At 41.3% G+C, this 144,179-nt stretch overlaps 4 protein-coding genes across 9 annotated transcripts; 2 read left to right on the forward strand and 2 right to left on the reverse strand.

The window, feature by feature from the left end:
* Nucleotides 1-1,462: 1,462 nt before the first annotated feature.
* Nucleotides 1,463-12,441, reverse strand: kbtbd13a (kelch repeat and BTB domain containing 13a). The gene is made up of 2 exons (XM_048562573.2): nucleotides 11,102-12,441; nucleotides 1,463-1,589 (listed from the first exon to the last, which is right to left on the reverse strand). The coding sequence occupies exons 1-2, from the start codon at nucleotides 12,439-12,441 to the stop codon at nucleotides 1,463-1,465; spliced, it is 1,467 nt and encodes a 488-aa protein (XP_048418530.2).
* On the forward strand, nucleotides 10,333-118,978 carry LOC125467249 (dipeptidyl peptidase 8-like). 2 transcript variants are annotated; one of them, XM_048562833.2, is made up of 22 exons: nucleotides 10,333-10,379; nucleotides 24,751-24,807; nucleotides 26,600-26,673; nucleotides 90,511-90,780; nucleotides 95,065-95,177; nucleotides 95,267-95,440; nucleotides 97,714-97,882; nucleotides 99,151-99,261; nucleotides 100,803-100,931; nucleotides 103,951-104,012; nucleotides 104,096-104,196; nucleotides 104,699-104,876; nucleotides 105,363-105,522; nucleotides 106,135-106,214; nucleotides 107,381-107,533; nucleotides 107,902-108,037; nucleotides 108,770-108,915; nucleotides 111,400-111,546; nucleotides 112,970-113,122; nucleotides 114,878-115,020; nucleotides 115,787-115,898; nucleotides 116,562-118,978. In XM_048562833.2, exons 4-22 carry the CDS (start codon nucleotides 90,522-90,524, stop codon nucleotides 116,676-116,678), a joined length of 2,643 nt encoding a protein of 880 aa, XP_048418790.1. In that variant the 5' UTR covers nucleotides 10,333-10,379; nucleotides 24,751-24,807; nucleotides 26,600-26,673; nucleotides 90,511-90,521; the 3' UTR covers nucleotides 116,679-118,978. The 2 variants fall into 2 exon arrangements, with proteins under 2 accessions (XP_048418790.1, XP_048418789.1); XM_048562832.1 differs by lacking the exons at nucleotides 10,333-10,379; nucleotides 24,751-24,807; nucleotides 26,600-26,673 and adding an exon at nucleotides 89,004-89,104.
* On the forward strand, nucleotides 23,624-32,475 carry rasl12 (RAS-like, family 12). 3 transcript variants are annotated; one of them, XM_059639297.1, is made up of 5 exons: nucleotides 23,624-23,984; nucleotides 24,751-24,807; nucleotides 26,600-26,673; nucleotides 28,763-28,953; nucleotides 30,770-32,475. In XM_059639297.1, the coding sequence occupies exons 1-5, from the start codon at nucleotides 23,888-23,890 to the stop codon at nucleotides 31,158-31,160; spliced, it is 810 nt and encodes a 269-aa protein (XP_059495280.1). In that variant the 5' UTR covers nucleotides 23,624-23,887; the 3' UTR covers nucleotides 31,161-32,475. The 3 variants fall into 3 exon arrangements, with proteins under 3 accessions (XP_059495280.1, XP_048418792.1, XP_048418793.1); XM_048562835.2 differs by lacking the exon at nucleotides 23,624-23,984 and adding an exon at nucleotides 23,991-24,364 and having other exon boundaries at nucleotides 30,770-32,474; XM_048562836.2 differs by lacking the exon at nucleotides 23,624-23,984 and adding an exon at nucleotides 24,403-24,631 and having other exon boundaries at nucleotides 30,770-32,474.
* On the reverse strand, nucleotides 30,609-70,720 carry si:cabz01068815.1 (solute carrier family 51 subunit beta). 3 transcript variants are annotated; one of them, XR_009442895.1, is made up of 6 exons: nucleotides 70,458-70,718; nucleotides 62,992-63,089; nucleotides 50,715-50,864; nucleotides 44,578-44,668; nucleotides 36,669-41,443; nucleotides 30,609-33,441 (listed from the first exon to the last, which is right to left on the reverse strand). XR_009442895.1 is itself a non-coding variant. In XM_048562838.2 (6 exons), exons 3-6 carry the CDS (start codon nucleotides 63,050-63,052, stop codon nucleotides 41,170-41,172), a joined length of 576 nt encoding a protein of 191 aa, XP_048418795.1. In that variant the 5' UTR covers nucleotides 63,053-63,089; nucleotides 66,241-66,556; nucleotides 70,458-70,720; the 3' UTR covers nucleotides 30,609-41,169. The 3 variants fall into 3 exon arrangements, 2 of the variants coding, with proteins under 2 accessions (XP_048418795.1, XP_048418794.1); XM_048562838.2 differs by adding an exon at nucleotides 66,241-66,556 and having other exon boundaries at nucleotides 30,609-41,443; nucleotides 70,458-70,720; XM_048562837.2 differs by having other exon boundaries at nucleotides 30,609-41,443.
* Nucleotides 118,979-144,179: the final 25,201 nt, after the last annotated feature.

The raw sequence follows: 144,179 nt of genomic DNA on the forward strand, positions 1-144,179 counted from the left end.
TGCACTAGTAGTCTGAAACCATTACCCATTACCCAATACCCATGAATAACAGTGTAGATGTAAATATCATAAAAGACAAACACAGGGCATGCTGGAGAAACTCAGCAGGTGAAGCTGCAGCTGTGGAGAGAGAAATTGAGTCTGGTATGACTTCTTCAGAACTAAAAGCTTATCAAAAATGTTTTTTTTAATCAAATGGTAGAGCAAGCTCAAGGGACTGGATTATCCCGCTCCTAGACCTTGAGATTCGATATACTACTGACAGAGGCAGAGGACCGGCAATGAAATGTGGAGGCCCGGTGAGAAACACAAAGGGATTGTTGATGGTGGTGAAAGAGCAAACGAGATGTAGATGGGTATATGTGAAGGTGTTGTTAGGCTGAAAGTACCTAACAGGTTCTCAAACTAATAAATTTGTTTCATAATAAAGTGCATGCCTTTCTTGTATTAATTTTGATTAGATCTTAAAGAACTCGTTAGGTACTTTGTCAAACAACACAGGCATGAAAGGAAGAGAAAGGTCCTTTCTACGAGGAGAAAACAAGACTGTTGATGTGGGAGTGAATGAAGGGAAATGGAGTACAATTATCATGCAGTCAGTTGCTGAAGTTATGGAATGTATATTGAGACCTAGAAGCTGTAAAGGGTCTAAGAGGAAATTGAGGTGTTGTTCCTTGAGCTTGCATTACATTTTGTTGAAACATTGCAGCCAACCCTGCACAGAAATGTTACATGAGATCATGGTGGTTTATTGAAATGCCAAGCAACTGGAAGACCCAATATTCTACATGTTTGCTTTGAATTTCTAGAATCCACAGTATTTGGCTTTCAGTTAAATACCACAAGCGGTACGCACATAACATCCTGAAGACCTTGTGGGAAAAGGAGAGGGTAGATCCTGTCGGGTTGTTCCCTGAGCAGGCTGTCGAAGTCATTTGGCAGAATGCCTCGTCTCCAGAACTTTTCAACCAGCACCACAACATTGTTTAGCAGATGGTGAGAAACTCCATGTATGCCTGGACACTCTGCACCACCACAGTCTGTCCTCAAAGCAGCTACAGGTGGGAGGCTAGGGTAAAGATGGTCATGCATCTCCTTCTGGAATGTGCCTTCGCAAAGGACGTCTGGAAAGAAATGCAGTGGTTTTTGTTGAGGTTCATCCCGAGCAGCTCTGTGACACAGGACTCTGTTCTCTACAGTCTGTTTCCCAGGATGCCCACCAAGACAAACATTGACTGCACCTGGAGGACCATCGTCTTGGTGTAAGACATTCATTGGTCTGCCCAAAACTTGGTCCTCCCAAGCAAGGAGTTGACCTCAACTGCGTGGTGCAGACTGGCACGTTCTAAGGCCCAGAACTACATACTGAGGGACGTGTTAAAGCTAGGGGCAGCTCCTACGAAGGTACAGTGGGGAAAGACCTCCGTTAAAGATCCTTCTGCCGAAGTACAAAGGGGGTCCATTAGTTATCAGACCCTCCCAATGCCTCAAGTGTGTGTAAATATAGTCTTGTATAAGTAAGCAATGCCTTGAGACGATTGTTCTCCATTTGTAAAGACTGTACAGAATCGAACTGCTGTTGAGATTGTGTCTGTGTAATTTTTTTATGACCAAAGCACTTATTTGAAATTTAAAAATTGTTTTTAGTTAAATACAAAAGCATTATTCTCCAAATGTCGTGCAAGCAAACCAAATTGTGTTTTGAGGTCTGGGCACCATTTATGTGCATGCAGTACATTCCCTATGTAACACCAAGAAATTGCATTGTGCTTGAACTGGGACATGCACTTAATCAGGCAACTGAACATTCAGAGAGTATTTGCAGGGTAGAACATCTGGCTTCCCAGTACACATCTGGGAACTGTTACCTCAGTGATCTTTACCTCTGGTATCTCTCTTTGAAGAATGAAAATCAAAAGGCCTGATATCACACCAGCCTGAGGAATTGGTGGTGGTTATCAGCTTAAAGACCATTTTACCTATATACAAGCTGTCAGTAGTAATAATGGAAGTTAAAAGTACATTGTAAAAGATGCCTGATCTGACAGCATGATTCAACCGGCTGTCAGTGCTAATCTGGGGAACAGGAATGTTATGTTCCAGAAGTTCTATCTCCAGGGCTGTTCACAACTGTTACCAGTCTCATCAACGAAAGGGTGCAATCTGTGTTACTCACAGCCTCCAAAAAAAAGAAAAAAAAAACAGAAAAAAGCACTTGAACAACCGAATTTTAAGAAGCCATAGAAAGGAACATGTAAAAAGTTACACCAGCTTTTATTTCTAACTCCACAATTCAAAATATCAGGCTAAAGAAAAACCAAAGTATGTTGGATAGCAATTAGTGCCATTATTGGCAATTATGGTAATGGATATGCTGCATTCTTGAATTGGTCCTGAAGATATTTAACAAAGTGTTCTTTTACATAACTGCTTCCATCTTAATTTGCACAGCTATGTTTTCAATTAGAAATAACTGCAACCATGGAAACTAGAATTTCACCCCAGTACATGCACACGCACACACAAACACACACACACACACACACACACACACAGACACACACACACATCGTCGGTATGGTTTAATTTATGGTTTGCCGTAACTCAACTTCTGCAGAATTGGTGCCAGTAAAGGTTACAGATTATATCAGGCTGGCTGTGCCTCAGAGGAATTTCATTATTGGCTCCAACAACAAATATTCAGTGAACACTCTCTATTAGCACAGGCAGGAGTCATGTCCATTAACGTCACTGTAATCTGAAATTGTCCATTTGGGTTATGGAAACATGTTGTGCAGGAGATGGAGATAAAAAGGAATGCTTTTTTGCTGCAAAGCGCAAAGTAGTAAATATTGTTCTTTGTTAAGTCCTGTTCAAACCATTAGAGCAAAGTTCAATGTTTGAAATAAAGTCAGATTGAACATTTTTATCATTCAACACGTTTCCAATGAACAATTGTCATGAAACAACTTAATATTGGAATCTTTTCCAACTGTGCATGGAATTGCTGTCTCATTATATGAATCATCAGTTGTCCTTCCATAGGCCTGTAGGCACAAGGGCATCCTACATCATAAAAACGGAGACCACCCCGAAGAATCTGGCAACTCTTCACCACCTTTGTTTTTTTTATTTTCATTCTTTCATGGGATAAGGACAATACTAACTAGGCAGCATTTATTACTCATCTCTAATTGCCCAGAGGGCAGCTAGGAGTCAAACACATTGCTTTGGGTCTGGAGTCACATGTAGGCCAGATCAGGTAAGGATGGCAGTTTCCCTCCCAGTTAGAGGACATTAGTCAGCCAGATGGGTTCTCTGACAGTAGCCAATGGATTCGTGGTTATCAATAGACTCTTAATTCCTGATTTTTGTCCCTGGAACATGTCTACTTCCCTGCTCCATGGTTCAAAATGCAGTTGATCTTCCCTCAAATAATCCTCGCACACTTTTATTCATTCCCCTTCAGTTAACACTGCCAATGTCTCAGAGATAGCAAGGAGTGCAGATGCCGGAGTTGGAGTCAATACAGTGTGGAACTGGAGGAACACAGCAGGTCAGGCAGTCCTGATGGAAGGTTCTGACCCAAAACGTCAACATTCCTGTAACTCTGATGCTGCCTGATCTGCTGTGTTCCTCCAGCTCCACACTATGTCGAATGCTACTAGTCTCCTTCCTCTGCTACTCTAAGCAATCACACCTAGTTTTTACCCTCTTCAACCTCACCTCCATCTGTTCCCTTTTCCCCTTGTTTCATTGCCATTTATGTGCTATTTTTGTCTCCCATATGAATTTTTGGTGAGATCTCCAAGCCACTGCCCATGAGAGGCAGTACTAAGGGCAGAGAACAAGTCCGCAGTTCGCGGTGGTTATACATCCTCAGTATATGCAGGACAGCAAATTGATGTGCAATGGTCACGGGCGGCTTAACCCAATTCAGAATTAAGACTGACATCGGGTAGGCAGGCATCACATTTAGATGCGTGCACGGTGGCTATTCCACACTTTGAGGAAAGTATTTTTACTTTGGATTGAATCATTTTAATGGACAGCCTGGAATCAAATGCTGCACAGCCAATATTTGTCTGGCATCAACTTACCATTCTTTCATAATAGTATGTGAAGTGGTCTGTAAGAGGAGATTTATATGGCCCTGTAGGACAGGAAGTCCAGGCCATTTATATTTCTGCACCTATCTTGCTCTGACTGTCTCATTGCCACTTAATCTACATATGAATGTAATGGGAGAGATAGGATCTTACTGTAACAGAAGGGATGGTGCCTTAATGGCAGCAGTGAGAGTTGCAGTGGTCTTCACAATCTCAGGTATACTCTGTATTAATGGCAATAGGTTTATGGACAGGGGTCTATTTCTGAGGGCACATTAACACTGGCCATACTGTTTATGGCTAAATTTTTCCAAAATCCTTAGATACAGGATCAAGGCCCAAGGCGCATCACTCACGGTCTCTGTATTTTCCAACAGTGATCTAATTGAACAAGGCAGAATTCAGCACTTTCAGATATACATATATATAAGTGAACCCTACATTTAATGGGTTATGATCAGATTCTGGATGGGCTCCCTAATGTGTTATCTGGCTCCCTTCTTTATTCATCTATCATTTCCCCTCATTGATCAAAACAAGGTGAACTTAAAAAAATTTTCTTCTGATGGATACCTTTCTCCTGGACACAAATGAATTTAAGTTTAAAAAGGAGCCAATTTAAATAGGTTTTCTTGAATTAACAAAAGGAATGAGTTTATTCATTACTAAACACGTGAAGAAATAATAACGGCTTGTGTGTGCGCACCAATTAGAAATAAATGGTAAGTTCAAAAAGATAGAAGTTTAGAAAAGAATCAGTGCCTGAATTGTTCCAGAAGAGTAATAAGACAATGCTGTGACTGTTATTAGTTGACATTGGCAGTAGAGTGATTTTTCCAGTTGGCAGAAAGTCTCTTATTCTGATTCCTTTCAACAGTGATGGAATTCTAGCATTCAGAGTGAAAAAGTTTTACCCACAATGTGAGGGTGTTTAATACGGCTGTTCTCAAATCTGTGCCCTGATAGCACTCTCATCTACAGATGGTGAGGTTCAGTCAATAACACATACATACCAATATTGCAGACAATTTTTAACCGCTTTTATTTGTATGTTCCTAGTAGGTAAAAGCTAGGTGGATTGGCCATGCTAAATTGCCCGTAGTGTTCAGGGATGTGTAGGTTAGGTGGGTTATAGGGAGATAGTCTGAGGGTCAGCCCGTTGGGCCGAAGGGCTTGTTTCCACGCTGTAGGGATTCTGTGATTCTGTGACATAATAAAAAGGATGTCCCTGAGCATATGTGAGACAAAGTCAGAAGTCACACAACACCAGATTATTTTTACTATTTATTTACAAGGTGAGGGTGTAGCTGGCTGGGCCAGCATTATTGCTTACCCCTAATTGCCCAGAGGGCAGTTCAGAATCAAACAGATTGTTGTGGGTTTGGAGTCACATGTAGGCCAGATTAGATGAGGATAGCAGTTTCCTTCCCTAAAGGGCATTATTAAACCAGATGGGCTTTTCCAACAATGGATTCCTGGTCATCATTAGATTCTTAATTCCAGATATTTTATTGAATTCAAACTTCACTATCTGCCATGGTGGGATTTGAACCTGAGTTCCAGAACGTTATCTGGGTCTGTAGATTAACAGTCCAGCGATAATACCACTAGGTCACCACCTCCCCATTCATCAGGTGAAGTGAGCTCACCTGACAAAGCAGCAGTGCTCCAAAAGCTTGTGACTATAACCTGGTGTTGTGTTGTGTGTTGTGTGACTTCTGATTTTGTCCACCTTAGGCCAACACTGGCACCTCCACATCATATTCAAAACAGAAAACTATCTGTTAAAATGTACAGGGGTTTCTGCTCTGGATTGGCTGCTACTGATTTTCTGGTGACTAAGCAGTGCAGGGACAGCAGGAAACATAGACTTGTAGGTGCAAACTATCCCAATGATGATAAGTTAATGGACCCTGCCAATCAATTTAAAAATGAGAACCATGTCCTGCAGAACAAATCATCAAATTAGGGAATATATTAACAATTCTTGCTGAAATGAGGCCTATAAATTAAAGACAAATGGTGTCTTGGCCTTTATAACAATGAAACTATTCAAAACAAATACAACTAAAATTAATACAGGCATGAATTGATGAGGAGTACTGACATCTCATTTTCCAAGAGGCTTGAAACTTACTGCCCACTGAACAAAGACTGAATCATCATGGAAAATTTCAATGGTCTCATCACTTAAAAAGTTAACAACCAGTACAATTGGAACAGATTGTCTATAATTAGAATGTTACCAAATGAGAGATGGCAGTGAGAGGGACAACATCACCAGCACCTTCAACCTCAATCTGCTTAGTTTTGCTAGTCAGATTCTTAAATGATCTTAAATGTCATGCTGAAAAATTCAGGGCTTAGATCCAGCTCATTTGGCAAGGCTGACAGAAATCTATATATGGAGATATCTCCCCAGAGCTGGTGGAGAAGTGGAAGGATGAAGGATTTGAACAGGATCAAACAAGAACACTCATAATTTCAACTGCAGCACTGCCTGATCAGTTCTCCTCTGTATGAATGGATGGCATAACTTTTAGAGTCAATGAAGAAGCTGGTTCTTCTTGCTTTTTCTTCATTCGCAGAAAGTGTTGCAAGTTCTGACCACAAATTTAATACGCATGAATAATCCAGTAAATTCTAAACTGAAGGACAGCTAAACACTGACAAATGTAGTTCACAGAGGGCGTGCCCTTAAGATAAACCTGACTACTGGAATACGGGGATGTAATTTTACTTTAAACTATACAGGCAGGAAGAATGTGCAGAATTTTCAGCCACTAAATGACGTGGATAATGGCAAATCATTTGAGAAAAAGTAGCAAAATTGTAAAAATTTGATTCTTGACATTTGAGAAAAGAAAGTCCAATTTTCACTCAAAGTTTGAATGGCAAGATGGAATCCTCACTAGTGAGTGGTGAGAGTCTCACTTACACATATTTGCACTTTATTATTATCTGACCTTGCTTCGTTGATATTAACTTTATCCCACAGATAACCTAGACATCGAGTCAGCGCAGGTACCTGGTAGCTCCAGCTTAGTCCTGTGGTCTCTTGCCATCTCCAACATCTGAGGACACACTCCTTGGGCAACAATCACCTGTAGACATCTTCTTCCCACAAAACCCAACGGAATGTTTTTTCCCTATGAGGAAGGGAAATCTGCTTCTCTATGTGAAAAATGTGAAATGGTTCAGAAAAGATTTAAAGGATGTCCCCGCAGTTGGAGGGTTTGAGCTACAGGTATTGGCTGAATAGGCTGGATCCATTTTCCTGGAGCATCAGAGGCTGAGGAGTGACCTTAAGGAGGTTTACAACATCATGGAGGGCATGGATACAAGTCAATAGCCATCTGGATGGGCACATGAATAGGAAGGGTTTATAGGGATATAGGCTAAATGCTGGCAAATGGGGCTGGATTAATTTAAGATAACTGGTCAGCACAGATGAGTTGGACTGAAGGGTCTGTTTCTGTGCTGTATAACTGTATGATTCTATGACTCTATAAAAGACAATACCATTAAACAGATGCTGTCACAGTCCAAGAGAAAATGTTTGTTATCATACAAAGCCCTATGTGATCATCATGCATTGACCTACTGTGTTGACTAAAAATCCTGACCAGAGGCAATCTTGACCACATCATCCAAATTTTGATTCAATCATACTAACGGCTATGAGCCACAAGTCATGTCATATGGATTGTAAAGATTCACCTCCGTTTCAGAAATTACACTCAGCTTCCGCGGTTCCATTGGTAGCACAAGGTGCAGGAGCTGCTCATTTCACGCCTTGCACCATAAAACATCCACCTCATTACCCAGTATGCAATGCTGCCTTTCCTGGGAATGGGGGATGGTTTGGCAGTGGGGTGTGAGGATCTCATTATTATTCTCACACATATCATCTTGTACTGTATCTTGTACCAAATGGCTTTAACAACACCCACCTGATAAAGGCCAACAATGTGCGAGGTCCATGCAGAGGCATCCCATTAGCCTCCTTGCCTGGGGTCTCCATGTCCATGTATGGGGGATGCTGTCTGAATGTTATTTGTGTGACTGAGACTGCTAAATGATCCCATTACTGAACAGCTGTTTTGTTTTGGATATTGTGCACATAGGCTCATTGGAACTGTCCCCATTGGATCCAGGCAGTGATGCTCTGGCCATCGCTGTGTCTGCCTCACTAGGAGTATTCACACAAATAGATGAGGAGCATAACAGTCTGTAAGCCAGGACCAGCATCACCCTCCAGGGAATGTGGAGCAATGTTTCCAGTCATAGGGGCATTCATAATGTGGTGAAGATGCAAGAGAGCTACAGTCGCTGACCTTCCATGGACGTAGGTGTAAATAACAGAGGGGCCGTGGCACTCTACACGATTTAGAAGTTGTAGTCAGATACCACACCACAATGTCCAGCATATCAGCAATGCAACACCTGTGACAACTGAGACAACGAGAGCCATAAGCTGTCTCTTCCACATCAGGTTTCCATGCAAATCAAATTGAGGTGGGGCAGGGGTGATTGTATCAGTCCTGTGCAGACAAAGGACACCACAGGATCCTTTGTATCTCTGCTCTGGAGAATTGGCTTTGCGTCTCTGCGATGGACGATGAGATCCACGGCGCTGCAGTATTGTCCTGAGTAGGAATATGAGAATAGAACAGTACTTTCAATGTCCGACAGCACAGCAGCATCTGCCAAAGCAACACAAGCAGCACTTAATTATCCACCTTGCTCAAAGGAACCCAGTTGTGTGAATTCATCTTTCATTGGCTGTAAAGGTATTGATGCTACAGAGGCCAGACTCCTCTGTAAAATCCTAAATACAAATACAGCTTAACTCTTCGATTTTTCTGTGTAGTTCAAGCTGTTCAATAACAGTTGAGGTTACAAACAGATGAAAGCCTTCACCACATCCAATGCTCTCTCTTTCAATCACTGAAAGCTTCATGCTAGTGTGCGTGCTATTGAAAGGATAGCTAAAATTCACACAGATTTAGAACAATGCGGGATGGAAAGGCACTTTACCTCTTTCTTATAGTTGCTGATAAAATGACATTTTCTCCAAGTGATGATGAAAAGTGAAAATATATTTACAAATGGGATAAATGTATCTACAACGAAGTGCTACCCCTGCCACCTATGTGCTCTCTGTCTTTCTCCTTGCTCTCTCACTACATCCAGGTGCAGTCCAGGGTCTATAGCTGGGCTGGAAAGACCCTGCCCTACACTGGAATCTGTTGGCCTTGGTGTTTTGAGCTAGTGACCTTGGCAGGGGGCACTTTGTAACTGGAGGGTCCAGATATGCTGAGGGTGTGGTGCCCAGAGGCAGGCTCAGACTTTAGGGCTTTAACTCCCGCAGGCAACTTAGAGGTGGAGAGGGAGGGCACCTCTGCAGTGACAAGAGGAAACATATTGGTTCTTCTGGCATTGGGCACCTACTGGCACTGCCTTGTCTTCTTGAGGAAAAAGGGGCACCTGGAGTAAGGTCAAGGTGCCTCATCTTCCTTTCACTTTGCCAACTGATATAGAGCACCAACGAATGCAGCAATGGAGTTTGTGTGCGTCTGCACTAAAGAACATGTCGATACAGTGACACTGAAGGCTTTTGGCACTGTTACCAACACATTAACAGAAAAGGCAAAGCGAGGATGCTGCAGGCATGGAGGTAGCCGCTCAGTGAGTATGCACCGAGAGAAAGCAAGCAGCTCTGAGTTGCGGGCTCAGCATGAAGTACAGACAGGTTCGGGATTTGGACAAGTTTCGTTCTGGAGTCCATTCACAGTCGATTTGTGCGCAAGACGGAACACAATGCTGGAAATGGAAAGCAGCAATTTGTAAGTATAAGAAATATTTCAGGTCTTTATCCGACAATTGTGTGTGGGATTGAGTTCGTGGGTACAAGCGTTCATAAATCAGACTTTTGTATATCGGGACTTCCTGTAACCCTACAGTGCCTTGCTATGTTGGTTGCTGGTGTGCCTGGAATGTAGGTCTGTGCTTCCTGAGCATCGCACAAGTAAGTGTGAGGTGTTGTGAAGGCTGTCAGGGATTGGCTAGCGTGCAATCCAATGTTTTTGAACGAGAGGTGCGTGTAGCTGATGCCCACGCATCACGCCCTGAGATACTGTTTGATACAGGGCAACATTCACGCTCCTTAGAGCCAGTAGCGAGCTGAAGTCACCAGGAACCTGCTCTGACTTCCACGTTGAGCATGTCTGTTATTTTGGGAAGATCCGGAAGCTGACTATTAATGACGTAAGTTGCAGCATTAATAAGGCATTTGCTATGATCTCGTTCAACTGGCAACTCGCTACCTCGTAAGTAACATGCTTTATGCAAAAGCGTAAATGATGTAGCAAGAAGCTCCCATTACTAAGGTAGACCTCACCATTGTTTACATCCAACTCTGCCACAAATTTCACCATGTTGCTCAGATCCCTTTAAGATTCCACCTTTGTTTTAGTACTCTGGTGTAACATTTGAAATGTGCTGGCTAGTCATGGAAGGCAGACATGACTATATAACGAACTGATTGGCTTTAATTTCAATCAAATCTGTATTTGTGATCTTAGTTTTCTCGATAATAACCTTCAATAATCATCTAGCATTCACATTCCCTTGGTGTAGAAAATCAGCAGACAGGATTTTAATCTGAGCAAATTGAGAACTTTCTATCTCAAAGACTTGTGGACTGAATTGCCTTCTGTCTCCACGAACGATGACTTAATTGAAACATTCAGCAAAAGGAAATGGACTGATTCCTCATTGAGATAATTGCACAACCACTTTCATTCCTGGACGAGTTAATGATGAATATCATTTGAGTGGGTTCTATAAATGATTCTCAACAATTAATTGACTTTTATTTGCAGGATGCTCTTTCCCCACTCCTACATTATCAGTTTCTAGAATGAAGAGTACTCCAGGGAGCATTCCAAATCACTTCCCGAATTTAGTTTTGCTTTAAAGCAGTCAATCTGTTCTTTGGCAGCCTCAGTAAGAAAGTGTGCATAGAACCACTTCGAGGAAATCCGGCCCCTTCCTTTTCTGGCTTCCATTTATCTTCCTGGATGTTATAAATCAAAGTTAACGTTCGGTTTACTGTAAAAACGGTGTCCCCTCTGACGGCTGCTGTAAAAAGTGCACCTCTGCTGTTCACGTACTGACCAATCAATGCAGTCCATTGTTGCCTCGTCAGATTGAAGCAATCGATCATGCACCTCAAGAAATCATCTGCTGGTCCATTTCTCATAACGTACAGATTGTCATTGTGTGCAACCATGCAATGGCCATAGCTTTGCTGGCGTTTTAGAGTGGTTACAAGCAGCCAGTCGTCTCTATGGGTCCTGTACTCGTAGATATCCGTGGTGTCCAATGGTAGCCAAAGACACACAAAGATCCTGCCCATTGTGCGGGCGCAGGCTATACCTGCTCCAGGGCGAGGCAGATGTGCAGCTAAGGACCATGTGTTAGATGCCACATGATACTTTTCGACAGTGGCAAGAACTACATTCCTGCACATCCCTCCCATGGCAAACAAGCAACCGTCTTGTCCTATCAATGTCAGATTGTAACGAGGATGCTGAAGACTTGCAAATTCACTCCAGCTGTTTCTTTCAGTATCATAGCAAAAAGTAGGCTTTACAATCTGGTTGCTCAGTCCATCCACCCCTCCGACGATGTAGATATTGTTGTTGAGCACAGCAATGCCAGCGAGAGACGTGCTGGCTTTATCTGGTAACATAGTCAAGGGTGTCCAATGATTGCCCGTTTCGTCCAAATAACAAATGGTTCTAGAAATGTCATCCAGGTAGTGCTCCGAAGGGAAGTGAGTGGCCACGGCCACAAATGTACTAGGAGATAGGGATTCAATATAATCCAACTGATCTTCGGCTAAGAAGCTCAGATCTTGCCTTATATTTGTGTAAACATCCCTAATAAACAAGGCTGAAGCATGAACCAAGTCAATTAACCCAAATGTGGCTGCAGCCTGGAGCATCAGGATGCAGTTACTTGAATTGATTGTGTGAATGAGATGCCGCGTCAGAGGCTTCACTAGCAGGAAGGCTGCACATTCAATGGCATCAAGAATTCCGTCACTGTCCAGAGTAGGTTGGTCCTCTTTTAGAACTTCCAACATGACATTAAAGCCACGAGCTGTTAGCTCATGCAGCTGGATCTCCTCCTGGGTGCACTCCCGCATGCCTGACGCAAAGAGAGCCCTGAAGTAGTCACTGCTTTCAATCAGCATGTGCTTCTTGACAGTGAAAAGCTCATTCTCCACTTTCACACGCACATAACCTATCTGTGGATGCATCGCCCAGTCAGTTCTGTGTTATTCACAATTATCACCTACTCACCAGATTCTTTGAGTTGAATTAGAACTTGTTCAAAATTCAGCAACCAGTAACTATAAAGGCAACTGAAGCCTTTGAACTCTTCTGTTTTGAGCTGCTTGTTTACAGTCTTTCGAACCACTAACTGTGACCACAGCCTCTGCTGATGTGTTATTAATATCCCACGCTATAGATAGCTGACCTTGGCCTGCCTCATGTGTCAGATAATGGGTATTCTCAGGAGAAACCAGAATATCAAGGACTGAGCTGCAAACCATCCCAACAACCTTTTATTGGCTTCTGTTAATGGAATGGAATTGTTTAAGTTTTGTTTTCCTTCACACTTCGATTTTGCTGTTTATATCATTGTCAATGTTTGGAAAACATTTGACAGCTTAATGTTGCATCCAGATAGGTCATTATCAGTACACATATTATAGTGCTCATCAAATTTATGTTGAAGATAGTGTGAGACTTCTTTATAAAAATGTCTGAAATTCAGTGAAAGCATCCCAAGGAATATTTTAGATGGACCATCTGAGGTAAAAATAGGCTTAGATTCATCTTTCGACCCTCATTTTTGTTATGAAGCTTCCCAAAGCCAGACCATCAGTTCCCTCTTTGAACCTGAGAAGATAGAGCAACAGATCAAGCTGTCCGTCATCCCACAATCCCTCCATTGCATGAGGGGCCATGGACCAATTGCCTCTTGAATGCAAAGGCCTACCATGCTTCCAGCTTTAATTCAAGAGGATGAAGGGATATAGGATCACAGCATTATGCAACACAGAATTAAGCCATCCAGCCCATTGTGTCCATTCTGACTCTCTGAAAGAGTCACCCAATCTGTTCCACAGTCCAAATCAGTCTACGTAGCCATGCAAATCTTTACTTTTCAAATGAATATCCAATTAGTTTCTGAAAATTACCTCTGAATCTGCTAATAATCAAATTCACCCATCCTGGCATTTTCAGATAAAAGTAAACATTCATCTCTTAAAATGGAGCTTGCATGACAGAGTGGGCTATGTGAAATAAGTGGCTTTCTTCATGCCAAAATATCCAAGTTCTTGAGTGGTTTTGGAATGTTGCAGCCAAATTCACTCACACAGCTACAAAAGTTAAAATGTCAAGCATATTTGCACCTGGAGATACTGTGCCACCAAGCAACATCCTCATCCCTGTCCTTCTTACACACACGCACATGCACATGCCAACATGCACATGCATATGCAAATACACACACACGCATGCACACACCCACATACACATGTGTGTGCACACACATACACACATGTGCGCGTACATGCACACATATACCTACACACACATACATACACATATGTGCGCACATGCACACACCCCACCCCCGCCCCCACCCACCCCCCACACACACACACACATACACGAGTTGATTTTACTGAAACAGCCTGCATTACAGTGGAATTTGTCATACCACATGGCAGCAGAATGGCTTGAAATATAGATTAAACAAAACAAACCAGATCACAAACATCTTTAGTTTATCATTATACATGTAATACATGAGGAATTAAGTATGGGGGAAGGGCTTTTAGTTTAATCTACAGCACCAAGTGGCTATTTCTAAAGTCAATTCAGTAATTAACATGATGAAATGTGCTCACAGAATGGTAAATAATCTGAAAGAATATATTATGGGACTCAATAATTTGGGAACTGCAAGTAATATTGCATTTCATCACGAGGGTTTACTTGACCGATTTTAAAGAGCTGAAATCCAAGTTTTGAATTGGAAAGCTTAATATTCTTTTATTTAGTATCATTGTGAATTAAGTATCAACAAACCAAAGCCAACTTTGATAATTATTTGCAGCGGGCCAAGAATCACAGTAAAACTCAAAGCAGGTGGTGAGCTCACTTCTACAAGTCGTATTAATTTCAAAAATAAAACAGAGAACTGCTGATACTGGAAATCAGAAACAAAAACAGAAATTGCTGGGAAAATTCAGCAGGTCTGGCAGCATCTGTGGAAAGAAAACAGAGTTAACGCTTTGGGTCCAGTTTTATGGAAGGGTCACTGGACCTGAAATGTTAACTCTGCTTTCTCTCCACAGCTGCTACCAGACCTGCTTAGTTATAGAGTCAGAGAGCTGTACAGCATGGAAACAGACCCTTTGGTCCAACACATCCATGTTGACCAGGTATCCTTGATAAAACTAATGTCATTTGCCAGCATTTGGCCCATATCCCTCTAAACCCTTCCTATTCAAATATCCATACAGATGCCTTTTAAATGTTGTAATCTTACCAGTCTCCACCACTTCCTCTGGCAGCTCCTTCTATACACACACCACCCTCTGTGTGATAAAGCTGCCCCTGAGGTCCGTTCTAACTCTTTCCCCTTCACCTTAAACCTATGCCCTCTAGTTTTACTCTCCTCTACCCCAAGGAAAAGACCTTGGCTGTTCACCCATCCATGATCCTCATAATTTCATAAACCTGTGAAAGGTTACCCCCAGCCTCCTATGCTGTAGGAAAATAGCCTCAGTCTATTCAGCCTCTCCCAATAGCTCAAACCCTCGAATCCTAGCAACAGTCCTGAAAATCTTTTCTGAATCCTCGCAAGTTTCACAACATCCTTTCTAAAGCAGGGTGACCAGAAGTTTCCCAGCAATTGCTGTTTTAGTATCAATTTATGCACCTAGTTTGAAGACAGATTGTAAATAGATTGTAAAAGACCAAATCTCTTTGAGTTATAGTCCACAAACAGGATTTAGGTATCATTTGCTTTCTGTTACGTAAGATAATAGTACTGAATGAATTAACAATGTAATTGCATTTGCTGCATTCAACCTTTGTGTGTGGAAAGAGCTAGTTTTGCAGAAGGTTTTGATGGAGATAGACATGACTTATCCGGCTCTTGACAACTATAACTGGGCCTTACTGGCTAATGTTAATTATACCTATAGCTGTCATGCAAATTTTCTTTTATGTCCAGAAGTGCTTTCATGCACCACTGAACAGTTTTTTTCTAGCACCAAATCACCTATGTTACTCTTCACCTTTATTCACCACCATTAAATCACCTGTGTTTCCAAATAATTATCAATTTGCATGCAAAGCCTATCAGGGACAATGCAGTAACACCAAAAGTGAGGGAAAGATAGGGATGGAGGGAGGAATCATGTAATAGGTAGTTGAATGAATGTATCCAGACTAGTTATGACACGGCCCTGGAGCAGGTAGGACTTGAACACAGGCCACCTGGCCCAGAGGTAGGAACAATATCATTACCATTGTACCACAAGAGTCCAACCAGGGTTATTCTCAAATCAACCTACTCAGAGATGTTATAAGATGGGACTTGAACCCTGGCCTCCTGGTTCAAAGGTAGGATAACTACCATTGCACCACAAGAGCCCGGCGAGGGTTATGCAATTCTTTTGTTCCTAATCAATCTGTTCAGAAATGTTATTACACACATCTGGAGCAGGAAGGACTTGATCCCATGCCTCTGGGCCCAGAGCACTCCTAGATATGTCATCGAGTATCTGAGCAGTTTAGAATTGGTAACAGCAAACTACCCGAATCATCAGCTGCTACAGATTGATACCAGTACAACTATCTGGCAGTGGTGGCAATCAGGTGATATAAGCCTTACAGCTGTTTAAAGGTTTGCATTCACATAGCAACTTTCATAACCTTTTCATTTCCAGAAGTACTTTAAGCCAATAAGAACTTTTTTGTGAAGTCAATATTGTAGTAAATTTTCCGCAGCAAGGCTTCACAAATATGAAGGAGATACAGGTTCAGAATTTACCACAAGCATTGAATGACTGGCACGATTTTTAGATTTAAGCATCTTCATTTATATTGTGTGATCTTTTGAAAGTACTGTAAGCTACTCTCTCTTGGTTTAACTATTCAGATGAAATCCTACATCTAAGGGGTATGTGAACAGGGCAAGAAGCTCTGTCATTGTTTAACCAGTCAGAATAACAATTGTTAATGAGACTTCAAACCTGGAAGTGGCTGGTGGAATGCTAACTTCCTTATCAATTGAAGGATGAAAAGTGAATTAAAAAGAAGAAAAAATAAATTCCACCTAAAGCTGACAGCAAAAAAAGACGGAATTTTTTTTTCAAAACAATAGTTTTAATCAAAACATTTTCAAGAAAACAAAGCATTAATACTCCACAAGAGATAACAAGGTGTAGAGCTGGATGAACACAGCAGGCCAAGCAGCATCAGAGGAGCAGGAAAACTGACATTTCTGGCCTAGACCCTTCTTCAGAAAACTCCACAATTCCCTGTTGTTTGAAACAACACAATGAGATTTTAATGTCCTATCTAGTATGGCAGAACCTCACCTTCACTAGCTCATTTGAAATACAACAACTTCACCAGTACTGGACCCTCCCAGAATGACACAACAGTGTCCATCTGAATTTTGTGCATAAGCCTCTAGAGAAGGATCCTACAATTTTCTGAACAGGAAGAAGAGAAGCTGCCATTCCTATCACACCTGGCACCTGTCTTTCGTGATAGCTTTCTTGTCTTCTCTGTGACAATGTCGAAGTCATATCTAGACCAGCTTTAAGCAGCTTGATCAATAGGTATCATTTGTCTAATACGAGATTATAACAAGGAATTCATCAGTTGGCACTTACAACCATAAGCTTTTAATATGTCATTGCAATGGTAATAGGACTCGATCATTTCTCGTGAGAAACCAATGCCTGCTGAGATAAGATATCAATTTACAACTAAGGATCTACATGTTTTTAAATGTGAATCTCACCCAGTTACTACCCAGGTCAATATCTGCAGTGCACATTGTGGTTAGATCCCTCCTGTTCATGTTGTCTGGTGACTGCCAGGCAAGAATACTAACAGTCCTGTTAGAATGGAGCTCTGCTAGTGTCCAGATAGACTTTTCCTTTAAATCAACCTAGCCAGGTATGTTCACGCATACCTCTAGAGCGGGTGGGACTTGAACCCTAGTCTTCTGGCTCATAGGTGGAGACATTACTATTATCAAAAGAGCCAAGGCAAATGTCAGATATGTGAATGAGGGTGATTGTGTGTTAACAGTTCATCCAGGAGTGCAAGTCACTTGTACATGCAGGTTGCAGCCTGGACCTATAGATCATGATAATACTGGGCTCAGCTGTCTCTCCTTCACATGGCTGAACAAGAATGTCTCTCACTGTTGCCTCTGGTGTGTTGCATGGATTTGCAAGCTGATACTCAACCTGTTTGGCCTCATTATGAATGTACAAGGGCTTGGCCATCAAATCTTGGGGTGAGCTTCTGTCTCAGAGACAGGGATGTTACCTATTTCACCCCAAGACCTCCCACATACAAAAATAAAAGCTCAAAAATTAAAACCATTGATTTTCAGCCCTAAACAGTGGAGAATTCCTCCAGCATAACTGAATTCTTGTTTACCTATGTTTAGCTCTGGATGTTCGTTCCAGGTTAACATTAGCAAATTAACATTGTGTGAAGCTAGAATCACATGCACCAATATTAAACTTGCATCATAAATGTATCCTCAGAGTATCACAGCCTTCCTGAAATAAATGGCGATGAGTTTGGTGAATTAGTTGAGCTTCTAGTTTTTACTCTATTACTTTGATGACTTTAAAATTTTTCTGATTCCAGTTAAGGTCAATATTTTAACGTTCTTGGTGCACAGAGACATCACCCTGTTAGTTCACCACTGGTTTAAAATATCCTTGGCAACTAAGAAGACTCAAAACCTTTAAGCAAGTGCTGAAAAATACAACATTAATCATTGTACTCATCGGTTCCATTGTTTAATTATTACGGTAGTATTCTCCTCATTATGGCAAGAATTTAAAAACTAATGAGAGTATGAGAGAATATGGGGTGAAACCTCCAGATTATGAATGTCCAACTACCTGGGTTGAATGGGAACTGAACAACCTTAACAATAAATGGATTCTGTACATGAACACCCAGTACAGCATTGCAACTAAGGACATGTGGTAATGCAGATCATGAATTCTTGTACATCATCCTGTTCAGGAAAATGCTTGGCATTTTTTTGAATATGTTCACCAACTGATAATTGTGGAGAATGGATTCAAGAATGCTAAACACGTGATTGCATTTGTTTTTTTTACTGTTTGTGGAATGCTCCTGTCCAAATACTGCAAAGTAGGGAGAGCTTGAGGAAAGTTCTCATTAAAAAAAATCTTTCACCAGACAGTGCAAGGCTTAACAAAACATACCTTCCAATCACACTTAAAAATCCTGCAGGAAGAAAGGGAAAGGAGTCACCAGAACCAACATAGGATTACATCAAAGCAAATTGAAAAGGTGACCTGAGGGGTAAAGAGAATCTGAGGATAAAACATCGCTACAAAGACAAAACATAACACTGAAACATTATTTCACTAATGCAATAACACAAGAATTGAAAACATTAACAGATGCAAATTGCCTTGAAACTAAGGATCAGCATGGGAGTGCAAATGGGTACTTCCTCAAAATGTTCACAAAGGAAGATACCCCCTCAAAATAAATCCAAGAAGACAAAATTCAGGACACTTGTGTCAATGAAGGCTGCTTGTTCATTACATAAATATTCTGGATAATGTGAAGCTTATGCCAGAGTCAAGTAGCCAACACTACTTTAAACAGGGAAGCTCTTATCTTACCAAATGGCTTGAGTTTTTTTGAGGAAGTCAGAATCCAATTCAATTACAAGCAACCCTGTAACATAATGTACTTGTTTACCCAAAAACCATTTGATAACGTTCTACTAAAAGAAATTACAGACTACATTCCAAGCTGTGGGGATTTGGTTCAAATCTTCAGTTTGGTATAAATTTGATTAAAGATTAAAAAGCCATGGCAACTGCTTAAAAGAATAACATCAAGTTAAATGGAGAATTTTGTGAAGTTCCTCAGGGCTGAGCATTTAGTGGACTCAATATTAAATATTTCCAAACCATGCACAGAAGGAACGAACAGAAAAATAGTCTGTTGAGTCACCTGTCCAAAACTATAGAATATAAATCATTGTTTATTCTGAATACAAATTTTGATCAAATTGTACTGTACTCTGGTCGTACCACATCCTGGTTAATGTGTTCATGTTCTGGTCACTGAGCTATGAGGGAGATAGCCAAATGCCGTTGGCTATGAAGAGAACTGATCCCTTGTGTCAAATTCTGAGTTATGGGGGGAAAACTGTACAAGCCTGAGCTTTTCTGCTGGAACAGAGCCATGTGAGTCATGATCCTATATCAGTATACAATTCATGTCATGGCTATTCTGGAATACAGCTTTAAATTGATCTGTAGGAGCAAGATAGTGGTCACTAGTTGAAGCTAGTAAAGGGTAACAAGAAAACTAACATGAGAAAGTCTTTCTTCATGCAATTATGGATTTGCAGACATCATGTTGGAGGAAAACACTCTAAGTGTTTAATGAGCTGAGCCTAAGAGGGAGGGAGATGTAATGTTTTTCTAGATCAATTAATTAACAGGGACTGAACAGCTTTCTGGAAATACAGGCATTGTGTGGTTTTTCTATATACCACAATTCCTCATTACAACCCATATGTAACAAACACTTATATTTTAATGTATTCTAATAGGTCATTGTAACCCAATGACACATTATGCTTTCAATTGTGATAGTTGAATTTGGTACAATGTGTCAGTGTTAGAAATACAGATCCTTTTAAGGGCAAAACAGAATAGCTCTCCAATTGATTGGGAGCAGGTGAAACTCACTGGACTTTAAGAGATGGGTTCTCAGGGCTCTTGTGACGCAGTGATAGCATCCCTACCTCTAAGCTCCACTCCCACCTGCTCCAGAGGTGTGTCATAACATCTCTGAAAAGGTTGACTATGAAAATATCAAAATTGGCATTTTGGCTGATGCAGAGTCCATGGTTCATGTATATATTGGCTGTGGGCAATTGCACACCATTCTTCCTTATTAGAGAAATCTTTTGTTGTGCTTCTGGTTGCACTTCAGGCCCATGCTCCTGGTATTTGTGTATCTGGTGCAGAGGATGTGGGCAGATCAGACAACCTCCTCGGGGGTCTGCTCTTGGGCCTGGCCAGGCTGGCTATAAACATGTCCAGGCATCTGGCTGTGGAGGGGGTCATAGCTAGTGACTATCTGTCCCTCGTCCACGGTTACGTTCGTACTCTGTTTTAATTGGAGAGAAAGTACACATCAATGCTCTTGATGCCTTTAGAGAGAGGTGTACCACAGGGGTTACAGTACCTTATTTCCCCATCCAACTCCATTTGACTTGGCCCCCTCCCCCTCTCGTTCACCTTCTGATGGTTGTTTTGTTCCTAACAAACTTTGCACTTAAATTAGTCAATTGGAAATCTCGGGTGATTTACTGATGGTGGTTAATAGGTGAAAATAATACCACAGGGGATACAGTGATGGAAAACATGCATTCAGTTTTGTGTCCGATAGAACTTCTGGATATAAATAAAGAAGAAAAATTTAAAACTAATGCCAAAGTAATAGAAACAAAAAAGATAATAATAAGATGGTTCAAAATGTACAACAGTTTTTGAATCATTAGGCTGAATCTTATTTTTTTTTCACTTAGGTGCAGCAAGCTTTTTGATGTAAAAACATAAATCGCTGGAAAAATTCAGCAAGCCTGGAAGCATCTGTGGAGAGAAAGCAGAGTTAAAATTTTGAGTCCAGTGACCCCCTTCTTTAGAACTGTGCTGAAGTCTATTCTGAAAAAGATGCAGCCATGGAATTGGGCATCAGCTTTGACCCCCTCCACAGCCTGTTGCATGGACTTGTTTATATTCAACCTGGCCAGGCCCAGGAGCAGACCCATGGGTTGAGGTACTCAAATCGACTGACCTGGGTTGACTGCAGGTATTGGGGAACATTACAGTTGAAGAACAACACACTAGTAACCCCCATGTTGCAGGAAAAGGACTCTCTTTTGGTCTGAGTGATTGAAGCCAGCTAGCCAGTCAACAGGAAACAGGATGAAAATATTGCAATGAACCTGCTAAGCCAATAATCTCGAAATTGACTTCTTGCCTATCAAATTTCCAGTGTTTAGCTTTTTTAAATTATTCACTTCTCATTTCAATGTTGTGTATGTGAGCTTTGCATTATTGATCCTTCTCATGTTGAGCAACTAAAAGCCTATTTTTTTAACTTGAGAAAAAGCTAGTTAAATTAACTCTTCTTAAAACATAAATTCATTTTGTCTGGGAGAAAGGTATCGTCAAGGAGTTCATTATAGGGACGGAATCCTTTTCAAATTAACCTTGTTGCAACCAAACAGATGGGTTGGTAACAGACTCCCTCCTCATCCAGGAGCTTGATAAATTGGGTTTTCCCATCTAGAACCTTGATAACTTTGGGAACCTTGCCCATGGACTGGTCATAACACATCTGGAGTGCTTCCAGAAGCTGGTAGTAATATCTGGGATCTAGGTAGGGGATAGGTCTGGGATCTAAAGTCTGCATCAGGCTCAACTCTGAAAAAAAATGCAAGGGACTATTTTTAAATGGGTAAACTGTAGCAGAGTTCTCACTGGCCTGACTATCAGCGACCGGAGGGCACTGATTTAGGGTCAATGTTAAAAGAACCAAAGCGTTCTGTTTCCCTTTCTTTTGAGCTGTAATTTGTTACAATCTAGAATGCATTGCTTGGAGGAATGGTGAAAGCATGTTCAATTGTGACTTTCAGAAGGGAATTGGAATTATATTTGAAAAGGAAAGGTTCTTGAGAAACTGCAAGGAAATGGAAATAATTGGATCGCTCACTCAGAGAGTTAGTACAGACCTGGTGGGCCGAATGAGTTTCTGATTCTAATTTGTGCACAACATGGAAGCATGTAATTGAAATGCTTTGGAAAATATTGACATTTGTTTCCCATGATAGTTGTCCTGTAAGGGGTTGAATTTAGAAAATGTCAGCCTACAAATGTCCAATTCAAAGCAAAACATTGTGGCACTGGAAATAAAAACAGAAAGTGCTGGAGAAATGTAACAGGTCTGGCAGTATCTGTGGTGGGAGAAACAGAGTTAACATCTCAACTCTGGTATGACTGCATGGAACTGAAGAAATGAGTTCATACTGGCCTCAAAACATTACCTCTGCTTCTTGCTCCAAAGATGATGCCAGATCTACTGAGTTTCTCCTGCACTTTGTGTTTGTATTATCGCCAATACATGTGTTAATGATGCAGAGTTCACTTGGACATCAGAAAGATTTAATGGTGATCTCTCCTCTGCACAAATGAAGTAAGCAATCATCTGCAATAATTCCTGAGTTCCTTCGGACCAGAGCAAGGCTGGCAACAAGGAAGACAGTGGGTAAAGTGATGATGTCACTGGACCAGCAATCCAGAGCCTCAGGCTAATGCACTGCATGACATGGGTTTAAGTGCCACTGTAGCAGATGGTGAAATTTGAAATCAATGATTAAAACAAAAGAATTAAGAAGAAAGGCTAATTTATTGACAACTGTGGCCATCTGTGTAGAGTTTGCACATTCTCCCTGCGTCTGCATGAGTTTCCTCCAGGTGCTCCGGTTTCCTCTCACAGTCCAAAAATATGCAGATTAGGTGGATTGGCCATGCTAAATTGTCTCGTAGTGTCCAGTGATGTGCAGGTTAGGTGGATTGAACTTGCTTGCTAAATTGCCCCAAAGCACCCAGGGATGTGCAGGTTAGGTGAATGTGCCATAATAAATTGCCTGGTAGTGGCCAGCGATGTGCAGGTTAGGTGGATTGGCCACACTGTATCGCCCAGTAGTGTGCAGGCTATAGCACAGCAATGGGAAATACAGGGTTACGGGGAAAGGGTAAGGGGGTGGGTCTGGGCAGGATGCTTTTCGGAGGGTCTGAGACGATTAGATAGGTCGAATGGCATCTTTCTGCGTTGTAGGGATTCTATGATTTAACCGTTGTTAACTCGTGTAAAAACCCCATCTGATTCACTAAGACCCTTTAGGGAAGGGAACTGCTGTCCTGACCCAGTTTGGTCGACTTGTAACTCCGAACTCAGAGCCGTATGCTTGATACCTGCCTGCCCTTGGGCGATTAGGGAGCGCCAATAAATGCCATATATAAACGTTTGCTTTTTTTTTACATTGCAAAGAGAACTGATTAGAGCCAGACTGAGTGCTCGAGAGTAAAACCCCCTAACATTTTACTTCGATTTAGTTAAAGCCACTGCAGCTCTTTTCAAAAAGAGTGGAACTGAGCTCTGGGAAGGAGTCAGCCCTGTGTTACCCAGTTAGTGATGCAAGAAGAGGCATCACATTCCGACAGGAGAATGTATAACGTTAGAATAACTTCACTAGGATACTTCAGGGAGAATTGAGAGGGAGAAGCAGTCCCTGTATCAGTGTTATCGGTGTCGGATCTGGCTGCTGAATGGATTGAAAGGCTCGCTTTGATGTTGAAGGTGGTCCCACTGCTGAAAGCTCATAGCCATTGCACTGCTGTGATTCGCTTTGCAGGAACCAGAGCGAAAGTGGTGACTTCCTTACAAGGCGTGTGGCTGCGAGCCGAAACCTCGGGACTCCCCTTCAAAGCTGCAACCCTCCCACCAGCGTCTCGGGCTCCGGCGAGGAAGACTTCTCCTTCGCGCAGTTCGACTGTGGGGGGCGTCACCGCCCTATTCCAGCAGCGACCCTGTCGGGGGCGGGGGGCGCCCTGTGGTCTCGGGGAGGGGCGGGGATTTCACATCCAGTCGCCAGGTAGAGGCTGCGATGTTTTAGGGCAGGGACGTGGAGAGTATCCTCGATGTTTGGGAAAGTGAGAGGCGCCGGGGCCAGTGCGCTGCTCTCGGACCGGGACAGGGCCCCTCTCCAGGCGGCAGCCCCAGAATGTAACGTCGGGGTCCTGGGCTGCCCAGGCTCCGGCAAGTCTGGTAAGAATCATCTCTCTCCGTCTTTCTCTCTCCTTCCCCACTCCAGTACTGCACAAGGGTCACTGGATTCAAAACCTTCACTCTGCTCTCCCTCTCTCTCCGCAGACGCTGAGTTTCTCCAGCAATTTCTGTTTTTACCCTCCACACTTTTGTGCCCAGCTTCGGGTGCTGGGTTAGCAGGGGCCCATCTCCCACTGCTAACAGGAGGAGCTGGGCTGAGACAGTTTGGGGTAGTAAACAGAGCATTTAGACCCTGGGATATGCCAGGTGAGAGGTGCAGCCTTTGGGGTGCCAGTGGGATTTAAAGAAAAGCCTTTTGCCATTGTTTGGTCTCCCTCACAACATTCACCGTTAAACACTAAACGCTGGTGTTTTTGTTTCTTTAGCTCTGACTGTGAAATTCCTCACGAAAAGATTCATAAGCGAATACGACCCTAACTTGGGTAAGTAGACTCCTCCTCCCCCCCCCCCCCCCCATACCCCATGAATGTTCTATCTGTTCGTGTTTAACTTCAGGACAGATTCAGTAGGCTGTCTTTGCATGGAATGGGTTTGATGATGTTAATTGACTCATCACTATTCAGCTATTGTTGCCCTGGTTTTGCAGCTGGAGGATGTCAGTCCGGGGGGAAGATGATCCCATTCGAGCAGCGAGGCAGCTATGTTCTTTTACGTATTTTCTAGCCAACTTATTCACCCATAAGTTATGACATACCTCTGGGGAAGGTGGGTGTATGTGAAACCTGTGTCTCCTGGTTTATGGGTGGAGATGCTACCATCGCACCACCAGAACCCTCAACAGTCCCTTGGACTCCCAGTCAGTCACAACACTAAGTGATGCCAAGATCTCCAAGTTTAGCTTCTCACCTTGAGTTGACTGATTTATTTATTTATTTTTAATATACAGTCTTGTCTGACCAAGCCTCGTTTGGGGTAGATTTGCCTTAGGGCATTTTGGAAAGGGTTATGGAGGGGAGGTGGTGTGGAAGGGATGCCATGGGAATAGCACAGGGAGAAGGTGAAGGATGGAGATGGCACAGGGTGGGCATTTAAAGAAGTGCAGTCATAGGAAAAGATGCCAATTTCACATCCAACATTTTGTGGGGCTCCGCACAATCATTTATCAGATTAGTGCAGTGGTTGAAGCAAAAAGCATTGAAATAATTTAAGCTTCGGTTCGATTCGTGTATCTGGTGAAAGAGGGGTGCTGTAGGATGGGGGGAGGCAGAAGTGTGGTGATAAACAGAAGCTGACAATATTTGTGCTGTAGGTTCTATCTAAGTGAGCTGAGATGTGAGAGGGCACTATCACAAAGCAGGATTCTGGAGGTCACACAATTCAGAGCAGAATCTCTGGTGCAAGTGTTTACAAGGTGAGACTTGGGCCCCCAAATGGGATTGGATGCTGAAGGTTGGATGTCACAAGCTCTGAGACAACAATGCTTGCTGTGTGTTAAAGTCAGAAGTCACACAACACCAGGGTATAGTCCAACAGGTTTGTTTGAAATCACAAGCTTTTGGAGCGCTGTTCCTTCATCAAGTGGAGTCTGTATGTAATAACAGCTGTACCCTCATTCTAACAGGCACCCCTCCTCTCATAGTTCTCACTGAAAAGTCACAACAATTCCCAAGCCTCAAATTGTGGTCACAGTGGGACAAAGTTTGGGGAGTGATGCCACAATGTATAAAAAATGCTGGTTATAGCTGATAATTTTATCTGTGGTTTTATTCATTTAGTAGAAGGAAATGTTTTAGATATTCTGCAGTAGTTTACAGTCTGACATACCTCTGCCAATATGAAAAGAACACATATCTGTACTCTGTATAAAGAACAGTTGATGTTGGAACACTTTTCTTGGGCTTTTATACATGTGTTATTAACTTATTTAGTTAGACCACACTCGTGCATCGATACAAAATTTATAAGAGTAATTCAACCTGTGCATCAATTTTAAATTAGCTCCTTTATGTGTCATATAATTGAGGAGTGAAAAAAGACTACTCGAGGAAATTATTGTTGTGTTTTTGAGAAGCACTTCCAAGCCTTGCTAGTTATAAAGATAGGCTGTTAATCTGTCAACACTTCTCGACAAAACAATTTCAATCCAGATTAAAATGAAGACAAAATGGATTTATGATGTGCCACTCAATATATTTACTCTTCTGTTCTCAATGCATTTTGGTTGATGTGGTGATCCAAGGATTGTTCTATACTGAGTGTACTGTTTTATTCTAGAGGACACCTACACTACTGAAGAAATTGTGGATCATCAGCCAGTCATTTTAAAAATAATGGACACAGCTGATCAGGTAATAAAGGTTTTAGCAGTTGAAGAAAGAAGCGTGTAGGCTATTGTATCTGCAATACCCAAATACTCTGACATTTAGCCATTGTTTTACACAGATTCAAGTTATGTAAATCTTCCATTTCCAGAGAAAGTGCTTAGGTATGCAGTTAATGAATGAACCATTGAACTTGTCAAATACCTAGTTTTTACTGGGCTGTTTAATATAAAACTTGTTAACTTGGCTACGAGGCTGTTCCTGTACCCTTTCAGTTGAAGTCCAAATAAATTATATGAGACATGTTTTAAGAGAGTGTAATGTACTAATAGACTATTAAAGTAACAACTTTCTAAGAGCAGTCCATACAGTGCTAGAAATAGAAAATACATTTTATCTCCTCTACTTCATATGAAAGATGAAGAGATGTATTTTGTGTAAGTTCTTCATTGGCAACACATCCCTTCTAATTAGCCTTTCTCATAAAAGACAAACTGTCAATTAAAGTGGGGCAGCATGGTGACTTGGTTATTAACACTGTTGCCCCATAACGCCAGGGACCTGGGTTTGATTCCACCCTTGGGCGACTGTCTGTGTGGAATTTCCTCCCACAATCCAAAGATGTGCAGGTTAGGTGTATTGGCCATGTTAAATTGCCTATAGTGTCCAGCAATGTGCAGGCTAAGTGGATTAGCCGTGGGAAATGCAGGGTTACATGGATAGGGTAGGGGTTGGGTCTGGGTGGGATGCTCTTCAGAGAGTTGGTGTGGACTCGATGGGCTGAATAGCCTGCTTCTGCACTGTAGTGATTCTATGAATCCAGGTGCCTAATGTGACAGATATTTGCTTAGTACAATCGGCGGGCTTTGTTATAACCTAAAGCCACAGCAAATCTTATAGATATTACACCAATTCCTTTTATATTATAAATGTTTTGAAACTGATAACTTACTGTGGTAATATTCATGACTCTGGTGTGACTTTAAGAAGTACATTAATTTAAACTTTCCTTTGGTTGCTTATTGAATCTGTATTAGATTGCACAGTTCAGAATTCCCTACTTTCTTGAGTGACTTCTTTTGCTGTCGTGCCTTTACCTGATTAGAATTGTCCTCGTCTATTCAAACTGAACTCATGTGTTGCATTGGAGAAAAATGCAAAATACACTTACATTTTTCTCCCTTTTAATTCACTGTCAACAGTGACTGCTCAGAATGCAGGTGCAATTAACTCAGTAATGTTTCAAATTGAAGAATTTTAAAGAACATTGTGAGTGTAACATTTTCTGATCCTTCTGTTTTTGTAAAATGACATTCCTTTAGAACCGTCTTATTTTTGGAAAATACCAGAAATGCCCACAAATGCCATTACCCAAAGCAATCCATGAAATTCGTAAACCTGAGTTGTTGCTGAGCAAGACAATGTTTGTATTTTTAAACATGATAGAATTGTTTGTGCAGAAATAACATTATAGTTACAGTTTTCACTAACAATGGATTGCTTAATTGAACCCAAGAAGAAAAGTGAAAAATACAAATAAAAGCGATGTAAGCTGAGGTAAGAATACAAAGACTGAGATAAGAAACAAAGCAAATGTTTTTAATAAGGAAGACTGTAGTCCAGTTCACTGACCTGTCGTCAGATATCTTGCCAGCGAGTATCTACTTTTTAGTATATTGTGTACAGATACTTCTAGGTTTCTATGTTAATGTGATATGTATCAACAGCTGAATAATTATAGGTTCAGAATAGATGCAGTGGAAAATCTGAATGTTGCAACAATATGAATTTTTTAAAAATCCTTTAACCAAACCAGAGCCTAAAACTTGGAATCCCTGATCACTGCTTATTTTAGAACGAAATAATTGCATGTGTGGTATATTTCCTCCTGTAGGGCAGAATAATGTGACAGAATGTTTTGAATAATTGGTTGCTATATTGTATTGTGCTGTGTGAGTGAATATGTGATAAGTGTTACAGCTGGACATAAATTTGTTTTGTTGAGTGTGTGTATGTCTGTGTTTGTTCTTAAGTATTTTTCAAACAACTCTTTTTAATTTAGTAATGCACCTGCTACAACTTTATAACACTGGACAATAATTTATGTTGAAAATAGGATAGACCGTTGAACTCTGAACGTTACCTGAACTGGGCACATGCATTCATTGTCGTCTACAGTATTGATAATAGGAAGAGCTTTGAAGGGTGCGTGCATTATCTAAATGTAATTTCTAGTCATGCCAAAGGACTCCCACATGATTATCCAATTATTCTGCTAGGAAATAAACTGGACATGGAGAGATACCGGTAAGAAGTTTATTCAAAACCCTATTGTAGAAATTTAAAGAGTTTATCCATTCAATTACCATTTTCAGTCTATAGAAAAGGTTTGACATTTGTAGACTTTTCATAATAGATTTATACATATCAAAATAGGTGGTACAAAAGCAGAAATTACTGGAAAAACTCAGCAGGTCTTTCGCCATCTGTGACAAGAAATCTGTTAATGTTTTGTATCTGTTGGCCCTTCCGCAGAACAAAATAGGTGGTGCAGTAGACAGTGATGAAGATTACCTAGAATACAATGGGACCTTGATCAGATGAGTCACTGGCCAAGAGGTGGCAGATGGAATTTAATTTAGATAAATGTGAGGTGTCGCATTTTGGTAAGGTAAACAGGGCAGGACTTTTTCAGCTAATGGTAAAGATTCCTATTGGCGCATGTGCATAGTTTCTTGACAGTCAATTTGCAGGTGGAGAGGGTGGTGAAAAAGACATTTGGCATGCATGCCTTCATTAGTCAGAAATTTGAGATTAGGAGTTAGGATGTTATGTTGTGGCTCTACAAGACATTAGTGAGGCCACTTTTAGAATACTGCATCCAATTCTAGTTGCCCTTGTATAAAAAGGACAATGTTAAACCTGAGAGGGTGCAGAAAAGATTTCTAAGGATGTTGCCTGGATGGGACGGTTTGAGCTATAGGGAGAGTCTGAATAGGCTGGGGCTGTTTTCCCTGGAGTGTTGGAGGCTGAGGAGTGACCCTATGAAGGCTTATAAAATCATGAGGGGCATGGATATGTGAATAGCAAAGGTCTTTTTCCAAGGATGGGGAAATCCAAAACTAGAGGGCACAGATTTAGGGTGAGAGGGGAAGATCTGAAAAGGACCTGAGGGGTAGTTTCTTCGTGCAGAGGATGATGCATGTATGGAATGAGCTGCTGTTGGAAAAGGTGGAGGCAGGTATAATCACAACATTTAAAAGGCACCTGGATGGGTATATAAAGAAGGGTTTATGGGCTAAATGCTGGCAAATGGGACTGCATCTGTTTGGGATGTCTGGTTGCTGAGGCTGAATTAGACCAAAGGGCCAGTTTCCATGCTGTATAACTCTTAAATATAGGAACAGGAGTAGCCTACAAAGCTCTCAAGTTTGTACCATGGTTCAATTAGATCATGGCTAATCTTTGTCCAAATTCAATAAATGCACCTTGCATTCCTATTTCTGATGCGCGTGTGCTACCTACATCACAGAAAGCTCCTCCATCGAAATGTGCAGTTTTGCTTTTCTGTTGGTTCATAACTATGCCACAATGTGGTTAATGTGTAATGCTGAAGGTATAACCCTATATCACCCCACTTTATAGAGCTGTGTATTGGACCACTGTGTTACACTAATTACTGTGGTTCCCAAGTATGTATTTTGAAACAGCTCTGATAACTGATTCATTCTTTTCATGAGATTTGAATTTGAGTCTTAAGACATATTCTTTATTTACGTTACAAGTTTGGAAAGAGCTGCTGTTTTCATTCAGCAGAAAATAAAAAAATTGAATTTGAAGTACTCTGTTATGAGGCATGCCTTGTGTGATGTATTTTGCAGATGGCAAAAAATTATCAGCTTATGTTTTGACCTTAAATATCTGTAGCATATTTTATTAAAAGCTATCAAAATATAGCAGAGTTCTTGAAAGTAAAACACAGTATAAATTTATTTCAAGTCATCTATGTTCCAAGATCCATAATTCAGGCAATGTTAACAACTCAAAATATTTCAGGTATTTGCCATATATTAACCGTGAGTATTAGCATAATTTGAAACAAAAATCTATTTTCTGTTTTAAGGCAGGTAAGCAAGTCTGATGGACTGTCACTGGCATCCAAATATAACTGTTTATTTTATGAAGTATCTGCCTGTTTGGACTTTGAGTCAGTGCAGCACGTGTTCCACGAATTGATTCGTGAAGTGAGGCGAGAGACTGAGCGTCACCTTCCGGTCAGACCTCTCTTTATTTCCGAGGAAAAGCCCGTGTTGGGTACAGCCCACCCACCTGCCTTTGCCCATGCTGTTAAGCACCACGCACCTATATTTGGAACACAGCGTCTGTCCACTGCCACCTATAAGGAAATTCCCACCATCACTTCAGCTAAGCTGGTCACTGTAAAGTCAGCAAGGGCACAAAGCAAGCGAAGAACTCCCACGCTGACCTTACTTAAAGGATTTAAAATATTTTAGTGCACTACTCTCCACTCTGAATACCAAAGTTCAATGTATCTCTTTAATTTAGTTAGATCCACAATTAATTTCTCTGGTTAGTGACTGTGGAATTTAAAACTGTAACAAAACGATTATAACTCAAACCAACTGAACACTGAGGACCTCATCTGTGATCAGTGTGACCTTTGCTAATCCTATGTGGATATAAGACCAAGTACATAGACCATCAGCTGTTGCAGATGACAACCAATGTCTATCTACCAATGTCGACTGTCAACTGTAACCTCTTCTTTTGGGGATTAAATGACAGGTGGAAATCTACTTGTTGCAGTGTTCATAGCCAAGGAAGGGAGAAAATAAAAGTATCTGCTCAGTAACCTGAACTATCACCATATGATAATATCACCCCCATTACATCGAAGATGACAATTAAACATTCTTTTACAGCTCATTTCTCAGTTTAAAAATAATGTAAAACAAGTGTTTCAGGAGCTAAAGAAGAAGAATTTTCATTTAAAATGCTGTTTGTGCTTCAGTTGTTTCATTTTAAAAGTGTTCACTAGATTTTATATATTTGATAATGAAGAGGAATGCACAGAGACTCAAATGTACACATGTAATGCTTTCTGTAATCTTTTATCTGTCTGAGTATATGATGCTTGTTTCAGATGATAAAATGCAGCATTTAAGAAAGGGGTTTGTGCAGTTAAATGGTGGCATACCATGTTCAAGATCCAGTTCAACTCCATTTCCTTCTTTTGAGCCTTGCTACCACCCATACCTTGTTGCCAAGCAAACTGAATCTAGGCAATCACAAAACTTCCGCTGGGCATGTATTTGTAAACTGATTTCTAACTATGGACTGCATTACTTTGTGACAAAGTTAACCATCACAAGGTTGGCCAGTGTGTAAAAACAGAAACATTCGGAGTGATGCGTGGAATGTACTGAGTTTGGAGTTAGATGACTTTACTTAGAATCTGACCATGCTCTCCTTCGACTGTTGTTGCTAACTGTGAGGATTTTAAAAAAAGGAAAGCTGTCCTAATATTCATGACCAGACAACTTCAGAAAATTAACCAATCAGTGTACATTAGAATCCAAACACCATTGGCCAGTTTGTGCTATGGTTGTACAACTTTCTGCATAACCCCAGATATATTTTATCCGTGTCTCATCAGTGAAAATGCATCATAATTTCTTCATATTTGAATACAGTATATTTACTACCTATTTGCAGGAGAAAACATTCATTGGATTATAAGATTCCAAAGCATTTTGATTTGTTGATAATGTCCAGTTAATAAATATCCAAAGCAGTAGTATCTCTTTTGTTTGCTTTTTTCCACATGCATTTATCACTCTGTCTTGTAAATACCCCCTGAACTGTGGACACTTCCTCAGCCAATCTAGCAGCTCATGTCAGGAATTGCCAATAGCCTGTGTTTAATGGTTAAAACGGTCAAAGTCATGTCAGCATAGAAGGAGGCTCTTCAGTCCATCCAGTCAATCCTGTTTTTCCATTCTATCCCTCTAGCACAGAAGGGTTATTTCCCTCAAGTGACAATCCATTTTTTTATTTTCAAATCATTCATCATTCTTTGTTTCTACCAACCTTGTAAGTGGAGAGGTCCAGGCCATTGCTTCTCATTAACCCTATCACAAAAAAAATGTTATTCTCACAAAACCTTTCCCCTCCCTTTTCCTTTCTGAAATGTTAAATTTGTGTTCCCTAGTTCTTGTATGGTCAGCCAAGGGTGAGCCCTTTTCTTTGTCTACCTTACCTAAATCTATTGTGAATCTGTATTCACTAGCTCTTCCCAAGTTCTCCAACCCAGCTAAAATCTATCAATCCTGAAACCATTTTGGAAAATCTTCTCCACATCCTTGAAAAGACCTTTGCGTCCTTCCAAAAGTGTGATGACTAAGACTGAATGCAACAATCTAGCTAATAATCTAGCCTAACCAAAGCTTCTCTGGGCTAACTGCTGGCAAATGGGACTCTAATAATTTGGGATATCTTTTCGGCATGGCCAGGTTGGACCGAAGGGTCTGTTTCTGTTCTGAACAACTCTATGACTGTACTGAGTACCTCCAATTGCATATTCCCATCGAACTGAATCTGGGCAATCACAAACTTTAGTTACAAAGTTCTGGATGTGTCACTTACAATTCTCTCAATGGTGTGATCCACCTGAAAGGATCCAGGCACATGAATTTCCAGGTCCTTCTGTCACTACATGCTCTTTAAGATGAATTTTCTCTATACGGCATGAAACGGGAGTATGAATTGGATTTCCTGAGAGTAGAAAGAGTCAGATTCTTAGATTTGTCTAGAATGGCTCATAATTATTTTAAAAAATCAGTCACTGGGTGTGGGTGTCACTGGGTAGGCCAGCATTTATTATATCTCTAATCACCCACCACATTGCAGTGGGCCTGGAGTCACATGTAGGCCAGACCAGGTAAGGATGGCAGATTCCATCCCTAAAGGATATTAGTGAACTAGATGGGGTTAATTTCCTCCATGGTTTCATGGTCATCAGTGGACTCTTAATTCCAGACTTTTAGCAGGATTTGAACCCAGGTCCCCAGAACATTGCCTGGATTAATAGTCTACTGATTAGATCATCACCTCCCCATTGCCATGGAGACTGCTTTACTGTCTAATCAAGCATGGCAGGCGGGGGAATAGGGAGAGAGCTTCTTCGCAAGGCAGCCTGTTGCTATATCTGCAACCGTTTGGAATGGAAGCCATTCAGTCCATCAAGTCTGCACTGACCCTCCGGACAGTATCCCGCTCTGACCCAGCCTCCGCTCCACCCTGTAGCCCTGCCTTTCCCACGGCTAATCCAACTAGCCTGCACACTACAGAGAAATTTCCCATAGCCAATCCACTTAACCCGCACATCTTTGGACTGTGGGAAGAAGCCAAAGTACCCAGCAATAACCACACAGACATGAGGAGAACATGCAAATGCCACAGAGATAGTCACCCAAGGCTGGAATCGTACCTAGGACCCTCGCACTGTAAGGCAGCACCTCTAACCACTGAGCCACCATTGACAAAAATAAGGATTTAGACAAGGATGACTTCTGGGCCGGCCTGGAGAGCCCAACACCTGGCCTGTCACTGGGTGCCCACCTCCACACAATTAAAGTAGCACCCAACCCCCTGAAACTGGACATCAACTGCTGCACTCCAGTTGACTTTACCAAGGCTCTTACTGAGACTAATTGGCTGCCTGCCTCTTCAGGTGTAGGTAGTGCCTACTGTAGAACCTGAGCCACCACAGCAGAAATGGCTGGTGTCAGGGAACTGGGATGCCCAGTCACAAAGAACTTGACCAGGGACCAAACTCCTCTGTCCCCAATCTCAATCCTGCTTGGAAGTGTGTTGATGGTTTTGTGCTCGATTCCTGGTGGAGGGCCTCAAACCCAGAACCTTCTGACTGGAAGGCAAGAGTACTGCCAACTGAATCACTGCTGACACATAGTCTCAAGAGGGCTCAGCCCAGGCAGTAATGGGAAAACTAGTGCTAGCTTCAGTGTCATGCGTGAAGGAAGTTGGTGGAGAGGATGAGGGGAACTTGAGTTCTTACACATGATTGCCCAGCCTGTCACCCCCTACTGTAAATATGTCAATGTTGGACGAAGAGGTTTTGGAAGATAAAAGTAAGTGTGGGGAAATCTCTCAGTGTTTTCAGTAAAAGTGACGTTATTGATTTTTATGATGGTTAGCACCATTACCATGGAACATTCCCAAAGAGCAAATGTTCTCGTTCAACAAATGCTAGGAGTCTGCTGTAGCTCACTAGGTGGCAGCCTATTCCACTATGAAGAATACTGATGCTGCATTCTCACCACATTGATTGCAACATTGTAAGATTTGCAACATTGGTTCCAAATAGCCAGTAGACCATTCATATCACACAGGCGTGAGCTCCTTGCATGTAATGGATACATGATTAAATAGTACTCTATCTCCTATTGGCTAAACTTAAGGCATCAAAATTCCTGAATCAGGGAAGGGTGGGAAAGGAGAACAGCTGTGTAAATTTGGGTTGGAATTCAGCTAGAATCCCCCTCAAATTCTAGTGGGAGAAGAAGACATGCCTGCATTTGTTAGGTACACTGCTCCAGAACACACCTCAAATTCTACCTTCACCTCCTTACAAATTAGCTACAAATTTTCAATCATTGAAAACTAATCTGAGGTGCTGCTGAAGCCTTTGTAAAGGCATTAGCAGATTCTTGGAAAAAAAGGTTATCTTGGAGTCAATCACTTTAAAGTATTAAGAAATTGCTCCCACAGGGATCTGTGCAGTGTAAAAAGAAGCCATTCAGCCTGTCAGGTCTGTGGAGGGATATCCCTCCCAGGCCCACACGCCTGTGAGCCTCCACATCCCTGAACACTACAGGCAATTTAGCACAGCCAGTTCACCTAACCTGTACATCTTTGGACCGTGGGAGGAAACTGAAAAACCCAGAGGAAACCAGTGCAGAAACAGGGAGAACATGCAACTTTCAGACAGACAGTCACCCGAGGCCAGAATCAAACTCGGGTCCCCTGTGCTATGAGGCAATAGTGCTAACCACTGTGCCACGGTGCTGCCCATGCATTACATTAATATCAATGAGTGACCTGATAAGAGACCCTCTGAATTAACCTCACATAAACAAATGCTCTGCTTTATCTAAATGGATGCAATCCTGAGATTTGGAATGGTTAGATTTTGAAATGTAACAACTAGGGATGGACAATAAATACTGAATGAGCCAGCAAATCCCACACCCCCTCAATGAATTTTAAAAATCCAATCAAAGCAATCATTTTTCCTTTATTCTTGTATGGTACGTAGGTGCCACAGGCAAAGCCAGCATTTGCTTCCCATCCCCAATTCCCCCTCAACTAATGTTAAATGGCTCTTTAGCCCATTTCAGAAGACAGTTAAGAGTCAACCACATTGCTATGGGGCTGGAATCATTTGTAAAGATGTCACATTTCCTTCTCAAAAAGAATCTTAATGAGCGATTTGGATTTTACAATAAGGGTTACATGGTCATTAATTCCAGATTTTATTGACTTCAAATTCCACCATCTAACACAGTAGGATTCAATCCCACGTCCCCAGAATATTGACACCCAGGGTTCCAAAGAGTATTCAGACTTGAAATATAACTCAATCTCTCTCTACAAATGTTGCCAGCCATGCTTAGTTTCTGTGGAATGTTCTGTTTATTCCCTAGAACATTAAGATGGGTCTCCGGATTATTTGTCGTGTAATAATACCATTAACCCATCACCATTATAGGAATGAAACAGTCTTTTCCTGAATCTGGTGAACAGCTCAAGCAGAAGTGCACCTAGCTCTTTGTTGTATTATACAATTAAACTTTTTGATAAATGTTTATTTAAATCAAAATGGTACTTTTTTTTCTATTGTAAACAGAACATTATGCAGAAAGTTTGCTAAGTAACTAGCAAATGTAAAGAAGAAAATGATGTGGCAGATGTAAACATACTTGTTTTTTTAAATAAAATGTCGTAGATGCTGAAGACCTGAAATAACAGCAAACAATATTGAAGAAATTCAGCAGGTCTTGCAGTATCTGTTGAGAGCGAAAAAGCATTAACACTTTGAGTTCTATACATTCCAATAAGAGTCACATTGGACTTGAAATGTTAACTGTTAACTTTCCACAGTTGCTGCCAGATCTGCTGAGTTTATCTAGAACTTCCTGCTTTTTAAAGTTGTCTGATGATAATACTGTTCAGGTAGTTATTTCTGCTCCTATAAAGGGCCAGCTATTTTAGGTACATTTCAGAATGAGACTCTGTGAATTCTGTTACAATTTCTGATCAGTTAGAAACTATTAGCAGAAACTGACTATGTGGCATTACCTAGTTTATAATAAAATATCTGCCACAGCTGCTTGTAGAGCAGCATGTGAGGTGGTATAAAGTGTCACAGGACAGACTGGAGTTTCTTTGCCCAATAATCAGAAGCTGCTTCATTGACAAAGGCTGAAAGTAGCAAGATTTTATTGAGTTATAGAGCACAGAACAGGCCTTATAATCCAATCAGTCCACACTGACCATAATCCCAAGCTAAACTGGTACCACCTGCCTGCGTGTAGCCCATATCCCACCAAATATTTCTTGTCATGTATTTATGTCTTTTAAACGTTGTAATTGTACCCACGTCCACCACTTCCTCTGGAAGTTCATTCCACACATGAACCACCCTCTGAAAATAAAGTGAGTCTTTTTTAGAGCTCTCTCTCTCCTCTCACCTGAAACATATGCCCCCTAGTCTTGAAATTCTCCACCTTAGGGAACAGACACCTGGCCAGTCACGCCTCATGATTTTATAAACCTTTATAAGGTCACCTCTCAATCTCCTACACTCCAGTGAGAAAAATCCCAGCCTATCCAGCCTCTTATTATAACTCATAGCTTGCTTTCCTGGCGACATGCTAGTAAATCTTATCTGAACGTTTGCAGCATGGAAACTATGTGCCTACGCTGATTTAGCTTTCACATATAGGAAAGACATATTTTCTTCTGTTTCCAGAAACATTTTGGAAAATAACAAAAACTTACAAAAACTAAATTCTTCAATTTTCTGCACAGATAAAACTCACATCTTTAATATCTTTTAAACCAGCAAGATGAGAAACACTTTGCAGTTGTCCTTTCAATGTTTTCCATTAGCTAAAATTATTTATATTGTTGGATAATGTTCTTTCATTCACATAATAAATCATTTCTTTATATATGTTATGCTAGCCAGAGTTCAGGTAGCCATGGAATGATACAATAAGTCAGAATTTGCTGGAATGGATAGGTCATTTGATGGATTATTTTTCCAATTCAAATACTTTTTTCACCACAACTTGCTGGAAGCCTGAGCTGATAACAGCATGGAGAGGTCAAGGGGTGCTGATGGAACCTTGACATATACAGGGAAGAGTAAACTTGCCTCCTTAATGAGATTTGGAAAGGCACTGACAAAGAGTAAAGTAATGTAGATCATTTCTCTTCTTCGATTCTCTGCCCAAAGGCAGGTGATTGACGATGTTCTAACTGTGGCGAAGTGCTGTGACTGTACCATAGGAAGGCAGGAGGCAGGCCCTGTGTTTTCCTCAGTCAGAAATGGGAGTATTTAGCCCAATCACACATTAACTGTTTAGCTGACTGAGCATACTGGCTTCTTAACATGAAGTAAATTCAGGTAAAGAATGAGCAATAGTTTGAAGTAAATAGGCGTTATATTAAGCAGTTGCAAAGGGACATGGAGGAAAATAAGAGAATTAAATATGGAAAATTTTAAAAGCTCTAACATATACGAATCAAGTCCGTCAGATATAGGAGCAGGACTAGGCCATTCGGCCCATCAGAACTGCTTCACCATTTGATCACTTCTGATGATTCTCAATCCCATTCTCTTGCGTTCTGCCTGTAACCTTTGATACCCTTACTAAGCAAGATCCTATCTATCTCTGTCTTAAATATACTCAGTGACTTGGACTCCACACCCTCCTGTGGAACTAAAGGGTCATGCCTTCACTCTGAGGCTATGCCCTCGGATGCTAGTCTTTCCTATGAGTGCAAACATCTTCTCCATGTCCACTCTATCCAGGCCTCTCAGTATTCTGTAAGTTTCAAACAGATCCCCCCTCATCCTTCTAAACGCCATCAAATGCAGATCCAGAGTCATTAACCCCTCCTCATATGACAAGCCCTACACACCCACGAGTATTCTCGCGAACAAAAACAGAAGTTGCTGGAAAAGCTCAGCAGATCTGCCAGAATCTGTGAAGAAAAAAGTCAGAGTTAACGTTTCAGGTCCAGTGACCCTTCTGTTTTTGTTCCTGATTTACCGATTCCGCAGTTCTTTCGGTTTTTGTCATTCTTGTGAACCTCCTCTGGACCTCCTCCAGGATCAATATACTGTTCCTTAGGTATGGGGCTCAAAACTGCTTAAAATATTCCAAATGTGTTCTGATCAGAGCATTATACAGCCTCAGCAGTATATCTCTGCTGTTTATTTTAGCCCTCTAGAAATGAATGCTAACATTGCATTTTGCTGTCCCAAGTGCCAACTGAGCCTGTATGTTAGCTTTCAGAGAATCCTGAACCAGGATTCCTCAGTCCCTTTGCGCTTCAGCTTTCTGAGGCTTTACCCCTTTTAGAAAATAGTCGGTGCCTCTATTCTTCCTACCAAAGTGCATAACCTCACATTTTCCCACACATATTCCATCTGCCACTTCTTTGACCACCCCCCTAGCCTATTCGAGTCCTTCTGCAGCCTCCCCCACTTCCTCAACACTATCCGTCCCTCCACCTATGTTGACGTCATATTATGGGAATTGCAGGAATGAGATTGCAAATTTTCATTTGTTCCTATTTCTGTTTCCCAGAAAAAAAGTAGACTTACATTGTACTAACAGTTATCACATTATTTAAAAAGTATTCATAATCTCAAGACCAGAATTAGGCTGCTGGAGTGTAGTGAATGGGAAATTGAAGTAAAATCCAGCCAGCTCCTTAAAATCAATTGGAAGGTTAAGGGGCAGATGATCCGTGTGCAAAGCAGAAACAAAGTAATGTAAATCAACCAACACAATCCTGGAGATTCCCAACTGTCAGCGTATCTCTTAATCCCTGGAATTTGCTGGTCGATTTGCACATTTGTTTGCACAAGCATTGTTTTCCATAAAATTTCAGTCTACTTTAAATTGCGGCCACCCAGAGTTAGACAGGTCAGTGGAGACAGGCTGCCTGGAGTAAGCATACTCTCTGATACAGGCCAGACACAGATCATCTGGGAAGAATCTGTTAATGGAGCCTGTTACAATTGAAGCCTCTGCCCAGTCTCACTCATCCAAACTGGAATAATGTTCTTGAGGCAGGCTAGTTATAAATCAGGAAACAGATTTTTAAATGTTATGAACTGTTTAAATGGATATAATGTCGGTGATGAATTATACATTATAAAAATAAACCTCTTAAGGTAAAAGGGATAATCTCTCTTCACTACGTGCAGCAAGTCAGCAGCAGACATGGGTTAAATGTCTCAGTAGGAAACATCTAGATTAATTAGTGGTTACAGCACAGATATAGGCTATTTGTATGCTGGCATTTAGTTTCACACTGGCAATGTCTTCATCTAACATGTCAGTTATATCCATGTATTCTGTTCTTCCTAATGTGCTAATCTATCTGCTCCCAGAAGTGTATTCAACTATTTCTTTTGGTACTGAACTCCACCTAGTTACCACTCTTTGGATGAGGAGGTTTTCACTAATTCGTTGTTGGATTTATCAGAGACCGCTTTACATTTGTGGCCTCAGGTCTGGTCTTCCTAGTGAGTGGGTGCATTTTCTCTGTCTACCCAATCAAAACTTTTAACAATCTTAGTGTGAAACCCTCAGGTTAGGTATGAGTTTAACATAACTTCTACCTTTACTAGTCCTATACTTCTAAAACTGAACTACAAAATTTTAAGACCTTATTAATCTGCATCACGACTTTTAATGGTTTATATATCTGTTTGTCTAATTTTCTTTACCTCTCCGTCTCATTTAACCTCTTCTTTACCAAGCAGTAAGTGGCTTCTTTATCTGTCCAGCAAATCTTAATACCTCATACTTAAATACATTGAAATTCATTTGCTAATATTATATATACGTTTGTGGCTGATCACAGTCCTCCTAAAACATTAAGCTGTGTCCCCTAATTTGTAGTTGTCATAAATTTTGAAATTGTACTTCTGAAAACCAAGTCAATAATGTTTACATAAATTTGAAGCATTGTGGTCCCAGCAAAGTTCTTTCTGGAGTACCAGTTCCCACTTTTGACACGTCTAAGTCACTATCCTTGACCTCTCACTCATTTGTTTTCTAATTTTATGCCCGGTTTCCTCTACAATTGGAATTTTTTATATGCCAAAAATATTTTACAAAAATTAATCTTAAAAATACATTCTCTATCGAAGGATCAGTCCTATAACTTGAGGTTCTATACATCATCTTCTTTTGCATCCATGAAAAGTGAACTTATGTTTCCATCCTTCCACTCGATCATGATCTCTCCTGGTTTGGGTGAGATTTTTGGGGATGAATTCTGTGACGTCTGCTCAAAGGAAATATAGGCTTGCTTGGTGTGTAACATCTGGTCAGTCTCTGTAGAGTTGTCATTCTCATCTGCATATTGTGCTACTGTCTTTTGCACTGGCTCGCTTTCTGTTGCATGCCTGTTCTTTAATTCATTCACTTGCTTCATCTTTTTCTTCCTATATTATGAAAGGGAACAGGGAGACTGATAAATCTGATACAAGCATAGAAAAATAAGAAAAACCCTTCAAGCTTAATTTCTTCATTAATAATAACATTATTTTCACAGTACTGAAAACTCCCAAAGCATTTGGCCATCACATTATAAAACATTATGCTGAGCCAGAAATTGGGATAAAATATCAGATAACTAAAAGGTTTTAGGATACATCTTAGAGGAGGAAAGGGAGGAGATAGAGAAACGTAAAGCTGTAGGGAGGGAGGTATATGCCAGATCTTAGGGTCTGGGTAACTAGAGGCACTGCAGGTAACAGTGGAGCAATGACAACAGGGGGTATGTACGAGGCCAGAGTTATAGGAGGATATCTCATAGCATTGTGGGTCCGGTGGAGATTACAGAAATTGGGAGAGCCAAGCCTATAGGCTATTCAAATAGGCTATAAACCTATTTGAAAACAATGATGACAGTTTTAAATTAAGATGTTGCTTCACCAGGAGCCAATGTTGGTCAGTGAGAACAGGGGTTAGAGGGGTAAGGTGCTCACTGTGTTAATGTCCAGGCATCTGAGCTATGGATGGCTTTGGAGTTTACAGAGGGTAGAATGTGAAAGACCAGCCAGGTGTGTGTCGAAATAATTAAGTCTAGATGTGATGGAAGCATGAGTGATGGTTTTCAGCAGCAGGTGAACTGAGACAAGACTAAAGTCGGGCAATATAATGTCGGTGGAAATAGGCAGTCTTAGTGATAGCACAAAGAGGGGTTGGAAGTTTGTCTCAGGATTAAATGTGAAATTAACTGTGCAACAGCCTGGCTTAACCTTAGACTGCCGAGGTCTTTTCCCCAGGGCAGCAGAGTCCAAAACGAAAGGGCATAGGTGTAAGGTGAGGGGGGAGAGATTTAAAAGGAACTAAGCGGCAACTTTTTCACACAGATGGCTGTGCGTGTATGGAATAGCTGCCAGAGGAAGTAGTGGGGGGCTGGTACAATTACAACATTTAAAAGGCATCTGAATAGGGAGGGATATGGGCCAAATACTGACAAATGGGACTAGATTTATTCAGGATATCTGGTCAGCATGGACAAGTTGGACTGAAGGGTCTGTTTCTGTGCTGTACATCTCTATGACTCAATGCTGTTGGGTAGACAGATGAAATCAGTAGTAAGTCCAATAGAAACAGGATGTGGAGACGCTGGTGATAGCCTGTGGTGGACAAGTTCAGAAATCACATGTCACAGATTTAATCTCTATATTGTCAATTTGGAATCAAACACCTCTCTACTTTCCCTTCACACACTGTCCATCCCTAACATCCACCTTTGGGATACTACAAGAAAATGTCAGAAGATGTTGTTCTTTAGCTTTTACAAGAACTGACTGAGAATATACCAGAGAGACGCACTAAGGATGGTAAATTAAAAAGGCAAGATTAATCTCGAGCACAACCTCAAGGCTCGCCAAAATACCAGATCAAACGGGATAAACTGGTGAAAGGAAAGTTTAGTACAAATGTAAGGGAGAATTTCTTCACACAAAAGAGTGAATGGCATTTCGACTGCTCTTCCCATGAGGGGAATGACAAAAAGAATAATTCAAGGGCTCTTTACACAATATGACGGGAGCATCACAGTTTCTAACATTCTGACTGGGTGAACCAAAATAGCCTAAATATTTTTGCCCACTCACCTGCTTCAAATGAGTCTACATCCACATTACCAGAAAAATAAGTTATCTATCTTCAATCCTGTTAGGCTTTTAAATGTCATTGCCTGGTTGACATTTCCCTTTTGCACATAAAGTACTTAATCTACCTGATGGAGTCCCCTGAAACTAAGGCCTTGTTCATAACTTATACTTAAAACCTCTAGGCATTTGTTGTGAATTCATTTTTAATCCTGTGCTCCTTCCATCCTGTTCTCTAGAGAATCTCTGGTGTTAATTGCTCCACCATTGGCTGCTCCACTGTCATTGCTTTGGCCTTAAATTCTAGAAACCCCTGCCTAAATTCTTCCCTTTCCACCTTTAATAACACTCCTTACAGGTTCCCTGTTTGACCAAGCTTCTAGTTTTCTGCCTGGATGTCTCCTGATGTGGTTTGGTGTCATATTTCGTTTCAAAATGCTCCCGTGATGCACCTTGGGACTTTTCATTATGTTAAAGGTGCTACTGCGGTACAGGATGTTGCTGTTGCTGAGGACACACTGCTAACTCCTTCAGCAGCCATCTTCCTCGTATTGCAGTATTGATGACTTGTGTTTTATGTAATGCTTGACATGTACAAAATATCACGCAATGTAATTCAGACTAAGAGCTAAGGAAGACAAATTTTATCTGTGATCCAATCTGGATATGTGACAGTATCTCACAGAATCCCTTACAGTGTGGGAGGAGGCCATTTCCCCCATCAAATCCACACGGACCTTCTGAAGATCATCCTACCTAGGGCCACCCCACCCCTGTAACACTGCATTTCTCATTGGCTAACTCACCTAGCCTGACAATTCCTGGACACTACAGGGCAGCTTAGCGTGGCCAATCCACCTAACATCTCTGGACTGTGGGAGGAAACCGGAGCACCTGGCCGAAACCTATGGAGAATGTGCAAACTCCACACAGTCACCTGAGGGTGGAATTGAACCCTGGTCCCTGGCACTGTGAGGCAGCATTCCTGCTCTCACCTGTGACACTGTGCCACAGCATAACTTGCGTATTAAAGATATATTTTACACACTGTGATCATACCAACTAAACCTTTTAGCCTAACCACCCTTTTTCCCCTCCCCAGCAATTCATTCTTTTTGTTTTTATTCATTTCTTAACATCATTCCTCCTCCACATCCTTAGAAGTCTATTAAAATAGTTAAAAATTAATCGAAATCTATTAATACACGAAAGAGAAGAGAAATCAATAGGCATTTTACTGGTGAGCCTGTGTAATAGAAGCTGGTGACACTGAACATGCATATTCCAGAATAAGATTATTTACAATGCACAATCTGCAGAATGAACATGATCTTTCAGTTATCAATATATTTTATAAAATATATAATTTTATAAAATATAAAGATATGTTGGGTAAGTTCTATAAAACATCAAACAATACATTAGGAAGGAAACAGCAAGGTCTGACTTACTTGTTTGCCCTGGAGCATAGGACCAGGATGAGAAATCCCAGGAACAGTGCAATGAATGCAAGCACCAACATAGCATAGTTCCAGCTAGTGGCTGTAAGAGATAGGGGAATTTCAATCAAAATATTCAAGCATGGCTGGTAATCCACTCAGTGGAATCAACACATATTGGCTTGTGGTATCAGCAGACAAAACAACTTTGAAAGGCTCATTCTGACATTTCTAGCCATAAGCATTTAGTGTAGTGCCTTGGCTAGACAGTCTGGAATGTGAGGTCATAGTTTTAGAATAAGGGGTTGACCGTTTTGGACTGCGATGAGGGGGAGAAAAGAATAGGCAAAACTCAAAGGACTATGAATCTTTGGAATTCCGTATCCTGCATTGCTTGGCACTTGGCCTTACTGCAATTGATGGGTTCTTGGATACTTTGGGAATCAATGGATATATAGAGTCAGTTTGGAAAGTGAAGCAGAGGTTGAAGATTAGTCATTGTCTTATTGAATGGCAGAGTAGGCTTGAGGGGCCATTTGGTCCACTACAGTGCTAGTTCTCTTGTTCTTATAATAACCACACAACCAAGCACTGCCCATTCTAGTCAGTAAATTGAACAAAGAACATTAGAGTACATGAAGAGGCCTTTCAGCCCACCAAGCCTGTGCCAATTCATCATCCTTATTTAGACTTTCTATTTATTGCCCATATGCTGTTTTCTATCCCTCTGTTAACCTCCCATTCATATGACTACCAAGACACACCTTAAACATTGCTAACATACCAGCTACCACCATCTCCACTGGCACTGCTGTCCAAGCACCCACCACCCACCACCCACTGTGCGAAAATGTTTCCCCGCACTTCTCCCCTAAACATTCCCCCTCTTACCTGTGCCCTCTTGTAATTGACCTTTCCACCCTGGGAAAAGGTCTCTGACTATCCACCCTATCTATGCCTCTCATAATTTTGTAGACCTCTATCAGATCATCCCTCAGCCTCTGTCTACCCAGTGAAAACAATCCAAGTTTATCCAACCTCTCCTGATAACTAAAACCATCCAGACCAGGCAACATCCTGGGAATCCTTCTCTGCATCCTGTCCAAAGCATCCACATCCTTCTGGTAATGCAGTGACCAGAACAGCTTGCAATATTCCAAATGTGGCCCAACTAAAGCTTTATACAGCTGTAACATAGCTTGCAAACTTTTATATTTGATGTTCTGGCTAATGAAGGCTATCAAGCTGTATGCTTTCCTAACTACCTACAGGGATATGTGGACCTGTAAACCCAGATCCCTCAGCATGTCAATGTTCATTAGCATTCTGCCTTTTATTGTATAATTCACACCTGAACTTGATCTTCCAAAATGCATCACCTTGCATCTGTCCAGATCAAACTCCATCAGCCATTTCTCTGCCCAAATCTGCAATCTATCTGTACCCCACTGTATCCTTTGACAATCATCCTCACTATCTGCATCTCTGCCAATTTTGGTGTCATCTGAAAACTTACTAATCAGATCACCTACATTTCCTCCATATCATTGAAATATATATATTACAAACAACAAAGGTCCCTGCACTGATCCCTGCAGAAAACCACTAGTTACTGATCTCCATTCTGAAAAGCACCTTTACGCTCTGTCTTCTATAACCATGCCAGTTTTGCATCCATCTAGCCAATACACGATGGATCCCATGAGATTCTATCAACATGCCATGAGATAAATTATCAAACACCTTACAAAAGTTCACACAGACAATATCCACTGTCCTTCCCTCAATCAATCTTGTCACCTCCTCAAAAAACTCTATCATGTTGGTGAGACATGGCTTTCCCAACGCAAACCCATGCTGCCTGTCACTAACAATTTCATTCACTTTCAAAATGTGAATAAATCCTGTCTCTCAGTATCTTCTCCAACAGCTGCCCCACCACACATCAGGCTCACTGGTCTATAATTACCTGGATTATCTCTGTTTCACTTCTTAAACAAAGGAACAACACTGAACATTCTCCAGTCCCCTTAAACCTCACCTTAGGCCAAAGAGGATGCAAAGATTAAGGCCCCAGTTATTTCCTCCCTTGCCTCCTACAGTATCTTGGGACAGATCTCATCTGGACCTGGGAACTTGTCTACTTTAATGCATTTCAAGACACCCAACACTTCCTCCTCCATTATGTTGACCGGCTCCAGAGTATTCACACACCTTTCTCTAATCTCAACATCCCTCATGTTCCTCTCTTTGGTGAATACTGATGTGAAGTAGTCATTAAAAATCTCACCCATTTCCTCTGGCTCCACATATAGCCTCCCTCCTTTATCCTTGAGGGGGCCTACTCTTTCTCTAGCTATTCTCTTGCTCTTAATATATGTACAAGGTGCCTTGGGATTCTCCTTAATCCTGCTGGCCAAGGGGATTTCATGGCATCTTTTAATCCTCCTAACTCCCATATGAGCTCCTTCCCACTTTCCATATATTCTTCAAGTACTTTGTCTGTTTTCAGTTGCCTAGAGCTTAGCTATGCTTTCTTTTTGACTAAGCTGATGATTTCCCCTGCTTTGCCCAATACCGCAAGAAATTACACAGAGTTGTGAACACAGCCCAGTCCATCACACAAACCAGCCTTCCATCCAATGACTCAAGCTACACTTCCTGCTGCCTTGGGAAAGCAGCTAACATAATCAAAGGCTCTTCCCACCTTAACTTTACATGCTTCCACCCTCTTCCATTGCGCAGAAGATACAAAAAATTGAAAACACATACCAACAGATTCAAGAACAGCTTCTTCCCTGCTGTAGTTAGACTTGCAAATGGGGCTCTCATATATTCTCTGTACCTTCTCTGTAGCTGTAACAGTATATTCTGCTCTGTTATCCTGATGTATTTATATGAAGTATGAGTTTTATCTGGTTACCATGCAAAATGATACTTTTCACTGTATCTTACTACATGTGACAGTAATAAATCAGGTCAAAGTCAAAACAAATCTCTAACTTTGGTTGATAACAAAGTGTGGAGCTGGATGAACACAGCAGGCCAAGCAGCATCTCAGGAGCACAAAAGCAGACGTTTCAGGCCTAGAACCTTCATCAGAGAGGGGGATGGGGAGAGGGAACTGGAATAAATAGGGAGAGAGGGGGAGGTGGACCGAAGATGGAGAGAAAACAAGATAGGTGGAGAAAGTATAGGTGGGGAGGTAGGGAGGGGATAGGTCAGTCCAGGGAAGACGGACAGGTCAAGGAGGTGGGATGAGGTTAGTAGGTAGGAAATTGAGGTGTGGCTTGAGGTGGGAGGAAGGGATGGGTGAGAGGAAGAACAGGTTAGGGAAGCAGAGACAGGCTGGGCTGGTTTTGGGATGCAGTGGGGGGAGGGGACGAGCTGGGCTGGTTTTGTGATGCAGTGGAGGGAGGGGAAGAACTGGGCTGGTTTTGGGATGAAGTGGGGGAAGGGGAGATTTTGAAGCATGTGAAATCCACATTGCTACCATTGGGCTGCAGGGTTCCCAAGTGGAATATGAGTTTCTGTTCCTGCAACCTTCGGGTGGCATCATTGTGGCACTGCAGGATGCCCATGATGGACATGTCGTCTGAGGAATGGGAGGGGGAGTTGAAATGGTTCGCGACTGGGAGGTGCAGTTGTTTATTGCGAACCAAGCGGAGGTGTTCTGCAAAGTGGACCCCAAGCCTCTGCTTGGTTTCCCCAATGTAGAGGAAGCCACACCGGGTACAATGGATACAATATACCACATTGGCAGATGTGCAGGTGAACATCTGCTTGATATGGAAGGTCATCTTGGGGCCTGGGATGAGGGGGTGAGGGAGGAGGTGTGGGGGCAAGTGTAGCATTTCCTGCGGTTGCAGGGGAAGGTGCTGGGTATGGTAGGGTTGGAGGGGAGTGTGGAGCGGACAAGAGAGTCGCAGAGAGAGTGGTCTCTTGGGAAAGCAGACAGGGGTGGGGATGGAAAAATGTCTTGGGTGGTGGGGTCGGATTGTAGATGGTGGAAGTGTCGCAGGATGATACGTTGTATCTGGAGGTTGGTGGGGTGGTGTGTGAGAACGAGGGGGATCCTCTGGCGGCGGTTACGGCAGGGGCGGGGTGTGAGGGATGTGTTGCGGGAAATGTGAGTCTCTTCTTCCTGTTACAGCAGCATATGGCTATATCGCTGGACTGGTAATTCAAAGGAAAATAGATTCCAATTCCAGCACAGCAGTGTGAGAATTAAGCATAAAACTAAAGAGCTGGCATCAGCGCATTTGATGTTGAAGCTGCCAGATTGTTGTCAAAGCTTAACTGGTTCACTTATGGAAGGAAACCTGCTGTCATTACGTTCACCGGCCAATAGGTGATGCCAGCCTGTCATGGATGTGCTTTAACTCCTCAGAGGTGGTTGAGCAAGCTGGACTATCGCCACCTTCTCAGCATGACTTGAAATGGACAAAAAATAATGCCTCTGCAAATGACAACCTACTCTCCTCAATGAATAATGGAAATAAATCCTTCATTTCTGCAAGAGATGCTTACCTTATTTGTGCTGTTTGTTTTAATGACATCCCTAGAAATGTCATTATAAATGACAATTATTTTTCCAAACTTTTTATGAATTTTAGGGGCGGCACGGTAGCTCAGTGGTTAGCACTGCTGCCTCACAGTGCCAAGGACCCAGGTTTGATTCCACCCTCAGGTGACTGTGGAGTTTGCGCATTTTCCCTGTGTCTGTGCTGGTTTTCTCCGGGTGCCTTGGTTTCCTCCCACAGTCCAAAGATGTGCAGCTTAGGTGAACTGGCCATGCTGAATTGCCCATAGTGTCTAGGGTGGGAATGCAGGGACAGATGGTGGGTCAGGGTGGGATGCTCTTCTGAGGGGTGCTGTAGACTCAAAGGGTTGAATGGCCTGCTTCCACACTGTGGGGATTCTATGATTCTATGAATTGTCACCTACACAGCCTCATTTCTCTTGCCTCATAGATTTGGCTGAAAAAAAAAGAAAATTCTGCCCATTAAATAATATTGTGTCAAATAGTTCACCTTCTAGTGAACTGACATTTGACACAAAGCTGCATCTCTTTTGTTGATGTGAGTTATGAATACATCATCAGAAGGTAACAGGCAGCCTAGAGCATTCTGCAATAAATGGTCCTGCTGTAGAGGTAAGAATTACTTTGCTGAACAGCATCGATTATCTCTGAAGGAAGCCTCACTGCACTGCCTTACAGAACTGCATAACAACTTATGATCAGTGCCTACAACATCATGGATTTTGTCCTGGGATATGAAAGTGAAAAAGAATGAAAGAGAACGGACATGTTATGAATTCTGTCAAGGCTTAGCCACCTGAAAAGTTAACCCTACCTTCCCCTTGCAAATATCGGCTTGTCTGCTAGAGCTCAGTGTATTTTCATTTTTACAATCCCCCAGCCTGATGGATAGACTGACAAATGACGTGTGCACAAGATCAAACAATCATAGTCAATGGCAAGAGGAAATGCTCAATTGAGACCAAGAGCCCATTAATTGTAAAACCTTGTTATTTTTAAATCATTAATTGATTTTTAGATGTTTCACCTGGAGATGGGTGATCCAACAATGGGGGAGGGACATGTAGGTGGGTATGGGGACTCCTATTCCAGGAATCATTGAGGAAGACAGGGAGGAGAAAACCCATGAGAATAGGAAGGGAAAATGAGCCTGCTGTCAGGGAAAGTTCACAGGATCTGTTGACACTAATGTTAAATCAATGCCCAGGTGCCTGCGTGGAATTTTGTCCATGCATGCAAACAACTCTATGTGCAGAGGCCTGTTTGCACTGGGCAATGATGTGGCGCAAAGCCAATCATACAATTTCGAGAAGTCGTCCCTGAGCCAAACTCAGCTGGTGCCATTCTCAGAACTATTACTTATTGTGTGGCAATAGCTCTTACTGTCATACAAGTTTTAGAAACTGTAGATCGAATCAGGTTAATTTGCTGAAAAAGAATTACCTCCATGAACATTCCTTCTTAAGCCTTTGAAGTTATCTTAAATGGCCAGGATCAGCAAATTTGAACAGTATTAATCATACATCATTCACCAGCTCTTCAGTGCAAGCTCTTTCCACACAAAGTAACATATATTAAAACAAGAAAAATAAGGTACACCACGTACAGTCTTCTATAGGATAAGGCTGTTGTTTCTCTGTGGTAGTTTCTTCCACTTTGGTGTTATTCTGTCTCACATCGCTGATAACCCCATCAAGGGTTTCTTCAAATTGCACTGATAAGATTTGAGTCTTTGCTGATGTTGTCTCTGACTTTCCTGTTCAGCGAGATTAAAAAATATTCATTAGGGCTTTATGCTTACCAGAAGTCTAAATCTACAACCCCACCCTTTGCAAATCAATTGCCACTATGCATCAACAGTGATTCAATGGGTAAAAACTTGCATGCCTGAATCAGAAGTGAGTAGGATGAAGTCCTGTTTCAGAAACTCCAGCATGGTTATGAAGAAGGCTAATGGAATGCTATTTTTTACTATGAAAGTAATTGAACATAAAAGGATGTTACACTTTAGTAATACAGAGCATTAGTAAAACCATATTTTGAATACTGTGTGCAGTTTCACTCTCCCTATTTAAGGAGGGACGTAATGAATTGCAGGTGGCTCAGAGGGGGTTTACTATGAACAGGCTATCCTACGACAATAGGTTGGACTGGTTCAGCATGTTCCGAGTGGAGTTTAGAAGAGTGAGGAGTGAATTGTCCGAAGTGAACTGGGTGCTCCGGTTTCCTCCCACAGTCCAAAGATGTGCAGGCTAGGTGGATCGTCCATACAAAATTGCCCATAGTGTTTAGGGGTGTGTGGGTTATAGAGGGATGGGTCTGGGTGGGATGCTTCAAGGGTCGGTGTGGACTTGTTGGACCGAAGAGCCTGTTTCCACACTGTAGGAAATCTAATCTAATCTAATCTAATCTAAGTATAATCCCTTGATTGGTTTTGATAAGGGAGAAGTGGAAACATGTTTCCTCTATGGGGCAATCCAGAACTAGGGGGCACAGTTTTGAAAGTAAAAGTTGCCTTTTGGACAGATATGACAAGAACTATTTTTCTCAAAAAGTGTTGTGCAACTTTTGAACTTTCTACATCGGAAAGCAGTGAAGGTAGGGTCTTTAAATATTTCTAAGGCCAAGGCAGACAGATTCTTGTTCTGCAGGGGAGTCATAGGTAACCAAGGGTAGTTGGAAATGTGGAATTTGTAATTTGATTGAATGTCATGTTCGTATGTAAACTGGAGGACAAAATGTAGGCTCACTGACCTTTGCTGTACAGAGGAAATGCTATATAGTCAGGTGCACTTTCAACCGATGACAAGTTAAAATAAGGACCTAACTGCCCTATCAGATGAAAGGCAAAATATTTCTCGGCATGTTTTCAAAGAGGGGGCAGGGAGTTCACCTTATTATTGTGGTGTAATGCTTAGCCCACACGTCACTAGAAATCAGATGATCATTTAATCACTTTGTGGTTTGTGTGCTACTTGCAAATAGGTTGCTGTGTTTCTTAAATTAGATTGGAGATCTCACTTCAAAAAGTACTTCATTAGGTGTAAAGTACTCGAGGATATTCCTGAGGCTGTGACAATGGCAAAAAGGGGCAATACAAATGCAGCTCACTTTTTGTTAGAGGCTGCAATTATGAGCAGCGCCACCTTGAGGTCATGTGTCACGGTCTGTCAGTGTGGAAGGAAATAAAGTTACACCAGACTGAATGTTGCAAAAAGAACCAAATCTGTACCACTGAAATTTGTTCCAAACAGGAAAGAAACAACCACACCACAACAATTTTCTATGTTAGATTCTAAACTGGTCGTAAGATCTCAGAAAACACGTCATCCAACGCATCATCCTTCAACACTTCTGCCATCTGCAATCCGACCCCACCACCAAAGACATTTCTCCCTCCCCACCCTTGTCTGCTTTCCAGAGAGACCACTCTCTCCGTGACTCCCTTGTTCGCTCCACACTGCCCTCCAACCCCACCACACCCGGCACCTTCCCCTGCAACCGCAGGAAATGCTACACCTGCCCCTACTCCTCCACCCTCACCCCCATCCCAGGCCCCAAGATGACTTTCCACATCAAGCAGACGTTCACCTGCACATCTGCCAATGTGGTATACTGTATCCACTGTACCCGGTGTGGCCTCCTCCAGGTGTTTGTGGAACACCTACGCTCGGCTCGCACTAAACAATTGCACCTCCCAGTCACGAACCATTTCAACTCCCCATCTCGTTCCTCAGACGACATGTCCATCCTGGGCCTCCTGCACTGCCACAACCCGAAGGTTGCAGGAACAGCACCTCATATTCCGCTTGGGAACCCTGTAGCCCAATGGTATCAATGTGGACTTCACAAGCTACAAAATCTCCCCTCCCCCTGCCGCATCCCAAAACCAGCCCAGCTTGTCCCCGCCTCCCTAACCTGTCCTTCCTCCTACCTATCCCCCCTCCCACCTCAAGCCCCACCCCCATCTCCTACCTACCAGCCTCGTCCTGCCCTGTTGACCAGTCTGTCCTGCCTGGACTGACCTATCCCCTCCCTGACTCCCCACTTACACTTACCTCTACTGGTTTCATCCCCGCCCCTTTGACCTCTCTGTCTCCTCTCCACCTATCTTCTCCTCTATCCATCTTCTATCCACCAACCCCCCACTTCCCTATTTATTTCAGAACCCCCTTCCCCTCCCCCATTTCTGAAGCAGCGTCCAGGCCCGAAACATCAGCCTTCAAGCTCCTCTGATGCTGCTTGGCCTGGTGTGTTCATCCAGCTCTACACCTTGTTATTTCAACTAAATGTAAAATTCTTTGCGACTTGGGACTTCTCATGATTATTAAATAGCCTGGTGTTCATGTACAGGTTCAGTGCAATGTTGTTTGGCCATTAATTAGCTCCCTATTCAATGAAACGAGAGACTGTCCCAGCAAGAAAAAAAAATTGCACAGACTGATTCTGAAACAAAGAACTGTGAATGCTGGAGATTGCAAATCAATCAGTGGAGAGAGGAACAGAGTTAGTGTTTTGAGTCCATGTGACCATTCTCCAGACAGGTTCTTTAGTTCTGAAGAAGGATCACTGGACTCAGAACATGAACCATTTCTTCTCCATAGATGCTGCAGAGTTTCTTCAGCAATTTCTGTGTTTTGTTTGTTACAGACTGATTATTATCATTGCTGAGTTTTCATGAAACTTACTACACTACTGGTTTCAATGTTGTGTTACATTGCCATGACATCATGGGGGCAACTGTGCACGTGCAGGTGGATTATGGGAGCCGTTTCTGTGTTTTGTGATCAGGCAACTGACATAGCACTTTGGGCACTATAAGACACTACTTTGTTTTTACAACTGCCTGGAACCTGAATGGTTTACTTGATGACGGCACCATGTGTATGAAACTCAGTAGAACCCCAAGCCTGTGTTAAATGATATTACTGGGTGAGGCACCCCTAGGTGACCAAATAAATAGGAAAGAGAAATGACTGGCTTCAATTATAGGCTTCAGTTTTACTTTCTGAAGCAATGGTCCTTCTGCAGTTATTTAGTTCTTGTTGGACTCTTAAGACTGTTGAGATGAAAGAACTCCATGAACATTTGAAGCACGTGTGACTTACCACCAAAGGGGTACAGCTCCATTCAATTACACTGCAAGCACACACCGTGTCTGTCAGTTTGTAGACAGCTTTAATGAATTGTATATGATCACTCAGTGGCCTTCTAATCAAATCATGGTTGCTATTTTAAAACTAAATTTTGTAAATATATTTGATTTCTGAGTTCTGCCCTGTCACTTCTCTGCTTTTCAATCACAACATCGCTATCAGATTACTGAAACTATTGAATAAAAAAATGGCACAACGGAACCTCAAACAGTAACAGATAATGAAGCTGATAATGAATGGAAACTGTCTCTCATCAATTTCATTAGTGCTAAACAACCAGTTCATTTCACACCACTCATGATCCTTTAATTCCAATTGGGTTTCATTACAACAAACAAAAATGTGGGATTCATCATAAACTGTTTGTCCAAAGAGCCAGTACAGGCATAATGGGTGGAGTGGTCTCTTTCTGTGCAATGGGTTTCTACAGCTTAATGTTTTCTAGGAAGTTGATTGATCAGTTGCTATGCTGGTAGCATCAGAAATGAAAGTAACATATAAAATCTGAATTTCTATGCTGTGTAGTTCAAGATCTGTTCAGTCTTACTCTGCAAAAGCATCTCACAAATGCCTCTCTGATGAAGGGTCTAGGCCTGAAACATCAGCTTTTGCGCTCCTGAGATGCTGCTTGGCCTGCTGTGTTCATCCAGCTTCACACTTGTTATCTTGGATTCTCCAGCATCTGCAGTTCCCATTATCACAAATGCCTGTGTCGTTTGTTGAGCTCCACCTGGAATTTTTTTCTTTCTTCGGAAATGGACAGCACGTTTCCGTCAGCAATCAGAAACGTGGACGTGGCCATGTGGATAAGTCAATGTTTGCGGCACCACCACTTTAGGCTGGCAACATTCACACAAGCTGCAGTCTGAACAGGGAGAGTCTCGTCTGCAGAAATACACCTCTGTGTGCCCTGATTGATAAACCACTTTAGTTTCCATGCCCAGTCTTGGAGCTGCGAGTCTGGATTACGATTGTCCATCATTACCCAATCACTCTCCAAACACGCTTCCAAGCATGGATTGTCAGAACTCTTTATTATAAAACTTTCCATTCCTGTAAGGGTTTTAGCACAAGCATAAAAAAGTGTTGTGATCTTTATGCTGTAAACTGCACAACAGTTTGAAAAAGAACTGAGCATGATTATTTTATCCAATAGGACAGCATTCATTCAAATGATTAATTCGGCCCACAACATTCCCAGTCTGGATTTCCATTTTTTCTTGGGACAGTACTTCAGCATTGGAGCACCATGAGATGGGGAAGTATTCAGATGCCAGGAAGCACATTTCCTGGATCAGGCAACTGACATAGCACTTTGGGCACTATAAGACACTACAGTACAAGATGCACTGCAGAAATTCACCAAAGATCCTTTGACAGACAGCACCTTCTAAACCCAGGACCACTTCCACCTAGGAGGACAAGGGCAGCAGATATTCCACCTGGAACACCACCACCTGCAAATTCCCCTCCAAGCTACTCACTACCCTGACATGAAAATATATTGCCATTCCTTCACTGTCTTAGGGTCAAAATCCTGGAATTCCCTCTCTAAGGGTGTTGTGGGTCTACCTAGAGCAGGTGGCCTGCAGCAGTTCAAAAGGCAGCTCACCACCTTCTTCTCAAGGGGAGACCAAGAATGGGCAATAAATGCTGGTCAGCCAGTGAGTCCCACATCCCATGAGTGAATTTAAAAAAACGTTTTTCCATGCATTCCCTCAACATCGATTTGGAAGAACATCTGCAGACACCCCCAGCAATTCATCGAACGATGTTGCTGTTAAACCCAGCTGTCCCAGTTCCTACAGGATGTAGATGCTAGTCCCGTTCTGGGACACAAGTGGACAGTTCATAGAAAATGTCCGGCGGCAATCACTCATTTGTGATTTAATACCATTCTAAACATGGCCCAGCCTTGTTGGAGTGCCTTTTGTAGGGAAGCAAATGCTCCACTGGTTTCAGCCATTGTACCTTGTTACGGTTCAGGGAGCCACTCTGAAATCTGAGAATGAAAGCTGGCTGGAGATCCCTGTGGTGCCAATCCTGGCATGCTTGCCTGCCAGATTAAAATATTAACCCTGCTTTCAGGAAGATCTGCTCCGCTGTCTTTCCTGTAGCAACAGCACTGCCAGAATTTCCATCATCAATATCTATTAATGGAAATGTGATGTGACAGATAAAGCCGTTGGTTAATTCATAATCCAGTGACTTTTACCCTTAAACTTTAGGACACTGTAGGACAGAGGTGATTTTACTTCTACCTCTGTTTTACTCTTTTTCTAACAATCTTATCTTTTTCCAAAGGAGTGAGTCATCACTGTAATCATAGGTTGAATGTAACAAAAATCCAATTAATTACTGAAAGTTCAGCCAAAGGAAAGGATAGCTGGTGAAGCTTGACTGGGGATCCCTAAAATTTGACACTTTCAAACCAGCTCAAACCAAATGTTGTAGGATTTTGTTTTATCTAGAATTTCATGAAAATGCAATCTAATAAATATTCAAAGGATATTATTTTTAAACAAAACTCATGATTGTTGCCCAGAAAGAAATGGGCCTTTCAAATGGTTTCACATGAGTTTAACCTTTCAGGTCCCATGATTAGCTGCTGACAACAAGAGCTGCCAGTTAATATTTCAGCGATTTTAAGCTGATGTTTTACATCCAGGCATGTGGCATTAGGCATAAGGCAACTAAAACAGATTCATCGAAATCTTAGCTTCTTTATGGGCACCCATCTTGTTCACTCTATTGTCTGCAATTTGCTAATCACCAGGCACTTCATATCTTGCACACTACTTTTCAGTTTCTGCAAAGTTATTTGATTAAAATACTGAGATCTGTGGGATTGCATAACCACCTTTGCTTGACACACCTTTATTTAGTTTAAACATGTAGAATCAGAACATGAGCTGTCACTTGGTAGTAAAGAACTGGAATGTTGTTGAAAAGGGAAACATGTTGCAAGTGTTTTCACCGTGACTCCTCAGCACATTTGGCATTTTTGCAACTATCCTGATGAGTGCAAGACATAAAGGAAGCTTCTCTCTTTTCAACGATATATTTTCAACTATCACTGTACATTCCTTCCTTCCAATATTAACCAATTATTCCTTCTACCTGGCTGAAAATGTAAAATGGTTGCTGAAAAATTAGCTTCCCAACCTCAGGATAAATATCATTACCTTATTAGTTTTCTGAAGAAAGATCTCGATCCGAAACATCAACTTTCCTACTCCTCTAATGCTGCCTGGCCTGCTGTGTTTCTCCAGCTCCGCACTTTATTATCTCTGACTCCAGCATCGGCAGTTCTTGCTTTCTCCTTATTAGTTGTGTTGTTTTAACAGGGGAATACCAGATTTTTCAGGTTTAAATATTCATGAATATTTTAAACTGTGCTATTCTTTCAGAACTGTTCCATTTTATCTGACCTCTACCCAATTATGAGTAACATATTGAAGATCAAAGTTTTATTTGCCTGTGGTTGTAAAGTTCAGATTCCATGCAAATAGCTTTACAACAGTGATTGGAATTCACTCCTAGAACTACATAGAACATAGAACATTACAGCACAGTAGAGGCCCTTCAGCCCTCGATGTTGTGCCGACCTGTCATACCGATCTCAAGTCCATCTAACCTACACTATTCCATGTGCGTCCAATGCTTGTCCAATGACGACTTAAATGTACCTAAAGTTGGCGAATCTACTACCGTTGCAGGCAAAGCGTTCCATTCCCTTACTACTCTGAGTAAAGAAACTACCTCTGACATCTGTCCTATATCTTTCACCCCTCAATTTGAAGCTACATACGTGATTGAGTAGATGGTTTAGAAGTAAAAACTTCTTTCAGTCTCTAGTTTTGTAAACCAACACCATTAGATTACATATTTCTCACACCACTCTCTGTTTAAGTATAATTTTTGCAATAACATGTCATCAAAGCTTTGTTCATTTATTAATGCACAATCATGTTTGGAATGAATGTGGGTGTAACTCTGCTACAATCTGCTCTCATTTCTCAAAAGAGTGAGACACTATGGTCTTTAATTGCGAATTACATAGGTTGCCTCTGTGAATGGATTTACATGAGACAATGCAATTCAGAGGGATAACTGACAAAATTAAACCAGCTAATGATTTTCACCACGGATATTTTAAAACAATACAAATCAAAGTTCATATTGTCATCCATCTCCATTCTGGAGTGAGTTAAAGTGAGTTGTGCCTCTTACAACCAGATGTGTGGCAAAACATTTCATGACAGATACAGAGATAACAAAGTGTGGAGCTGATTGAACACAACAGGCCAAGCAGCATCTTAGGAGCACAAAAGCTGACATTTCAGGCCTAGACCCTTCATCAGAGGCTTTTCTGATGAAGGGTCTAGACCTGAAACGTCAGCTTTTGTGCTCCTGAGATGCTGCTTGGCCTGCTGTGTTCAATCAGCTCCACACTTTGTTCTCTCGGATTCTCCAGCATCTGCAGTTCCCATTATGTCATGACCGATACAATTGTTTTTATTTTAGCAAATTAATCAAAGTTGTCCACTGTGTTGAAAGAAAGCAGTGGAAAAACAAGAGTGGTTGGTTTATTTATTTCCTTTATTAACTCCACAGCAACAGCCACCTCTGCTATTCATCCCTTCAGTGACGGCCTTGTAGGGTGACGCGCTCCAAAGCAGACACTCCATCTCCTAACATATCTGTTCTGAAAAAAGTGTGAAAGCCAGTGTAACCTGTGGGCAATCAACGCTGTTCAGTTGAGGCATTCAACAGGGTAATAGATGATATTTGTGAATAGAATCAACGTACAAGGGTATGGGGAGAAAGCAGGAGATTGTGATAAGGTAATGACATTTTTTGGAAGAGCCGGTGCATACACAATGGGCCAAAGGGCCTCTTTCTGCACCATAACACTTCTGTGATTCTGTAATCAGCCCCGAGTACAGGCCCCTACATATATGTGTGCAACACTGGAAATATATAGTTCCACTTCCTAATAGTGATGAACATGTTGGTGTCTGGCACTACTGGGGTACAACTTATATTTCTGTAGCACTTTTAATGTAATGAAGGCGTTTCACAGGTCTATTACAAAACAGGGTTTAAAACCAAATCACACAGAAGATATTGTCAGTCAGCCAAAAGTGTGGTCAAAGATCTGGCCTTAAAGGTGGGAAGTGAAGTACAGGGAGCTGCTTAGGGAGAACATTCCAAAGTTTGGGGTCTAGGCAAAAAGGGGCACTGCCACCAATGATGGAACAATTATAATTTGCAATGAACAAGTACTTGAATGAGAGGAGTAATGATTTCTTGGAGGACTGATGGGTTGGAGAAGAATTCAGGAAGGGGGGGGTAAGGCCATGAAAGGAGCTGAAAATTTTAAAATCAAGACGTTCCTCAACCAATGCAGTTCAGCGAGCTGTGCTGGTAGGGAAACTGGACATGCTACAAGTTCAGATGTGGGCAGCAGAGTTTAGATGAGATAATGGGAACTGCAGATGCTGGAGAATTCCAAGATAATAAAATGTGAGGCTGGATGAACACAGCAGGCCAAGCAGCATCTCAGGAGCACAAAAGCTGACGTTTCGGGCCTAGACCCTTCATCAGAGAGTTTAGATGACCTCAAATTTACAGCAGGTAGATCATGGGAGGCCAGTCGCAGTGTGTTGAAACTTGTGACAAACAAATGGAAGAGAATTTCAGCAGCAGATGAGCTGAAAAGTCAAGCAATTTATGGACGTGGAAGTATTTAGTCCTAGGAGTAGCACAAACATCAGGATGGAAACTCAACTAAGGATTAAATCACATCAGGAATGCTGACAGACTGACTTAACCTCAGATCACAAAATACAGGCAAAATGCATCTGTTATCTTAGTTGTAGTTACATTATAATTTTTTTATACAAAGTTTTTTGCAACAATTGGCATAAAAAGTAAGTCTTTATTCCATGACTCAGGTCATTACTTGACATCAGAACATAATGAATTGACACAACTCAAAACTTCCATTCCCTATCGCACATTCCAACTTTACACCAGCTCACATACATCTCGCTGATACATCTCGTTGTAACATTTGGAAGGCCAACAGGATTATCAGAGAAGTGTGAAACACTAATTTGCTTGTCTTCAATTCTGAATAAAGTAACGTTTGTGTCCATTTTACTTCATATTAAAAACTGGCCTCGGAGGAACAGTGCTGTGTATCCTGGAGATTGAGGTTAGTTTGCAGAATTATAGAAGTTTGCTTATGTGTGATGTGCCCAATCTCAGAACAGGAACAGAATTATAACTACAGGTTGGATTTCTATGACTTTGATGGACACAGGTTTTAGATATTGGATTACAAAACTGATGTTGATTGGACGAGCATGTCGATGATTTATCACAGTATGATGTGTTTGTTACATTTGGCTCATATTTCATCGAACATAGAACATTACAGCACAGTTCAGGCCCTTCGGTCCTCAATGTTGTGCCAACCTGTCATACCGATCTGATGCCCATCTAACCTACACTATTCCACGTACGTCCATATGCTCATCCAATGACGACTTACATGTACCTAAAGTTGGCGAATCTACTACCGTTGCAGGCAAAGTGTTCCATTCCCTTACTACTCTCTGAGTAAAGAAACTACCTCTGACATCTGTCCTATATCTTTCACCCCTCAATTTAAAGCTATGCCCCCTCGTGCTCGCCGTCACCATCCTAGGAGAAAGGCACTCCCTATCCACCCTATCTAACCCTCTGATTATTTTATGTTTCAATTAAGTCACCTCTCAACCTTCTTCTCTCTAATGAAAACAGCCTCAAGTCCCTCAGCCTTTCCTCGTAAGACCTTCCCTCCATACCAGGCAACATCCTAGTAAATCTCCTCTGCACCCTTTCCAAAGCTTCCACATCCTTCTTATAATGTGGTGACCAGAACTGTACGCAATACTCCAAGTGCGGCCGCACCAGAGTTTTGTACAGCTTCACCATAACCTCTTGGTTCCGGAACTCGATCCCTCTATTAATAAAAGCTAAAACACTGCATGCCTTCTTAACAGCCCTGTCAACCTGGGTGGCAACTTTCAATGATCTGTGTACATGGACACCGAGATCTCTCTGCTCATCTACACTACTAAGAATCTTATCATTAGCCCAGTACTTTGACTTCCGGTTACTCCTACCAAAGTGCATCACCTCACACTTGTCTGCATTAAACTCCATTTGCCACCTCTCAGCCCAGCTCTGCAGCTTATCTATGTCTCTCTGCAACCTACAGCATCCTTCGTCACTATCCACAACTTCACCGACCTTAGTGTCGTCTGCAAATTTTCAGTTTGTGACAACATTAAAACATGTCAAATAGCTTCCTTTGCAGCAAATAGGCTCTGCACTTGCCTCTCTATGGAATGATCACTTCCTGTCTCTACCTCACTTACTCTCTTGCAAAAGCCTCCTAAAAAAGAAACTGAGAGATCACTCAAGAGAGAAAAATTGCAGGTCCACAGGGAAAATGTTGGGCTGGGGGCAATGGGGCTAATTAGACGGTTTTATCAAAGAAATGAATCAAGCAGAATGAGCTGAGGCATCTCCATTGTGCTGTAAAATTCTATTAGAAAACATATTCATCTGTCCCAGCTCTTTTCTTCCTATTATTGAGTATTGCTGAAGCATTTTGTTTTGCACTCAATAAAACAATTTGCAAGAATACCAAAGCAACAGGGATTAACATTGATTAACAGGATTTACAAGAATGCTAACTGGTTGGCAAATGGAATCTGATTGGTTGAGGCATTGACAGGGAGAATGCAACTATTAGGCAACGGCTGACAGTTAACTGCCAAGCTCAACAAGCTGCAGACAGAAAGAACATGTTCACACATTGCGTCAATTTCAATTTTAACAAAGTAGGTGACAGCAATTATCTCGTACTTTCCTCAGGGAATGCCTCAATTAATCAGAGTCAAATTGCCTACTTTAAATTAAAATCAAAGTTTGGCAGTTGACACCCAGTCATTATCTGAATAAAAACTGAAAGAACTGCGGGTGCCATAGATCAGCAACAAAAACAAAGTTGCTGGAAAAGCTCAGGAGGTCTGGCAGCATCTGTGAAGGAAAAACAGAGTTAATGTTTTGGATCTGGTGACTCTTGAGTCATTTCTTTGATGAAACAGTCCAATTAATCCCGTTGCCCCCAGCCCAACCCTTTCCTTGTGGACCTGCAAATTTTCTCTTTTGAACGATCTCTCAGTTTCTTTTTTAGGACGCATACACAGCACCGTTCCTCTGAGGCCAGTTTTTAATATGAAGTAAAATGGACACAAATGTCACTTTATTCAGGAACAGAAGACAATCATAGGTCCAGTGAGCTTTTCCAGCAACTTTGTTTTTGTTCCCAGTCATTATCAATGGAGCATTCTCCATGGCAACATCTGTCCTATTCAGAGTCCACTTGGCAAACAATCAGTACTCTCTTCTCAAACAGTATAAAATAATGTTGCCCTTTAATTTTCTTGCAAATGAGCTGTTGAGCGCAATAAAAAAAGTCTGAAAAAATGTGTTTCTTTTCAGGAATACTCAAGTTCTGTACTACCAAACAATACTTTGTTTTTTTTTTGTTTTTATTTATTGCCCTCTACAGCTCTAAGCTACATTGAGATTTAAGGTAGACAATATAGATGTGAATTGATGATCAATATTTCACTTTCCCTCTCAAGCATTCAGCAGTTTTACCTTGCAGGACCACACACAGAATAAGCCAACAAAATGGGTTTCTCTTCAGCTCGTCCATCATTTTTCAATTTACAATATGCGCCAAGTCCAATATATTCCTACAGGAAAAAAAAATCTTGATTACAGAATTTACATATATCCTGAAATCCTTCTTCCCACAAGTGATTTATTAAATCAGAGTATTGTGGAAATGGCTATGTGCCAAAACTGAAGTCTGTTGATAAATTTATTCATCAAAGCTATAATTTATTAAACTAATTGACCATTTTCATTGGCAGATGGTAAATGTGAACCAGATTTAATTTGGCCAATTGGATGTCTGGTCATCTGTTTCATTTGATAGAGTTTACAGATGACCACTTAATGAATACTTGGCTGAGCCCCAACACTTATTAACAGATAAGCTCAGACATTTCATTCTTGAAGTAGATATTTGCTTTGATTGACTGGCATCTTTTTGAAATTATAATAAGTTATTCTATTCCTAATGATTTTCAATGCCTATTCATTTTCAGCCTGACGAACCTTAAGATGAAGCCTGGTGTGGATTGGAGGCTGGGTGCTATTGTGGTCTGGTTTCGAAGACCATTGGTCTGAACTTTCATTTCGACAATGCTGGACTTACTATTTCTCTATTTTTTAAGATCTTGTAGCTGTACCTAGACATCCTTGTATGTGAGATGATGCTGTTGTCATTTGAGTACATGCGACAGCAAAGCTAATTCAATTCATTTTATTTACTTGGATAAGATGAAGAGGTGTGAGGTGAAGTGTAGATTCTGCTATTGATGTTATAATTATTCTGTTTGAATAACACTTTTGGATAGACTTGCAAGAACAGCAGCTTTTTCAAAGTAAATTTCTGAATGGGTTTTTTAAAAGCCTATTCCAAGACACCCGCTTGTCATTATGTAGCTAACTGTTCTATAGCACATTCTGGGCAAGTAGGAGAATGTAGAGAGGTCATGGAGGTGCATGGAACTGGCATGGGAATTGTTGGGAGTGTGAGGGGATGTCAGGGATGTGGACTAGAGCCTGAACTCACAGCTCACAGAACTACAATAAAGTCCCAGTGAACCAAGGCAGACATTCTAACCAGCGTGCATCAACATTCATTGGCCTTCGCAGTTCTATTACAGCAGCTTCCAAACAGAAATCAGTACATGCAGGGGACATTTATAGGCAGATGGATTGCCAAAGTTGGGAAATATTTCGAGTCAAGCTGAACATCACAATGGCATTTAGCCCTAAACATCAGCTATCATTGTAATCACCCCATAATGACATTGCATTTTTATGCTTGTGAAATAACAAAGTAAAAATTTGTGCAATTCTCAAAATGTCACAATAGGTTTTCCTTTCCTGTGCTCAAAGATCCCTTGAATGTTTTCTATAAAAATATACTACTTATTAATTTCCATTACAGCAATTTAAACAGTAGTAATTATTTGCAAAAGATCTAAAATACTGCATTTTACTTTCGAGGCAGAAATCCATCCTTATACTGTGTCATTGAAAAATACACAAGGGAAATATAGGGAAAATATCTTTGGTGACTTTCATTTTCTCTTATTGTAAAGTTAAGGTGAATTTGATAAACTGTTTAGTCTATTATGATTACTTCATGAAAACATGCTTTCCTTATGTTTACTTAGAGGAAAATATATTCCTAGCTGAGGAATAAGTTGAAAAGGATCTAATGTTTCAAGTAAATGTGTCAAGTCTATATGTTCCACCAATGGTCTTTCTAGATAGATGAAACAGGTTAGGTCCAATATCCTTCCTTTAACGTGTGGATGAGGTTTACAATAAAGCTCTTGAACATTAAAGTGAGATATTGTATTTGAACATTGAATGAACAGATAGTTTTTGCAACCATATCTAAAGATAGTCTCGTGTGGTTTGGGGTTTCAAATGTGCATCCGTTTTGAGTCCAATATCTTGGATTTTACAGATCCAAACACTCACGACAAACTACTAATTCATTTATGAGTCAATGTCATTCTACATTAGGTTGAAAATACAACTCCATATAATGAGAAATTTATTGACTTGTCCCTGATCGATACTTTTATTTCTCTTGTTTAATGGAAATTCTTTTCCCATTAAGCTAACAGATATCATTCCCTTACTTTGTTATCCTATTGATAGTTTCACTCATGTTTCAGATCATTGCTATTCTGGCAAGTTAAACCAGGATCTTTTTTCCCAGGGTAGGGAAGTCCAAAACTAGATGGCATAGATTTAAGATGAGAGGAAAATGATTTAAATTGAATCACAGGGACCACATTTTCATTCAGACAGTGGTGCGTGTATGAAATGAGCTGCCAGAGGAAGTGGTGGAGTCTGGTACAATTATAACATTTAAAAGGCACCTGGATGGGTACATGAATAAGAAGGGTTTAGAGGGATATGGGCCAAATGCTGGCAAATGAGACTAGATTAATAGAGGATAGCTGGTTGGCATGGATTAGTTGGATGAAGGGATTGTTTCCATGCTGTTCAACTATACGACTCTATAAATCTTTCATGTGACCTGTTATTATTTGTTTTGGAATTATTTGTACCAACTAAAGATGGGTTTGGATTAATTTATTATTGTCAGATGTACTTCTGTACAATGAAAAGTTTTGCTTTGAGTGCAGTACAGGCGGGTCATACCATAGAAAAATCATAGGATGCTAGAACAGAGTGAGGAATACAAAGTTACAGATGCACAAAATAAGACATCAACATTAGATTTGAAATTTGAGAGGTCCATTCAGAAGTTTAATAACAGTGGGAAAGAAGTTTACGAATGGCTTAGGCCCAGACAACTTCTTTTGCCAAACTACAGCAAATTACATTCTGGCATCAGTTATGATATAGTTAGCTTTGTTAATTGTTTCTCTTATTGCTTAATCTTGAATCTGATTGTTTCTGTGCTGTCAGCAACAGAGAATGGATGAGTAGTAACTTAAATGAATATGCACCCTGCTACAGATGCAAAGACTAAAGATTAAGCACATAAAGAGAAATCAGTAGCAAGACAACAGCAGTAACCCTTAGTGCAGTTTGAACAACATAAGATTTTAAGGTGAATGTAACACAATGCAGTAATTAAAAGCAATTTCCTTGCAAAACAAAACTGAAGAACAGCTACGAATGACATTTAACATATTAGTTTTAATACATTTTAAAGTCATAGGCACCATTTTAAACTAACTGCTAAGGGTGGATTTGATCCAACATTCAGAGATCTGTTAATACCTGTAGTAACGATTTGTGTTTAGGACCATAACATGGATGTGAAGATAAACAAGGAGGAAGTCTAGGAGCTTGTTTTGCTTTTGAGCAAGCTGTTTGATGATTCTGAGGAGCTCTGAATGGTTGTTTGAGAGCTCCACAAAAAAAGCTGCTGAATTTGCCTTAGTCTGTGGGATCCACAACTGCACAGTATACGCACACTTGACATCATTACAGGCAGCAGGTTACTGAGTTCAGTTTTTCTCAACTTCTATGGCAGGTCAACAACTGAGAGGGTATAACCATCAGGTTATTACTGAAGAGGCTGGGGCTTCTCTCACTGGAAAAGAGGATGCTGAGAGTTATGTAATACAGTTTAAAATTATGAAAAGTAAGGGTCCCGACCCGAAACATCAACTTTCCTGCTCCTCTGATGCTGCCTGGCCTGCTCTGTTTCTCCAGCTCCACACTGCATTATCTCTGACTCAGCATCTGCAGTTCTTCCTATCCCATAGTAAAGATGGAGCAAGTTTCTGCAATACATCTTGTAAATGGAACACAGCGCTGCCACTGTATATTGTAGTGGAGAAACTGCACATTTAAGGTTTTTGGTGGTGATCCACTCAAGTGAGTACTGAATCATGTTGAGTTTCTTGTGTGGTGTTGGACTGCACCTATCTTGGGAGGTGGGCAGTATTTCCACTGATGTGAGAGTCCAAAACTATAAGTTATAAATACAGTATAAGACTAACACCAAAATCTTAATAAGGTATTAAACAACTGTTTTACCTACAGTGTAGTTGGAATTTGGAATTTGGAGTAGCTGAGATGAATTGCATAGTTGCATTTCAAGAGAAGCTAGAGCATTAAGTGAGAGAATGTGGAATAGAACAGTATGTTAAAAAGGTTAGACGAAGTAAGATATATGAAGGTTTGTGTGGAACGTGAACACCAATGTAGACCAGTGGGCTGAATAACCTGTGTTTGAGCTGTAAATTATATGAGGCTGTATAACAATCAGAATTATATTTATATAACACATTTTCAGTTAAAATATAGATCATAATTGCCAGAAACATAGAGTTTTGTGTAGCTGAGAATTTTACAGTTAAGTATTTTACTGCTTGTATATATTTGGGCTTTTAAACATTCAAAAATGAATTAGGTACTGAAATAAGCACTGGTATCAAATGACAGTATTTGCAAACTGTATTTTATATAAATTGCAAAATTAATTAAATATTAGATAAACATTTTCCAATGTTACTTATACATCTTGTTGCATAAAACACATGTAATAGCATTGGTTCCGAGGGACAATCTGCGCTTTGTCTTCTCTGGCTTGTACTAAGCACTGTACTACAATGAGATACTATTGTAAATAATTACTCAGCTGTTGTTTCCAAGGGAATTAATCAGAGAAAATACAGATTTTTAGAATAATATACTAAAAGACTTAATTTAGTTAATGTTAATATAATGTGTGAAGCACGCATTGTTATCCTTCAGCTGCAAGAGATTTACAGGGTATTGCCAGAGCTCAGAACCCAGCTGGTTGCATTTTATCCAAATTTCTTTGAAACTGTAATTGACCTGAGACTGAAGAACAATTAGCTCCTCACATTAATCTGAGGAAATCACAAAAACTGTGTTTTGTGACCTTAAAAACAAATTACATATATTTGCACATTATGCATTACAACAAAATGCTTCTGTACTTACAAAAAACTGCATTCCTCAATCTATTACATGCAGGATTACTTTGAAAGAAAACTCATTATTATGTTGCCAAATTATGTGAAAATATTCCTATTTCACATTGATCAAATTAAACCAGAAGTTCCTTTATTACACTTTGAAAGACGTTGATGTCAGCTGCAAACTAAATTATTGTCTCTCTCTCCTGGCACATTGATCAAATCATTAGCTCAAAGCATTCTTTCGTTAGCACATTATCCATACTACCCCATTGTAATGTTCTCTGTCATATCTTTCTGATTCTGCTACATATATTCCAAAATCCAGGAAGATGAATATGTGTCTAAGTTCAAGGCAGGCAGTGACAATTAATCTATACATTACTAACATGAGCAAAGTCAAATATGTGGCCTCCAACTCGACTGTAACCTGGAGGTTAATGACATTTGCACAAGCATCAATTAATTTCACTGTCGTCTATCCTTCAAAAACTACCTCAAAGGTCAGTGTTTATGATCAGACAATCATATAGTCACTTCCGTTCTGTTGGCTGCTCAGCTCCCATTGAAAGCACATGGAAGAATATGTAATGAACACAACGTAGCTGTTTCACAACATGGATAAGGAGAAGTTATTGTGACATCCAGGAAAATTCTGATGCTCTGTTCCACTGGAACAAGTATGGTGGAATAGGATCAAGACCCAGAAAAACTGAGAGAGATTACAAATTCAAGCATTAAGAAGAAGGCATACGGCATGCTTGCCTTTATTGGTTGGTACATCAAGTATTGGAGTTGGGAGGTCATGTTGCAACTGTACAAGACATTGGTTAGGCCAGTTTTGGAATATTGCATTCAATTCTGGTATCCCTGCTGTAGGAAAGGATGTTGTGAAACTTGAAAGAGTCCAGAAAAGACTTAGAAGGATGCTGCCAGGGTGGGAGGGTTCGAGCTTTGAGAGAAGCTGAATGGACTGGGGCTATTTTTCCTGGAGCATCAAAGGATGAGGGGTGACCTTATACAGGTCTACAAAATCATGAGGGGCATGGTTAGATCATTTTCCTAGGGCGGGGGAGTCCAAAACCTAAGGGCATAGGATTAAGGTGAGAGAGGAAAGATTTAAAATGGACCTAAGTAGCAACTTTTTCACAAAGGCTGGTGCATGTATGGAATGCGCTGCCAGAGGAAGTGGTGGAGGCTGGTACAGTTACAACATTTAAAAGGCATCTGGATGAGTAAATGGATAGGAAGGGCTTAGAGGGATATGGGCCAAATCCTGGTAAATGGAACTAGATTAATTTAGAATATCTGGTCAGCACGGATGTTGGACCAAGGGTTCTGTTTCCGTGCTATAGATGCCTATGACTCTATGATGGCATAAGGAAACATATCCCAGCAGCAAGAATGACCAGAGAAACTCAATTATTCCGCATGGGACCAAAACAAGGATACAACTTTCGTATGTAAGTAAATCCATGCAGTTAAATGGATGAGCAGAGTCTCAAGTGAGGAGGTAAAATGTCCAGGGTTATGCAAGAATCGTGGATGGATGAGACTTCCATAATATTACATTGTTCCTTCGTGAAGAATGATTCTCTCAAGTATCTAGTGTCTGTAGCCAGTTAAAGCATTTCCTAATTGAATCATACAACACACAAGAATGCCATTGGGCCCACTGTGCCTCTGCTGACTCATTGAAAGAGTTATCCAGGTGGGTATAGATCTGAAAAGGGTTCTTTCAAATATGTAGCAAATTGGTTTTTGAAGGTTCTGAGATAACAAAGTGTAGAGCTGGATGAACACAGCAAGCCAAGCAGCATCAGAGGAGCAGGAAAGCTTGATGTTACGGGTGGAGACCCTTCTTCAGAAATTTCCTACTATCTTTGCATTTTGAAGATTGTTACTGAGTGAATAAAAAAATCTGTCATCCCCTCATCCCTAGTCACAATTCTCAAGCTATTCATGTGGCTGAAGTTCCTCATTCCTGAAATGGTCTTATTCAGCACTTTTCCCAATCTTCCTGAAGTCTGGATGCAATGCTCCAATTGAGGCCAGCCCAATGGTTTACACAGGGTGCTCCTAACCTTTTGCACTCCCATGTCCTAGTTGAGAAAGCCCAGGATCCCATTCACTTTATTGACAGCTTTCTTGACCTGCCCTGTCACCTCCAAAGCTTTAGCCATTGAGCACCCTCCCAGCTTCCTCTGCTCTTACCCCCTATTTGGAACTGTCCCTTTCACTCTGGATTGCCTCTCTCCCTCTTCTTCCTACCAAAAGAGACAACAAAACATTTCTGGCAAGTGGGAACACTTGGAGAAGCTGGTCATGTACATTTGCCCAGCCATCTCCATTCCATTTGGAAAATTCAGCTTTCTGAATGCTCTGACCTTTTATTGTAATGTATTACCAATGCTAAAGTACCAAAGGATTCATGATACTATCAATACACTTTCCCCGCACCCCACAGCCAGTACCAGCGCCCGCCAACCCTTCGGATTATTTTCCAGACATTAATCCCAAACAAGGGAGAGGAAATTGCTTTACCTCGCGTCCCTTGCAGGACAGACACAAAAGTGAACCTTCAGGCCGAGGCAGACGTTAAGATCCAAATTTTCGTGCGTGACAAGTCCTGACGAGTTTGCACTATTGTGGGCAACTCCAAACCTTTCTCCAGGCTTCAGCCTGCAAATTCAGTTGCCAAAGATAAAGCTGCGGCAAAGCACGTGGAGAGAGTGGGAGGAGACTGAAAAAAATCATCGGTTGGCCCACGGCTGGTGGGTCGCCGAACTGTGAAAGCGAAATGTCCTTTCTCCAAGCTTGTTTCAACATTTGTATGATCGTAAAAATTGATTTGTTTATGACATGACTTTCCTTTGACCCAAGCGTCTACTTTCTCTGCACCCTCACCTCGCACAGAGTTTTTAAAAACTGCCATTACTTGTCTCCCTCTTAATTATTTCTCTGCGCTCAGAAAACACTACAACCGTGTTTGGGTGGGGGGTTTGCTGATTTCGGCTGAGTTGAAATTTCAAGGTGTGAACCTTCTCGCTCGTACAGATCGTGTCAGTTTCGTTCCCAACGGTATCCCTGACCTCGCCAGCGGTTTGTAGAGTAACGCGGATCCTTCCGATGCTTCGTCTCGCTCTTCCTTTACCATCTGGGCTGTTTCAGACATTCCCTGGTGGGGACTGTCTAAGCTTATCGAGCCAGCATTGCACAGAAATGAAATCTCCCAACGGACATTTCACCTCATCGAGGGCAAATTATCCTGACATTTCAGATTCGGGACTGAGATCAAATGTGGGTGAAAATCCCTTCCCCAGTCCAGGTTGTTCCCTGGCATCATCGTGACATTTCACGGAACAAACCGCTGAAAGACCGACTGAATTATTCTGCAAAGAGCCAGCACGAATTCAACGGGCAGAATGTCCTCTGAGGCCACACTAACTCCTGATAAGTGAATTTTCTGGATTGGGCAGCATTTGCTGAACACGACACCAGCGGCTAATTTAAAATCGTCAGCCGAGTGGCTGTCTCGGCTGTGTGTTCTCTAAGTGACATACATTCACACGCAAAGAACCATCCTCCAAGATACGATCAAATAGAAGCCGAAAGAACTGTGGATGCTGTAAATCAGGAATAAAAACAGAAGTTGCTGGAAAAGCTGGCAGAATCTGTGAAGAAGAAAAAAACCAAGAGTTAACGTTTTCGGTCCTTCCTCAGAACCGTTCTCTGAAACGTTAACTCTGATTTTCTCTTCAAGAATATGATCAAGCCCTGTGCCTTTTTTTTTGAATTACTGCAAGCCCTGTTGCCCCGTGCTACTTCCTCCAGGCCAACAGCAAGGCCAATCAGAGTTGATTTGCCAATCCGTTGAGGACCCTTTCCACTGTAGTACACAGTGCTAGCATCGGGATCTTGTGATATAGTCATAGTGTCTCCATCTCTAAACCAGGAGGCCTGTGGTCAAGTCCCACTTACTCCAGAGGCACATCATAACATCACAGAAAAGATTGATGAGGAAAATATCTAAATTGTTTAAAATTGAAATGATTGTCACATTTGCCCAGAGGAGTACAAGTCGAATCACAACATGTTTCTATTTACAACATAGATCTCTGTAAAGATTCCACAACCAGTTTAACTCTGCTAAATGTGAGGTGATGTGCTTTGGAAGAGGTAACAATACAAGGGAGTACTCAATGAATGATAGGACACCAGGAAGTTCAGATGGATCTTCATAGAATCTCTATAGGCTAGAAACAGGCATTCAGCCCAACAAGTCCACACAGTTCCTCAAAGAGCATCCCTCCCCAACTCATTCCCCTACCCCTGCATTTTCCCCTGTCTAACCCAAACATGCCTGGACACAATGGGCAATTTGGCATGGCCGATCCACCTAGTCTGCATATCTTTGGACTGTGGGAGGAAACCCATGCAGACACAGGGAGAACATGCAAACTCCACACAGACATTCACCCAAGGGTGGAACTGAACGTGGGTCCCTTGTGCTGTGAGGCAGCAGTACTAAGCACTGTGCCACCCTTATCTTGGGGTCCTTGTCCACCAACCACCAAAGACAGCAGGATGAGTTAATGGAGTAAGTTAAGCAGGCACATGGGAGACTTGCCTTTATAGGTTATAGAACAGGGAGATTATGTTGGAGATGTACAAAACTTTGGCTAGGTTACAGCTAGAATCCTGTGTGCTGTTCCAGTCACCACACTCTACAGAAAGGATGGGGCTGCACTGCTTGGAGTGCAGAGGAGATTCACCAGGATGTTGCCTGGGATGCAGTGATGCAGCCGTGAAGCTGGATAAGCTCAAGTTGTTTTCTTTAGAGCATGGAAGACTGTGAAGTGACCGGATTGGGGTGTACAAGATTATGAGGGGCATGGACAGAGCCGATAGAAAGCAGCAGTTCTCCTTAGTTGAAGGGTCAATAACAAGAAGGCATAATTTTAAGCTGAAAGGCTGGAAGTTTAGGGGAGAATTGAGGATTTCAAATCCTCAGGGGTGGTGGGAATCTGGAATGCACTGCCTGGGAGGGTAATTGAAGCGAGAAACCTCACATCGTTTAAAAATACATGGATGAGCACGGGAAATGTCATACATTCAAGGCTATGGACCAAGGCCTAGAAAGTGGAACTTGTGTAGATTTAGAATAGTTTTGGTCCGTGCAAACTCAATGGGCTGAAGGGCCTCTTCTGTTCTGTATGATTCTATGATTCTCAAAGGCACTAATTCTCATAGTATCCAAATTGCTCCATGGCCTCACTCTTTTCCTTTCTCCATAACTTATACCAGCCCCACAGCCATATAGGAATTAAACTTTCCTCCTTTCTGGCCTTTTCTCCATCTCCAATTTCTACTGTCCCACCATTGGTTACTGTGCATGAGCTGCCTGGACCCAGCACTCTGAAATTCTTCCCCATAACCTCAGCACATATGTCCAGCTTCTAAGAAGATGCCTCCTTAAAATCTGCTTCTTTCAAGCTTTTAATAATCTTTTCTAAGATTTTTCTAAGACTTCACCAACCCACCTGAGGACTGTAGAGTTTGAACAAAGTGGCTCAACCACAAAAACATCTCTACATCCTCAGGAGGCTGAGAAATTCAGCATGCCCACAAGGACTCTTACCAATTTTTATAGATGCACCATAAAAAGCATCCTGTCTTGGTGCATCATAGTGTGGTGTGCCAACTGCTGTTCCCAGGACTGCAAGAAACTACACGAATTCATGAACAGAGCCAACTCCACCACACAAACCAGCCTTCCATCCATTGACTCCATCTATACTTCCGACTGCCTCAGGAAAACAACCAGCATAATAAAAGACCCCTCCCACACCTGTAATACTCTCTTCCACCCTCTTATATCGGTCTGACGATATAAAAATTTGAATACGTGTATGAATAGATTCAAGAATTGCTTCTTCCCTGCTGTTATCAGATTTTTGAACAGACCTCTCAAATGTTACCTCTGATCCCTCTCTCTCTGCGCCTATAACACTGTATTCTGCACTCTGTTCTGCTACCCTGATGCACTTTGTATGGTACAATCTGCCTGTATAATCCACACAGCAATACTTTTTACTGTATCTCGGTACGTGACAACAATAAATCAATCAAACCTTCTCAAGGATAATTTAGAGACGGCCAATAAATGAGATGTGCACCAACGAGTGATACCCCAGTTCCGTGAACAGGTGTAGCTAAAAAAGCTATGTTTATTCTGAGCACAAAGGCAGTATACAAATCGTTGCAGCCAACTTCCAAAAGTTAAACTATGTGTTAAGCATCAACCTTAGAAATAATCCAAGGGCAAATGGGGAACTTAACTGGGAGTAAAATGGAAGGGATGGGCATTGTGAGACCTGTCAATGCTTTCACTTTGTGACAACACCATCGAGCTTCATTCTGATTGAAGTGGCTGTGAAACAAGAACAAGACCTTGTTTCAAGAAACCAAAAATCTCAAAAGTTCTTTTGAAATCTCCAGTATCAGAGAAAGAGTCCCTGACACTCCCATGCACTTCATGCATCAGAAACCTACATCTGTTAACCGGGGGTCAGGGAGTAGAAAGATTTACAGCATGGAATCAGACCCTTCCATCCAACTGGTCCATGCCAATCACATATTCCAAACTAATCCTGTCCCATTTGCCAGCATTTCACCCATATCCCTCTAAATGCTTTCTACTCATATGCCCATCTAGATGCCTTTTATTTAGCAAAGCATACTCCAAGATGCCTGGGTATTTGAGTATTTTGAAGGAGAGTGGGGAAAAATTGGTGCATCGTAAATACTGACATGCCTGATATTGAGAGGCACAGTGGGGCTGGGGCAATGGAAATAAAATTTGTCAGTGCCAGCATAACTCTGATGTTCTCCCAGAGGTAAGCTATCCTCTTCTGGCTATCAACGTTGGAATGCTGCAAGGTGAAGAAATTACCCTGCTCCCAAATGTTTTTCAGCACCTCCGGTGTTGTTACCACCACAGTGTAGGTGAACCATTACATTAAACACGGTTCTGATGAGCAAGCTGCAAGACAAACAGTCTGAGATTCTGTTTCACACAAAGACTTTCTGATTCCACTGACCCTCCCCGTCCTCCCAAAGAGCAATAATTTCGACATCGTAATGTTAAATTCAAACAGATATAATCACAAGCGTATCTGCACGTGTCTTCACCATGCAATTCAAACATTCCCAAAATGGTTTTTGTTTTAAAAAGTGCTTTAAGCTCATAGTCCAGGGCTTCCCACAGTAAGGGTCATTGGCATTTTGGAGGTAGCAAGCTCTGAGGCAGCAAAGGCCATTGTGCACTTTTCACAGAGTTATACCAGCTATATGCCTGCTCTTAAGCAAACATCCCAAACCCCATCCTCATCACAGCTTTCTCGAGGGGCAGTGACAATTTTCAAGTCGGGTCACAGTGGGAAAAGATTTGGGAGGCAGTGCGTACCTTAAAATTGAAGAGCGAAATATATTAAGGTCCCAAGGTTTTGACACTGTGAACTGATTGTAATAGTTTTACCATTATTTCCTTGACGAACAAAATGAGGTGGGTTAATTATCCTGACTCTGAGACTTTATTGTTTTACAAATCCAAATAAAAATTTAACTCTTGATGACACATGTTTGAAGGTTTTGCAATCCCCTCCAAAGTAACTATTTTGCATAGATAAATGACCTCAAAGTTATGACATGTTGTACAGTGTACTCTTGTAGATTCATAGTTATACAGAGTAGAAACAGACTCTTCAGTCCAACTAGTCCATGTCGAGCATAATCCCAAACTAAACTAGTCCCACCTGCCTGCACTGGGCCCATATCCCTCCAAACCTTTCCTATTCATGTACTTATCCAAGTGTCTTTTAAATGTTGTAACTGTGCCCACATCCACCACTTCCTCAGGAACTTCATTCCACACGTGAACACCCCTCTGTGTAAAAAAAGATTGCCCCTCATGCCTTTCTTAAATCTCTTTCCTTAAAAAAGTGCCCTCCAGTCTTAAACCCCCCTAGCCCAGGGAGACGATACCTGTGATTAACCCTGCCCTTACTCCTCATGATTTTATAAATCTTGATAAGATCACCTCTCAACCTCCTAAGCTCCAGTGAAAAATAGAGTCCCAGTCTATTCAGCGTTTCTTTACAACTTTGCAGTTGTTACAGTTTAGCAATCTGTGCATGTGACCGTGGCCTCTGTTGTATAACTACAATACTACAATGATGCACTGTATAATGTAATTATATCTGTTCCAGATAAAATGGGTTTGGTTCACCAGAAAGATAGGGTGCGCTGAAGGTGAGGGAGGGTGTGGCTGGGTACAATATTGGTGGGGGTGGGGGGGTGGAGAATTTCTTCTGTGCGTTATAATTAGCAAAAGATACAAATGTTATTTTTAAAAGGGGTTAGAATTTGTTAAACATAGTGCTTAGAAGTCAGTCCCCAAAAATGTATAAAACAGCAACTGTGCCCTGCCAATTTACAAGGTCAGGTGGTGAATGCGACCAGATCACTTTAAATGACTAAGGTTTGATTAGATGTCTTTGATTGATATGTTAAACTACATTACAATCAGTAAATTCAGTAGCCAGTTCTAAAAGCTTCCAGATCAGAGGTTAATTACGACTTTTAGTTTCTATCTAGTATGTTAACTGCATTGCATTTAGGTACTTCATCCTTAAGCAAAAAGGGCAATGAAGCAAAAGGTTGCCACCTGCTATTTACCTGAGAGGGGAGTTTTGATTAACTATTATATCACGTCATTTTATATAACCCTGGGGAACAAGGGGTTTCCTGTTACACATTATTTATTCTAATAATATCTTCTCTGGAAAAGTTAAGAAGTTGCCTTTGAAAATGTGGTTGATAATTTATAACCTCAAGTCTGGTTGTAAAATCCAAGAAAGTTAAAAAAAATACAAGTTACTAAGGGAGAATCTCCAAAGGTTTAATCAGGTGTGGCGTTGAAGGAGTGTTTTAAAAGGAGAGTGGGATTGAATAGTCAGGACTGCAAAGAGTGGTTCCAAACTGTGGAGCATGAAGGCTTTGAGCAACTGAAGACATAGCTGTCCATGATGGAACAAATGAACCGTTTGGAGTAGGTGAAAGGGAGATGGGGCTGGTGGATGTTACCAGGAATGGAGAGATAAGGCCAGGATGGCATTTAAAAAGGAACACATGAAATTAAAAATTATTAAAGCAACGATAACAGGGATGAAAGAGCAGGTAGTGGGTGCAACTGGATGTGGGCTGGAGAGTTCCAGATCAACTATAATTCCTTTTAGTGCGATAATTGAAGAGCAAAATATATTAATTCTCATTAGATCTTGCCAACAAAGTATTCATTGCCAGAGCTGAGACAGTGCTTTAGACTGCTTTAAAATAGTGGCTGTAAATTAAGGGCCAAATCCTCTACAGAAGCATCAATGAATGGTTAAGATAATAAAATGTGAGGCTGGATGAACACAGCAGGCCAAGCAGCATCTCAGGAGCACAAAAGCTGACGTTTCGGGCCTAGACCCTTCATCAGAGAGGGGGATGGGGGGAGGGAACTGGAATAAATAGGGAGAGAGGGGGAGGCGGACCGAAGATGGAGAGTAAAGAAGATAGGTGGAGAGAGTGTAGGTGGGGAGGTAGGGAGGGGATAGGTCAGTCCAGGGAAGACGGACAGGTCAAGGAGGTGGGATGAGGTTAGTAGGTAGCGGGGGGTGCGGCTTGGGGTGGGAGGAAGGGATGGGTGAGAGGAAGAACCGGTTAGGGAGGCAGAGACCGGTTGGACTGGTTTTGGGATGCAGTGGGTGGGGGGGAAGAGCTGAGATAATGGGAACTGCAGATGCTGGAGATTCCAAGATAATAAAATGTGAGGCTGGATGAACACAGCAGGCCAAGCAGCATCTCAGGAGCACAAAAGCTGACCAATATTGTGCTCCTGAGATGCTGCTTGGCCTGCTGTGTTCATCCAGCCTCACATTTTATTATCTTGGAATCTCCAGCATCTGCAGTTCCCATTATCTCAGCTCTTCCCCCCCACCCACTGCATCCCAAAACCAGTCCAACCGGTCTCTGCCTCCCTAACCGGTTCTTCCTCTCACCCATCCCTTCCTGCCACCCCAAGCCGCACCCCCCGCTACCTACTAACCTCATCCCACCTCCTTGACCTGTCCGTCTTCCCTGGACTGACCTATCCCCTCCCTACCTCCCCACCTACACTCTCTCCACCTATCTTCTTTACTCTCCATCTTCGGTCCGCCTCCCCCTCTCTCCCTATTTATTCCAGTTCCCTCCCCCCATCCCCCTCTCTGATGAAGGGTCTAGGCCCGAAACGTCAGCTTTTGTGCTCCTGAGATGCTGCTTGGCCTGCTGTGTTCATCCAGCCTCACATTTTATTATCTTGGAATCTCCAGCATCTGCAGTTCCCATTATCAATGAATGGTTAAGACAAGGTTAACAATGGTTAAGGTTTATAAGACAACATAAAAGCAAAATATTTCTTCTGATGGGTTTCAGAACAGCCTATGTTGCAATGCTGTGCATATTTTTGGCATTTGATTAATTTAAGCTGTTATTCCCCGCTGCCAAAGTGTACTTTTAAGTGGATTCTTTGTCATTTTTTTAGCTTTCTGGAGTTCCTTTTATTTATCAGTCATTTATTTTCATGCAACTCTGCTTTCAGAACAGTGCAGCCCTGAGAGGTACTTATATATAGGATTTTTAAAACAAAACTCTTGGTAAAATCCTTTTATCAATGTAGTGATTGTAACAATGTCAAAGAAGGGGACGTCACAGAATTTGAGTTTCCAGATGGGAGCTGTTAATCTAGTTCAGTTGTCTTTCAATTAGGATAAGTATTTCTGGCATTGTGTTGTTTTTTGGGGAGATTGACTCATTCAATGCTGCTGTCGAAAACTGACCCCAATATATGAATTTTTTTTCTGGGCAAATGACATTGGAGCAGAGGAAAAGCAATGGGAAATTCTTTTGTCAGTTCTCCTGAACCCACAGCTATTTCATGAAGCACCAGATACTAAGACCTTTCAAGGCCGCATCTCCCCTATTTCCCGCAACACATCCCTCACACCCTGTCCCCGCCACAACCGCCCCAAGAGCATCCCCCCCATTCTCACATACCACCCCAAAAACCTCCGGATACAACGCATCATCCTCTGACACTTCCGCCATCTACAATCCGACCCCACCACCCAAGACATTTTTCCATCCCCACCCTTGTCTGCCTTCCGGAGAGACCGCTCTCTCCATGACTCCCTTGTCCACTCCACACTCCCCTCCAACCCCACCACACCCGGCACCTTCCCCTGCAACCGCAGGAAGTGCTACACTTGCCCCCACACCTCCTCCCTCACCCCCATCCCAGGCCCCAAGATGACCTTCCATATTAAGCAGATGTTGACCTGCACATCTGCCAATGTGGTATATTGTATCCATTGTACCCGGTGTGGCTTTCTCTGCATTGGGGAAACCAAGCGGAGGCTTGGGGACCGCTTTGCAGAACACCTCCGCTCGTTTCGCAACAAACAGCTGCACCTCCCAGTCGCGAACCATTTCAGCTCCCCCTCCCATTCCTCAGACGACATGTCCATCATGGGCCTCCTGCAGTGGCACAATGATGCCACCCGAAGTTTTTGCAGGAACAGCAACTCATATTCCGCTTGGGAACCCTGCAGCCCAATGGTATCAATGTGGACTTCACCAGCTTCAAAATCTCCCCTCCCCCCACTGCATCCCAAAACCAGCCCAGCCTGTCTCCGCTTCCCTAACCTGTTCTTCCTCTCACCCATCCCTTCCTCCCACCCCAAGCCGCACCATCATTTCCTACCTACTACCTCATCCCGCCTCCTTGACCTGTCCGTCTTCCCTGGACTGACCTATCCCCTCCCTACCTCCCCACCTATACTCTCCTCTCCACCTATCTTCTTTTCTCTCCATCTTTGTTCCGCCTCCCCCTCTCTCCCTATTTATTTCAGAATCCTCTCCCCACCTCCCTTTTCTGATGAAGGGTCTAGGCCCGAAATGTCAGCTTTTGTGCTCCTGAGATGTTGCTTGGCCTGTTGTGTTCATCCAGCTTCACACTTTGTTATCTTGGATTCTCCAGCATCTGCAGTTTCCATTATCACCTTTCAAGAGTTGACAGGTTTTGTTAAGGAATATTATGACCCCAAGCCTCCTCTAATTCTGAGATGCTATCGGTTTTACTCAGCAATTTGAAACCAGGGGAACCTGTATCAGGATTTTTGACAAGATTAAAACAACTGGCAGAGGCATGTGACTTTGGTTTAGCCCCTAATGAGATGTTGACAGACTGTTTGGTATGTGGGATTAATGATGTAACCATGAAGAAGCATCTGCAAGCTGAAGCCTAACTGGACCTCAAACAGGTACTACAATGGGTTTTATCATGGGAAAATATGGCACGTGGAGCGTATGAGTTGCAGGGTGGACACCCTCACCAGTCCACAGAGCATGGAGAGCACCCATTGAGTGAAGGCAATTGCACAACCTCACTCAGGACATACCCTGAACAGACGGACTCTGGATCAGCCCACAACAAAACCCCATATCAAAGCCAAGCCTTGGCCAAACAGTTAAAATTTTCTTCAGGATTCGGGCCGGCAAGCCACTACTGCCAGCATGTGGACTCAAGACAACAAAAGAGTCTCACTCAACCTAGATGGAGTAAGAGAACTCACAGGCCGGTATCCAGGAGATTACACACCATGGAAAGTCCACCTATATCTGGTTCAGAATTGTTAAATGCAACATCCAAATCAGAACCAATCAAAATAAATATCTGGTTAAATGTTTACTTGGTTCTAATGGAAGTCAATACTGGTGCGGCCATTTCAGTGATCACAGAACAAGTCTTTAACAAAATTCGCTCTGGACACCAACCCTTAAATTTGTGCAAAACCTCTGCTAGACTGTGAACTTATACCATGGAACATTTACAGATTAAGGGTGCAACATGGGTTCTGGCCTCATTTACCACTGATTGTAGTAAAAGGCTCAGGAACCTTTTGACAGATAGGGCCTAGGATTAAGGAGGCAAATTCCAGGACAGTTTTGACCAGACCAGCACAAACGTGCATCAGCCCACCTGCAGACTGTGTATCTGATTTTATTCTGTACTAGACTGTAACTTCACCAGGCTCAAATGCTTGATACTACGCCATTTTTGAATTAAGAAACAAATGCAGCTGTGGGCTATTTATCTCCTTGAGTTGGATCCACTATTTAATTTAACCATGACTGATGTGGTTTTTGCTGTTACTTCCTTTACTGCCTGCTCCTCTGCTTCGAATAATTCAATGGCCCAGCCCACACATCTCTCTGCAGAGGAGAATTTCAAAGACTAATAAGCCTCTCAGTCAAGGAAGTTTCTTCTGGATTATAGAATGATGTTAGAATGGCCAACTACATGGTTAAGAACCAGAATACACAATTGATATAACTATTTACCTAAAACATAAAATAGTGACGAAGCATTATAAAGCAGTGAGAAAAATTGTTTTGCTTATCCAAGTACTGGACCTTCCACGTTTCTGTTCTCAAAGCACTGTAGTAAAATGACACTAATGAAGTTCAGGGAATGCTTCGGTCTGCATTTCTGAACAACTGGTCTTTCTGAACTATAGATATCCCTGAATGGAGAAGGTAACTGTGCACTATAATACTGAAGCAAATAATTTCCATTAGGAATACTGAGGCATTTAATTTCCGGCAACAGCAAGAAAAGCAACAAATAAAGACAAATAATGAAAGAAATACTCTGCAGGTCAGACAGGTTTTTTGTGTGTGTGTGTGTGGCGTTTGGCGGGTTACGGAATAAAAATATAAAAAGGTTGTGATCAGGTGAAAAACAAAAGAGATTAAATTAGTCATGCTGGGCATAAGAGTGTTAGCAGAGAAAAAAGCATCAAGGAAAACAATAGATCATTGTGATCTAACAAGAAGGAAATGTGCAAAGAAAAGGAAATAATTTGAGTCTGTGATTATAGTCTGAAACTGTTAAACTCATCACTGAGTCAACAAGACTGTAAAGTGTCCAATCAAAAGATAGCCAAGGACATGTCATATGGTCAAAGAGGGTAGGAGTGCAGGATATTTGCACAAGAGATAGCAAGAACTGCTGGTGCTGGAGTCAGAGTCAATACAGTGTGGAGCTCCAGGAACACAGCAGGTCAGGCATCATTATCGGAGTACGAAAGGCGATGTTTCAGTCCTGATGAAGAGTCCCGACCCAAAACGCTGACTTTCCTGCTCCTCTGATGCTGCCTGACCTGCCGTGTTCCTCCAGCCCCGCACTGTGTTGACTGTTTACACGAGAGGCAAGCTCAGAAGAAAAGATGGTGCCAGAGGATAGTGAAGAAGAAGGCAATGAATTATTGGAATTTGTGATCCTTCATTCTTGAAAGAAAACAATGTATATTAGGTGGAGAGGCACTCTCAGCTCATTATGAAAAGTTAGGCAGTAATAAATACTGGCACAGAAAGTTCTTGCAAGTAATTTATTAAATATTCTGTTATAATTTATATTCCTTGACTTTATCCCAACTGGTGCCTTTTTTTATTTTTCTTGAAATAGTTGGCTGAGTGCACAAGGTGATTGGAAATTGGGCAGCACGGTAGCTCAGTGGTTAGCACTGCAGCCTCACTGCACCAGGGACCCAGGTTCGATTCCAGCCTCGGGCAACTGTCTGTGTGGAGTTCGCATATTCTTCCCTGTGTCTGCGTGGGTACCCTCCAGGTGCTCTGGTTTCCTCCCACAGTCCAAAGATGTGCAGGCTCAGTGGATTGGCCAAGCTAAATTGCCTGTAGTGTTCAGGGGTGTGTGGGTTATAGGGGGATGGGTCTGGGTGGGGTGCTTCAAGGGGCGGTGTGGACTTGTTCGGCTAAAGGGCCTGTTTCCACACTGTAGGGAATCTAATCTAATTTGAATCTATCCATGTTTGGTACCAATTTAGTTCTTGAGTAAAACCAGGCTCAAATTTATCGTATTTGATTGGCCGTTAATATTACTTCAAGAAGCCACTAGCTGTCCTGAAGTGCAGTGCTCCATTTTAGAAATAATGTGCAAAGGTATGGGGAAAGAATAGGTGATGGTAGTAGATAATGTTGCTCATCTGAAGAACAGGGGAAGACACAATGGACCGAATGTCTTCCTTCTGTATCTGTGATTCTGTAATAGATTGTGTGAACTGATGTTGGCTGGTTCTTGTGAAATGACAGTTCAGAATCCCCATTTCCACTTCTACAGCCTCTTAGCATGGAGACAGCTGTTTACCATTTAACAAGCGATGATAACGTTCTGCAGCATGGTGCTTCTAAAACTACTGATATATTGACACCATTTACCAATGCTTCACTCTTAAGTTATGAGAAAGAAAAATAAGAACACTAAAAGATAGCTGGATAGCTGCAGTGTGCTGTAGCCAAGAAGTAACCATTTAAATCACACTCAATCAAAACTCCCTTACTGCATCCATTAGGCACTGGTTGCAGCCAAAAAAGTGCTGTTAAAGCTACTGGGGCATAAAACTACACGCTCATTCACTAATAGAACTTTTGGCTGTTGAGATATATAATTTACAAAGTGCACCAGAGCCAATAGGCTAACAATGAAACATAAATTTTCTACAAGTTGAGGCACAAGCTGTTGAACATATCTTTTAATGAAGAACATAAGCCAGTTACTCCTCCTGGCACATCATATGACTGATATGGCTATTTTGCCCTTTGAACCTATTTACCAATACATATGATCCTGGACAATCTTCTAATTTAAACACCACCTTCAACCATTTTTCCTCAGATTCTTTAATTCATTTTGACACAAAGTTTTATCAACTTCTGTCTTGCATACTCAAAATAAGAGCAACCACTGATCTCTAGGGAAGATAATCCAAAGGTGTCCAGAAGTTTGATTTAAGAAATTTTCCTTAACTTGGTCCTAGATATCCAACCATGTATTCAGAGGCTGCAATCTAGACTTCCAAGCCAGGAGCTATACCTTGTAGCAAGTACCCTGACAACCCCATTAGGAGTGTGGGCTGCATATACCGAAGACTGGGAATCTCAGTCAGTGATCAGAAGCTAAACTGGACCAGCCATACAAAAACTATGGTTACAACAGTCGGTCAGAATCTAGGAATTGTGTGGTGAGTGACATGTGTGTCTATCCACATCTACATATCACAAGCCAATACTGTGATAGGGACACAGGAATAGAATCATAGATACGCACAGTCATACTTTGGTCCAACCAGTCCGTGCTGACCGTAATCTCAAATTAAATTAGTCCCACCTGCCTGTGCTTAGTTCATATCCCTCTAAACATTTCTTATTTATGTGTTAATCCAAATGTCTTTTAAATGTTGTAATTTTACCCACATCCACCACTTCCTCTGGAGGTTGATTCCACACGTGAACCATTCACTGCGTAAAAATATTGCCCCCGTGTCTTTTTTCAAATCCTTCTTCTCTCACCTTAAAAATATGCCCCCCAGCCTTGAAGTCCCTCACCCAAGAGAAAAGCCACCTGCCATTCACCTGATCTATACCCCTCATGATTTTATAAGCCTCTGTGAAGTCACTCCTCAACCTCCCACACTCCAATGAAAAATGTCCCAGCATATCCAAGCCTCTCCTTCGAACTCAAACCCTCCATTGCTGGCAACATCCTGGTAAATCTTTTCTGAACCCTCTCTAGGTTAAGAATTTCCTTCCTATAGCAGTTGGCCATTCAGCCTACTGAGCTTACCCACCATTCAGTATGATCATGGCTGAACAAACACTTCAATGTCTTTTAGTCACTCCATCCCCAGAACACTGTATGCAGATGATAATCTGCACCTATCAATATCTACCTTAAACATATTCAAAGATTGAATCTCCACAGTCATAGAGTCACAGAGATGTACAGCATCGAACGGTTCCTTTGTTCCAATTCATCCATGCTGACCAGATATCCTAAATAATTCTAGTCCCATTTGTCAGCATTTGGTCCATATCACTCTAAACCCTTCCTATTCATATACCCACCCAGATGCCTTTTAAATATTTTAATTGTACCAGTCTCCACCACTTCCTCTGGCAGCTCATTCCATACATGCACCACCCTCTGTGTGAATAAGTTACTCCTTAGGTCCCCTTTAAACCTTTCCCCTCTCACCTTAAACCTATGCTGTCTACTTTTGGATCCTCCACCCTGGGGAAGTGACGTTGTCTGTTTACTCAATCCATGCCCCTCATGATTTAATAAACCTCTATAAGGTCACTTCTCAGCCTCCAAGGTTCCAGGGAAAATGTCCCTATAGCTCAAACCCTCTAATTCTGGCAACATCCCTGTGAATCTTTTCTGAACACTTTCAAGTTTCACAACATCCTTCCTATAGCAGAGACCAGAATTGCATACAGTATTGCAAAAGTGGCCTAAACAATATCCTGTACAGCTGTAACATGACCTCTCAACTCTTATACTCAAGGCACTGACCAATAAAGGCAAGCACACCAAACATATTCTTCACTATCCTGTCTACCTGTACTCCACTTTCAAGGAACTATGGACCTGCACTCCAAGGTCTCTTTGTTCAGTAACACTTACCCTGGGCCTTGCCATTAAGTGTATAAGTCCTGCCCTGATTTGCCTTTCCAAAATGCAGTGCCTCACATTTATCTAAATTAAACTCCATCTGCCACTCCTCGGCCCATTGGCCCATCTGATCAAGGTCCTGTTGTACTCTGAGGTAACCTGCTTCACTGTCCACTACATCTCCAAGTTTAGTGTTATCTGAAAACTTACTGAACATATGTTCACATCCAAATCATTTATATAAATGGTGAAAAGTGGTGGAGCTAGCACTGATCTTTGTGACACATTGGAGGCCACAGGCCTCCAGTATGAAAAGCAACCCTCCGCCACCATCTTCTGTCTTCTTCCTTCGAGCCAGTTCCATATACAAATGGCTAGTTCTTCCGGTATTCCATATTATCTAATGTTAGTGGTAGAAAATTCCAGAGGCTCACTCCGCTCTAAATAAAAGAAATTCTCCTCATCTTGAACCTAAGTTGCAGCCCACTTATTTTTCAATTGTGCCCCTGGTTCTAGACTTCCCAACAGGGGAAACAGCTGACCTGTGACTACCTAGTCAAACCCTTGACATATTTTGTGAGTTTCACTGATATCACCTCTTGTGCTTTGAAATTCTAGAGAATAAAGACCCAATTGGTCCAATTTCTCTTCACAGGATAGCCCCGCCATTCTGGGGAATAGGGCTGGTGAATCTTTACTACATTCACTCTATGGCAATAATATCTTTCCTAAGATACTGTGATCAAAACTACAGAGTACTGCAGATGTGGTCTGACTAAGCTCTTAGATAATTGAAGCAAGGTGAGATACTCTTCATTTGCCTGGATGGATGTGGCTTAAGACAACAATCAAGAAATTTAACACTACCTAGGGCAAGGCAATGCGCTTGATTGGCCTCTCATCCACAACATTCAGTAAGCAAGTCTTTCACCACCAGAGCACAGTGGCAGCAGCATGTATTGTCTACGAGATATACTGCAATGACTCACCAATGATCCTCTGAAATCACCTTCTCCACAATCTCTATTATCCGGAAGGGCGAGAGCAGCAAATGCATGGGAACACCATCATAGTGATTGGAGTGGGGTCAGCCAGGTAAATGTCATGGAGTATGCACTCCCTGATTGGAATTGTTAACCTGGTTCAAACAGGGAGTTCTGGCTGACAGATATAAACAGGAGTATCAGGGGTTCTGCTGTTTCCAGGAGCTGCCTCTGTGCTAATTCGGTCAGTGTCATGTGCTACGCATGTGTGAATAAATGGTGACTTGGTGAAGGGATACCAGCCTCTGTGGAATTATTTCAACCATCACCTGCAAGTTTCCCTTAAAGTCACCTCACTTGGAATTATATTGTCATTCCTTCACTGTCACTAGGTTAAAATTCTGGAACTCCCTTCATAATAGCATTGTGGGGTATTCCCAGAATCCAATGACTGCAGACATTCAACAACTTAGCTCATCACCATCTCGTGCACTGCAATTAGGTATGGGCAATAAATCCTGTCCTCGTCAATGGTGCCCATATCCCATTAACAAATTTTGGTTCAAATTGTTTGCTGGCAAGCAGCCAAGTTCCAGTCCCCCCCGACCCCAAATCAGCTTTTTGGAAAATGACTCAGGAGTATGGCAAGGAAATAACAAAACTGCCTAATTGCAGGCTGGTCTGGAACCAGATTCTGAATAAAAAATTATCTGCAGATTTATTTAATTAACTGAACTTAAAGTCCACAGCAGCCATGGCATGATTTGAACTCGTACTTCCAACATGTCAGATTTCTGGATTACTTGTCCGGTAACATAAACATGCGACACGTGGTGCAATATGTAACACCCTTGCCTCTGAATCAGAAAGTTCTAGTCATATTCCTGGGATTTGGTTGCCGAAGAGAGATGCATTCATAAGGTGATCAAACAGGTTGTGCCAAACTCACAAATCCTGCCAGTGCACAGTAATGGCAAAGTGCCAAGAGTGTAAAAGACTCCTAGTTAGCCACATGACAGAAAGAGTGCTTTCATCTCCACCATCACTGGGGGTTGGTTATCTCAGTTGTTTGGATGATTGGTTTGTGATGCATTTTGGTGCTAATAGCGTGGGTTCAATTCCAACACCAGCTGAGATTACCGTGAAGGACTGTCCTTCATAATCTCTACTGTCAGTTGAGACCCACGACTTAAACTACCACCAGCTATCATTCTCTAATGGGAGAGCAGCTCTATGGTCCAGTAGGACTATGGTGGCTTTACCTTTGAGAATAAGAAGCATAGCTCCAGACTTCAACAAATACATAGCTATTGCCGCTTGGACTAAGTGATATTTGTCATAATGCACCACACAAAATAACAACTTTGCCACAGTGATAATGGGAACTGCAGATGCTGGAGAATCCAAGATAATAAAATGTGAGGCTGGATGAACACAGCAGGCCCAGCAGCATCTCAGGAGCACAAAAGCTGACGTTTCAGGCCTAGACCCTTCATCAGAGAGGGGGATGGGGAGAGGGAACTGGAATAAATAGGGAGAGAGGGGGAGGCGGACCAAAAATGGAGAGAAGATAGGTGGGGAGGTAGGGAGGGGATAGGTCAGTCCAGGGAAGGCGTACAGGTCAAGGAGGTGGGATGAGGTTAGTAGGTAGGAGATGGAGGCGCGGCTTGGGGTGGGAGGAAGGGATGAGTGAGAGGAAGAACAGGTTAGGGAGGCAGAGACAGGTTGGACTGGTTTTGGGATGCAGTGGGTGGAGGGGAAGAGCCGCTTGGGAATCCTGCAGCCCAATGGTATCAATGTGGACTTCAGCAGCTTCAAAATCTCCCCTTCCCCCAATGCATCCCAAAACCAGCCCAGTTCGTCCCCTCCCCCCACTGCACCACACAACCAGCCCAGCTCTTCCCCCCCACCCACTGCATCCCAAAACCAGTCCAACCTGTCTCTGCCTCCCTAACCGGTTCTTCCTCTCACCCATCCCTTCCTCCCACCCCAAGCCGGACCCCCATCTACCTACTAACCTCATCCCACTTCCTTGACCTGTCCGTCTTCCCTGGACTGACCTATCCCCTCCCTACCTCCCCACCTACACCCTCTCCACCTATCTTCTTTACTCTCCATCTTCGGTCCGCCTCCCCCTCTCTCCCTATTTATTCCCGAACCCTCACACTCATCCCCCTCTCTGATGAAGGGTCTAGGCCCGAAACGTCAGCTTTTGTGCTCCTGAGATGCTGCTGGGCCTGCTGTGTTCATCCAGCCTCACATTTTATTATCACATTTTATTAACTTTGCCACAGTGGGTTGTCACCATGAAGACTTCGTGAGAAACTACCGTGCATGTAGGTGGTGTTAGTCACCAGAGGAGGCATTCGAAGGAAGGGCGATGTTTGGGGTATTGACCAGAGGTGGCGCTGTGTGCGGAGGTCTTTTATTACAGCAACAGCAGGGGCTTCGGCAACTGGAGGTTCAAAGGCTAAGTGGCGGGGTGGGTGTCGATCCTGTCTTCAACTGATATATCGTTGGCAGCGGAAGTGGGGATAGCGGAAGTGTATAAAGAGTCCGGAAGAGCGTGAGGGAGTCTCAGTGTGTGGGTGAGAATTGAAGGGAAATAAATGTTATATAATTTGTGTTTTTACTGTTAAATAAAACACGGAGAGCTTAAATAAAATGCTGTATTTATTTGTAATTTACAAATCAAAACCAGAGTTCTCTTCATCATTGTATCTTAGTCATGATTTCTTCAGAAATCAGTTGTTCAGAATTATTGGAAATCTGGAATTTTCCAAATAATAATTTTCTTCGACAAAACCTGAACGAAAACTTATCCCGAGATTAGCTCCTGGATTCAAACCTTTGGGAACTTTCTTACATGGGAGCAGGGACCTTTATTTAATTTCAATATTTTCACTTTTTTTGTATTATCATTTTTGCTTTAAGTTCCTATCCACTGCAGCTTCTTATTTGCTGAATGTTTTGATTTGGCAATCTGGAAATTTTGAATTATAAAACAGTAACATGAGATCCTCTGTAAGATTGAGGTTTATTTTATTCCGCTTAATTCTCTGCCCTGTCGAAAGTTTTAAATAAATAATCGAACCAGAGCTTTCCGAAATCATTTAATTATCTTATTTTCTTGGTTTTTAATTTAGTAAGTGACAGAATGCAGCATCCGCAGTATTTTCTTTTCGATAAGGAAATGATGTTTGCTTTAAGCAAGGTTGTTTTTGGTCAAGAGATTGCACCAGTTTATCTTACGTGTATTTGGTTCTGCACTAACCGTCAGGTTGAAAAATGTAAAATAGAAGAAAGCAATCTTGACGGCCCTCATTTTGTGCAATCTCAAAAAAATTATCTTTGAAATTTAGATTGAAATTTAAATTGAGAATGACACCTGGCCTGAGGAAATACGATATCAATGGTGGGCTATCAAAAGTACAGTCAGTACAGCACCAAGTTGTCAAATCCTATTTTTCTAAAAAAACAAAATAAAATGAATGGTGGAAATAAAAAAATTGGAAGTTGCTGAAAAATTCAGCATGTCAGGCACCATCAGTGAAGAGAAAGTAGTGTTAACGTTTCAGGTCCAATAACCCCTCTGAACAATTAACTCGGCTTTCTCCCCACAGTTGCTGCCTGACCCACTGAGCTTTTCCAGCAAGTCATGATTTTGTTCCTTTTTATTAAAACTGCGTGACCTCAGTTACATCACTGTTCCCAATTTCCATCAGTCATTCAATGAAAACTCCCTTAGGAATTCAACAAGAGGTCAGTTCCGTTTAGAGAGCAAATGCATGCCATACTTCCATCTAGAAGCAAAAGAGCTTCTGGCAGACAATAAATTTTGTGATCCTATACTTTGGACGACATTCCTTCAAGTTTTGGGCACAAGGCTGTTGATCTTCCAATGTATGGTGCTCTCGTCCTTAAAGCAAAGTTATCTGATTGTTGCACCTTTGCTTTGCAGTTTTTATTTCATTCTCTGTCCTCATCTTTTTAGAAGGGGGAGTGATGGCTGCAGCGATGGAAACTGAGCAACCTAGCATTGAGATCTTTGAAACAGCCGCTGCAAGTGCTGCTGTGGACATCGAAGACTCAGAGGAGCTCGAGCCATACTATGTGGAGAGGTATTCCTGGAGTCGCTTACGGAAGTTAATCACTGACAGCAGGAAGCTGCATGGGCACATGATGGCAAAACCTCCTCATGATTTTTATTTTGTAAAGAAAAATGATCCTGAAGGGCCTCATTCAGATAGGGTCTATTATCTAGGTGAGCAGCCTCTGTCTCCCAGCTGTCGCAGGCCTGCAGTTTCATCTGTTACAATTCACAGCTTATTCTACAGGACTGGTAGATGCATCAATATCACCTTGTCCATGTCTGATTATGTCTGTTTTATGTTTGGATGTGTCTGCCTGCCTCTGTCTGCTTGTGGTTCCAGCGTTATGTGCATATGATATGCGTAACAGCCCAGCTTTTTTAATAAGAACTATCAGGTGACTCTTCATTCTTTATTTGCCGTAATGTGACTAAAAGCTTACCCCTTTAACAAACATATCATCCAGCATCTTGCATAACTTGCTGCAATTAATCCTTGTCCCCTACTTGTGTCACTAAATCCTGTACAGAAAATGTTTGTTCTTTATGAAAACACAGGTGGGTATTGGTTATCTATTTACCTATTCACCTACTCCTTCAGTGGAAATCAATGCTTCATCTCCCACCGCCAGGTTTGACCCTATTTGGCAGGTTTCTGGCTATGAGATAGACCACAGCAAACCACTGATCAGGTTTGACCTCAAGTGTATATGAATTTGATTTATGTAGGGTGCGTTAGACAGCCACCAGCAATGGGAATTCTCAATCTAGATTGAGTGCTAAGTTTAACTACATCTCTGGCTGAGATCACCTAAAGTGGACCAAAGAAACAATATATTTATTTCTAATCCGTCATTGTTGGCCAAACTCCAAACTGGCCTCTCTTGTATCTGGCATTGTTTGTAAGTAGCCACTTGGAGACAGGAGCAGATTATGAACACATATCCCAGACCCTCTCCCTCATCTGGAGGAGGTTACCTTGCCTTCATGTGGTCAGAACTTCCTTTCTCCTAGTGAGGGAGGCTGGAACTGGAGAATGATTGGTAAAATTAAATGGAATTGTTACATACAGCTAAATGCCTCCCACTGTATACCACTTGCTACAATGGCTGTTGGGTTATGAGCTTCAAACTGCAGCAAAAACAATGTTCCATTCCTCAGAATTTTGTGAGGTTCCAATTGTTTGGGAGGAAGCAAATACATTGGCAACGTTCCTCCTTGTGCAGCAAGCTGTTATCAATATTTGTGTGCAGACAGGTTTTCCATACCTAAATGGTTTGTTCACACAGCCACACCAGTGACATTGTAGCACGTGATCATGGACATTGTGCATGTCATATAAGTTGTCTACACAAATACTTGACATTAAAACAGCTAAACATGCATATTATATATGGACAGTACATTCACAAAGAAAATCTGTACTTAGGATAAATTATGTACTGTCACAGTTACAATATGCATTGAGAAACATTACCCCCATGAGATTGAAGACTTACTTGCCGAGCTGGTGAGTTTGTTTGCAAATGTTTCGTCACCCTGCTAGATAACGATGTTACCTGGCAGGGTGACAACACGTTTGCTACCAAACCCACTGGCTTGGTGAGCTTGTCTACAACCTCATCCACGACCTGATCTACAAATCTTCTGAAAAACTTCAGACTGTACCTCATACTGTGACAATCCTGTAATCATGCCAGCATTTTACACACTACAGCGTTCTTATCTCATTTCCAGCACAGCATTGGGAGATACTGGCATCTCCTTCGTTAGCTGTCAATGTATTAATAAAGTCCAGTCTGAGAACAACCTTGAGAATCAAATCCTGTTCGTCTCAGTCCTTGATCACCTTATTTTTCTTTTCTGTCCTAACTCTCCTCTTGGCTTAAGTTTTCCCTCGCATGGCTTGCCAAGATACTGTTGTCACCATCTGTCCACCTTGGAGTTTTTTTCTCTGGTTTGTACATTATCTAATCACTGTTGTTGTGGGGAGGGAGCTGTTTTCTCTTCTCAACCCTCCCGCCACTCTAAGGAAAATAAACCATGGTGACATGGAAATACCTCCAACTAATATTGAAAGGCAATCTGTGCAGTTTTGGGAAACTAAAATGAAGTTGTAACAGAGGAAACAAGCAAAAATTGGATAGAAAAGACCTTAATTGGGAAGTGTAATGTACAGCAAAATTTTAAGTCCACTTATGAAAAGTATTAAATTAACTACTTTTAAATTGGCAGGACCTTGATTAGATGGGCTGATGGGCCGAGGAGTGGCAGATGGAGTTTAATCTAGATAAATGTGAGGTACTGCATTTTGGTAGACCTATTCAGGGCAGGACTTACCCACTTATGCACAGGTCCTGGGGAGTGTTGCTGAATTTAGGGACTTTGGAGTGCAAGTTCATAGTTCCTTGAAAGTGGAGTCGCAGGTAGACAGGATAGTGAAGAAGGCATTTGGTAGATTTGCCTTTAGTGGTCAGTGCATTGAGTGTAGGATTTGGGAGGTCATGTTGCAGGCAGGACATTGGTTAGGCCACTTTTGGAATATTGCATTCAGTCTGGTCTCCCTGCTATATGAAAGGTGTCGTTAAACTTAAAATGGTTCAGAAAGGACTGACAAGGATGTCGCCTGGGTTGGAGGGTTTAAGCTATGGGGAGAGGCTGAATAGTATGGAGCATTGGAGGCTGAGGGATGACCTTACAGAGGTTTATAAAATTGTGAGGGGTATGGATAAGGTGAATAGTCAAAGTTTTCTCCCCAGGGTAGGGGGGTCCAAAACTAGAAGGGGCATAGGTTTAAGGTGAGAGGGGAAAGATTTAAAACGTAGCTAAGGGGCAACTTTTTCACACAGGGTGGTGTGTGTATGGAATGAACTGCCAGGGGAAGTGGTGGAGGCTGGTATAATTATAACATTTAAAAAGCATCTGGATGGATATATGAACAGGATGGGTTTGGAGGGATATGAGCTAATTGCTGGCAAATGGCACCAGACTAATTTAGGATATCTGGTTGACATGGGTGAGTTGAACTGAAGGTTTGTTTCTGTGCTGTACACCTCTATGACTATGACTTATGTGATATTGTAAGTTAAAGAAAGAAGTTTCCAAAGTTTCTTCGGGAATAAACAAAAAGAAAATTTAAGTAAGAGGAAATAAAAAGGGACGGCACGTCCGCTTGAAACATAACTTAAAACTTTACTTATCCAGGGTTTTGGAGTAGATCTGAAGCTTGGGTTGTGGGTGTTGAGGTTGGTTGGCTCACCGAGCTGGTTTGTTGTTCCACGGACATTTCGTTACCATGCTTGGTGACATCCTCAGTGCAGCCTCTGATGAAGTGTTGGTGTGTTTATCCAAGTGATAATGAAAAGGACAGTAATAGACCTATTTATCTAGCTAAATGATCAAAAATATACAAATAATTTACACTTCCAGACATAGGGTGCTACTAGGTACACAGGCGATATACCTTTTGTATATTTATGGTTCTGAAGTTCAAGGAACATGACTTCACACTCTAACATGGCAATGTGAGAACTTGAGTTTAGTTAAAAACAAAATCTTGATTTAAAAATTTCTATCAGTATTTGCATGATAAAGCTAAAGCTTCCATTCCCAGTAATGCGCTCATCATAAGAGTGAACTTAAAGAACAGTAGAATATAAGTTGTATATTAACTACTGCAGGAATTACATAATTTGAACATTACAATAAGAAGTGTGCAGTAAAGTTTGTTAGATGAATGTAGGGAATGTGCACTTTTTATACTGGCAGGTGTAGTTTGTGAATCTATTAATTTGTAAAGCTGGGTAGTTACTGTCATTGTGTGTAATGTACGTATTCGCTGATCATTCATAATCATAGAGGTTACAGCCCAGTAAGGAACAATTTGGTCTATGGTACCTGTATTTTCACCACCTCTGGTTGCAGATTGAAACTATCTATTTATTTTCCAGCTTTTTCTCTGTTGCAGTATTTTTCTTCAAGTATTTATCTAATTCCTTCTTAAATCTTTGGATTTGCTGTCCATTAATTGTAAGGTTCTGAATCTATCCTTTTGCTCCAGGGAATACCATCCTAGTTTTTCGATTTTTTTCATCATGGATAAGTTTTGTTATCACCCTCAGTCAGTTTTCACCGTGTCTTTTCCATAACTCCAATATATTTTACTGATAATGCAACTGTAGTCTAACCAATGTTTTGCTGTGGTTGCTAATGTATACATGTTATGTCTATATGCTAATGTAAGGCATGTTAAAGTGTTGTTTATTTATTGGTAGGAGATGCATAGATCTATACATTTACTACCTGGGATGATTTGTACAAAACTAGTGTCAAGAAGCAAAAAGCTGAATGATCTCCAACATGTTGTCCATTAAATCGATTTTCTCAAGGGTTCTGTTAGATAATGTTACTATGAATCAGTCCAGTGTGCAACTGATTTAATATGTGATTTCTTTACAGCAATGTCAAATGAAAACCGGGAAAATCGACTGTTCTACTCTGAAATTCCCAGAGAGATAAATAAGGATGCTGTCCTGCTGCTGTCATGGAAACCTCTGCTGGACTATTTTCAGGTACGGGCAACAGTGTAATAGTAGTTATTTTACTGAGCACCAGTATAAATGTTGAATGAGTTTTTGGTTTTTTTTTTGCCCAATTCCAGTCTGTTCCTGACTATGGAATTTACTGCCGTGAAGAAGAGCTGTTGCGGGAAAGGAAGAGAATTGGAACAATTGGAATTGCGTCTTATGATTTCCACAAAGAAAGTGGAATGTTTCTGTTCCAGGCGAGCAACAACATCTATTTCACTGTGGATGGTGGTTACTCAGGTTTCACTGTGAGTCTTATTGTTTATTTCCATCCCTACAAGTTTGAGTTACTTTTCTCCTCTTTCACATCACCATGCCAGGGCTGTTCTTTGGTTAAGATGTTATAAACCTCATTTGCAATACACTGTTTGATGTGTTTTTTCAGTGCGCGACTCCCTTGAGGTCCGGGCACGGCATCGAAATCCGAATCCAGAAAGTCGATGTGTGGAATCTCAGAGTGGGCGCACCTTAGAGAGAACATTGCTCCTTAGGGGACCTAAATAGGGCCAGTCTGAAGACTGAGCAACAGCTGAAAGCTAGTTCATGCTTTGATGTTACCTTCCTGCAGGAAGTCATCTGACGCTGATAATCCAGCTCCATGGCTCCGTGCCAAAATCACACAGTCTGAGAATCTGTGAGCTGTCTGCCAAGGATCCATTGCTAATTATCTCCTGGTTCTTGTCCACACCATGTTCCTTTGGAATATCCTTGGAAAGGTTAACGTCATTTTCAATCTACACTGTCAATTATCTTGATCACTTCACCATCTCTCAATTATCAGACTGCATGTCTGATAACCTACTCCAGAACAAGCAAAAATCTCGTCTTGGGACGACGTATTAAAACGTGGAAAGAAGCATGCCTTTGTCTTTGGCTACCTCGACAAATTATGCTCCATCATGACCAACTCTACCCTGTTCTTTTATAACTGTCTGAAGCTGAACCAGACTGTTTACCACTTCAGAGTCATTTCTGATTGCACACTTTGGCTCTGTCACTAAAACTACCTATTTCCAATCCCAAATTATCACCTGGCTCCCTTCTTGCCCTAACCGTTCTGCTGTTGAAATTATCATTGATGCCTCTGTTACCTCCAGACTTGGCTGTTATATTGGATTCCAGCATGCCCTCCGCACTCTACCCCTACAAACCTGAGGTCATCCAAATACCAATTGTCCATGTCCCAACCCTTACCAAATTCTCTCAGATATCCGTGCGCCTCCAGTTCCAGCCTGTTCAGCATCCCGATTTTAATTGTTGGCCCTTCCTGACTATGTATTCAACTGCCTGGACTTTTAAAAGTTAAGGAATTTCCTGCATAAACCTAGATAATAAAGTGTGGAGCTCGATGAACACACCAGGCCAAGCAGCATCTTGTTATCTCGGATTCTCCAGCATCTGCAGTTCCCATTATCTCCTGCCTAAACCTTCCTGCCTGTCCTATCACACATTCCTTCTTTAAGTTTCTTCTTACAACTGTCCTCTTTGAAAAAGTGTTATCTGCCCTAATGTACTGCACTAATCCGTCTTTTTGTGATTCAGTGTATTATTTTATCTTTTAATACTTCTGTGATACACCTTGAGGAATTTTATTAAGTTGAAGGTGCTGTATAAATATAGATAGTTGTCAGTCAGTAAAGGTTGTGTTAACAAAGTGAGTTGGAGGATTTGTTGAAGACCAGTATGTCAATGGCCTTTATATTATGTGTTAAAATGATCCACAATAAAGGCAAAGACACAGATTTCTTCTTCTGGGGAAGATGAAAACTGGGAGCCACAGTTTAAGAGTGATGTGTCTCCCTTTTATGACAAAGATGACAATTTTTACCTCTGAGGTTGTGAAATCTTTTCCCAGAAGGTAGTGGAGGCTGGATCATTGAATCTATGCTGGATTTTTGATAGGCAATTGAGTCGGGGGTTGTGAGGGAAGATTATTTATTGTCCATCTCTAATAGCTTGTGTGGAAACCTTTGGGAGTTGCCATTTTGAAGCCCATGTGGTGCAGACACACTCATGTGATTTGTTTCTCCAACACTTTGATACAGATGAGTGGCTGGTAACACCCATTTTGGAGGACAATTAAAAGTCAACCACATTGTTGCAAGTAGGACAGACTTAAGTAAAGTTGGCAGTTTCCTCCCCCAAAGAACATTAGTGAACCAGATGAGTTTTTACATCAATCTGGTAGTTTAATGGCTGTTATTTTCTAAGGCACTGTTTCAATCTAGATTTATTAATTAAACTCATTAGGCCAGGCCTGGATAATGAGTCTGGTAAAATTACCACTAAGGTAACTACTCCCATTGAGGTTAATTGAAACCTAGATTGGGAACAAGTGATTCTGTGTTGAAAGAAAATTTTCCATCGGGGATGGACTCCTTATTGCAACAATGAAGAAAGTGTTTATGTACCACAAGGTGAACATCTATCCTGCAGGAAAGAAACAAAATAGTTGAAGTTCTTTGAGATGACACAACAACATAAAGGTTTTAGTAAATACCTTGGCTGTTTAATTTTCCAGAATGAACCATTAAATCCTTCACCGGTAAAAACAAGCTGTTCCAACATCAGGATGGATCCCAAAATATGTCCTGCTGATTCATCTTGGATTTCATTCATCCACAGCAACGATTTGTGGATCTCTAACATTGAAACAGGGGAGGAAAGACGGCTAACATTTGCACATAGAGGTACTGATGAGACTCTTAAAAATGCTAAACATATATCCATGGTGTTAGGAAACTGTCCCATTATCCCTCTGTGCTTCAATGAGATATGGAATCTGTCCCAATAGCCCTACATGCAAAGGGGTATATGGGATTTTGCCGGAACAAACAAGATTTGCATTTTGAGAGCGCCTTTCGCATTCTTAGGAATTTCAAGTAGCTTTGCCGTCAATAAAGTCTTGGGTCTTCATTGATAAATAGTGTGTGCAGATCATGTGATATTGAGAACAATGGTAGGTAGATGTTCTGCAGCACCAAACAGGAGAAGGTTTTCTATGATTTTAGTCTGCAATTCTGAACGTCCACCCGCAATAGTTAAACAAATCTCCAACCTTGCCCCACGAATGAGGTTTGTCTACAATTTATTTACATGAGTGTTGCTGAGAAAAGTGACATGCATGCTGTTCTGTTTATCAGTGATAATGGGAACTGCAGATGCTGTAGAATCCAAGATAACAAAGTGTGGAGCAGGATGAACACAGCAGGCCAAGCAGCATCTCAGGAGCTCAAAAGCTGACGTTTCAGGCCTAGGCCCGAAACATCAGCTTTTGTACTCCTGAGATGCTGCCTGGCCTGCTGTGTTCATTCAGCTCCACACTTTGTTATCTTGCATGCTGTTCTGTTGACCCTTTTCATCTTGCACTGATCAGGACAGGTGCCAGAATACCAGATTGAAAAAGAGAGCAACAATTGTACTGCATAAGAAAGGAGTATTGATTCAGGCCAGGTTGGCTCACATTTGCCGAGGCACTACAATAGGGTCAGTAACAGGGAGCTATTTTCATCCATGCTTTTGTTTGGTTCAGAAAAGGCACAATGCCTGGGCATGTTCCTTTTGCCTGCAGACGACAGATCTCTGGGCATGAAAATACTTCTACCAAGCATGTGTAAGCTCCATTGTGAACCCAAGTGATATTGGTTAAATTGGATATTTTGTAATTTCCAACATATTCAGGATAGTTTTGCAAGTGATGTGCATGTACATTTTCACTAATGGTTTTCAACTTCTTTCCATTGGGGAATTCCCTACAATATATATTTCCTAATGTGCAAAAGACAATGTCATCAAATTGAGAAGAATTAATACTAACACCTTTGTCGTAGTATCCAGTTACTGAAATTATATAGTACTAAATAATAGAATAGCTGTGACAGACAGAAATATCTGATGACCACAAGGATAGCAGTTTGGAAATATGATTTAATTAAGGAGTTTTTCATCTTGTCATTAGGTTTGCCCAACTTAGAGGATGATCCCAGATCTGCAGGAATCTCAAGCTTTGTGCTCCAGGAAGAGTTTGACCGGTACACAGGCTATTGGTGGTGCCCTTTGGCCGAGGAAAGTAAGTATATCCATAAAGTGAGTGTATGAGAGTACATTGAATTAAATGAGATTTAAGTCAGCCCCCTTCCAACATCCAGTGTGGTACATAGCCACACAAAAGAGAAAGATGAAAGCAAAATATTGCAGATGCTGGAAATAAAAATTGAGACTGCTGGAGAAACTCAGCAGGTCTGACAGCAACTGTGAGGAGAGAAACATCATTAATATTTCAAATCCAAATGACTGTTCTTTGGAATTGACCGGAAAGAGGTTGGACTAAATTTTCAATCTGTTTTTAGCCGATCTCCACTAGGAAGCTGTAATTCAGGATCTGTAATTCTGAGCAGGGAAAGGAAGGAGTCAGTATTCCAGTTTCTCACTGTTGTCCAGTAACCCCACTTCAAACAATGGGGATGTTAGCCACAAACTATGTCAGGTTTATCTATGGTCACTTGAACAAGGTAATGGGGATCTGTCATCATGAATGCAGATTCATCAAAACATGTTAGTAAATATGTTGTGCAATTCAAGTTGTGAGGTGCACTGTGGACTATTCAATAATTATTACACAACTAATTACATAAAATAATAGGAACATGGATTTATATACTGGTAAAATTTTCCAAGGCTTTTTACAAGAGCATGACCAAACAAGAAACACAGCTGAGCCACATAAGGAGATATCACTGCACGTAGTCAAAAGCTTTGTTAAAGAGAGGCTTTAAGGAGCATTTCAAGGAAGTGAGCTAGGTAGAGAGGGGAGAGATTTAGGCTTTGGTTTGGGGAGGAGGGATTGTGGAGACTAGGGCCTAAACAGCTGAAGTCATGACGAAGAATGGTGGATTGATTAAAACGGGGGACATACAGAAGGGCTGAAATCGAGGGAGTGTAAAGAAGGTTGGTAGGGCTGAAGGAAGCCACAGAGATTTTGAGGAGAGCATATAGAGAGATTTGAAAACGGCACATCTCTCGCCTTTATCAGACGGTAGAGGGTCGTTTATGTTTTGTAGTGACTTATCTGGATCTTGTGTTGGCAATTATCTAGAATTTTTTAGTTGCTTTTTTAAAGAATGCCAATTTCCAGATTTGATGATGCATCACATGGCAGTGATGGTAAATTTTCTAAACATAAACGATATCAATGAGCCAGTGATACTGAACTGATGTTATTTAGCTTTCTAGCTCCTTTGTGTAACAATGTGGTGAGAATTTAGAATTAGCCAATGATATCCAAGTATATGCATAACTGAGTGAGAATGGATTGAAAATTGGATGCCTTTACAGGTGAGACTGAGAATGGCAGATTTGTGCAGTTTCAAACTAAGTGTCAAATCAGACTGATTTTCTGAAATGGATTGCTCACATTTGTTACCATTGAGTTTGTTGGAACTTACTTAATTCATTTCTGAAGTGAATGCCCACAGGAAAATTACTTCATGGATGCTGAGATTTTAAGTTTTTCTCCAAACACTCCAACAGATAATGAATTAGAAAGTCAAACTTAATTAGGTTAACGCTGATGGAAATTTTAATGAAGCTGAAATTGCAACTCTTTTCTAGCTCCAGATGGGGGAAGGATCTTCAGAATACTTTATGAAGAAAATGATGAGTCAAATGTTGAAATCATCCATGTGACTTCACCCATGCTTGAAACACGAAGGTGTGATTCATACAGGTATCCACGAACGGGTAAGGCTTTTGTTTTGTTACATAGGCCTCATGTCATTTGCACATTTTGTGAACTCTGTGATGTCTAGAATTAATATATTTCTCCTAAATAAGAACTGCCATGTTGCAATCAAAATTGTGCAATTAAATTTATTAAAACACAACACAAAGGGGCGTATTTTCTCAATTCTGGAATGGTTGCATTAATTTAAGACAAGGAGTTATCAGGTGACTGGTACTAGTGGCCAAAAACAGTTATGGGACAATGAAAGCCACCTGTGACAGGTTGGGAATGCACTCCCTTAGAGAAATGACAGTGAAGAGCATCTAAGGAACAGAGGGCAACTTTTAAGATATTTGCAGAAACACCATACTTACAAGGAAAGGCTTTTTCAAAATAAAAGAGAATTACAAACGAGTGTCTGAATGCAAGTAGCGTAATGGATACATTAGTATTTGTCCTCAGGAGACAGTGATAGGTTTTGTGGTTTGGAGTCAAAGCCCAAGTGAATTAACAATTAAATGCTGAGTAAAGGAGTTACAAAATGACTTCCTTGCTCTAAATCTTTTGAGTTATGTTTCTATATTTAGACAGTAGATATAGATTAGGGGAAGTTATTTGCAACTTGCTGAAATCTGTCTTACACTTTATAAAGTCTCTTATACCCTGTATCGTGGTCAGAATAACTGATACTGTTTTATCCAACACAATATCTTGTATACCAGTTTTAGCATAGGAAAATGACCTAGAGTACATCACAGAAGCATAATCCATGCTGAGACGAAGAGGGATGATGACTAAACATTTGGTCAAAGTAGTGGTTTTAAGGACAGTTCATAAAAAGAAAATTGAGATGAAGATGCCAGGAGTTGTAGTTGTAAAAGTTGTAGGGAGGCAATGTTTGGAGCTAAGAAGGTTTTATATTGCAGTTAGACTGTACAATTTTGGGCTATGATTGTACATCTGTGTATGGGACTCTATAGACTCTAAAATTATATTGATCATTAACATTAAAAAAGGAACAGCTATACATTCTGTTTTAACCACTTGGGTTATCTCTGTTTTGGATTTATGCAATCTGTAGCGTGTTGACAGTGGTATTAGCTGTGGAACTCTGCAGCTATTCCTTTTGTACATGCAAGTTGTCTTTGGTTTGACCACTGCTCCACATCAAAGGATTTGAGGTGGTTTTGATGTATTTATGAAATAATGTTGTATATGCATGACTAGGAGCGTGGCATATGTGATAATATCTCATTTGCTTCACTAACCCCAGAATGGCCACCTTGGACTCTCTAATTCCATATAAATACATTCATACATGGACAGGATCATTCAGTACTGCCCATTATAGGAGTAGTGCATCCTTCACCAATGCCAGTCTGCTTTCTTACATAGCTTTGTCTTTAAGTTATTATTTATACTACGCAGAAAGGTAGAGAAATGGGCTCATATGTATGTTACATAAGGTCTAGTTCTATCTGCACCAAGTGGTAGCTCTGGCTGAGTTAAAATTTCACATATGGTTTATGAAATCAGACTAATTGTGAGCCCTGGTGATAGGGAACAATAAGATCAACAGGCTATGTAGTTTGGAGAAATTTGTGAAACAACCTTTCCGTAGTGAAGTTTGGGATCTGTAAGATCCAATGCTTAGGAACAGACCTGAGAGACCAACCTCCCAAATGTGAGTTAATTGTTGGACTCACTGTAGATGTGGAAGATATAATTAGATTAGCTGCCTAGATGTGAGTAATTCTTGCCAACAGATTTTTACTGAGGCTCTGTCTCGCCACTTGAAAGATCCAGGGCAGCAGCAGTGTGAGTTAACATAGTTTGATTTGGTGCCCAAAGAACAATTATGCATCTTGTCTCTTAATAAGGAACGCAGTCACCATTTCATGACCTCTGTATTCAGGTGTAAACTCTTCAGCTTCAGGTTTATTCTGTTGAAAGTGCTGTAGGCTTTGGACCTGTTTATCTTGTATTTTTTATTTCTCGATCAGTTTCCATGCCTGTGTTATCCTTTCATGGAAGAACATGTTGCCTAACTTTCAAACGGCCGTACAAGCACAGTTCATCCTGTTTCTTGGTTACCGTCCCATGTCAGTTGTTCGGCAAAATGTTTCCAGGTCTGTTTCCAATCATCCCCAAACAGCCCAGCAATGATTTGTGAAATTTACCCTGTAGAGGACCCCAAATGTAATTGCACTATTGGTCATAATCTCCTTCTCAATAGGTTATTTGCTGCCACCCCAATCTTTCTTTAGCCTCATGTTTTTTGTGCAAATTATTAGCTCCTCACAACCGAAATAGTAGGAACTGCCAATGCTGGAGAATCGGAGATAACAGTGTGAAGCTGGATGAAAACAGCGGGGCAAGCAGCATCAAAGGAGCAGGAAAGCTTCACATTTTGGGTCGGGACCCTTCCTCAGAAATGGGGGAGGGGAAGGGGATTCTGAAATGAATAGGCAGACAGGCGGAGGTGGATAGAAGATGAATAAAGGAGAAGACAGGGGTCTCCTCTCACCCTGTCATCCTCACAACTGAATCCCACTAGTGAATACACTGTAACAATAACGTGTTCCAGCTACCAGAAACACAGATCCCCGCCTTTCTCTGGGTGAGCCATTCAAGTCCTGTACAAAGTACATTGACATTTCGTATTCACTTTGTTAAAACTCGGCTGAGATGTCCCATAGTGCCTCTTCACAGCAGGAATGCAGTATCCATTCCTTCTGTGCTTTAACTTACACTTAATATCACACTTTGCCAATTGCTAATGTTATGGCTATCAGACTTGGAGCAAGGGATATTGGTATCAATCCAAAAGTAAAAATTCACAGTTCAAATTGACTGAAGTAGAGCAATCCTATTAAAGCAAATCTAATGTAGTAGTAATAATTTATTTGTATTAACCATTTTCTCATCCTTTGATACTGGTAAATAAGTTGAAGATGAAGTTCCTTTGTGTTTTAATTATTATTGAATTCTGAGTTGACCCAAATAACTGACATTTCATTTTTTTTGATGTTACAGGAACTCTAAATCCAAAAATAACTTTCAAGATGTCCAAAATAACAATAAATGCTAATGGAAGGGTAAGCACCTTATAATAGTCACCAAATTTCAAACATACTAAGTTACTAACGACAATAACAATAGTGCTGTATATCTTCTCCAGATCGCAAATGTCATCGACATGGAATTGGTCCAGCCATTTGAGGTTCTTTTTAATGGAACAGAATACATTGCACGGGTTGGATGGACCCGAGAAGGAAAATAGTACGTTTGTCACTTGCACCCGGCAGGATTTGTCTGCTTTTCATCTATCATCATAAAGACAAATGAGAAGGCTAAGAAACCTGTCCCATTAGAGACCAGATTGTCCTGTCGTCAGATGCTCGACGATTAGAGATTGCTGTCCTATAAAATCCATGTACTCAGATACCAGGTGTTATCTTTATTCATGTAATATTGAATAGTCACTAATGCACTAGGAAGTGCAGTGCTTTTGAACACTATTATCAAATACTAAGGGTATCTCTATGGGATGAATATCTTCAGACAGCAGATCGATACCTGTAAGGTCTGTGCAGCTAATAAAACTTCAGGGCTAAAAATTTCCCCTGACAGTACTTTTAAACATGCTTACTTTTACGTGAGAATTAGATGTGTTCTAAATAATTCACCTAAGGTCATTTCTATTCAGTTTAACATTTTATTTTTGCATGTATATATTTTAGTTGTATACGACATTTATTTTAAAATTTTGATTTGCTCACAGCGCATGGGCCATCCTGTTGGATAGACCCCAGACCAGACTCCAGATTGTTCTGATTCCTCCTGCTCTGTTTATCCCAGTGGTGGATGATCCAGTGGAAAGGCAGAAGCTTTTGGAATCTGTGCCTCATAGTGTAACACCATTGATTATCTACGAGGAGACAACAGACATTTGGGTAAATGTATGTAGCGTTCCTTTCCTTAAACTTATAAATTAGCTGCAATTCTAATTCACATTTTGAGTGATATATTCATTGTAATGTTAACTTTCTCACATTATAGAAAAATGGTTGGTGATCTAAAACAAATTGATATATGGTTCAAAATGAAACTTCCACTGTCTCGCTGTGTGGCAGCTGAATCACAACGTTCTGGGTTCAAATTCCAGTACAGGACCTCAGCACAAAAATTAAGACTGTCATTCCAAGGGAGAAATGTGCTGGTGGAGGTGCCATCTTTTGGATAAGAAGTCAAAACGAGCCCTTGTCTGCCTTTTAGAAGATTCCATGACATTATCTCAAAGAAGATCAGGGAAGTTATCCCTGGTGTTCTTCTCAAGTAACATCACAAAAATGCACATTATCTGCAAATTATTGCTTTGCCATTTGTTGGAGTTTCTTGAGAGAAAGCCCATTGCCTTTAGTACAACAGTGACTTTTTTTTTGTAGGTGCACGATATATTGCACATATTTCCTCAGGTGAAGGACGATGAGATTCAGTTCATTTTTGCCTCTGAATGTAAGACTGGTTTTCGACACCTTTACAAAATTACATCCATCTTGGAGGAATGCAAGTATAAACGGTCCAGTGGGGGCTACCCCTCTCCAGGTAAAATATGTAGGAAAACTTGAGCTTTTCTTGAAGTTGGAAAACTATGTTATTATTTATTTCACAAGAGATCAAGAACCTGACCAATTAGAATATTCCATTATTCAATGAAAATCTTTATGTGTAAATGTTCCTATTGTTTAGGATTCAGGATTGGAGATTTAGAAAATATATTTCAAATTCAAGAGGAAACTGATTAAATGTTTGGCATAGAAAGTAGTGGAAATATAAGAGAAGTAGAGAGATTTATGTTAGATTTCAAATTTTCGGATTGGTTAGATGGTTTTGAATGGTCCTATATATTCTGATATGACAGTCAACAGATCTTGCTGTATATCCATGCCAATCAGCACCCTCTTCTCATGCTGCATAAATTCATCTTTCTTTTCGAAGTTTGGTTTCTTGCATTGAAGTCCTGAGAAGTGCAAAATGAAAAGCTTGCACTTGTCTCTTTTGACTAAATGTGATGCCAGTTTTTTTTTACAATACCATTACAATTATACTTTGGCTGCAAAACACTTTGAGATTTTTGGTGGCATGAAGGATATTATAAAAATTAAACTCTTCCAGATTTTTTTTCTTTCTTACTAATCCATGTGCCATTTTCCACAGATGACTTTAAATGCCCAATTAAAGAAGAATTGCCTTTGACGGGTGGAGACTGGGAAGTGCTCGGGAGACATGGCTCCACGGTAGGTACATCTTGTGCTTTAAGAATATGTTGTCAGTTTCAATGCTGCAGGGCATGGAATGAGCTTTCAATCTTAGCAATTTTGAGCTTTTGTGGTAACATGACTTTCTCACACAAACTGAGCTCAAACTATTATTCACACTGTTAACAATGGTTAAGCAGTGAAAAGTGTTAATGCATTGGGGAACAATAATCTATTAACTCTGTTGAGTACAGCCAGTAGAGTTGCATGATCAAGCTCTCAATCTTGAAACAAGTTGAAGTAACAGGCTGCAAACTGATGAGGTGTCATGGACCAGGGTGGATGTGAGAAAAGTCTGGCATCCAGTCCCTACCAGTCTTTTTGGCTGAGGAACAGTGATATGCTTGAAGATTTGGTTGATACTCAAGGGGAAGTAGGGGGAAAGTAAGCATAAATCTACATTTGAGATAACAAGGTGTAGAGCTTGATGAACACAGCAGGCCAAGCAGCATAAGAGGAGCAGGAGGGCAGACGTTTCCGACCTAGACGCTTCTTTCTGAAGAATGGTCTAGGGCTGAAACATCAGCCTTCCTGCTCCTCTGATGCTGCTTGGCCTGCTGTGTTCATCCAGCTCTACACCTTGTTATCTCAGATTGTTCAGCATCTGCAGTTCCTGCTATCTCTGAAATAAGTCTACATTGCATCACCAGTTGTTTACTGAATACCATGAGTTTACATGCTCAAGTTTATCAGATGTACAAGATTCTCACTGATGCCAAAACAACGCTGTCCTTCATTTAGATTTCAGACATGTTGGCAATAAAGTTGGGGCATTAATATTTTGGTCAAGAGAGGGAGTCATTTCCAGATTTTGGCCTTTGATTGTGTCAGTGAAAAGTGTGTGAGTGAACGGTGGATAAGAAGGAGATCAGCCTATCTCTTAGAACCACCATTGTTGGACATTTCACCAACAATTTTACTTGCAAATGGTTGTCTGAAGCTGAAGAGGATCATGTGTTGTAGAGTGGAGATCTGTCTAGGAATAGACATCTGTTCATTGGCTCTTGTCCACCATTTGTTATCTTAATCGAAGTTTGGCACTGGTAACAAAAAGGCTCTGCTTTACATAGCAACTGTGCTGGCAATTAAGTAACACAGTTTATGCAATCTGGATGATATTTTCTCAAATCTTGCATTTTTGACAGATATGGGTCAATGAAGCTACTCACCTGGTATATTTTCAAGGTACCAAAGACACACCTTTGGAACACCACCTTTACGTAGTGAGCTACGAATGTCCCATGGAGATTGTGCGACTGACACAGTTAGGCTACTCTCATAACTGTTTCGTTAGCCAGGTAAGGTTTCCACTCACTGTGTATCTACTTCACAAAATGAATACCATAGATCCAGCTGGAAAAAATTTATTACCATATCCTTCTCAGTGAGATCTTCATTTGGAAAGTGTTGAAAAAGATTGGACAGCGTAATGATTACTTTAGCATGTAGAGTTTTACATGTACTGATGTCAGCCTTGTTTGCTGGTGTGGGAAGCTATCAGCTACATCAGATGAATACACCTGTTTATCACAGAATTGTTACAGTGCAGAAGGAGGTCATTTGGTCCATCATGTCTGCACTGATTCTGTGAGTATTTTAATCAATGCCCAACTCATGCTAACTGATAGTGCAACAGTTATAATTTACATCTCCTGTTCACTTGTAGAATTTTGATATGTTTATCAGCAAGTACAGCAACCAGGACCATCCACACAATGTACATGTCTTCCGACTGACTGGATCAGAAGAATCCCCTCTTCACAAACAGAGAGAGTTCTGGGCCACAATGCTGGAGTCTCCAGGTATTGTCACTTGTTAACTAGTCATGGAGTATTCCTGTTTTCTGTCACTGCATCCAGAAAGTTCCCCGATAAGAGTCATACAGCACAGAGACAGACACTTCGGTCCAACCAGTCGATGCTGAACATAATCCCAGACTACACTAGACCACCTGCCTGCTCCTGGCCATATCCCTTGAAACCTTTCCTATTCATGTACTTATCTAAATGTTTTTTAAATGTTGTAATTCTACCCACATCCACCACTTCCTCCTGAAGTTCATTCCACATGCAAACTGCCTTTGTGCCTTTTTTGAATCTCTCTCCACTCACCTTAAAACTGTGCCCCCTAGTCTTGAAATACCCCAACCTAGGGAACAGACAACTATTATTAACTATCTATAACCCTCATTTATTTTGTAAACTTCTGTAAGGTTGCCTGTCAACCTCCTACATTCCAGTAAATATCCTTCAAGGCTTTCTGAGCCATGGGCTCATACAAAAATTAATACATGGATACTTGCAGAGAGGCAGGGAGGAGTCATAAAAATAAATGATATGGCAACAGATTCTGAGGTGTGTTAAAAGTCTTATCATAGACAGACATGCACTCATGTCTCACTATTGTTTGCAGCTAACTCACCTGATAGTTCTCGTCATGCAAAATTAGTAATCTACAAACTGTGTATTGAAATAGGTTCCATTACAAACTGATTCAGGCTTTCTTTTCCTGAAATTCTACTGGTTGTATTGCAGGTTGTCCTCCAGATTACATTCCTCCAGAGATGTTCAGTTTTCACAGCAAATCCGGCTATATACTATACGGAATGATGTTCAAACCACATAATCTACAGCCCAGAAAAAAATACCCCACCCTGCTTTACACATATGGTGGTCCTCAGGTAGGTTATTTCGATTCCCCCACACTTCACTCGGTGTTTCTTTGTCTTGACTACTTTTGTGTGTCTTGTACTGTATCTACAACTTTCTCAAAGACCGATAAAGAGATGGCTTGCTACTCTGTCTCTACTGGGCATATGCAATTTGGTGTTTTGACCCTGTTGTTAACTGTTCCCACACTGTGTTGGGGTTAATGGGCTAGGATGTTGGAATTTTAAAGCAATTTCTTCCAAAACCTTATTCGATTTATTTGTGACTACTTTATATTGAAAGCCTCTAACTTTCTGAGTGTGTCTGCTCTTACCAGATTTCATAATTTTACTAATTCCTGTTGGATCACCCCTGAGTCTTCTGTTTTTGAGAGGAGAGGGACCCAGCCTGTTTATCATTTTCTGGTAATTAAAGCTAGTACTTGCTGTAACATTCTTGTAAATCATTTTATTCATCCTCTCCATTGCCTGTGTATCTTCCTTATAATTAAGACTGTCATAACTATAGATATTTTCTAATGACACCTCTTGAGCAGGTGGCACTTGAACCTGAGACAAAGGGGTAAGGACATGATCACTGCGATACAAGAACCCTTCATATAAATGTGTGAAAAGGGAACACAGTGCTCAAAGTATGGTCCAACCAGGCTACAGTACATGTAGGATAACGTCTAGTTCTATCTGTTAAACGCTAGTGCTTGGTTTCTTTTTTTATTATGGCCTTATTAACCATCTTTATAATTTTAGTGATTTTTACATTTGAGCCCTGGATCACTATGCCTCTCTACACAATTTCAGTTCTTATTTTTCAATAATATATTACCTCTTTAATTTTCTTACCAAAATATATTACCTCACTGTATCTGGTGGTAGGGTCTTCAATGGACCACAGCCAAGTGTTGTGATTTTTAAAAATGTGGTTAGGGCCAGGAGGCAGCCCTTTGACAATCTCCAGAATAGGGCCTGAGCCACACCCTATTGGGGTTAATCAGATTCACGTACGGGCAATGGAATCGGCTGAGCTAACTGACTATCAACTTCTGGTTGTCTGTGTTGAACTTCTTTGTTTGACAATCTGTTAGCCTAGTACCCCTGTCTGTGGTTTCTGCCAGAGTCAAATAAGCTAGTCCAATCCCTGTTGAAGTTAATGGGATAGTCCCCTGTCTTGTAGTGAAATCTTTCTTCCTATTTGCTCATTCGCTGCTTAGTTATTTGCTCTGATATTATAAACTTTTATTCCTGCTATTCTTTTAACTTTTTTGTGGTATATTTGCCACTTACAGTCTCATTTAATTAATCGTAAATGCTTTCTATTTACAGATGAATGAGAAATAATTTGTTTGAAGATTTCTAATGGATATTTATTGGAGACCAAATGTCACTGATTAAAATTTTTCTGAACCTTTTCTGTTTAATGACTTGAGATTGCTCCCCCCGCCCCCGCCCCCGCCTCATGCATCCTCCACGCCAAAAAAGAATGCACAGATGGAGATTTTGTATCCAGGCCTCAACTGCAGAGCAGTTGTCTGCTGAGGGCATTGGTGGGGCATCAGGAGTAGCTGGAAAAAATTGTGGTCCTCCCTGTCGCAAAGTGCTGATTCTTGCTCAGTAAAATTGTGATGTGGAGATCATCATCACACTGAATTGAAGACCAGCTGTAAAAGACAATTAATTACAAACTTTAATATGGTTTCTCCCACAGAATCACAGAATGGTTACAAAACATTAGGCCAATAAACTTATTGTATCTATGTTGGCTGTCTGAAGGACATTTCACCTTGTGCCACTTGCCTGCCTTCGCCCTATAACCCTGCATGTATTCTTCCTTTTCAGATAGTAATCTAATTCCCTCTTACATGGCCCTGATTGAACGTATTCTGGGGCTGCGCATTCCAGATCCTTATCACTCACAATATGAAAAAAACTTTTCCTCCTGTTTCAGTTGTTTCTTTTTGCCATCTGTACTCTTCTCCATCCTTTCACCAGCGAGAATAGTTTTTTTCCTATCTACACTGTCCAGAGCTATCATGGTTTTGAATACCTCTAATTGAATCTCCTCATAGCCTTCACCAATAAAAAACAATCCTAACTTTTCCAATAAAAACATAAAGTGCTGGAGAAAGTCAGTGTGTCTGGCAGCATCTGCAAAGCGCGAAACAAAGAACTTGAAGAACTTGAATTCGAAAGAAGTCATATCAGTCTTAAAACGTTAACTCTGTTTCTTTCTCTGCAGGTGCTGCCAGACCTGCTGAGTTTCTCCAATACTTTTTGTTTTTATTTCAGAACTCCAGTGCCCACAGTACTTTGTGTTTATCCAACTCCTCCAATCTATCCGCCTAACTGAAGTTCCTCATCCTTGGAAACATTGTCATGATGCTTTTCTGTGTCCTGTCTAATGGCACCTGAGTATTTACTCCACAGTGAAGTAATTTGGACAAAAGATTGTCAAAAATATGATGCAATAGACAAAAGTCTTTACTTTTTTTAATCCCATAGGTGCAGTTAGTAAACAATCGCTTTAAGGGCGTTAAATACCTGCGCCTGAACACTCTAGCACAGCTTGGTTATGTTGTGGTCGTCATAGATTCCCGGGGATCCTGCCACAGAGGCCTTAAATTTGAAGGTGCCTTGAAATACAAGATGGTAGGTGGAAAGCTTTATACTTTGTGTTCCTTCCATGCAGTTCTTTTAGCTTGAGACCAGAAGAGCACAGCTTAATAAAAACCTGATAATATAGGCAGTATCTTTGACTTGCTAAGAAATGCATCTAGTCATCCCTCTTTGTGAAGTTGCTGATCTCAGCTACGGAACTGTGAGGAGAAGCTGAGCACCTTTCTGCACAGAGTGGGACACAGTTTCAGAATAAGGGGCAAACCGTTTACGGCTGAGACGACGAGGAATTTCTTCACTTAGATGGCAGTGAATCCTTGGTATTCTGTACCACAGAGTTTGTGGAAGCTAAGTCATTGAGCATGTTCAAGACAGAGATCGATAGATAACTAGATACCAATGACATCAATGGACATTGGGGTATTACAAAAAGAAATGACATTCAGGTAGATGATTATAATGGCCCGTCCTATTCCTATGTCCCTTTATTGGTGCTGTACACCTCATTTCACAAGCACATCTTCAGCTTTAAATCTAAAAGCAGAGGCACTATTTTCTCTGTGAGAGTTCTTGCAAAGGTTTGGTCTTGGCCAAAGATCCACATGCAAAAATGCACACCTGGAATAGGAAATGTAAAACTAGATGCAAATTTGGTGAGTAATTGAGAACCCAAAAGTAAATGGCAACAAAAAAAAATTACATCTAAAAACATTATTTCCATTCATGAACCATTGCCAATTCAGAAGCTGGCTTTGTGTATTTCAGTTGTAATGAAGTCATCTGTAATACCTGAATCATGGTATAGTTTGGAAGGAATGAATTTCTTCTTCATCTACTTCAGCCAGAAGGACTGGAAGAGAAGGCCAGCACCTAGACTGAAGCTGTGTTGTTAATTGACTCCCTCATACTTCCCCATGTTTTCATTAATGTGTCCCCTTTCTAACACAGTTATTCAATCAAACAATCACTCACACAGTCACTACCATAATAACCCCCTCAGTAATGCAGCTCCCTCAGTTAATCAAAACCCTCAAACTCACCAAATTACTCTTTTTCACTAAATTCATTTGGACTGATTCACAGGCTCCCTTCCCCACACTCAGTAGCTCATCTCTTTCGTTTACTCTCTTACTGTAAATCACTCTCGCTCAGTGTCATATTCACTCTCCTACGCATATCTGTCATTCAGTCAGTAACTCACTCCTCTTTATCCATAGATCTGAATGCCTATAAAACAGGCTATACTCTGAAAATACATTTCAGTTTTCAACTGAAGTAAATTGTGAGCTTCCAAGTTATAACTGGAACATTAAGTCTGGTGTAATTTGGAGCTTGAAGACTGTGAAATTCGACCAACTGTACTTGGGCTCAGTATGGTTTGGGGTTAGTTTATATTAAACATGAAACACTTTGAACAAATGCTTTTAACATTCTCATCAGTCGATTTCTTATACAGGGTCAGGTAGAAATTGAAGACCAGGTGGAAGGGCTACAGTATTTGGCTGCCAAATACAGCTTCATTGACATGAAACGTGTTGCAATTCATGGCTGGTCATATGGAGGTTATCTGTCGCTCATGGGTCTAGTGAGGAGACCAGAAATATTTAAGGTTTGTATGATAACCTATTCTCATTCACATAGCTCTTTCATTAAGCAAGTTAGGAAAGTTACTACTTATGTGTTTTATTGATGAGGAGGCCTACAGGTCCCACGAGGCTTGAGTATGTGACTGGATCACTTATATTTAAATATAGTAACAAAACTTAAAAAAAAGCCTTGTTTTCTATTTTGGATATTATGTATTTTCTATATCAATCTGTTCAGTAATGTTATTACACACCTCTAAAGCAGGTGGCACTTGAACTCAGGTCTCTTGGTTCAGCGATAGGGACACCATTACCGTACCACAAGAGACCCTCCTCCATTTTGTGTAAACCCTTTGGTGTGTAACAGTTCTACAGCTGGTAAATCAAAACTCACTGTTTCTGGGTACCCTCTTTTCTTTAGTTGCTATAGAGACTGATTGGAAGCGACTTCCAGCATATTTTGGTTGCTTGATTCCTTGATATTAACAATACAAGAAGAAGCCATTCAGCTCATTATGTCCGTGCCAGCCATTTGCCAAACCAATCAAAAGTGAAACCTAATGTTCATTCTCTCTTTGCAAACCCCTTTAATGAGGTCTGTTTTAAAGATTTATCCACATTTCCATTAAAAGATATAATGATCTCAGACTCAATTACCTACTGTGGCAAAGGTTTCCATGTTCGACAATTCAGTGAGTAAAATGTTTTTCTGAACCTCTCCCTCATTCTGGGAGAAGTTGAATTTATCACTCTAACCTCTGACTGACCATCAGAAACATTACTCTTTCCCTATTCAATCACAATCTTTGATAACCGTAAAACAACTTAGTCACTTTGTGATGACATAATAAAGAATAGGACACTTATCCAAAGGAAGGAGAAGTACCAAAAGCTTTGGTTTCAAAAAGGATGGAGGGGAAGCTAGACAGATGTAAGGGGTTAGCAAGGATTTCAAAGAACATGCAGTCAAAGCAGCCAAAGGCTCCGCTGCTCTTTTAATGGAGGAAGGATTGCCCTAAGGTTCTAAGATTTTTTATATTCACTTGTGGGATGTGGTCAACTCTGTCTGGACAACATTTACTGCCCTTCTGTAGTTCCTTTTGAGAATGCGGTGGTGAACTGTCTTCTTATTTTTATTGAATTCAAATTCCATGGTATTTGAACTCGGATTCTCTGAACATTAGCTGCATTTTTCTGCATTAATAATCTAGCAATAATACCATTAGACCATAGCCTCCCCTAAATTTAAGGAGGTAACGGAGATGATAATTTTGAGGCCATGAAGGAGTTAAATTTCAGGACATGACTTTTAAATTTGATGCTTTGGCATCAGAAACCAGCAAATACATGAGCAAGTCAGGCTTGGTGTGGAAGTAAATACAGGAAGCAGAGTTTAAGGCAGGCAGAACACAGATGTCCAATCAGGAGAGTCAAATCTAAAGGTGATAAAGACAGAATGTGAAAGTTTCAGTGAATGATGCCGTACAAAAACAGCAGAGGAGAACAATGTTATTGAGATAAAAGTCGCCATGTCTTTGCATTTGAGTTGGAAGTATGACTCAGGAACAAATAGGATGTTGACATTAAAAAAAATCAAGTTTATTATGAGGACCGTACATGATACCATCAGTCTTTCCAGTGTTTTGCTGGAGGAAAGCTGGATATTGGATAGAACTTTTTGATCCCTTTTCCTGCTTCCCAGTGAATGAGCTTAAGGCCTTTGTGGCTTTGTTGTTGAGTGGGGACACGGATGCTATAACTGGTCACTTTGTGTGTAGGTAGCCATAGCAGGAGCCCCTGTGACACTATGGATCTTCTATGATACTGGATACACAGAACGCTACATGGGTCTCCCAGATAAAAATGAGAGTGGCTATGAGATTGGATCAGCAGCAATGCAAGTTGACCGGTTTCCTCTTGAGTAAGTATCATTACTTTGCTATCTCTATTGTGATGAGCAATTTTCCATCACATTTCAACCCAAAGTACATTCAATATTTGAACAATGTTCAGTTTAGTTATCGAACACAAGTGTTAGACAATCAGATCTGATCTGTGCACACTTGTCATTTCAGAGCCTTAAAAAATCCTTTAGTAACAGTAAACTATAAGCTTGAGTTAATTGGAAGACTTTTTATCAATTGAGTTTAGTAACTTCAGTCAAGTAAAATTCTGTGGCCTGGCAACTAGGAATGTCACTGTCAGTGACTGCCCAGGGTCATGGAGACAGTAAGCTAATGAAAGTCTAAATCAGCATGCATAAGTTTTGATATTTAATTCAAGCAAGATGTGTTGAACAAGATAACTATATGTGCTGTACAGTTATTCAACCAAACCATTTGGGTGAATTGGTGAGCTGTATCTCATGTATCTCTGATCTAAATGTGCTTCAACAATGTTTCAGAAACAGTTATTTAACTTTGATGTTTTGGGTAATTAGGTCTGAAAAAAAGCACATGCAGATTAGTATTGGTAGTATTGCACATGGACTCGTATCAAAAACAGGGAAAGGAACAATGTTGGCCTTAGCAATAGAAATTGCTCTGTGTAGATCAGTCTTGAGTTCATCAAGAACCTTAGCTAACTGTGACTTTCACAACATGATGCTAAGGATACTGCCTAATGTAAATTGTTCCAGAAAATGAACAATAATCATGTTTCCTTCCTTCTTTCTTTCTCACTTGTAGCCCCAATCGATTGTTGCTCTTACATGGGTTCCTCGATGAAAATGTTCATTTTTCTCATACTACAGTACTGCTTAGCTTCCTCGTTCGTTCAGGGAGGCCGTATGACTTGCAGGTAATATTACACCACAAGTGAATAAATTGCTGTGTTAATTAGATCTTGTGTTTTCGAAGAAGACACTCATATTTGCTGGCTTAGTTACAATATTCTCCTTTGTTTTAAGCATCTGGGAGTGGATAGAGCAATCTCTCGTGATTAGAGCTCGATCATTAGGATTAAGATGAAGAGAAATTTGAATCTTTGGTATTCTGAATCTCAGACAGCTGTGAATGATCCATTATTGAATGTATTTAAAGCTGAGATAGACAGATTTGTGGACTTTCAGGAAATAAAGAGATTCAGGGAATGGACCGGAAAGTAGTGTTGAAATAGAAGATCACCTGTGATTGTGTTGAATAGTGGAACAAATCCATGTGTATTCTTCAGCTCCTATTGTGGCCTCATGCCCTTCATTTACAAACTAACAGATCCAATCACGATGGTAAATAGGTTAGTTCCAAGCTGCTGACATGCTAATGATATTAAAAAATTACTGGCTTTAATATTACTGGAACATTGAGTTAAGAAACCCAATTTAGGCAAAATGTGGAAAAACCCAAGTGGTTAAACAGGGAAGAACTTAAGACAAACGGAAATATTTAAAATGGATGACTGTTCAATTTTAGGGAAGGATTCCTGTATACTTTTTAATTTGTAATGTTTTGCAACTCTTTCAAGGTGTATCCTCAGGAGCGGCACAGTATCCGTGTTCCAGAGTCTGGTGAACATTATGAACTGTATCTGCTGTACTATCTTCAGGAGAACCTGGCTTCCCAGATTGCGGCCATGAAGTAGAAGATAGTGTTACTTTTGAGACTCCCCATCTCAGCCAATAACTCAATGCAATAGGTGTCAGAATAGAGACACTGCTCCTATTAATAGTGATTTGCTCTTCCCCCCACCACCCCATAAATCATTACTTGTGGTTATCTTTTTTTCCCAAGTAGTCATACTCTCTTTGATCCTTATCATGCAAAGTCAACTGACACTCAATTTCAGTAAGAGGAACAATTGAACTCATCCCAATTCTCTATTAGCATCCCTTCTCCATTGCTCACCACTAACACATCTGTATCTTGTGGCTTGTACTTCCCCAGCACCATTTTCCAGCGGCAATGCTCACTTTAGCTTTGTGACCCTTGCACAAAATTGCACTTCTGTAAGCCACCACCCCTTCCCTCCCATAATCTCACTAATAGTGCCTGACAATCACTTTCTGCTGTTTGTACCAAGACTGTAAAGTAAGACCCATGATCACAGAAACTTTACTTTGCAAGGGCATGTTACGGGCATTAAGGGTGATTTCTTCTGAAGAATGTGTGTCTGACAGTAAATCTTGAAAATGCAGCAATTTCCCTCCTATTCTATGTTGCTCGCTCTTTGATTCACTACAGCTGTCCAGAACTCAGCATTTTTAGGAACTTTTCCCCATGAGTTGATCAGATTTAGTGAGACTTCCCCATTTGTTTCTGGTGACCAGATCTTCAGTTCGGCTTTCCATTACAACAGCATCTGTCCCCCAGTGCTGCTGTTAATTTGCTTAATGACCATAAAACGATAATTACTGTATTTGCACGGATTGTAGCGTAAATGGAAATGATTGTGAAATTTTTTGAGCACTTTATGTAACAGTAATGTTTAGATTAATGTCTTAAACAGTATCATTTTTATTATTACTTATAAAAAAATCTGGTCATGAATTATTTATTCTCTTTCAGATACATATTGAAAGGGTTTTTACCATTTCCAGATTTGTTTAGATTTTTGGATGCAGTATCCATAAAGTATTGTATATATTTTGTGAAGCAGTAACATTGTACCGAAGCAGATGTCTGGGAGGGAGATTGCATGTTCATGAGTGAAACAAAGACAAGAAGCAAGTGGGAGGAGGCTTGAATTGAGTACAAACTCTGGCACAATCCTGTTGGGTTCAGTAGTCTGTTTCTGCTCCCTAAATAGAATGTACTGCCAGTGAATTTGTGTATTTGTGGTCCAGATCTATTCTCTGGACTGTTGGATATGAACATATGACCCAAGGTGTGAGTCAGGACCTCATTGAAGTTCCAATCTGCCGACTCCCATTGAAATTGCCCAGGAGATTTGAACTTCTGACAAGCAAATCCTCTGACACTAAATCTATCCAGCTGGCTGTCCAGAAAGTGGTAGAGAGTAAAATCTTAGTTTTAACACTGTATAGCAACTCAGAGAGACCCCACCAGCTGGCCACTATCCCCACAATCCCATCCATCCATACATCAGGACTGTCCCTCCAAACTGCCTCAAATAGCCCCAACCTTCTGATCCACCATAACTAGCCCTCACCATCTGACAATATCCTGTTCAAACTATAGTCCTTGCTGACCTAACTATCCCCACTACCCAACTATCTCTGCCTCAACCTGATTAGCCTTCACCCACTAACTTTTCAACTTGACTAGCCCCGTCCTGACAACCCCTGCCATCCCCTCCCAATCCAATTCAACTACCCTTTGAGTCACCTATTACCCTGCCCACTGACTACCCTATCCATCTATCTTACCCACTTACAAACCTACACAATCACCCACTCACCTGTTTGTATACGCTCATTGACTAACACACGAGAAGCTTTGGGATCCTCAAACACAGCGTAATACAGCAGCCAGTGCTATCGAAAGGGACATTGGTTCTGTGCTGATTCTCTGCATCGCACTGAGAGAATTCATCAGGATACTGCAGTGGAATTTTGGCTGGAAATGTTGCATTCAGGTAAGTGGGTAGTTTTCTGTCTGATCAGCATTGGACCCAGTAGTTCATTGAACTGATCAGAAGATTTGCATCGAAGTAAGTGCAGGGTTTCACCCTCGTACTGATTATTATGGGCCAATACAAATTCATGGGTACTCATTACCTGCTAGTCTGCATGTAGCATTCTCTCACATTGGCAATCTACACAGTGGAGTAGGAATCTGTGCATGTAGTGCTGCTTCGTTGATATTATTGAAGAACTCTCTGTGGGCTGCAGCGGGTGGCAGCTCATGGTACTATCTGCCTCACTGCAATCAATGCAAAGCTGTGCTAGCAGCATTTTGTGTGAATAAATTTCTCCGCTGTTGTCTTTTTGCCTCTTTATTTTCTGCTGTGGTACTGGACCTCTCTGCCTCTTTTCTCTTGGCAATTATGGTTGTGCACTGGTTTTAATAATTTTTGAGACAGGTTCCTTCATGTCCTCCCCAAAGGATCTTTAACTGATGAACCAAACCTGTTTCTCAGATTCAAAGGTCTAGCCTCTTTCAGCCTGTCAATCATCTCCCAAGTAAGTTTAAATATTAGTCCCATGAAGTATGAGAGAATTCACTCTTTAATAAAACATACGAGATTATCTTGTCAATGGTTTTGAGCTGGTTTAACAAATTCCTGGGTACATTTCCACACAACCACATTTTATGTTAGCCAGTTGTGTTGATGGTTTTGTCCAGTACAAAAATCACAGCTGTGTAAATATTGAGGGTCATACATTAATTTCAGATTTCTACAGCACTCCTTCTAGGCTTTGTCAAATCCGTGGGGAGATCTGGCTTCCCTACATTTCCCTCTGAACTTGTTAAGCCAGTAAATTGGTACAATTGAACATGTTGCCAGTTTTGTTTGAATACTGGCAGATAGAGAATAACTGAATTTGTATTGACGCATGATGATTCAATAAGAGAGCACAATCCTGCAGATGCATTGTTACACAGACATAGCCTTTGTGGCATCGAAACAGTCTATTCTGTGAAACAGCTTTAAGCTCCATACAAACTTTCTCACACCTTGCTTCATCAGCATATCCTTCCATTGTTTTCTCTCTCGTATGTTTATCTGCCTTCCCTTAAATGCGCTGTGGTAGTGATTTCCACATTCTCATACTTTTACAGGAGGGTAGAAGTTAATAGTGTGCTGGTGTGATACAGTATTGACTGAGAAGTTACGTAAACAGGATGTCAACTCACTAGAACTGCTTTACTTCCATGCTTAATTTTTGTGTATTACCTTTGTGTCTAATAATAAATCACTCAGCATGGAAATTGGGAAGAAATGCATATTGAAACATAAATCATAACTTATTATTAGCAAGAAGAGTTTTTGTTGAAGACATTGATGAATCTCTTTTGTAAGAGAATTCTGTAAATGGTCAGTTTGTAGTCAGGGTGTTTACAGATTCAGTGCTATTACATAAACATAGATGAAGAAACCCATCATTAGGTGCTCTGGCATTGCCACTGCAGCAATATGTCCTCATCAATTTCATCAAATTCATGCAGCTCTGGTTCATTTACAATCTTTTGGAAATCATTTTGGAAACAAAAATTGATTTGAATGCACAAAATTGGACCACGTTTTAAAGTTGCAAGACTACGAAACTATTGCTCAGGAATTTGTATTCTGCAGAGTTACACAATCAGTCCAAGTGTTATCCGTAAACATATGCCAAATAAGTAGAAATATGCATTTGCCATAATTATAGCATGCTCTTGAATGTTTGAACTGAGTTCAATGATCTTTAAGCATGATGGTGTGTGGGGTGATGAGCCATTTCACCAATTTGACCACTTGCAGATACAGGTACTTGCTACGTTTGTTAAAAAGGGAGAAATATCCTACTTAGGGCAATATATGTTTCTTCTCTCCTCGTAATGAACTGACACATTTACAATGGTATTTCATTATTCTTGCACAGGAATCAAACAAAATTCGAGAGGGGCTGAAGGAAATTGCACTTTTTTATAATAATTTCAAATAACTTGCACCGTAAATGAAAAGAATTGGTCAGAAAATTTGATTCCTGTAGATCATGCTAAGTAAATCATTATTTGTTCATTTTGGCACTTCAGGCAGTTGTAATATATTTAACTTTAAAGGTGTATTCCTATTCGGTGAAAGAGTTTAGTGGGGAGGGGTATGGTGAGCAGCAGTAGCAGCTCGTGTGATATTACATCGACAACTGTTAATGGTTAAAAGCTTTGTTACCTTTACTTTGGAAGTTAGATGAATTGTGTCCAGTAGTCGTGTGCGTAAGTCTATATATGAGGCTATCTTACAAAAATATTGGCAATAATGAGTGTACTAGCAACCCAAAAACACAAATCTCATCATCAACCATTACTGATCATCAAGCACATTGCAGCAGTGACTTGTGGTTATGGTGTTTACTGGATGAAGCAAGTATTCAGTATTTATTTTATGTCTTTTAGGGGGTACAACTGATATCAAATAAATACAAGAATGCATTTTGTCATTGATGAATATTCTTAAAAGAGGTCAGGTAAAGCCTGACCATAAAACATCACATGCTTCTTATGAATTCTCAATTTTGATCAATTTTGTTTCGGTGGAGAGATGCTCCTGTTATAAGATATAAAATAACACTACAAATGAGGATAGGGTCCTGCGGTGGAATATAATCCAGTCTTGGAATTCCTTGGTGGAGGATGTGAGTGATATAAGAGATAGCTAGAATACAGGCAAAATATCGTGGATGCTAGAAATCTGAAATAATCCAAAATAGGCAGGAGGGGATAATTAGTTCAGGATTAGCAATCGGGTGGGAACTAGGGGGATCAAAATTGACACAATACTTGATTCAAGCATGTGAAATAAATTCACACCTTAATTAAACACAGCATTACTTTTATCAGGTAAAACATTTATAAATTGAATTTCAAAATATACTAGTTGCAGATTATAAAATCTTTAAAATGTAGTGATGAGACTCTCATGAAACCCAGACATTCTCCAGTTTAGAACAAACCTCAGCATCTTGAAAGTGTGTTTCTAGACTGAGTGTGGAAATTTGGAGGGTTCAACTTCAAGACTGTATGTCATAACTAAAGAGTATTCTTGAGCTGCCTCTCCTGGCATTCGTACAGAATACAACAATCAACATCCAACAACACATTCCCATTCACAAGGAACATCAATGTATCGAATAGGACAAAATATCAAAATTTCAATGTTTAGGACAGTACTTACGATGTGGTAATGTAGGCACTGCCACCAATTATAGCTTTATTACATTTACCACCATTAGCAGAGTAAAATGCACATAAGTTCAATTAGCTTGACCGAAAGATAATTTCTCTACATTTGTGGGGAAAAAAATCAATGGCTTTGGGAAACTGTCTCCCCAAACGCAACTTTGCGTAATTGTCCTTTCTTCAGTTCAGAAGAGTTACAAGATTCTGTATTCATGAGGTGATGTATTAGGATATAATTAATGAAGAAAGTAAAGAAAATTCAGTCCATGAAGCCTCCTGTTTCTTCCATACACCATTTAACTCCTTGATAGAAAATTTTATATAATTGCTTTCTGATCCTCAGAAACAATCAAGCTGAACTCCACAACTTCTACATCATTCATTACTGGCCTTACATGATGATTCTATCACTGACCAACAACAGCATAATCTTTATATGGTCTTTGACTCTTTAAATCTGTACTTACCTGAAAATAATTAGCCCCACTGCCAAATGTCATTGCCAATGAGATGTTTTTCCAGTCTCCTTTTTGGAGTACTCACACAGTATCAATCTTTATATTCAGAGATTTTATGATTAGAACCCATGTCATGTTTGTGCTGTAACTCAATAACAATGCTTCTTAACATTTTAAAGACTGGATTTTTCTGAGCAAATGCAGAATTTAGCATTGGTATATTAGGTACATTGAAGTTGAAATCCCATTCTCTGAATTTTCCATTGAGCCCTAACTGCATAAAACTGCTCCTGTTACTCTTTAGAATGGTTGGAAAATATTAAGTATATTAATTTTCATTAAGACCTCATTTCACTAATCATTACCTTTTCCTGGACTGCTTTTAAGACCGTAAGACATAGGAGCAGAAATTAGGCCATTTGGCCCATCGAGTCTTCACCCAGACAGTTGTGAGCGCATGGAATACTTTGCCAGTGGTAGTAGTGGAAGCGGAGTCATTAGTGACATTTAAGCAACTGCTGGACATGCACATGGACAGCAGTGAATTGAGGGGAATGTAGGTTAGGTTATTTTATTTTTGGATTAGGATTAATCCATGGCACACCATCGTGGGTCAAAGGGCCTGTACTGTGCTGTACTTTTCTATGTTCTAAGAGTCCGCTCTGCCATTCAATCATGGCTGAGAAGTTCCTCAACCCCATTCTCCTGCATTCTCCCCGTAACCCTTGATCCCCTTGATAATCAAGAACCTATCTATCTCAATCTTAAATGTACTCATAGCCTTCTGTGGCAGTGAATTCCATAAATTCACCACTCTGGCTGAAGAAGTTTCTACTTATCTCCATTCTAAAAGGTCTTCCCTCTACTCTAAGGATGTGCCCTCGGGTCCTTGTCTTTCCTACAATGGAAGCATCTTCCCAACATCTACTCTGTCCAGGCCATTCAGTATTCTGTAACTTTCAATTAGATTCCCCCTCATCCTTCTAAAGTCCAATGAGTATAGTCGTAGAATACTCAAACGTTGCTCATATTTTAAACTTTCCATTCCTGGGACCATTCTCATTAACCTCCCCTGAACCTGCTTTAGGACCAGTAACTCCTTCCTGAGACATGGGGCCCAAAACTGCACACAATACTCCAAATGTGGCCTGACCAGAGCCTTATAAAGTCTCAGTGGTACATCCCTGCTTTTATGTTCAAGTCCTCTCAAAATAAATGCCAACATTGTATTTGCCTTTCTAACAACTGACTCAACCTGCAAGTTTACCTTGAGAGAATCCTGGACTAGAACTCCCAAGTTTCTTTGCACTAAAGACTTATGAATTTTCTCTCCATTTAGAAAATAGTTCATGCTTTTATTCTTCTTACCAAAGTGCATGACCTCACACTGTACTCCATCTGCCACTTCTTTGCCCAATATCCTAACCTGTCCAAGTCCTTCTGCAGCCTTTCCGCCTCCTCAATACTGCCTGTCCCTCCACCTATCTTTGTATCATCTGCAAACTTAGCCAGAATGTCACAGTTCTTCATCTAGATCATTAATGTATAAAGTGAAAAGTTGTGGTCCCAACACTGACCTTCACGGAACACCACTTGTCACCGGTTGCCATCCTGAGAAACACCCTTTTATTCCCACTCTCTGCCAGACAGCCAATCTTCTATCCATGTTAGCATCTTGCCTCTAACACCAGGGGCCCTTATCTTACTCAGCAGCCTTCTGTGCGGCACCTTGTCAAAGGCCTTGAAGTTCAGGTAGATAACATCTATCGGGTCTCCTTGGTCTACCTTGCTCTTTACTACCTCAAAGAATTCCAGCAGATCTGTCAGGCAATGACATCCCTTTGATGAAACCATGTTGACTTTGCCCTACTTTACCATACACTTCCAAATATTCAGAAGTCTCATCCTTTACAATGGGCTCCAAAATCTTACTCACGACCAAAGTTAGGCTAATTGGTCGATAATTTTCCATCTTTTGTCTTACTCCCTTTTTAAACAGGGGTGTCACTGTTAGTGATTTTCCAGTCCTCTGGGATACTCCCTGACTCTAGTGACTCCTGAAAACTCACCACTTATATCTCTTCAGCTATGTCCTTTAGAACTCTGGATTGTAGTCCATCTGGTCCAGGTAATTTATCCACCTTCAGGCCAATCAGTTTTACTAGCACCTTTTCCTTGGTGATGGCCACCATACTCAGCTCTGTCCCCTGACTCACTTGAATTTTTGAGCGATTATTCATTTCTTCCACTGTGAAGACTAAGGCGAAGTAATAATTCAGTTCCTCAGCCACTTCCTTGTTCCCCACTACTATCTCTGAACCGTCATTTTCCAGTGGTCCAATGTCTACTTTTGCCTCTCTTTTGCTCTTTATATATGTAAAGAAACTCCTGCAGTCTTCATTTATATTACTGGCTAGTTTACCCTCATATTTAATTTTCTCCCTCCTTATTTCTTTTTTTGTTGCCCTCTGTTGGTCTTTGTAAGCTTCCCAGTCTTCTGGTTTCCACTGCCCTTCGCCACATTATATGCTTTCTCTTTTTCCTTTAAGCTATCGCTGACTTCCTTAGTCAGCCTTGATTGCCTCATCCTCCCTGTACTGTGCTTCTTTTTCCTAGGGATGTATTTTTGCTGCATCTCCTGAATTCCTCACAGAAACTCCTGCCATTGTTGTTCCACTGTCTTTCCTGATAGGCTCCTCTCCCAGTCAATTCTGCCCTGCTTCTCCCTATACCTCTGTAGTTGCCTTTATTGAACTGTAATACTGTTACCTCTGATTTTATCTTCTCCCTCTCAAATTGCAGACTAAATTCTATCATCTTATGATCATTGCCTCCTCAGGGTTCCTTTACCTTTAGCTCCCTTATCAAGTCCACCTCATTGCACAACATGAAATCTGGTATTGCCTGTTCCCTTGTGGGCTCCACCACAGGCTGCTCCAAAAAGCCATCTTGTAGACATTCCACAAACTCCTTTCCTTGCAATCCACTACCAACATGATCACTGCGACTTTGCCTTTCTTACACACCTTTTCTATCTCCTGGTCTATCTTGCGCCCCAGCTCCTGACTACTTTTTGGAGGCCTGTGCACAATCCAATTATGGTTTTTTTTTAACCTTTGTGGTTCCTTAATTCTGCCCACACAGATTCTACACATTCTGACCCTACTTCATTTCTTCCTATTGATTTAATTTCATTTCTCACTGATAAGGCAACCCCACCCCCTCGGCCCACCTGCCTACCTTTTCGATAGGATGCAGATCCTTGGATGTTCAATTCCCAATCCTGATCCCCTTGCAGCCACCGCTCGGTGATGCCTACCATGTCATACCTGCCAGTTTCAATCTGCGACACAAGCTCATTTACCTTATACTGCGTGTATTCAGGTATAACACCTTCATTTCCTGTATTAACCCTCCCTCTTCTCATTTTCATTCGTTTTTCCAGTATTTGATTGCTAGCCCTTTCCAAACACTCTGTCCTATTTGTGTCTGCGCTGGAGACTTTAATAGCCTCTCCTAAGTTCTCCTTCCCTGTCATTTCTTTTATATTTTTCCGCATAGTTGGGCCCACCACTTCAGATGTTAACCTGCTACTTTTTTTCCCACTGGGGCAAGTTTCACCATTCCCTTCCCACCTCAACTTCTAGTTTAAAGTCCTGTTGACCAGCTTATTTACCCTTTTCGCAAGAACATTTGTCCCAGCTCGATTTAGGTGGAAACTGTCCCAACAGTACAGATCCCTCCTGTTCCAATTCTGATGCCAGTGCCCCATGAAAAGGAACCTCTCTTTGCTGCACCACTCTTTTATCCATGTGTTTACTTGCCTTATTCTCATGTCCCTATGCCAATTAGCACGTGGCTTGGACAGTAGTCTGGAGATTATAACTATTGAGGATCTGTTCTTTAATTTGGTTCCTAGCTCTTGATAATCTCTGAGCAGGTCCTCTTTCCTAATCTTGCCTATGTTGATTGGTCCAGCATGGACCACAACCAATGGATCCTCCCCCTCCCGCTCCAATATCCTTTCAAACCGGTCAGAAATATCCCTTACCCTGGCGCTGGGTACGCAACACACCATGCGGGACTCTCGATCCGGCTTACAAAGGATGCTATCTATCTCCCTAATTATAGAATCCCCTACAACTACCACTTGTCTTTTTGCTTCCCCCTCTTCAATGGCTTCCCCTACCATGGTGCAGTGGTCAGTTGGCTCATCCCCGCTACAGTCCTTTTCCTCATCCATACACAGAGGAAGTACTTCGTACCTGTTGGACAAGGTCAAGAGCTGAGGCTCCTCCATTCCTGACTGCAGGATCCCTCTACCGGCCTTGCTTACAGTCATCCCTTGCTGTCCCTGGTACTGACCAAATTTGAATTACTTAATCTACCAGGTGTGGCTGCCTCCTAAAACAAAGCGTCCAGGTACGTTCCTTCCCGCCCAGATGTGTCGCAGAATTTGAAGGTCCGATTCCAGCTCGTCAACTCTGAGCCGAAGTTCCTCAAGGAGCCGACACTTGCTGCAGATGTGGTCACTACTGTTCACAATGGGATCATCCAGCTCCCAGGTCATACGACTGCAACACATTACCTGTCCAGCCATTTCTACTTAGTTAATCACTTCATTAATTTATATGTTATTATAACAAGTTATTTAATTTGTTGATACTTTCCTCCCCCCGACAGCTTCCCGCTGAAAAAAAAGGAAATAAAAAATTCCGCTAAAATAACGAAGTGTGAAGCTGGATGAACACAGCAGGCCAAGCAGCATCTCAGGAGCACAAAAGCTGATGTTTCGGTCCGAGAGCCTTCATCAGAGAGGGGGATGGGGAGAGGGAACTGGAATAAATAGGGAGAGAGGGGGAGGCAGACCGAAGATAGAGAGAAAACAAGATAGGTAGAGAGGAGAGTAAAGGTGAGGAGGTAGGGAGGGGATAGGTCAGTCCAGAGAAGATGGATAGGTCAAGGAGGCGGGATGAGGTGGTAGGTAGGAAATTGAGGTGCGGCTTGAGGTGGGAGGAAGGGATGGGTGAGAGGAAGAACAGGTTAGGGAAGCAGAGACAGGCTGGGCTGGTTTTGGGATGCAGTGGGGCGAGGGGACGAGCTGGGCTGGTTTTGTGATGCAGTGGAGGGAGGGGAAGAACTGGTTTGGTTTTGGGATGCAGTGGGGGAAGGGGAGATTTTGAAGCTTGTGAAGTCCACATTGATACCAATGGGCTGCAGGGTTCCCAAGCGGAATATGAGTTGCTGTTCTTGCAACCTTTGGGTGGCATCATTGTGGCACTGCAGGAGGCCGATGATGGACATGTCGTCTGAGGAATGGGAGGGAGAGCTGAAATGGTTCGCGACTGGGAGGTACAGCTATTTGTTGCAAACCGAGCGGAGGTGTTCTGCAAAGCGATCTCCAAGCCTCCGCTTGGTTTCCCCAATGTAGAGGAAGCCACACCGGGTAAAATGGATACAATATACCACATTAGCAGATGTGCAGGTGAACATCTGCTTGATATGGAAGGTCATTTTGGGGCCTGGGATAAGGGTGAGGGAGGAGGTGTCCACTCCACACTCTCCTCCAAACCCACCACACCCGGCAACAAGGACTTCCAATTCCCTGGCCCCCAACACCTCATTTTCACCATGGACATCCAGTCCCTATACACCTGTATTCCTCATGCAGAAGGCCTCAAGGCCCTCCACTTCTTCTTGTCACGCAGGCCCGACCAATCGCCCTCCACCGACACCCTCATCCACCGAGCTGAACTCGTCCTCACCCTCAACAACTTCTCTTTTGATTCCTCCCACTTCCTACAAAGGGGGTGGCCATGAGTACCCACAAGGGCCCAAGCTATGCCTGCCTCTTTGTAGGTTACGTGGAACAGTCCCTCTTCTGCACCTACACAGACACTAAACCCCACCTCTTCCTCCGTTACATTAATGACCATCAGCGCCGCCTCTTGCTCCCCAGAGGAGCTCGAACAGTTCATCCACTTCACCAACACCTTTCACCCCAACCTCAAGTTCACCTGGGCCATCTCCAACACATCCCTCACCTTCCTGGACCTCTCTGTCTCCATCTCAGGTAACCAGCTAGAAACTGATGTCCATTTCAAACCCAGTGACTCCCACAGCTATCTAGAATACACCTCCTCCCACCCACCCTCCTGCAAAAATTCCATCCCCTATTCCCAATTCCTCCGCCGCATCTGCTCCCAGGATGAGGCATTCCACTCCTGCACATCCCAGATGTCCACGTTCTTCAAGGACCGCAACTTTCCCCCCCACAGTGGTCGAGAATGACCGTGACCGCGTCTCCCATATTTCCCGCAACATATCCCTCACACCCCGCACCCGCCACAACTGCCCCCAGAGGATCCTCCTCGTTTCTCACGTACCACCCCACCAACCTCCAGATACAACGTATCATCGTCTGACACTTCCGCCATCTACAATCTGACCCCACCACTCAAGCTATTTTTCCATCCCCACATTTGTCTGCCTTATGGAGAGACCACTCTCTCCGTGACTCCCTTGTCCGCTCCACACTCCCCTCCAACCCCACCACACCCGGCACCTTCCCCTGCAACCGCAGGAAGTGCTACACTTGCCCCCACACCTCCTCCCTCACCCCATCCCAGGCCCCAAAATGACCTTCCATATCAAGCAGATGTTCACCTGCACATCTGCTAATGTGGTATATTGTATCCATTGTACCCGGTGTGGCTTCCTCTACATTGGGGAAAACAAACGGAGGCTTGGGCACCGCTTTGCAGAACACCTCCGCTCGGTTCGCAATAAACAGCTGCACCTCCCAATCGCGAACCATTTCAGCTCCCCCTCCCGTTCCTCAGACGACATGTCCATCATGGGCCTCCTGCAGTGCCACAATGATGCCACCCGAAGGTTGCAAGAACAGCAACTCATATTCCGCTTGGGAGCCCTGCAGCCCAATGGTATCAATGTGGACTTCACAAGCTTCAAAATCTCCCCTTCTCCCACTGCATCCCAAAACCAGCCCAGTTCTTCCCCTCCCCCTATTGCATCCCAAAACCAGCCAGCCTGTCTCTGCTTCCCTAACCTGTTCTTCCTCTCACCCACCACTTCCACCCACCTCAAGCGGCACCTCCATTTCCTACCTCCCACCTCATCCCACCTCCTTGACCTGTCCATCTTCCCTGGACTGACCTATCCCCTCCCTACCTCCGCACCTATACTCTCCTCTCTACCTATCTTGTTTTCTCTCTATCTTCGGTCCGCCTTCCCCTCTCTCCCTGTTTATTCCAGTTCCCTCTCCCCATTCCCCTCTCTGATGAAGGGTTTAGGCCCGAAACGTCAGCTTTTGTGCTCCTGAGATGCTGCTTGGCCTGCTGTGTTCATCTAGCTCCACACTACGTTATCATGGATAGAGGAGAAGATAGGTGCAGAGGAGAGTATAGGCCCCCTAGATCATGACCCCACCCCCAAGCACCAAACCATCATCTCCAATACCATCCATGACCTCATCACCTCAGGTGACCTCCCACTCACAGCCTCCAACCTCATTGTCCCCCAACCCCGCACCGCCCATTTCTATCTTCTTCCCAAAATCCACAAACCTGCCTGCCCTTGCCGACCTATTGTCTCCACCTGCTCCTGCCCCACCAAACTCATCTCCACCCATCTGGACTCCATTTTCTCCCGGTTGGTCCAGGACCTCCCCACCTACATCCGTGACACCACCCACGTCCTCCTCCACCTCCAGAACTTCCAATTCCCTGGCCCCCAACACCTCATTTTCACCATGGACGTCCAGTCCCTATACACCTGCATTCCTCATGCAGATGGCATTAAAGCCCTCCACTTCTTCCTGTCCCACAGGGCCAACCAGTCCCCCTCCACCAAGCTGAACTCGTCCTCACCCTCAACAACTTCTCTTTCGATTGCTCCCACTTCCTACAGACAAAGGGGGTGGCCATGGGCCCAAGCTATGCCTGCCTCTTTGTAGGTTATGTGGAACACTCCCTCTTTCGCACCTACACTGGTCCCAAACCCCACCTCTTCCTCTGTGACTGTATCGGCGGCGCCTCTTGCTCCCAAGAGGAGCTTGAACTGTTCATCCACTTCACCAACATCTTCCACCTCAATCTCAAGTTCACCTGGGCCGTCTCTAACACATCCCTCACCTTCCTGGACCTCTCTGTCTCCATCTCAGGCAACCAGCTAGAAACTGATGTCCATTTCAAGCCCACTGACTCCCACAGCTACCTAGAATACACCTCCATCCACCCACCCCCTTGCAAAAATTCCATCCCCTGTTCCCAATTCCTTCGCCTCCGCTGCATCTGCTCCCACGATGAGGCATTCCACTCCTGCACATCCCAGATGGCCACATTCTTCAAGGACTGCAACTTCCCCCCTGCAGTGATTGAGAACGCCCTTGACCGTGTCTCCCTCATTTCCCACTACACATCCCTCACACCCCACCCCCACAATAACCGCCCTAAGAGGATCCCCCTCATCCTCACATACCACCCCAACAACCTGTGGATACAATGCATCATCCTCCGACACTTCTGCCATCTACAACCTGACCCTACCACCTAAGACATTTTTCCATCCCCACCCTTGTCTGCCTTCCGGAGAGACCACTCTCTCCGTGACCCCCTTGTCCGCTCCACACTCTCCTCCAACCCCACCACACCTGGCACCTTCCCCTGCAACTGCAGGAAGTGCTACACTTGCCCCCACACCACCTCCCTCACCCCCATCCCAGGCCCCAAGATGACTTTCCATATTAAGCAGAAGTTCACCTGCACATCTGCCAATGTAGTATACTGTATCCACTGTACCTGCTGTGGCTTCCCTGTGGGGACTGCTTTGCAGAACACCTCCACTCGGTTCGCAATAAACAACTGCACCTCCCAGCCGCGAACCATTTTAACTCACCCTCCCATTCCTTAGACAACATGTCCATCATGAGCCTCCTGCAGTGCCACAATGATGCCACCCAAAGGTTGCAGGAACAGCAACTCATATTCCGCTTGGGAACCCTGCAGCCCAATGGTATCAATGTGGACTTCACAAGCTTTAAAATCTCCCCCTCCCCCACTGCATCCCAAAACCAGCACAGCTCGTCTCCTCCCCCCACTGCATCCCAAAACCAGCCCAGCTCATCCCCGCCTCCCTAACCTGTTCTTCATCTCACCTATCCCTCCTCCCACCTCAAGCCACACCTCCATTTACCACCTGCTAACCTCATCCCGCCTCCTTGACCTGTCCGTCCTCCCCGGACTGGCCTATCCCCTCCCCACCTATACTCTCCTCTCCACCTATCTCCTCCCCTATCCATCTTCGGTCCGCCTCCCCCTCTCTCCCTATTTATTCCAGTTCCCTCTCCCCATCCCCCTCTCTGATGAAGGGTCTAGGCCCGAAACATCAGCTTTTGTGCTCCTGAGATGCTGCTTGGCCTGCTGTGTCCATCCACCTTCACACTTTGTTATCTTGGATTCTCCAGCATCTGCAGTTCTCACTATCTCTGAAAACATTCCACTACTCTAGATTGCCAGGAGAATGCAGAAAAATTATACTTACCTTACCAACCATCCACAGAATCTTTTTATTAGTTAGAGGAGGAGGATGGGTGGGAGACACTGCACGTATAGTGTTTCGGGTTTAGACAATGCCTGAATATAACCGCTCACTTCCCAGCTTGCGCTCTCACCACTCCTGCCACTCAAATCAAGAAGGCTGCTGACTCATGAGCTAAGTTTTGATAAGGAAAACCTCACCTTCCGAGCTGCCCCCTGGCTTGTGCTCTCACCGCTTTAATCTAGTCACCTAGTGTAGTGCAAAAATGTTTCTGAGCATTCTTAGAATTTTGCACTTTTTCTGAACTTATGATATTCTACCTCATTTGAAAATATGTTGTATTGAATAGATGGGATTACAAGACCAATTCCTGGAGGACACCCCAGTTACAGCTGTTTTACTGAAATTAATATAATTGATAACTGCGCCCTCTGTTACCTTCTTGCTGGCTAATTAATAATCCAATTTAGAAGGTCATCTTGGATCCCACGGGTTTATACTTTAAGTGTTACTTTCAAACGGTAAGTTGCAATCAAACGATTTAAAATCAACTCACAATCAGTTGCAGACAACAGTCCAAAGTAAACTCCAAAAATGATCACATGTAGCTATAAACAACTTACTTTAGATTGTTCTCCTGTGATTTTGTCCAAAAGAAAATGCCTTCAATGAAATTCAAATCATTTGAACAGTGATAAACCAGCCATTCATTAAATGTTGATTCATTGCTCAATTAAACTTGGCACTTTATATGATGTCTTGAGACACCACTTGTGATCAAATACTTATTTTAGTTTACTTGTCACTTTTACAGCTCTCTATTAGTGCCTTTTAAGACTATTTTTCAATGAGAGAAAACAAATTCCATCATATTAAGCAGTAGCACATGAAGTATGGCAATTACAAAAACCTTACAATAATCATGTGAAGTGTGCGTTTGTCAGCTGTGGTTTAGTATTCTATCATCAGACAATATCCTTCTGGTCGAAACAGTGAATTAACCCAATGTCACCATACGCTTCAATAATATGACAAATGAAACCTAATGCAGACAAGCTTTTAGTAGCAAATCACTTAATAAGGAAATAAATAGACAGCTACCCGAGTAGACATGACTCAAATTATTGATGACTGTAATGGGGCAGAGAGTCTCTGCGCACAAGATCTGATTTAAAACACCATTGCATTTAGCAACATTTAAAACCACACTTTTGCTAACTGCAAATTTTCAGCCAAAATGGAAAGCTTCCATTAAAAATTGTAATTAATTGCTTATTTTAGCCCATATACCTCATTACTTAAAACTATTCAGGATCTGATGCCAATACCTAACGGTTCTTTAATGTATTCCAAGGTGAAAGTGATTTTAAAATATTCAGGTAATTAGTATATTTGGCTTTACATGTCCACTTACATTTCATAAGATTAGAATATTTGGGGAGACTAGGTAGTGCAAGTGAACAAATGCCTTCTCTTCATCCCCAGGATTCAAATTCAACCCCCAGATTGAGCAAAAGTATGGTTTTAAATGTTGCTAAATGCAATGGTGTTTTAAATCAGATCTTGTGTGCAGAGACTCTCTTCTATGGAGTGGACTAAGTTGCCTGAGTTGAAAACACAGTGGGCAAGCACCTGCAAAAGTTTAATTGACTAATAATAACTCATCAATTTAGCTCAGATCTTTTGAACATGCATAATGAAGAAATCCAAATCCTCTTCTGAGGAAATTAAGCATTGTTTTGAGGTTTGAGGTTGTTTTGAGGTTGTGCTTCAAAACATTGATAGGAATATGTAAGGATATTTCTATTTTCCAAATGGTGCTGTTTTTGACTTGAAAGAAACTGAAAGCTATTGTGCTTTTTTGCTTTTTGAAATGGTTATTTTCTACAGCACTAAAATTTGTTAGTCACACATATTGCAATTGGGAGCATAGATAGAAAATGTGAATTTTTTTTGAGTTAATTTCAGTAAATATCTGTTACAGGGAATATACCTTTATGTTTATTTTTCTGTTAAAATTGCTCAAAAAGGGAAAATATATTCATCCATGTTTTAATTTTCAGTTACAAGGAAGAACAATGGAGAAAAATAAGAATGTTACAAAATACATGCACAAGGGCAGACTGTATTAGTCTTCTAATAAATGACAAGTAACATTGATACCATCAATCACTAACTCTATCGAGACAGAGTCCAATCATTTTATCATGATGTTCAGTTACATTATGACCTCAACACTGCGTGGTCACCTGTTGGTCAAAAATATGAACTGGACCTGCCACCTAAGTACTGCAACTACAACAGCAGGTCAGCATCTGCAGATGCTACACACTGCAGCACAGGAGATCTTGTGGCATAGTCTTGCAACTCTAGGCTCGAGTCCCATCTCAGGTGTTGATGACCACAGAAGGTCATCACTGAACAGGTTGATTACCAATCTGTAACACCTCTCCAACATGCTTAAAGAGTCATAGATTCAGCCAGACTGCTCGGTCCAACCAGTCCATGCCAAACATAATCCCAAACTAAACTAATCCCACCTACCTGCTCCTGGCCCATAACCCTCCAAATCTTAGACAACTACAACTAATCCTTATCTATAGCCCTCATGATTTTATAAACTTCTACAAGGTCACCTCTCAAGCTCCTTTGCTCCACTGTAGAAGGTTCCAATCTATCCAGCCTTTCTTTATAACTCAACCCTTAGATTCCACATCAATCAGAACTGTGCGATAGTTGCAGCACAATAGCCAGCCAACATTAAAAGACACAATGTGTGGATTCTTGCTATGAGCAAGTATCATCTTTGTTGTGAAGGCCTACCACACCGCAGCCACCTGTGCCAGTGTGAAGGGACAGAGTATTTAAAGGCTTAATTGGACGTCAAGCTAGCTGACAGTTTTGACCAGTCAAATCTGTAGCAGCAATTCTCTCTTTGCACGCTTTAGTGTTTCTCTTATTTAAGCAGCTAATTTAATTTTAAGAGAATTATTGGAATTCTATTTTAACAATCAACAGTGACATAAAAGAGATCTCTAAAATTATTGAAGTTTTCTTTCATTAATGGAATGTGCACATGATCAGCAAGACTAATATTTATTGCTCATCCATTAAATTCCTTTATAAAATTGGTGGTGTGATGCATTCTCTAACTGCTGCTGTCATCTGGTTGCAGAGCTCTAGAATTTTGGCCCAGCTCTAGAATTTGATGAAGAAACAACAATACATTTCCAAGTTAAGATGTGTGCCTAGGAAGGGACCTTTGGAGCTAGTGGTGCTGCAGTACATCAACTGCCCTTCCTTCTAGGTTGTAAACTCATGGATATGGAACCTCAAATTCAGAGTTCGTTACTGTAGATGTTGCAGATGGTACACATGGATGCACTGTGCGCTGGTGGCAGAAGGAGCAAACATTCAAGATGGTTGATGGAGTCCTGAGAAAGCGCGCTGCTTCATCCTGGATGGTATCAACCTTCTTGAATGTTGTGGGGGTTGCACTCATTCAGGCAAGTGGAGATTATTCCATCACACTCCTAACTTATGTTTGTAGGTAGTGCACAAACTTTGAAAGTCAGTAAGTGAGATACCATATAATTTTGAGCCCTGGCTTGCTCTTGTTGCTACAGTATTTGTAATGGATGGTCTAGTAAATATTTTGGGATACGTTGATCTTAAAATGTTGGTGGTGGGCAATTTGATGATGATTGTGCCACTGAATTTTCAGAGGAAGTGATCAGATTCTCTGTTATTGGAGAGAATTATTGCCTGTTTTCTTTTGTAATGTAAATGTTACTCGTTATTTATTAAACCAAGCTGAATGTTGCTCCATTCTTTATAACAAAGTGTGGAGTTGGATGAACACAGCAGGCCAAGCAGCATCTCAGGAGCACAAAAGCTGCTTGGCCTGCTGCGTTCATCCAGCTCCACACTTTGTTATCTTGGATTCTCTAGCATCTGCAGCTCCCATTATCTCTGTTGCTCCATTCTTGTTGATTGCAAGTTCTGACTGCTTTATTATCTCTAATGTTGTTCACGGAACTGAATAAAAGTAATAGCAAATTATAGTTACACCTATTTATGAAAATACAGTAAAATGTGTGTAAGTCGCCATAAGCCAGCAAAATTATGAAAAGATATACAAAGTTAGGAAACATTTCATTTTTTGTTCCATCCATGGCTTTTTGATTTCCTAATGACTATGGGCCACAGCCACACTCCACATCTGGCAAAGCTGTCCCTTTGGCTGCAAAGCCAAGGAGGAAGCACACTGAAACGACCCCCACTGCCAAAGACCGGACCTGGAACATCATTTCTGCCAAAGCTGCCTCATCACCGCCGATACTCCAGCTGCTGCCATTGCTAGAAGGCTCTCCAAACCAGGACCTGCCTCAACTTCCAAGAACTGATTGACCATCCAAATTAACTACCGAGGACCAACAGACTGTTTACTCTCTTACTTTGCAGATGCCACCAAAACAAGAGAGGAAAAGAACTGACTCCAATCCACTGATACTGGAGAAGTTACTTAAACTGCAACTGGCATTGCCACAAGGAATGGGCTGGACCTGCCACTCAACAGCTTCCTGCAGCCTCTCACACCACAGCCGCAGAAAAAAGGTGCATTTGATTCTAAAGTTAAATGAAGAAATGAAAATTAAAACAAGAAAGAAGAATGTAGGCCGGGAGCCCAAACATGTCCTATCCTGCCGCCTCCACCTCTGCCATCTTAAAAATATGCAATCACAAGTGAACGTCCTCAGATCTAATCTTATGACAGAGTAAATTTAGAGAAAGTGTTTTCCTTTTTGGGGAGACCTAAAGTATAGAACATAAGTACAAAATTGCTACTGATATATCTAAAGAAAATTCAATAATAGTTTATTCAAAGAATGGTTACAATGTGGAATCTGCTAAAAAGGAAGTGCAATTGAACTGAACTGCATTTAAGGAGAATTAAATTAAGCACATGAAGGAGAAATGAGTGGAAAGATATTCCAACACAGTTAGATGAATAGTAATAAGATATGCTTTGCATGGAGCATAAACATTAATTGCCTGGTTTGCATTTTGAGCGGTAGGCCCAATTTAATTCTATGCAACATATACTATATATACTCGAATAAAAGTTGATCTCATGTAAAAGTCAATCCCTTATTTTTGGCCAAAAAACCTGGAATTTTCCATATATCTCATGTAAAAGTCAACCCTAATTCTTCACAGATAACAGATCAACATTTGTGAATCAACGTATTATCTTGTACATTAATGTTCTGATGAAATGAATGTCTTTTTCGTGCTATTATGTGTTTTGAAATTTCTTCATAATTTTGCGTAACAATGCCCTCCAGAAAAAGCTAAAAAATATGCAGCAGCATTTAAATGGAAAATTATTGAAGCTGCAGAGAAGACAAATAACTGTGTTCAGCAAGAGAATTTTGTGTTTTGGTGAAACTTGTGAGAGAATGGAGAAACATATCAAACCAGCTTCAGACAATGCCAAAACAAAAGCGTGCCAACAGAAGTAAACCTTGCGAGCGGCCACAACTGGAGAAAAAAGTTGCTGAGCGGTACTTGAAAATCATCAAAATGGAAAATGTGTTAATCATGATGACGTCTGAATCCAGGCACGAAACAAATCAAAGAAGGATGGAATTTTGGATTTTAAGGCAAGTGCTGCCTAGTGCACCAGGTTCAAAAGACGGCATGACTTAGCACTTCAGTAGAGAACTAAGACTGCAAAAAGCTGCCTGTTGAACTTGAAGATCTCACAGTAATTACCATAATTTGTTATTTTTTCTTTATGCATTTAGGGATCAATTGAACTTTGTTAATGATATGGTATTTTGAACTGTGGCATGAATTTCAACCCCTCAAAAGTAGTTTCCATGAAATAATCAACTCCATAAATTTAACCTAAAAAAAGACTAAAAAAAATTGACTTTTACATGAATATATGCAGTTTATACACAAAAATCTAAGCATTCACTCTTGAAACAATTTTCTAATTTCTGCTTCTATTTTTCTACTCTGCATCAGAAAACTGACACCTTTTATCTTTTTCAAAAACATGGACAAGCCTATTTTGCAAAATTTAAGAAGCACCCAAACTAATACGGAGGACAGTATATATATTGATGGTAATTTTCAAAAGACAACTGTAGCCACAGGAGGGCACTACATGGCTGAAAATTTTCAGAATAAAGTGCCACATATTAGCTGGATAAACTGAATCATTGAAGAAGCTCCTTTCCACGTGGGCAGATGTAATTTTACACACTTAGATTGTCTATTGAGAGCTTATACTTCAGAAATCCCCTTAACAGGAGTCAGCACTCCCATAGTTTCTTGGAGGATTAGGAAATAATGTAATCCAATGATGCAAAGTGACATTCAGGAAGGATGTTGATCTAATTCAAGTTCTTATTTGGGTTTGAGATAAGAGTTGTTGTGGTGTAGAGTAAAAAAGAAATTTATGCTTTTTTTTATTGAATCCTCTACCAATTTATTATCCTCCACCTTAGAATGCTATTCATAACCAGAAGAGCCTTTTGTGATCAAGCTTTGCTGCAAAAGCTGACTATCTAATCTGGGCTAACAATTCATTTCAGTACTGTAGGGATGCACGATTCTCAAAGGACTATTTTCAGAATAAGATGTTCAGTCAAGGCTCCTTCTAGTTGTTAAGGTGGACATAAAAGATTTTATAGTTACATTTCAAAGAAGAGCAGGGAAATTGTTACTTGAGGGAGTTTACTACATGCAAATTGGCTTCACTTTGCACAGTGGCTAAACTGCAAAGGTAGATAATTGTGAAACACATAAGGATGTGAAAATTGCATTATAAATGCACATTTTTCTTTCTTTAAGGGAAGTTGGGCTGATCACTCTCCAATTTATATTCCTTGGTGAGATAAATATACATTCTCAAATTTATCCTGAAACAACTTAAAAATTTGGATTTCAAATTTATCTGTGCTATTTTAGATAACATATATTTTAACATAACAAATGAAGCACTGTTAGATGAGTAGCATCTGTAATTTCTGCTAACAAATTATCATCAAATTAAACCTGTTAATATTTGTACCTGTAGTTACGACATTGAGGAGGAGTCTGATCAGAGTGCAATTATTGGATTTGTACGATGGGATAATACGAGTTTGATTGCAGCACCCCGTAGACTTAAGCACATTTCTCCATCCATGGCCTTAGCAGATCATTTATTGTTATAAGTAATGAAATTTAACTATTGTGTACGGTCCCTTGTGTTAGAGATATAACTTGTAGCTCAGATGGTGCAAGAATCTTTAGCAATGCAAGGGGGGAAAGATGTAGGCCTATGTAATCCAACTTTCAGAATGAAAATTTTGCTTTCATGTAGCAGTTCCTCAGTCTTCTGTATCTTTATTACGTTTTCTGCAGGTCGTGTTGGGAAAGAGAGGTTACGGGTTTGTGGGGGTGGTGAGTGATAGGTAAGTGATGATTATTAACATAATTCTACCCAACTCTTTAAAAATGGGAAGTCTTATTTTTCTCATGAATACAAGTGTGGCCTCAAATTTGTGAACAGCTGTGAGACAAAGCTACTGCAAAACTCAGGATGCTGGTACTGTTCCCAATTCCAGCAGCAAAATCTAGTATCCCCATTTGTGCAACTCTAATCATACTCTTTAGACCCTGCCTTTACTAACTCTGCTGGAGGCGACTTGATACTTTAAGCAGACGAAGAATTTGGTAGAAGATTAAGCTTTTCTGAAGACTAGTAGGAAATGATATAGTAATAAGAACATAAGAAAAAGTAACAAGAAGAGGTAATGTAACAACTTCAACCTACTGCATCATTCAATAAGATCATGTCTAATCATTTACCACAACTTCATTTCCTGCTATATCCACCTGTCACTTAACTCCCTTATGCCTCAAAATCTAATGATCTCTGCTTTAAAAATACATACTTTTGAGCATCCTCTTTACTACAAAATTCTGAAGATCAATTGAAAGAATTTCTCAGACCTAAGTGGTTGAAATTTGATGTCAGTCTTGTTGGATTACCAAAGTGACTAGCATCTCAGTTCCTTGCTGGGACTGTGGAATCAGCAAATTTGCCTTATTCTGTCCAGTGGTAGCTTACTGAAAAATGAACAGCTTCTGCTTACTGCTCTCTATTGAACAGAGAGGCTGCACAAGTAATTAAAGTATCAGAGTGTATGTTCACTACTGTATGACATTTAATTCATATCTGATGCTCAGAGTACAAACATTCCCAGCACTCTAAACAGCAATTACTCTCTCAGTTCCAAGCTGTCTACATGGTAGTAAATCCTGAGCAATACTGGTCAACAGGACACACTCCTTGCGCTCATTAGCTGGTCATAAGAACAATTTGAGTTACTTATCAAATGGCTAATTATAATCAGACAAAAAAAACTGCAGATGATAGAAATCTGAAAGAAAAACAGAGATAATGGGAACTGCAGATGCTGGAGAATCCAAGATAATAAAGTGTGGAGCTAGATGAACACAGCAGGCCAAGCAGCATCTCAGGAGCACAAAAGCAGAAATTGCTGGAAAATCTCAGCAGGTCTCACAGCATCCGTGAGGAGAAATTGGAGTTAACTTTTCACACTCATTCTGAAGAAGGGTCACTGGACCTGAAACATGATCTCTAACTTCTTTCCACAGATACTGTCAGACACGTTGAGATTTTCCAGCAATTTCTGTTTTTATTAATCATAACCAGAATCTTTCATTGCACTGGATTTAGCTCACTTTCATTTCTTATCTTTATAAACTTATATTTGTTTCCTGTATTGCCCAATCTTTTTTTAAAAAATTGTCCATATATGATATTTGCTGCTCTATCATAACTAATAGTGAGTCTATTTTGAGCAGAATTCAGTTTGGAGAAGGAATTATCTAATCACTTGTTCAATTTTTAAAAATTCTTTCACAGGATGTGGTATTGTTTGCTGGGTCAGCATTTGTTGTCCATTCCTACTGATCCTTGAGAAGCTGTCTGTTTGAACTGCTGCAGTCTGTGTGCTGTAGGTAGATCCACAGTGCTGCTAGGGAGGGAATTCCAGGATTTTCACTCAGTTATATTGAAGGATACAGAGAAGACAGCCTGCAGTTGGTGATGTTCTTATGCACCTGCTGCCTTTGTCCTCCCAAGTGGTACAGGAAGGTCTTATCAAAGGTGAGTTACTAAAATACATCTTGTAGTTGGTACACTCTGGGTTAGTAATGGAGGGAGCCAATGTTGAAGGTGTTGTATGGGATGCCAAGCATGCAGCTGCGTTGGAAATTCCAAGTATGACTTTTCCCTTAAGTTTCTCATCCTATGTTTCTGCTCATTTTTCACTACTGAGGGGTATTAAACAGATGGGTTAACAAGGTGTAGAGCTGGATGAACACAGCAGGCCAAGCAGCATCAGAGGAGCAGGAAAGCTGTTTATTAAAGCCCATTGTATGTTTAGTCATATTTTCCGAGGCTTCTCAACACAACAGCTTTGCTCTCTGCCTTCATCTCACCTCATAAGTTGATCATCTAGATTTTCCTGTGGTGAGGTTAGTTTACTTTATAAATCATTTGCTTTACTTTTGATGTTGGCATCTTTACAAAACAACATGATAAAATAATTATAGTTCCTTTCTTATAGCAATTCTACACAATTACATTTTTGAGGGTGCCTCATTTGCATAACTAAAAACTAGTTATCATCTTTTCGATATATCAGTTGAAAGAACAAAATTGGCCATTTTTTTGGATATAGACAGTTTTGATCGATTTTAAAAGGCCCTAACACTAGTTGGTGCTTATAATGAGAGATCAGTGTTAGTTTTGTTTGTAATTTATGTTCACCTGTTCTCACAAGTAACAGATTTAGACATATAGTTTAATGGGCACTGGTTGGACTGGCATTACAGTAGTCATTACAGGTTGGCATTGACATTTAGTCTCTCTGAACAGCTTGATAAATTTAAAATTTTGTTTTGCTTTTCTGAATTCTGTCACTGCCAAATGTGGAACCAAAATAACAAGGTTTTGTGTTTAACCCATATAAGAACCATACATCATCTTTGTCAGACCTACACACACAGTTTGCCTGGATCGTCTACAATTTGAATGGTTACTCAAAACACCTTTAGTCAATGTACGATAGTTGTGGCTGCCCATAAATGTGTCATTTGACCAGCTGATCAAATGGACAGGAATTAGGAGTGAATTGCACTGTCTCTCTGTTTCTTTACAATTGTGTCAATTTATCATTGAATCTAAGGGCTTCACAGTTTTGGATAACCTCTAGATGCTAGCTAACACACAAACTAGATTTGTTTGTCTACACAAAAATGCAACTGTTACAGAATAAGTTTGTAACTGTGTGAACTTGAGATTATGTGGCACAGATCTGTCAGAAGATTTAGGAGATAAACATCATGCATCAGTTTATTTCGCTTTAAGATTAAAATAAGACAAACCAGTAATACAAAAGGAAACTGCTATTAACTTAGACTTGCTACTGCTAAGGAAAAATTGAACTTTATTAATTACCATGGCACAGATCATTCTGGGTTTAGAATGAGTGCCAAATCCCACTTGGTGCAGTGTTTACTGATCTTGCCAGTGTTTCTGCTGCAAATTGCTGACCCCCTCAGGAAAGTGAAAGGCAAAACAAGCAGAATTTCAACCCCAATCAGTGGACTCAGAAGTGTGACGCTGGATGTTGGATATAACTGTGAATGATCAACTCTCTAGACTCCCAAACGCAGAATAGTAGCTGGAAAAAAGCAATGGAGGACAAACATTTCCCTCGACACACTGCCCCATATGTGACAACTTCCTCAGGAGAAAACTGGAAAAATATATATTCTATTACCTTTCAGTCAGAAAACTTGTGATAAACTGATTTAGGTATTAATGCTGTGCGTTCAATATCTATCTCGTGGTCATAAAAGATTTGGCACGATCTATATTTAAATTAATTCTGTCTATTTTGTTACCAAATATTATCCTATCCAAAAAGATCATAGTTGCTTTTTTTGATTAAATTTAATCTGAGGAAAAAAATAGAAACAAAATTCCTAGTGTGTATACAATGAACGCTGCCTGTTTGAGATATAAAGCAAGATGAAAGCTACGTAAGTGTGTTCTTTAAGAGTTAATAATCTGGGACAAAAGCCCCAATATGGAGTTAGGTCATAGACCAGCCATGATTTCATTGAATTGTGGAATGGGCTTGACAGGGCTAGCTTCCCTTTTTCTGCTCCAATGTTCCTAATGTTTGCATGTTAATCTAACTGGTTCCTTAAGACATTGGTTGCCAGCTATTCTCTAACCCAAGTACTTAGATGAATGAACATTGAAATGATTATCTTTGTGGAATCATCACCACTGGGTTATAATTGCTGTTCTCTTCAGCAGTGGATAAGAACATGAGGAATATATGCAGGATAAACGAGCCCGATATTCTGAAAAATATCACCATGATTGCATCAAGAATGACAATTTGAATGTACAAAGTTGAAGGAAAACAACAGTACAGATCTGAATGGAGCTAAAGCAGAAAATATGTCTGAATATTTGACAACTTGTCAAATATGGATAATATTGAGACCCAGCGTACCTCACTCAGAGCTTCACCTCCATCTTGATATCATTCCTCTGAAAAACACTCATTGTTTCCTATCCTTAAGCTGATTTTTAAAAATTCTTTTTCAACAATTGACTGAATTCCTGAAGCTTTAACATTAACTAATAGAATGGAATGTTTCTAGCTCCTAAACAAAGCCGGACTGGTGAGACAGCTGAGAAAATAATGTGACATCAGCAGTAATGAAATTCTTGAGGTTGACAGCAAAAAGTCTGATTCTCAACCAAGTGTTGAACAAGGCAAGAATCTTGCTGGAGGCCAACTGCGCCATTTGCATGCAATTACCTAATTTTGCCTCATTGTTATGCAGTTTCCTATTCAACTATCATCAAGTAGAAACTAGACAGCAACAATTCCCAACATTAAATATTAAGCAATTACCTGATGAATCCAATTTGCTGCTTACTCCTCCAGCACTCCATCTTGTATAGCAGCCATTAACATTTGAGGGCACACTGCATGGGCAGTGCCAGACTGAACCACCTGTCCACAGGCACTGGCATCAGCCTCAGCCTCACTGCAACCTCGTGGCACGTCTCTGATCCAATTACAATATAGTTGTGTAATTCAATGCTGCACTTTCCACACTTTGTGTGGAACAGGCATCCAGTCAGCCATTTGGGGCAGTCAGGG

Source organism: Stegostoma tigrinum, chromosome 33 (assembly GCF_030684315.1).
Source record: "Stegostoma tigrinum isolate sSteTig4 chromosome 33, sSteTig4.hap1, whole genome shotgun sequence".
NCBI classification, from domain to species: Eukaryota; Metazoa; Chordata; class Chondrichthyes; order Orectolobiformes; family Stegostomatidae; genus Stegostoma; species Stegostoma tigrinum.

Excerpts from the sequence above, each read along its gene's own strand:
- kbtbd13a (XM_048562573.2), bottom strand. The coding sequence starts at position 12,441 with ATGCATCCACAGATAGGTTATGTGCGTGTGAAAGTGGAGAATGAGCTT. Across the intron at positions 1,590-11,101 it reads CTGAGGCTGCCAAAGAACAG|ACAATCTCAACAGCAGTTCG; the intron begins ATTGACTGCTTT and ends AATTACACAGAC.
- rasl12 (XM_048562835.2), top strand. The coding sequence starts at position 24,238 with ATGTTTGGGAAAGTGAGAGGCGCCGGGGCCAGTGCGCTGCTCTCGGAC. Across the intron at positions 24,365-24,750 it reads CCCAGGCTCCGGCAAGTCTG|CTCTGACTGTGAAATTCCTC; the intron begins GTAAGAATCATC and ends TTGTTTCTTTAG. Across the intron at positions 24,808-26,599 it reads CGAATACGACCCTAACTTGG|AGGACACCTACACTACTGAA; the intron begins GTAAGTAGACTC and ends GTTTTATTCTAG.
- si:cabz01068815.1 (XM_048562838.2), bottom strand. The coding sequence starts at position 63,052 with ATGATGGACGAGCTGAAGAGAAACCCATTTTGTTGGCTTATTCTGTGT. Across the intron at positions 44,669-50,714 it reads GCCTTATCCTATAGAAGACT|CCACTAGCTGGAACTATGCT; the intron begins GTACGTGGTGTA and ends TATCTCTTACAG. Across the intron at positions 41,444-44,577 it reads CTATGCTCCAGGGCAAACAA|GAAGAAAAAGATGAAGCAAG; the intron begins GTAAGTCAGACC and ends TTCATAATATAG.
- LOC125467249 (XM_048562833.2), top strand. The coding sequence starts at position 90,522 with ATGGCTGCAGCGATGGAAACTGAGCAACCTAGCATTGAGATCTTTGAA. Across the intron at positions 100,932-103,950 it reads ATACAGGTATCCACGAACGG|GAACTCTAAATCCAAAAATA; the intron begins GTAAGGCTTTTG and ends TTGATGTTACAG. Across the intron at positions 115,899-116,561 it reads GGAGGCCGTATGACTTGCAG|GTGTATCCTCAGGAGCGGCA; the intron begins GTAATATTACAC and ends AACTCTTTCAAG.